This window comes from Lampetra fluviatilis, chromosome 10, assembly GCF_964198595.1.
Source record: "Lampetra fluviatilis chromosome 10, kcLamFluv1.1, whole genome shotgun sequence".
NCBI classification, from domain to species: domain Eukaryota; kingdom Metazoa; phylum Chordata; class Hyperoartia; order Petromyzontiformes; family Petromyzontidae; genus Lampetra; species Lampetra fluviatilis.
In genome coordinates this window covers 15,016,902-15,161,080 of record NC_136284.1, presented here as the reverse complement: position 1 = coordinate 15,161,080, position 144,179 = coordinate 15,016,902, and the positions used below count along the sequence as shown (strand labels likewise).

The window sequence follows — 144,179 nt, the reverse complement described above, 5'->3', positions numbered from 1 at the left end:
CAACACAGAAGTGATAAAAATCCACTTCTGATCAACAATACCTTTTTATGGAAATAAGCAACATGAAATAGCAGGGGTTTGTGAATGACTCTTTCCACCAAGTGTGTATTATATAAAGAATCCTTCAACACATTATTTAATGAAAAAAAAACCCTCTACAACCAGTTTAACTCATTCAGACATACTGAAAAGCACACCCTGTACAAACTTTAATAAGTTGATGTTAAATTATTCCTTAGCTAACCTCTCATTGTACAAAACAATGCTCAAACATTTAAAATATGTTTTTCCTTGGGACACTGGCTTGAGATTGACTCTCCACTGAGAAAATCAACATGAAGTTAATGGAAATGTACGTCCACTGAAATTTGTTTTTGTATATAAAATATTTGGACCAAATATTACAAAACAAGCTGCCAAGGCAATACATATTTACCATGAATAACCGCTTTCAAACGGATATTTAAAGTGTTACACTGTATATTTACAACGCAAGTTACACATTAACACTGGCCAAGAGGGCTAAGCTAAATACAGATTTTTTTTTTTAAACTTAAGACATGAATGTTGAGTATTAAATCAAAGAGCACAGATGGACACGGGTCATCCATCAGCCATGTTGATTGGTCGATGGTTGATGAATGGGAACGGCAGCCAAATGAGTGACGTACCGGTGAGGACAACTACCACGGGGAGTGCTGTGCAGCACAGCGACAGCGACTGTGGCGACGCAAGGCCACGAGCGACGTCTCGGATGTGGTGAGAGGCCTTCATTCGATGGCTAAAACATGGCTGATGATGATGAAATATGAAGGCTTTTAAGAATGTAAGGAATGCAAGGTTTAAGACATTTTAAGGAGAATTCATGGTGTGCATTTTCACACTGTTGTATTGCTACAACTGTGTATGAAATGCACATATTACAAATGTTACGTGCACTTGATTCAATTGTGCAATGTCAAATTTACACAATCTGTGCACATTTCTAGTGGATGGCGCAATTAGAATTTCCAGGTCACAACAAATTAGATGGGTTTAAAGAACTGTATTGCAAAATGAAAACAGCTCCCCAGAGCATTTTAAAACACTCAGAGGACTTTTGTAGAAATTAAAATGTAATTAAAATGTCATTAAAATGCAAATTTTTTCACAAACCATCCCTAAAACACAATGTACCCATAAAATATGAGATACTTGCAATTAACATGATATACATTAAAAGTGTATGCACTCGTCAGACTTTAGCAATGCATTTTCATTCAACTTCGTGGACACCCGTACAAGTAAAAGTGTATGTGAAATCAGTGTTTGTTTTAGAGGTAGCCAGGAGGCTCAGTGCTGGGCCAGCACTGTGGAGACGCTGGGTCTGAATCAGGGCAGTCACCCACAATTCAACTGGTCTCTAAAATGGCCACCCACAATTCAACTGGTCTCTAAAGTGCAGCGAGTTGATGACTGCACAACAAATAACCACCATTAAAATTGGTTTTGCATTTGATTTGGGTATATTCTGGCTTGAAAATGTGTTCAAATATCTAGTCCTATGTGACAATCTCACAGAGGAGATTATGAGAAAGTGCCCACCCTGATGAGTACAAATTTAAACCAATTGAAGGTTTTTTTCAGACTGAAAAAAAATCTCTTTCTGCAAGCAGCTCCGATGTTTTATAAAATATTTACCATGCGCTGCTGCTACGAAGCACCAACTCTTACCTGAAGCTAAATCCATTGTGAGAATGAAACGAAGGCATTTTATTTTAAGCTTGTGAGCAAATTACCCTCATAGTTGATGCATCCATTGTTATCTTCCTGCCCTACCAGGAGTAGCTCCACCTCATCCTCGGACATCTTCTCTCCTGCGAACACAAATCAACAGAGAGCAGCGATTAAATCTCTCACAAAGCCCTAACTCAATACATTGCCTTGTCAGCCACTTCACCAGTCCGTGTTGAGCATGTTTAGTAAAAAAAATATTTGTACGTATTATAATATAAAAGGATGCGACTTGTAAAAATATGAAACATATTCATGCCTGTCCTCACATGATACATTTAAAATTAGGTAACTGTGGATTATATTAATTCCTGTTATTGATTCATTGCCATTTAAAAAAAGTTAAGTCAAATCAATGACAATGCCTTTAATGAGCTGGGAGATGTGCTGCACGATTCACAAAAGTGGCAGTGTTTGACTTTATTGTGCCACCAAACTTCCACCCAGATGATTCACCGAAGACAAAGGTCATGTTTCTGATCAACATGACCGACTTCGTACCAAATGAAATCATAACAAGTAATCATCACACCACCAATACAAATGGCAATGAACCCTTCCGCTTAAGGACCACGCACTTTCAATGCGGTGCAGGGAACAGCACAACAGGGCGCACTGCACGAATGCACAATCTGTATGAGCAATAGGGTGCACGATTTGACTGGCTGAGCCGAGAGGCAAGTTTCATTGAGCGCACCAGACCTGCAACCCCTTTTGACGAAAGCCGCCTCAGGCAATTATGCCACAAGCCCAATTTATTGAAATGAAATGGTTCTGTCACTACCATCAAAAATTCTATGGCATGAGGATTAAAAGCACCATGCCAATGATGGTCTAGCAGAGTGCACAAGCAGAGCTTTATGCCTACATTCGTTTTTGTAGGCCATTAACCTGAAAAATAACGAATTTTTTTTATATTTGTAATGGTTCATAAAACTAGCATTTTCTCCTGAGAATCCTCATTAATAAAACCATTTATGCAGGCAACACAAAAATACATTCTAGGCAGAATAGGAAAATAAACAATTTACAAAACTATAAAAGGCTAAACACATGCAAACCACTTCTTTAGGAAGGTGAAAATGTATTGAGTGTTACTATTTAATGGCTTGTGACAGTTAAGCAGCAATGCATCTATGTCCAGATTCTACCCAAATTTCGACCAATTGTTCAACTGCTGACATACATTACACAAGATCATTACGAGTTTCAAAATTAAGTGTAAATGTGACACCTATAACTAACACATGAATACAATTGCATTGTATTCTGGTAGGCTGTTACATGTTGTTTTTCTTGTACAAATATCTACTACACAAGGAATTTCCCCCGTGCATACTGCAACAACATAGGCTAATCGTCGAGCTTTTAGAACCTTCTTACAAATGAGAAATGGAATCGAACCACCCTCCAAAACTGTGCACAGCCCTTACGGACACAGCACGTGTTCAACTCCATCACCATCACCACCATTCATCATCATGATACATACCGAGCGTGGTGAGAACGTGGCGGAGCTCAGCTCCCATCACTGTGCCGTTTCCCTCCTTGTCGAACACACGCAGGCCCTCCACAAAGTCCTCAAAGGTACCCTGGTCCTTGGACTTGGCGATGGTGCTGAGCATGGGTAGGAACTGCTCAAAGTCCAAGGTCTTTGTGCTCATTTCTACAGTGATAATAAACATATGAAACGTACCATGGTAACACGAACATTATTACATCAACTTTGATTGATCCTTGATATACAATGGAATACCTCTTTAATTGTATTGGACAAGTTTTGACTTTAAACTTTCGTGACTGCAGGTATTCATATTCTATGGTTCTTTGGGTAAAATAACGTAGATAGAAAGTAATAAAAAAAGTTATAAAAAATATCACGACGTTTCGATCGCAACACAAGCGGTCGTCATCAGGAACAGGGAGGTTAGCCTCTGAAGGCAAGCTGTTTATCAAGGTTTAGAGATGGCCGGCAGTAGGTCAACACCAGCAGCCCATCTCTAAACCTTGATAAACAGCTCGCCTTCAGAGGCCAACCTCCCTGTTCCTGATGACGACCGCTTGTGTTGCGATCGAAACGTCGTGATATTTGCAATCACTTTTTTTTTATCTACGTGACTTTACCAAAAGAACCATCGAATATGCATTGGACAAGATTTACAAATGAGATGTCACATAAAGGAATTTTCCAGGTTAAATGTTTTAATTAATGAGTATATAATTTAAATGTTTGGTGGTTCCTGTTTGCAGTTATAAAATGCGTGGATGAGAGGCGATTCACCCTAACATCCAGATGACTCCTTTAATCTTCAATAGTATTTATGATAAAACAGGCTACATTTGTCATGCATCTACTCTTAACCATTAAAATGTGCCAGAGGTGAGACCACTTTCAGGAAAATTATATTAATGAAAGACATTGGTGTTGTGCTGCAACGTGGCCAGGAGATGGTAGCAAATCAATTAGCCCAGGCCACAGAATGTATTGGGGGTCTGTAGACTGAACATGTGGGAATCGTTTGAGATTCTTTCTGGTAGAGCAGTTTCTTTCCCACAGGTCAAAAGCTTTATAAATGGAAGTGGCCAAACGTCCCAATACAGCACATTTATAAAAACGTGTCTTGAGACTCAATGACGATTTTTTTAAATAAATGATTGGATCATCACGAACACCAGTCGCAAAAGCATTATGATCATCGGCAATAGCATAAGGATTACACCACATCAACGATCGTCCTTAACAGCTGCACGATTGATAATCATGATGGGCACTTTCATCATCATCACCTTCTCATCCATGGAAAAGCATCAATAAAAGGATGCATGTAGTGCCTGCAAGTGACCAATTGACTAATTCTATGCGGCAACTCTTACAAAAAGGGCCCCACGAAAAATAGGAATAACCTAGTGCCAGCTGGTTAACCAACTGCAATGGATAATGGGAAACAAAAACTGATTCTACAGAAAACAGCAGTTTTTGTAAATCGATTCGGACTCGTGATTACAGGATTGTTGATGAAGAGTTCCACTGCATACTTGAAAAAAATACTTCATCAGCCACTTCTGGAGCTGTGCTAGTCAAGGAACACAGTGTTAGAGTAAAAGGTTACTGTACCAAGGATTTAGATGATGAAAAAGGTCTGCTAGGTGTTCTTGCTCCCCAGGAACTCTGCTAGCGTACCGTCTGGCTTGGGGTTTCCGAGCAGCTTCAGCACGTCCGCATTGGTGGGGTTCTGACCGAGGGCCCGGATGACTTCGCCACACTGGTTGTAGCCGATCCTCAGGTCGCCGGTCCGGTCAAACAAGGAGAACGCCTCCTTGAAGTCTAATCATATTGCAAAATACAAAATATTAATGTTTGGGTTAAAATAACAACACTATTTTATAGCATGGTTACAACAGCTCCTCATTATGACATACATTGTGTAATTAATATTATTTTAACTACTGCCTGAAAACAACATAGATGGTCTATTTAACCATAACATTTACCATCACATTGCTTTCCATCACCTTTTGGGCATATTGGGACCAATGTTTTCCACCAAGATTTGCCATCAGCAGGGTGTGTGGTCTGTTAAAATACTGATGGGTTGCTTAGAATTCAAGGCAAGTCATCCACAGAGAATATTAATCATCTTTTTGGATGGCAAGAGCACCAGTGTAGAATAGAGGTCATGCACTTTGGTTTCAAAGGAGCACTGCAAAAACACAGCACCCTTCCTCACCTCCCCGCTCCACTTACTCTCAGCTCTTGCTTCATCAGCTCTGGGATGCTGTTTTATCAATACTCGGCCAGCACTTAACCTTTTTTGTCATCGTCTTCCTTCATCCCAATTTTTGCTGACCTGCTCACACATTGCCTGCTGTGTCCTTCAAGAGTCCTGTCATGTCCTTTATACATCATTACTCCATTTTTGTGTACCTCATGTAAACATGGAAATGTAGATACAACCCAATGTTCTCTTACAGTTATTAAAATCAGGTATTATTATATCTGCATAATAAGCCAGATTTCATTCACACATTTTGACACAAAAGGACACCGTCTAACTACATACAAAATAGTATCTACATTCGCAAATTCTACTTTTGCGCAGATTTTCAAGAACCGAACCCTCGCAGATGTCGAGGCCTTACCGTATGTCTTGCACATTACATCTTTAATGATACCATAACTTATAAAAATGTTAGATTTTTTTACGGTGAACAAATCCAAAGTTTGTCGATAGTGATCAGGGTTTGGTTATATAAATTTGAAGCAATATTCTACATTTAGGGTACAATTGAGAACAATTTGTGGTGAAACATATGAAACGCATTAAATATCTTAGAAACACATTTTTGGATTACAAAATAGAGGTTTATACAATTTAAAATACCCAATTCGTGACCAAACTTATGTCAGCAACTAATCACGTGGCTGTTTAATGCGATTATAACCCCTTAAAAAGCACATGCTTAAGTTGTTAAGACTGCTGAGTTGTGATAGGCTTTGAGTGTCGTAGTTTTTAGTCCAACACTATATTCATAGCAATTAAGTTAGCCACTGTTTAACTGTGGGTATATTTATCTGCCAACCTGTTTGTATCAAAATGTAATCACTGAAACTTCAATAATCACTTAAACAAAGCTTAATAATAATCCATACATATCCTGCACATTAACTGATAGCTCTCCGATGCTCTTCCTTTTGGATGTGTTCCCCAAGTTGGCTACGATTCCATCTTAACCACTGGCATAATTCCTTCGATTGAAGTATCTATCCTGCCCAAACCCACTTTTCTAAAGCCATTGTCTGAAGTTGTATTTCTTCTCTGATCAATGTGTTTCTCTTTCCATCACTCGGCGTGATCCCAAGCTCCCCCCATGCTTCTTTGCGCACTTCTCATTCTATCTGTCGGTGTATCCTATCCATGTTAAAGCAGATATTTGGATGGATGTGTAACAATCAGATTCATAAAGAAAATAACAAAATTAAACAATTGCATGGTGACCAATACATTTCTGCAATATTTAAATACCTCAGTGTTAACTCGGCATGTCAAGTGAAATAAAGTAGGCCAAAATCGACTCAAAATTACTTGCGTATCTATGATGGCCAAGGTCTTCTCAGCAACGTTCATTTCACATGTCAACATAATCCCACCTCATTACACAAGGGTAGTATTTTATACTGAATATACTGTCTGGTATGAAATACTAGCAGAGATAATTAAAGCTCCACTTTATGTTCACAGTATGGCAAAAAACACCAATTTTGTGCAAATCCAAAAAGCAGCTTACAAGTGAACTCGGTATGACTTAGTGTTTATTCCATAAAAGGATTCAAGTGTGGCTTTTTGAATTTCCATGACTGTAAACACCACCTCATGTTTCCCTAATGTGGATGCATCTATGATCCGTGTAGATTAATGTTTGTATCAGCTTGCACATAATTTTCAAGGTCATGGGGATTCTCATTTAATGGGCGAATGTCAGCTTGTATGATTAATGCTACATATAATAGAGCGTACACTGCCCATGCAATATAATGGTTGTTTCTATACGACCACAAACACATGCCATGCAACCATTGGGCTGTAAGGAATTCCTATTGACAAACCTGATTAAGAGAAATTACCAGCCATAGTTTGCAGATATAAGCGCCTGTATATATGTATAAAAGTTTGGATGTAATTCATGTGTTGGTAGATGTTCCTCCTCAATTTGTGGCGAAAATGTGCCAATGTCTCCATTACTCACAATGGGATAAACTACCAACATGTGTTCTGGCTGTTTAATTGGTATATAAACCTGGCCATGTGTAGTTACTGGTGTTGTAGCTGTTTCCACACAATCCTGCTATCCAAGACAAGGCTAATGTCAGTGGAAAGCAGTATTTGCACCCATCATTGGCCTTTCCTAGGTTTATTCAGCCGTAAGCAGTGCAGCGTGTAAACCTGAGGGCTGGGGAGAAATGACAAAAGTGGTCTTGTACACACCCAAACCCTGATGCATAGCAGAGATGGATGTCCTTGGAATGTGTGCGGGCTGAATAAGAGGGGAATTATATTTTTTGCTCATCCTTTTCTTAGCCTTTTTAGGATTGTTGTATTTTCATCCTTAGTTGTGCAAGAAGGGCAGATGATCAAGAACAATGACAGTGGCAGTCAAGGGATTGAACACGTCCTTGAGGATGTCAACCGAGGATAAGGAGCGATGCGATGAAATCCATCGTGTGTGCATGTGCTAGGTGGTATTATTAAATTTAAGAAGGCTCGTGAAGGACACTACTGGGCAGTTGGAGGCAGTCGCCCCCAAACAAAAACGGATGGTAGAGGAGGAACGCTCCCAACAGCGAGCAGAGCGCCGAGTGGCTAAAACACTGCAAGCTAGCACAGTGGTGCATCTACCAGTCATCTCAGTCAACTCATGGCACCTGGGTCTGTCCTCTGACCTCCTGCCAGCGGGCGTTCGACGCTTCACGTGCCCTTAAAGTGCACATAGCCTGGCACAAGTGCCCTGGTGACGTCACCACCACTTCGTGGCGAAAAGCGTTTTTTATTGCTGTTATGACATCGCAGGATCGCGATCGATGAAGGTGGCTTGGGGAGGACTACATCCAGCAACGGACTGGGCATGGATGCCTTGTGTGTGCATGAAAGCTGAAGCGATGAAAATCCGAGGGGAAGCGACAAGCCCGTGGCTCAAACGGAGGCCACTCCCCCATGACGCAGGCCCCACGCCAAGCGCGCCCCGAAGCGCGCTGCCACTGTGTCCATATAAGGAAGAAAGCAGAGGCCAAGCCACGTTCATTATCCCCGGTGTCAGCCCACTTTGGGCTGCGGGGAGGGGAAAAAAGCACAACGCCAATTTTGGGCACTCCTTTCTCCCAGTGTCTTTTCGGACGATACGCAAGTTACCCAAATAAAGGGATGAGAAGAAACATTAAAGATGGATATATATGTATAAGCAAAGGCATTGTGTGGGAATGCGGAAGGGCTGACGTCATGGGGCTTATCTCGTTAAACATTCAACTGTATCGTAGTTCACAGCTCCCACACCCTGCACAGAAAGTTTGCTCAAGGCAGAATCTATATATTATAGAAAACCTGCAAGTAAACATTGGACATTAAAAACATGCTGCGGTAAACATGCGATGTAATTATATCTGTGATAACTCCAGCAGGGGATACTGTACTGCACTCAGATCCTAACGCGCGTTGTATTTCAGTTGTGATTCGATATATAATAGAACAGCTACGATGGATACACTTTATTAAAATGTCCATTAAGGGTAAGAGGACAACACAACACTACTTTGTTGTACGATTCAAATAATAAAACACCCTCATTTGGAGAAGTTGTGGTGGTATGTTTGTGCAACGTCGGCACGCCCTTAAGGCAGGATGCACATTATAAAAGCCTCCTCCTTACACTCAAGACACCTATAGTACATGTTTTTAGGCACTTAAACTGCATTAAACTGGTATTCCAAATAAGTGGTCTTGGTTTTAAACGCCTGCACATGTTAAAGTAAAAAAATGAACGTTGATGGTTTTCAGTTCTCAATGTATATTAATATTGTACAGTACATTCAAGGTAACAAGATTAGAAATAAACCTTGTTATAAAGCGGTTTAATTAGTTGGCTGGAAACAAATGTTCCAGTTTGGTGTTCAATGTGTGTGTGTGCACACAATAACCGTGCGTGGCACGGCTAATTGACGGCCAGAGATGAATGTGCAACTAATAAACACCCCACTTGCAATTACCATACAGTATTTCACTAAACCTACCACTACTCATGTATCGGGTGCAATACCGAACATATCCTAGCACCCCGTGCCAACACAAACGATGAAACAAAGATTACCAGCCGAACTCTGAAGCATATTTGCTGTAATTGTTAAAGTTCAATGTGTGGGACTGAGTTGGGGAGAGGGTAATCCTGCTGACAACGAGGCCCGAGTCAATGGTGACAAGATCTTTAAATTGAGTGTGAGAACGCCACCACTATAGATTTGAACTAATGGCGAGACGTTACAGTCCACTCAACATGATAACCCTTACACAATGAGAGTCCAACATAACGACCATGAGACGTCACCTCCGATGCACACGGACATGAGTAAGACAAACACGAATGAGGTAAGATTTAATTACCCGCAATTTGGTCCTCGTTGAAGTCAGACTGTGGACACAAAACACAGAACAACCGCATTCCATTGTTACTCGGTCAAAGCTAGATAAAAACCTGACTCGAGACGCGTTGCAGAAGCACAAACCCAACAAACAACAGTTTACAACAACAGCAGCAGCACAACACGAGGGGCTCTTCAGAGCACAACCCACTGGCGTCTGCCAGCCACTGCGATGGGGCCGACAGCCCTCGCGAGTTTAGTCACCGCCAGGCCATCGGGGAGCGGCCGGGCGGGGCGCGCCGAGTCGCACTCGGCTCAACACTCCCCGCGACACATCGCACCGTCATCAAAGACAAAGACGCCTACCCCTCACCCCCCTAGAGTCTGATCGTTGGGGCAAGTGCTGTCAGCGAGCACCTATGAAGGCCAACAAGGCACACGAAGGGGTGGGTGGCCAGCACCACGCCCGGCCCCGATGGCGGTGTTTATACACACCGCACCAGGTACTCATTTGAGGCTGAGCCGACCTAGGGGAGGCCCATAACCAGTGTGGATAATCGCTATCACTGGTGTTGGTGTCCGTGAGCAGGAAACGAACTCGGGTCGGCGGGTTCGTTAGCGCGGCGCGCTCACCGCTACGCTACCGCTCCCCTCTTATCATCACCACCAAAGATTCCCCTCAGAGCCTTAACAGACTGTTGGGGGCTGTTCGCGAGTAGCACCTCTGACAATTACCACCGTAGTCGCATTCATTATACATCCGCTATATTGTGGAATGCGGTGAGGGTTGTGGTGATGCGAGTGGGACTCGCGACCTCTCCACTCACCATGGTCCCTGCTGCTGCTGCCCTCGTTGCTGCTGCGGCTGCACTGAGCGGGACAGCGACCGCCTCGAGCCCACGCCCCGCGACGACACCCGATTGGCTGGGCCCACGCCACGTGATCGCGAGCTGGGCGGAAATGGAATTCCCTTAGTTCCGCCCACCGACCCTATCGCCCGCGCGATTGGTCAAGAGCGTCCCTCGTGATCAAGGGTGGGGGCGGGTCTCGTTTGATGGGAGGGCCGGGCCCCACCCTCAAATTCCCCACCCTCCACCCCCCACCCCCCACCCCCCACAACCTCCAACCGCCCCCGCCCCACCCTCCCACCCTCCACTCCCTACCCGCCAACCCCCCATACGCGGCCGCCGCCCATGCCGAGGCGCGATTGGCTAAGGCAACCACGTGGTTTGGGTGTGGCAATATGGGTGACGTCGGCGTTCCGCTTCGTCAAACACCCGTGCCGACAGACGATTGGCTGAGCGCGCGCCGCGTGGTCCCAGTGGCTGGGTGACCCGCATAACGATAAATAGCTGGGGGGGGGGGTTTCAAGCCAGGTTAGTGTCTGTGTTGTTGGCCGACTGGTTTGCATCACATTATGTTTCTAAGATCTGTTGCGTTTCTCGTCTCCCATCTTCTTGTTGCATTTGCTTACGTGCAGTTTGCCGTTCTCTATGTGCTATGTACGTGGTGTCTCCCTGTGTGTTCCCTCGCTATATGTTTCACCCCATTTCCACCTGATGATGAGCGCTTGTGTTGCGTTCAAAACGTCGTGATTTATTTTAATTTATTTAAAATGTATTTTATTTCTACATACGTGACTCATCGAAAAAAAACAATGAGTATAATTTCTGCAGCCAAGAAAGCTTCAATCCTAGATCATCAGCATGTCATCTGTAGATGTGCTTGCCATTCTTCCACAGTGACCTCGTCTCGACTCTCTGATATTGTGAGAATTTCATCATCGCTTGCAGCTAGGATTGGCATCTTTTCCCGTCCCCCTCCTGATGCCAGGGAAAATGGGCGAAGCTCAGAACTTTGGCTCATGCAACTGCAATGACTGCTTTGGGTAAACAGTCCAGACTCCAGACCTTCCCAGAGATGATGGAGGTGAATGTGACAGGCCCACTCCGACTGTCTACAACATCCCACTTTGAAGAATGAGGCTTACCGCAGCCTTCACTCGGAGGTTCAGAGAGCTGTACAGTGCTGGTAGGATGAATGGTGGTCCTGGGTTGCTGAGGAAATGTAAATGCCTTGGTCGCTTACGATCACAAATCACTAATTCCATCAAAAGAGTTACTTGCAGAGCAACACCAATTACCATCCTTAAGGGAAAGAATGGTGAGCCAATCTCTGACCTCCAGGAGGGGAGGGGAAATCCCTCAGCCCAGATAACATCGTGGAGCAAGGTGGAGATGGCCCTGCTGGGGCTGCCGTGCATCAAATATTTGAGTAAGTAGCCACCCCACGTGAGTGGCTGGCTGATGTGCCATTTTTATTGAGGAAGTACGGAAAGCGATCCAGAGACTGAGACCAGGAAAAGTGCGGTGCAGAGATGATCTCCCAAGAAAATGTATGAGGGAGGGTTGCGTTTGCAGAATGCCCTATATGACAATCACAACTACCTGGATCACAGGGTGGGTTCCGCAGGTTGGGAAGGATTCCCTGGTGGCCCTCTTTAAGAAGGTTGGCCGTACTGATTGTAACAACCGCCGGGACATCTCCCTTCTCAATGTGCAATGGAAATGACCTGGCTGAACGAACACATAAGGTCGCACTCATTACACACAAAGTGCTTGCCACAAATGAACCATAATACCTTGATGATCACGTCAAGAAGCATAAACCATCACGCGAACTCCGGTCATCCTCACAGTGGCTTTTGGCTCGCCACAGAACAAAGACGGCTACTGCATCGCGCACTTTCAGGTGCGCTTCTGCGGCCGTCTGGAACGCTCTTCCGATATTAGGAAGACACTGGAGCTATGCACTTTTAAGTAATCTAGATTGAAAACGAAGTTCTTTCTAACCGTGCTTTTTGTGTTTAGTTTGTCGTTCGTCCCTCCGCACCTCCGATTGGCACGGTTGGCTACGTACGGTGCGAAAGAACGTCAACACACAGTAAAATACACACACGGGACGTGGGGGTCAGAGACCGCGATGCCGCGGGGCCCCCTCCTGGAGCCGGTGCCGCGCTGGGCCACCGCCAGGGGCCGCTCGAGGCGATCCGCGTGGGGCCGTGGGGACCAACGGGGCGCGCGCCACGCAGGGGCGCACTTTGAGTGCCACGTTGTGGCGATTGGAGCATTGCTACGCTGCGCGAAATTCAAAGCGCTGCGGTCCGCGGCTCCATCAAAGGAGGAGGATTAGCAAAAGGACACGAGCGCTAAACTCACGAAGCCCTCTCGCCGTGGCCCCAGATCTCGACATTTAGCCCCTGGCCATATTGGCCATGCGTAACAATAGTACTGTATTCCTCAATACTTCATAAAAAAAATGCGTTTTTAGGCGTTTATATAAAAAAGATTGTGTGACTAGCGCGAGGTTAATGGTCGGTGGTTGTGGTGGAGGAGGCTCGTGAAGGACGCTCCTGGTCAGTCAGAGGCAGTCGCCCTCCAACAACAACGACTGGCAGAGGAGCGACGCTCACATCAACGAGCGGAGCACCGCGCGGCTAAACAGCACAGCTGGTGCATCTGCCGGTCATCTTAGTCAACCCATGGCACCTGGGTCAGTCCCATGACCTTCGGGCAGCAATCCTTGGACACTTCACGTGGCCTCAAAGTGCACCTGGCCGTGGTGACGTCACCGTCACTTCGTGGCGACTGGCGGGTGTGGTGGTGGTGGTTACTCATGGTAGTGGTGGTGTTCCCGGTTCCTGCGATATTGCTTGTGGTTGTGATCAATCGGTGGTTGCTGATAAATAAACGTTCCCAAAGACAAACGCGTGTTTAAAAAAAAAAATTAGAGTCCAAAAGTTTGGAATTTTTGGTCGAACTTGTATACATAGATGATATGTATTAGAATCGTGGAGTAACATGTAACCCTTTACAGCAAATACAAAAACGACAGGATCGAACAATCGCCGATTTTGGGACACTTCTACGGACTCAAAAGTTGTTGAAAAATAAACACTTAGATTACATTAAAAGACACGGAATATATATCAGAAACCCCAATTAATGGAGACTCGTGCAATGCCAGAAACATGCGTTTAGAGTATTTACCTGCTACAAAAAAAATAGCCACATGATAAGCCACTTCGTTGAGTTAAACTTTGTGGCCAGGTCGCTTCTGAAAAACAGCTACAAAGCTCTGTAGGCCTTACCTAGTAAAATAAAAACGATATAGTTTAAATAGCGTGAGTTAGCATCACCACTGCCTTTAGGTAGCGACCTCCGGTGGCAAGAGCCGGGATCCCATCGCTGTCGGTATCACGTTTATGACGGTGCTAGAGCGAGGCTGCCAAAATACTTGCCAATGGCTTCGTGAATAGCAACTCACAACATCTCTATCCGAGTTTGGAAGCCACGCAGCGGCTTGAGGTGAAGCCCAATGGGCCGCCGCTGCTTCCGTTGAATTTGTGAAGTTGGCAGTGGTTCGCATTGTGCCCCATGGCTCACAATGCCCTCTGATTAGCATTGTGCCCCATGGTTCACAATGCCCTCTATGGTTCGCCATGTGTGCTCTGCGGTTTGGGGCCTCTGCAGTGGCATTGATTTGTTCCACTTGTGAACGTGGGTGACCAGATTTGGCCATTCCTCACGGTCCGGTGCTGCTACCATCAACCTCACTCGTGCAGTGAGCTGAACTCATTACGCGCCATGGCCACGACCGTGGTAATTCCTCTCGGACGCGCTCTTCTCTCCATTGGCTGCCAATTGGCCACCAGTTTAGTCCACCTGCCGTCATCGCATATAACGAGTGTGCCCAGGCCAATCAATATCCATTATTCACAAAATAGCATTCACATCTTGGACACCGGTTGGTATCCATTATATGGTCGCAATGTCTCGCCATGGTGTTGTTTCCTCTTGCAAACACACTCATCGTTTGTTGAAATACAATGTATATTAAATATATTTTTCGTCGCATTCAGAGTACATCAAAAAGAAGGCTAAACATGTCTAAGTTTATGGATATTAATGAAATTAAAGAAAATCCTAATACTGAGGGGCGTAAAGGTCGTGTAAATTTTAATTATTTTCGCTTGTTAACCGGGGAAAAAAACCTAACCGAATCTTAACTCTTTATCAGGAGGGCCCTTCCAAGCTTTCCCAGTAGGGGGCGATGTTCCTCCAGTGTGCATTGCTAATTGAGTCGTTTTCTGGTAAATTTCTTCGTTTGAATCTTCGGCCAATCACCTTCAATCTTTACTGAGTTTCTATAAAGTGAGCTCTGGTAAAGCAGCTTGGAGAGATACATTATTGGAATTAGAGTGAGAGACAAAAAGCATAACATGAATGATGTAATTTATGAAGGTTATTTCTGGAATTTAAATTTAAGAAAAGTACATGGACTTGGGCAGGATACAATGCTAGAAGGGTTGATGACAAAAGGTGAAGAGGAATGATTGAATTAAATCAGCTCGTGAGTAGGTGCTAGGTGGATCACGAGAGATGGAGAAACTATTTAAACTACAACTATTATGAAACTATATATATTTTTTTCCAGGTAAGGCCCACTGAGCTATGAAGCTCCTTTTCAAAAGCGACCTCGCCACAAATGATCGCTCAACGAAGTGGTTTATCACGTGGAAATGTATAGAAGCCAAATAACCTAAATGCATGTTTCTAAATGTGGAGGGAAAACCGGAGGAACCGGAGAACAATCGACACGACCACGGGGGAGAACGTGAAAACTCCAAATATACAGGCGTCGCGGTCGGGATCAAACCAGGCGAGGTAGTTAACATCTCGCCACTGTAGATACGGGTTAGAAAAAACCTTCATCCAGTCGTGGATTGATCATGGCTATCCAAATGCACTGCAACACCGTACACGAATGTAAATGCCAGACCACAGTGTATTGAACAACAATTTCAGAGCTATCTATTTTATAGGTGTATTTGTCTTATTTTTCCTGTGAATGTAGTAAAACACTTTTATAGGAAACAGAAATAGGGGTCTCAAATTCCTTACTTCTCTACTTACCCCCTCACAATGTAGTTTGTAACACATTTAATCATATTAACTCGCGTGAAAATGCAAAGTGTATGTACGGCACATTAAGTGTTTATAAGTACAAGCTGAAACCTGCCCACGTCCGATATATTTTTCTGAGAAGTTACGTGGGAAGGGTGTGTTTCTGGAACAATCGGTGGTGATATAATGGGCGATGAAAGCAGCCAGATATGTGGTGTGTGAGACTGTGCCATGGTCATATGGCTGAGCAATGTATACATTACGCGTTTAGGCTCTTGAGCGTTCACGTGGGTGTTTGCATGGTGGGCGCGTACCATGGGAGGAGGTTTTTGCGAGTTTGCGCAATTTACCGATACATCAATTGGCATTTGTTTGCCTGCGGGTACATTTCACAATACAACCAGTGCATGTATGACGAGCCACATTTGCTTTTTTATTTAATTATATCACCCCTGTAGATATATCTCCAGTCTCATTGCTACGGAGCAGAAACCATGCTGACCACTGTTACCGGTGTAATATAAATGTGTATATTGTAAAGAGAATCCCACAATAAAAACGTCTCAAGTCTCTGTCAGCGGTCGTGACACAGAGGAAGTGACCACGGAGCGCCCACCAGAAATTCAAACAGGCCTGGAATTCAACACCTCCTCGAGCAACGTGGGGCTATCGAGTGAAGCTCCACGCCTTCTCCACGGATCGTATCCAAGACCTGTGGAATTATTGAACAGAGGGATGGTGTCGTGCCTCCTCCTGTCCTGCTGCGCAGTGTATTCATCGCTGCTGCCCCTGGACACAGGCACATGCAGAAGATCCGCTCTACGTTTTCAATCTCTGAAGTGCCCAGGTCCGCTAATTGCCCATTGTTGCAATTACCGCGCAGAGAGTTTGATTGAACCTGAGACCGCTGGATTGAAAGTCCAGTGAGCTGACATTAAACAATGGCAGCAACTCTCTATTTTGTACAATACTTCTATTGTCATTAATATGTTCGTCTGAACTAGCGAGTCTCACCCTGACAATGATGAATATTAAATGTTTTACTTTGCATCCTTCAGTTTAATAACAAAAACATTCGACATCACGTGAAATTAAGGGCAAATATGGGAACTGGTGCAATGATAATGTGTCCAGCCAGTCTAGATTTGTATGACTCCAATATAGAAGTTATCTACACAAGAACGCGTATTGATTTAATATTCAAATGCACATGGTGCAAACCTTATGGAGTTCACATTTTAGAACTATTTGTGTTATGAATATCACGGTGGAATAGACGTTGCAAAGAGTTGGTTGTGAGATTCATATACATTTCCTATAGGTGATCATGACAATAGTCATATCGCTCTGCATCAACCCTAGTCCTGTTAATGTATTGGTCAAGATATAAAACATTTAAAACCCAATATACCTGCTCATTGCCAAAGACATGGAATGTGACTGAACTTGTCAAATAGCAGATGTTATTGGATATTTGCTACATTAAGGGGAGCTCAGGGCATTGCAAAAACATCAATTGTTGTAATGTATTTTTGTTTTGTATTCCCCCACATCTACGCTCCCCACCTTCACCAAACTTCACGACCCGTGCGGTGAAGTATGGTCAAATGACACCCACTACCCTCCAGGCATAGACGCCCTCATCTAGCAGTGGATTGACAAAGGGCTGTATATGTATTACATTGGCGATAATTTTTGACATTACTGAATTTAAGTGAACCCAGGCTACACAAAGAATCAGCCCTGCCCTATTTCACAAGAACTTCGCTAATCTGCCATTGTCTCGGCCTCGCTGTGCGCTGCGTTGCACCACTGAGTAGTTAACCTCGCATTCAATAAACCTCCAGAGCCAGGGTGGATATCCGACTCCAACGTATTTAATGAATAGAACGAAGTAAAACTGATGGAAAAACACAGCACAAAATACAAAATCTGTTAATATTTGCAACATCAATACAATGAATGAACACTGCAGCATCGTAACATTGTCTTAGATAACATGAATCTCAACAATAGGTCCTGGATGATCCAGGCACCTACGTTAGCACTGAATAGCTATACAAGAGAATAAGCTACTGTGTTAAATAAGGTCACTTTGTGTAATCACCGTACTGCAGCCTAAATGTACAGTGCTGCATATAACACTGAACTGTGGATGAGATACTTCTTCATGCTTGCTCTAAAAAACGCATTAAAGTTACATGGGCACAAGTCTGGCTCGACTTATCCAACTACAAATAACATTCACAATAATGCAAGTGGCAGGCTTCGTTGTTAACTAGGCCTCATATTCATCGTAACAATTTAACAACATTATAAAGACATTTACAACCTTATAACGGCATTCCCAGTATTATAAAACACAAACGAACTGACAGACAATGCTTCTTAAAGTCCCGCAATGAACAGATGCACCCGTCTTCACTGAGACGCTAATTGTGCCTCCATTTTGTACTCTTTGTAATGGCTGACACCCCTGCCTGGCCTCGTGACTAAAAGACCTTTAACTCGTAACTTCCTGGCACGTGACCAAACTCAACACCGTCCTATCAGGAAGTTCCTGTGTAAACACACCCCCATATCTGCCGTGGGGCAGAACAGTCGTGGAATCTGGGTGTTACGCAAGTGCGGTGTTGCAGCAGGTTTTTGTTTTGTGCTGCTCATTATTGCATTTCCCAACAGAAAATCGCCCACTCTTTTCACACTGTGTGGTTTTCACGAGACGTTAAGATCACTAATGTAGACCATACATTTACTTTATAGGATAATGATCATGTTAATTCCAAAATATCGATGCTGTGTATGAGGACAGGCATTATGAATGTTTAAATGAGCATATTTTCTGCGATCAGAGGGGAACATTCTGCCCTTCCTCAAATACTTTAATGGTACCAACACCTGTGAGGAATTCCAGAAATAAATATACGGCAATCTGCTGGAAATAAATAGCAGAGTGCGAGAAAGTTATACATTCAAGTTTCTCACAGCTTCAATAATAGTGCTGATCCACTGATATGAATTCCATATTCCAATGGCAGGAGCCTGTTACTCAATAGGACAACAACGGAAGGATAAATACCTGAGTCAAATTCTGAATGAGATTTTAACTTGCAACTTTCTGATTTTGAGTCATTCACTCTCACCACACGCCACCTCCAATTAGCATGGTTGGCTATGTATGGTGCGGAAGAAGATCAACATACGTACATACGTATCACCTGGTTGGATGCACAGTGTTAAACCACTTTGTTGGAAAGTCAACAGTGGTTGTTCTCCACTGAGAATTCACAATAGGCATTTGGTATCATCGCTGTGATGTCTCCTTCGTATTTGTGGATCGGGGCATTGCGTCGCTATATGTTGTATGGTCTGTTCTGGGTGACCACAGTAGCACGCTGGAGAGATTTAAAATTTCCATTTGTGTATCAGGTATCCGCATCTGCTATGGTTTGTGAAGATGGCGTTTAGGGTGGACCATGAGCTTAGTGAAAGATCAAAGCCAGGGATCTTCAAATGCAAATAGTGAAGGGTGTGAACATTGTCGCGGCAGAGAGAATCGCAGAGCTGCAAACTGAAAATTATAGTTGATTTTTTTCTGCAGAAGATATATTTTATAATATAAACTTGGACATGAAGTCAAAAATATGCAAAACATATTTTACTTAGACTTATATGGCAGATTTTCACTATTTGGGTCTTAGAATCTCCATAATATGCGATTTTATCGCAGAATTCTTCAGCCACTAGTCACGTGCCCGCGCTTCCCCTGTATTTGGAACTTTCTTTGTGGATCAATGGGGGTTTGTGGCAAGGCTGATTGCTACCGTAATCCACGGCACCTGCGTTGGCTGTAGATCACAGATCATGGGTGCACCACGGGTTCTGGTTCCCCATCCCACCACGATATGGTTTCTCTTTCTCATCACAGATTATTGGAGTTCAGCTGCAATCAGGAGGGGTGAAGCTGTCGCCTTTCAATTACTTACAGCACTGCTGGTGGCAGGGCCTCCTCCACTCGAGATTATTTTAAGCCTCCTCTTCCTTTCTAGATTTGAAGCTTTCGTGACTACAAGGATTCATACTCTTAGTTCTTTCGGTAAAGTCACGTAGGTAAAAAATGAAATTACAATTAATTAAAATTGCTGGCCAAACGTGGTGGATGAAGAGGTGGTCATTACTCAAAATTATCCCCATCACCACACCCGACAAACTGTGGTGTTCACATTGATACTGCGGGTGGACAGAGGTGGAGTGATTTAATAAACTTGCCCATTGTTACAACTGCCGTGTCGCCGGGAAATTGTACCGGTGACCTCTGGATTGCAAGTCCGGTGCGCTAACCATTACGCCACAGACGTTTGTCTTTGCGTAAGTTACACAGATGAGAGCAAGCCTCTAATAGATATTTGTCAGCGGAAGCTGGAGTGGTGAAATGAGGAATTCCCTACGACCCTGAACATAGCTGAAAACGGTTAAAGGGAAGGTCTTTGGTATTGTGGGTAAGAAAGGAGTTGCACAATATACGATTTGTAAACGTCAAGTTGATTGACAGTGCATTTGTTTATAGCAGGCTATATCGAATACTCTGATTGTCTCAGTCTAGAAATGCTCATGCAGAAAGAGACTTTCATACAGAAGATACAAAAATGCAGATTCTGTGTATCCAGTTTGTTGGCCATCTATATCAGTGGCACCCTTTTCCCGTCCTCTCGCTATTGCCCACCACCAGAATTTCCCCGCGATCACCTCCTTCGGCAAAGTCGTTCCCTCTCACTATCATTCCCTGCTCAATCCACACTGTTCTACGCGTTAGAAAGCTGCACATCGCTGGGCGGCAACCGCGAGCTGGAGAGACGTCCAAGGGCCCTCCTTGTGGCCATTGTGCATCACAGAGAGACTTGTGACGCACGCAGGCACCGCTTATGGGTTTGCATAAAGAGGGGGAGCCCTGCAGGCAGGGTCTTCGGTAACGCTGCGTTCATGCGTGTTGGGCGGCCGTGCTTTGTTGTCTTTCTCTTTTGCATCGTGCGCTTTGTAATCACCCCTGGTGCTGGATGTCATTCTGAGACAATGGTTGATATTCTGTGGTCATTGAAAGACTTCAATTTACACGTGTATTGGGAGTCGGTGTGGTCTTATTTATGGATGTATTATGTTCTTCAATTCTAAATCCGCATCCCGTTGGCGAGATTTATAAACTTTGAGATGTGACGAGGTCTTACATAATTGATAGGAACAACACCTTAGATAACGAGACTGTGATAGTAATTGTATAAACATGATTTATTATTAAGAGATATCTACACGACAACCAATGGTTTGTCCTCAGTGAAAGATTATTGTCGTACTGTTTATCTACAGCAAGTTAAGACGTCGTCACATTTAGATGCGATACGTATAAACATTGATTGTTCTTGTTACATTATGCTACGTGAACAAATGCCGAGAGGGGACATTCACTTTTACTTGCATTACCCCAAGTAATGCACATTCAAAGATTCTCCGCTCAACCCATCGTAAGTGTCCTACCGCTTTGTCAGATTCCCAGCTCAAATCTGCGCCATTCAACAAAATTGCCACCTGGCTGACAAGTGATCGGAGCGTTCAGACACAGAGTCTTACACCTGCAAATTTCTGAATGTGATAGTTGCTGCCCATGGTAGCTGCGGATAAAATAAGCTGTCGTATATATTACACTGTACTTAGGCTGCACGCATTCTTGCTATGCATAATAGTTCTGTTGACAGGAATATAGTTTTTAAGAGTATTTCAGATCGTTGGCAACATTAAGGTTCATGAAACCCAAATGAAAGGCATTTACATATACAGTATACCGCAAAAAGCCAAGAAGATGCAGTTTATTTTTGTCATATTTTTTCATGAAAATACAGTCTCTGATTTAATAATAATGTTTAGATCATATTCTCTCCTATGGATTGTCAGAATCTGTCCTATCCAATAAAGTGCATCCAATATACTTTACAGCAATAACACTGGGTCTGATCTCAATCAAAACCAATCGTGCATCATCGATAGGTTAATTACGCTCAGCTCATTATGATATATAAAAAGTAGTACTCTGAAAGTGCACATATTTACAGTCAAGCATTCACTTCGGATCACGTGCTCATGTTTGAACTCAACACTGGGGTGCGGCTGCTGAGTTCAATTTCAGCAGCACCACTATACTGACGTCGGTGTGCAGAGCCAATGTTTGCTTTTATTAACAAGAAGCCGACGGGTTACAGCTCATGACGATAAAGTGACTTGCGAGAATCTTGTGTAACTCCGAATGTCGTTTTCTTCACGGTGGAGTCACGATTTTGGCGTGGGAGGATGTATGAGGAATTGATTCGTATCATTTAAACACTCATGGGCACGCCAGCTTGAAATATATTGTAAAGGAAAACATAAAGGTCAATCAGTGCTGAATTGTCGACTCTATTATTGCATCATTCCCCCCCTCCTCCAACTCTCTCGTTGACGGTTGCTTATTGAAAGGGTCCTTCGCTTAAAAAAAGACTTCATGCGGGCATGCACATTCGTGAGTCACACTGTCCAAGCCACACACACGGCAGGGTTGATACCTGCAAAGACGACACGCACCACGCAGGGACAACGTCGCCCTTCGCCGTGAGATGCAGTGAGTTCAGCGGAGGAGACAGAACTCCGTCTGGCCGGTGGAAGGGTTTCGCGATTATATCTCCCACATATGGAACGACCTCCCAGACACACTTTAAACGTGCCACCTACCAGTCTCAACTTATTTAAATCTGTAATGAAAACCTACTCGCACAAGACTCACCATTGTGAACGTTCGAGTATGTTCTTTGTGAATATTCTGTATCAACTGGTGGTATAAATGTGTGCTGTATATATTTTACATTTAAATATTATGGCGCACGTGTCATTACGTGTTTGCTATGTACAGACTGTGTCATGTAGCCCGCATGCCCAGCCACCGCATGCCTGAACGGCTTTTGTTCGGCCGGATAGAGGGGGCTAAACGGGTGCTGAACAAACTAGAGAAGAGATGGAGCGATGTGGTAGAAGTGGATGTGGAGCTGTGTGGACTTTTCGATGACTGGTAGCAGCGGTGTCAAGATCGGGCTCTGTGGGGGAGGCTCGTGAAGGACACTACTGGGCAGTTGGAGGCAGTCGCCCTCCAGCAACAACGGAGGGCAGAGGAGGCAAGTTGGTACAGTAGAGGGCACATGTGATGCATCGGCCAGTCATCTCAGTCAGTCGACTCATGGCACTTGGGTCTACCCCATGACCTCGTGCAAGCGGGCGTTCGACACTTCACGTGGCCTCAACGTGCACACAGCCTGGCACAAGCGCCGTGGTGACGTCACCGCCACCTAGTGGCGAATGGCGGTTGATGGTGTTGTTATCTACAGGGACATTCAGGCAAGATACGCCAAGAAATAAATATGTATTAAACATCTAAGGTGAATGGGCTTCTTTATGGTGATGTCATGGTTATTGTGCTCTGGCTTCCTGAGTTCGAGTCCCAGCTATGGTGAGTGATATCTGACCCCGGTCCCACCCCCACCTTCTCAATTTCACACCGATAAAATTGGTGAAGTATGGTCAAACTAACCCCATGACCGACACATGTAGGAGTGGCCTTCATCCGGCAGTGGAATGAAAAGAGGGCGGTAGATTGAAATTATAGTAACATGTGTTGCCTAATAAAATCCATAGTTATTGCAATGCAGAAACAATTTTAGGGTACGTGTAATAAATGAGTGGCATTGGCCATGCAATACAAACTATTAACCATATAATAAACCACTGTAGTCTGCGCTCCTTCAACGGAGGAGGTGGAACACCTCCTCTCGTGGCGAGCAGACATTGACATTGGCATCTAGCTTCTGAACAAATTGCCATTCGCAAGATCATGAATGAAACTGTCACTATTTGGACAACAACAGGACAATTAAACGTGTGTTGTTCGGGGAAACGGAAGGAACATGAAAGAGGGGAAGACCCAACAGAGAATGGTTTGGCGACATAAGAGACTGGTGACAAAAATATGTGCACTTGAGCATATTGGAACAAGACAGAGGAAAATGGAAACAAAATGACGAAATGCGCAGTGGATAGCTCCGGGCTCTCTGCCCATGGATCGTGACGACGACGACGATGATGTAATTAACGAACATCATTGTTTTGATTTAAAGCTTTCGTGACTGAAGGATTCATATCCTTGGTTCTTTCGGTAAAGTCACGTAGAAGGGAAATAATAAAATAATATGTTTTATATTAATATTATTTTATTATTTCCCTTCTACGTGACTTTACCGAAAGAACCAATAATATGAACATCATTGTATTTTTCCAGCATCGTATAATCGCCACACCCATTGTGTAGTGTTGTTGCACAATGCACAGATCACGAGACAGGTAATTCACATTAGTCACGTCACGTGGACAAACCAGGAATGTTGATGCAAGCCAGCAACAAAGTTCGCCGAAGGCCATGAGACACGCCTCGCAAGTGTCGAGAGCTCCATGTGAATGTGCCACCACGTTCACAAAAACATAGGCGCACATCCGTGCCGGATTAAGCTCGTGCGGGTCCTGTGGCATATAAAGGGGCCCTAAATAAAAAAAACAACACACATGAATATTAAAACATAGCAAACTAACAGTATTTTTTATTAGCTATGCAGCCAGATAAATACAATAAATCGCTAACCTCAAACACCCAGTCGCTCATAAAAGTTGAAGGCAGTATAGTACTATAGCAATAGAGCAAGTGCAGAATCACTGAACCGGAATTGATAGCTTGAAAGCATTTAGCGCGGGGCCCTTGACAGTGCGGGGCCCGTAGCTACTACATATGTAGCTACTTTTGCAACTGGGATAATCCGGCACTGGCGCACATACAAACAGGGTGGCCACGAAGGCCCTTTGGCAAGTTGGGGTTCCGGTGCATTATGCCCTCGCAATGCTGGACATATTTCATTCAGGAATTCAGTGGACGATGGGTTGGGAGAGGATCTGATACGACGTAGCCCAAGACCTGACGTGAAGAATACCTCACACTGATGATTGACAAACATCGTGGGAACTCAGAGCAGCTGAGTCAAGAATCCGCTCCGCGTGCTGAGAATGGAGAGCAACACACATATACTCCCCGCGTAGCCGTCAACAGCAGCACCTCTGAAGACTGGCATAGCAGAGGGCGTGGGTGGCAAGCACCACGCCCGGCCGCCTTTGCATCCCTGGTGGCGATGTTTACACACCGTACCAGGTATTATTTTAAGGCTGAGCCGACCTAGGGGAGGTCTAGGATCGGTTCAGATAATTGTCGCTGGTGTTGGCTGTGAGCGGGAATCGAACCCGGGTCGCCGGGTTCATAGCGCAGCGCGGCGCTAACCGCTACACCACCGCTCCCCACAGACACACACACACCCCCACGCACGCACGCACACTCACGCGTACAGGTGCGGCCACGGGGCTTCCGTGGTCTCCACGTCACGCGCACGGGACCTGTCCCCCCGCAAGGGTGGAGTGGGGTGGGAGGTGGGGTGGGGTGGGGGCATCGCGCACAACACCTGGGCCGAGACCCCCACGCGCTCACTCGGTGTGAGCAGCACGATGCGAGCACGGCGAGTGTGACTGCGAGAGCGTGGTGGACACAGAGTACACAGAGCACTCACTCACACACACACTCACTCAATCTCAGCGAGGGAGAGACGTCTACCGCGCCGCGTGAGGTGAGATGCTCGTACACACGGCGACGTTGCGCCGTCTCTGTGGCGTTGCAGATGAATTCATTGTGGTGGTAAAGGGCGAGTCGCGTCGGTGAGCGAATGTGAACTGCTCGGGCAGGTTTGTTGCAGAGTCGAGATGTCACGTGTGCGCCTGTGGGTTGTAGCTGCCCGTGCCGCAGAGGAGGCGATTGCAACTGATTTCAGCGCGCCTATGATGTCGATAGGCGCGCATTATCATATTTTTATTGTCATCTTCAAAGTCTCTCTCGGTAGTCAATGCCAGGTAGTCTGTTTTGATGAGAGGAAAATATAGTTGGATTGACAGTCCTTGTAGATAGATGCTGCATTTTAAATGAATGTTGTAAATATCTTCTCATGCACAACGGTAATTGTACTTTACGGCTTTATTTATATCTGAGTACGTGATGATTTATTTTAGGGTTACTCACGGGCAATGAAAGGTTACATTTCTTAGCTTTCTTACTCTGTTGTGTTTTTTTACATCGTATGTCATCATCGACACGGCGTGAGGGGGGCCTTTAGCCAACAATTAAAATCAACACACTCGTTAATAACACTGCCTTAAAATGATATATAATCGGTGACGTTTCAGGCAATGTGCATCTATACAGCACTTAGGGAGGCAAGAGTGGTACCCCACTCTCTGGCACCTATGCCTCTGTGTGCTGTGAAGAAGGACCAGTGCCTAAAACGTCACCGAGTGTATACTTTTTATATTTAGGATTTATTCACAAATATGTGTAGATTGTTTTTGTTATGTGCTTATGCACCACTGCCAATTCAGTATCACCAAATAGTATGTTTTACCCAACAATGAATTGACAAAGTATTTACTCAGGCAGACACCATTTCAACTAGAGTTAACATCAGTTGACATATACACAGGTAAACAAAAAACGGCCTTGGAATAGGATTTTGCAATGCGGGTTGACTTGAAAACACATTTTGAGATGGATCTTACCGCAAACATTACTCCAACCCACATTCAAAATCTAAGTTCACACCGCCACCACCAACTCAATATGATTAAGCGAATCCCACACTTAAGCGACCATTGCAGTACGGCACCAATTGGCGCGGAATATCCATAATACAGGTTGGTTTTGGGTTAGATCGTGTAAATATATTAATTTGTCCTTAACGGCATTGGTCGCGAAAGCCTCCGTGTTAAACTAACGTGGAATATGTATCGGCTTGAACTGGACTGCCCAACGAGTTAATAAGCGCGCCCGTGAATTATTTAACGCGTGAGATGTTAACTCCATCGCCTGGTATACAGGAGGTCGTGGGTTCTATCCCGACCCTGACGCCTGCTGTGTATTTGGAGTTTGCGTGTCTCTCTCTCATCACCATCACGAATGCTCGGAGATGTTAACTCCCACGCCTGGGATACAGGAGGTCGTGGGTTCTATCCAGACCCTGACGCCTGCTGTGTATTTGGAGTTTGCGTGTCTCTCCCTCATCATCATCACGGTGGCTCGGAGATGTTAACTCCATCGCCTGGTATACAGGAGGTCGTGGGTTCTATCCCGACCCTGACGCCTGCTGTGTATTTGGAGTTTGCGTGTCTCTCTCTCATCATCATCACGGTGACTAGGAGATGTTAACTCCCTCGCTTGGTATACAGGAGGTCGTGGGTTCTATCCCGACCCTGACGCCTGCTGTGTATTTGAAGTTTGCGTGTCTCTCTCGCATCATCATCACGGTGACTAGGAGATGTTAACTACCTCGCTTGGTATACAGGAGGTCGTGGGTTCTATCCCGACCCTGACGCCTGCTGTGTATTTGAAGTTTGCGTGTTCTCCGCGTGGTCACGCACATTTTTCTCCGGGTCCTCCGGGTTTCCCCTCCACATTTTTCAACACGCGTTTAGAGTATTTGGCTGATATACATTTCCACGTGATAAGCCACTTCGTTGAGCTATCATTTGTGGCCGGGTCGCTTCTGAAATACAGCTGTATAGCTTAGTGGGCCTTACCTGGTAAATTTTAAAATAGTTAAGTTTTTAGTTTAGTTTAGATTGAGTTTTGTTTGAGTAAACCGATTAACTTAAAAACTAGTCAAACGGTGCCGTTAGGAAACCTGCCATCATGCGCTGCCCATTCCTGACGTCCCAACTTCTAAACGTGCCCGTGTACAGCGGACCTTCCGTGTCGTACAAACCCACGTGGATGCAAGTGCGATGGGTGCGCACCACAGCAGCCTTCTCAATGTGACGTGCATTGGCAAAGCGACTCGCATTAGCACAGTTGGCTTTGTACATGTGCGAAACAAGTTCAACATACGTCCATACAATGCGTGGAGTAGCCAGCCGGTGGCGTGAGACTGACTGCATGCCCGCAGCTTTATAAAAGCTACAACGCGCGTGCCACACAGTGCAGGGTTGTTAAGACAAAAGACGGCCTCGGAGCCATGAGGTTCGTACTGGTTCATCACGGGGTTCACGTTCTACGGGTGACTTTCCGAAATGCGAACTAATGTCCCCGAATCGTCCAAATAGCCACGAGAGATTGACTAATGACAGGGTTGAGGCAGGGGTTAGCCAGCGTGAACAACGCGGTGAACTTGAGAAATATGGCTGTCACCTGATGAAGCTAGTTGTAATTACTGGCGAAACGTCGTACTCAGATTGTAAATGATGTGGTTTGGCTTTCCAACACTGTACTAGTGACGAATTGGCACGTTCGGTTTACGTGACAACCCTTACTAGTTGGCTGTGTCAGGTGGTGGCGGGTTTAAGGACACATTTATATATTTACAGGATCTAACCCAACACAAACTATACTATTAAGTATGATATTGGTCGCGAAAGCCTATACGACCACTACGTATTAACCTGAACTTGAGAGGTCGACAAGAGACCGATAAACATTTGAAGAATGCAGTATGCACAGAATTTGTAAAAGCAATCGAATGCTCGTGTGGTTTTTTCTTGCAATCCTAACGGAGTTTAGAGTTTAGTGAAGCATTTTCACAGTTTTAAACATCTCTTGGACACCCCTCTCGTGTAAAAAATATCAGTGCGAAAATGTACACTTTGTAATGATACTTTTGTTTGTGCTATATAAAACATATTCTCTTTCATGCCGGGGCGTGGGTGGGAAGCGCTTCACAAGCGGCTTAGATTACACACCTCAGTGGCTGTAGCAATCACAGCCATACACACAACAACCACTCAACCGCACAACAACCACTCAACCGCACAACAACCACAACCACGCCGCAACAACCGGCCCAGACAACCACACACACAGCACCACTCATCTAAAAAAAGCGCACCAACGCAACTGCACGCGTAAACACAAACCTCTCAACACACACACACAACTACAAACAACCACCACCACCACCACCACCCCTCACCCCTCACCAACTGATGTCGCTCCCATCCGACATCTCCCTCCGTCGTGCGCGTGAACTTCCAGCGTCGCGGTGCCACACGGCCTCCAATCTCATCACAACAAAGACAAAGATCCCCCGTGTAGCCTGCAGCAGACTGCTGGGGCAAGTGCTGTTAGCGAGTAGCATCTGTGAAGGCCGGCACTGTGGCACACGAGGGGGTGGGTGGCCAGCACCACGCCCGGCCGCCTTTATCTTCCCAGTGGCGATGTTCATTACACACTGCACCAGGTACTCATTTGAGGCTGAGTCGATCTAGGGGAGGCCCAGGACCGGTTCGTATAATCGTCACTGGTGTTGGCCGTTAGCGGGAATCGAACCCGGGTGGCCAGGTTCATAGCGCAGCGCGCTAACCGCTACCCACTCTCATCTCAACATACACACACCATACACACAACATACACACACCATACACACACACAACATATACACACAACATACACATACACACAACATACACACACCATACACACACACACAACATATACACACAACACACACAACATACACACACAACATACACACACAACATACACACACACCATACACACACACAACACACACACACCATACACACAACATACACACACCATACATACACACACACACAACATATACACACAACATACACACACACACAACATACACACACAACATACACACACACAACACACACACACCATACACACACACCACACACACACCACACACCATACCGGTGTGCGCACAGGCGCCGTCACAACCCGGCGACCTCAAGTCACCGGTGTCTCATGGGAAGAGCCGCGATCTCGGCAGTTTCCAGAGCGACTGTGTTGTTGCTAAACATTCGCCAGAAGCCGGTTTGTGTGCGAGCTTTGTCATTTGGTTGAGGTGCCTATGCAGCGGTGAGCTTCTATCATGCACATAACTTGTTTTTTTTAAAACCTGCATTTTATGAATTCTGTAGTTTAGCAAAAAAAAAAACCTCGTGGTTAAACAAGGCTGAAACGCAACAAAAACAACAACATAATTGCGTATGACTGAAGAAAAGCTGGCCAATACCATGCGTGTTTATTATAATTCATACACATGGCAAGTGAAACAATGGTGTAAGTTTGTTTGAATCCACTAGCCTCGCACTCCACAGCAGCATACTGTGGAGGGGTATACCGCAGTGGTGGGGTGAAGTGTGGGTACTTGCATTGGCATGAACAAGTTATTGCAGGGCTGCACCTTGACCTTTTTTGTATTTAGTTCGTTGTCCTTCCCCGCACCTCCGATTAGCACGGTTGGTTACGTACGGTGCGGAAGAAGTTCAACGTATAGACACACACTTAACCTTTTGTTGTTTGTGGTCTACTGTGCCAACGTGTGTGTTCATTGTGCTAGCGGAGCTATGGCGCTGCTGCAACAGATCCGCCTCCTGAGCTGGAAGAACGGGTGGACGCTCCTGCGGACCCCGGTATGCGCAGTGCAAAGACAGCGGTTACAAAGCACGCGGCGAGCTGGTGGTGCCTGCAAGGGGAATCCACACTCGTGAACAATATGCTTGTCTCCATGGATACTACTGCGACTGCAGTTGAGATCAGTTGTTTTCCAGCACATTCAATTGTTACATAATTACCGGACATCTGTAAAAGAAAATAGCTTTATATCTCATCGGATTACTCCAGCATAAATAAATATTGTAAAAGATCCCTACATCTGGATCTACTTTTCCTAAAAATGTGAAATTGCTAAAAATGTATTATAAAAATCTAAAACTCAATCCAAGTCCCTTACATATGTATAATAATGAAATGTGTTGATGTATGTACTTAAATGTATGAATAATTATGCAGTGTTTCTGTGTGCTCTGTGAAAAAAACCAATAGCCTAACGCTAACAAACAATCAGAACACAACTAATTCCATCGCTAGCGTACAGTTAAATGAAACGGCCATTGTAGTCCTTGCCGAGCTCCACAGACGAGTTGACTCGGGTTCCAGGGCTTGTCCTGTGGCATGACGCTCACTCATCCGAGCGCGTGCCGCGCGGCGCGCCACGTGGCACGGTGCCGGTGCCCGGACGAGGAGGTGCCAGCTCGCGTGGACGCTGTCCAGTCCGAACTCCCCTCGCCCCGCTGTGCGACCTTTATCCGTTCACAAGTGCGAGCAACGCGGCGTTTCAACGTGCCAGTTGTTCAATGACGGCGCACGTTTGAAGAGCGTTTAATTCACTTGGAGAGTAACCAGATGCATACGCATGGCAGTTACCAATTACAGGGAACCACAGTGCAATATTCACTTTGAAAGTGCCGTCGTGACTTATAATGGACTAAAATAATTCAAATCTAAGATAATAGTTCTCGTTTAAAGTTACTGTGAAAATTATTCTCTCTCTTTGTGTTGGTTTAATACTACTGCATTGCAGTTATATTGTTCAAATGGGTGTTGCAGTTGCTGTACAAGTAGCATGGGAAGGCTGAACGTTTAAATACTGTTATAGCTTTGTTCTGGCTTTGACAACAAAAGCAAACACGAAAAATGTCTCACCCTTGCCATAGGAACCTGACATTTACACCACAAGATCAGGGCTTGAAATAATAGATGAGACTGTCATCATTTGTGAAATATTTTTTGATAAAAATTTCTGAACCTTGAATGATGACTGCCGTCAGCCAGATGTTGTGACTACTGTGAACCGACATTGTTGCCAGCGGCACTTTGTACACTCCCTATCGCAGCAAGATTACGCCCTTCCTTTATTCGAGACCCACTCATTGGGATACTGAAATAGCTGGGCCCCATAACAACCTCGATTGTGCAATATCTTGTCTCTGTGGAAATAATTTAGCAAGCATTAGGTCGTATACTGAGGTCTTATTTTTCTTTTGGTCCAGCATGTGCCTTTAAATTGCATTGCTTTGATGGGTGTTTACGTGCGTATTTACTGAAATTCACACCGCACGTTTCTCTGATATTGATGGTTCTAACATGCGTAGTTCTTCACACCGGATTTTTGCAGTTGTTGCATTAACTATCTCATGAAGTCAGTGACAATTCGTAAATCGTCACGGAACTTGTCGTGGAGTAAAGTGTGAGTATTCACACCTCTTCCTAAATGTTTAGCCAGCGTGTAATAGTAAGCCATGAGCATCTAAAGTGGCTCTCTAAAGCTCCAAATGGAGTGGCGCGAGAAAGCAGTTGCAGGGCTGCCCCTCTACTTCATGAAGAGTTTCTCGAGGCTTAAATGGGCCTTGGGGAGTGGCTGTGAGCCAGCGGTGATATTTTCCACAGTTTCTCCAGAAGATGAACCTTGTTGTTGACTTCCCACAAGGTGATACTCATTGTTGTGACACCTTAATGATGGTTGAGCCCCGTATGTGGTAAAATAATGTGCGAAACGTCTCAAAATGTATCAATTAAATAACAAACCATTTTACAAACGTACACCTTTCAGATCTGATAGCTTCACTTCTCGAGTTGTTATTATTTGGTTATTTTAAGTGTGAGAAATCAATGTATACATTTGTACGAATAGTCGATACGGCGTTTGCGTGTTTTTTTGTGTGTGCAGTTTCTGCCAATATCAGTCGTGGTATGGCCATGTATCCTATTCATCATCATCGCCATCCTGCGAATTCAAAGCCCCCCTCAACAAAGATCTGCATGTAAGTGCCCTGCAAACTATACTGATGGACCACAGAACTGAGCGTACTTTAAAGTAAACAAAAAAGAATAAAACTAGCGATACACAAACACGTGCTTTTTTCCTATATAAGAAAAAAGCTAAAATTGATGTTATCTTGAGTACTATGAATGTAATTTTTTTTCATTCACTGCTTGAAATAAATTCTTATGCTCACAAGGCACACTTTAAATAGTTTGTACAGGACATTATCAGACAATAGTATTATGATGTATGCAAATCATGTGCACGAGAGATACCAACCTTGCATTGAGGCCAAATGAGTGAATACGATATTGCAAATAAGGCAGAACATTTGGGAGATTATACAAACGACACAAGTAAAATTACAGATAAAAAAAATATTTCTTGACTTGAATCGTAAACCCTGAGTTGTGACTTGTAACCCTGAGTTGTGAGAGGTCAATGATTGAGGTGCAAGTGAATCATGCCTATTGAGTAAGCCTGCGATTTTGTGGGAAATTACAATAATTTGGATACATGTAACAAATACCTATAATTAAATTAAAACATAATAGCAGGGTTACTTATCAAATTATTGTTTTTACATAAACAGGTGAACCTTACCTTATATAGGGTCAACTATTCAAGCACAGGGTATTTATGTGATACTGGATCAGAAACTGCTTTTGAGTTCCTCGATTCCTTGGCTCAAGTTGCGAAGAAAACATTTATTGTCTCTGCTCCGGAAAAACTTAATGAGGCTTCTCAAAACTTATTTTTGGTTTCCCCACAGTTAATTTGATCATTTGATAATGGACTGAAATGTATTAATTCTTCTTTATTAACTGGTGGAAGAAGTGGTGGTGCAGTGGTTATACCAGTATGAATCAGGCCACCTGACTTTGAATCCCAGCCATGGCTAACATCAATGTCAATGTGATATCTGAACGGTCCATCTCTGCGGTGAATGTCCTGTCGGCCGTGTGCACTCATTTGGCTGTCACTCCGTCGTTAGTCCCGAACATAATGATGCCTCTGAATAAGAGGCTTTTTCATCACGGTATGTTACCTGCCGCGTAAGATTTAACTGCTCGACTTTGCATGACTGCAGCTGAGGCGACCATATAACAAGTCAAGCAAGCATTTGAAACCTCATCACACGGAACAATATTTAATAACAACATGCCTCTATATTTGAAAGCTGCTTCCAGGAGAGAAAAAAAATGCTTGAAATCATGAAGAATACAAACTGTGCTGAGAATGCATTCGGAGGCTGTCTACACATGCGGCCACGTGTTCCGCAATGTCAACTTTCGGCTGTCCACCTCTCTCCCTCCGGCAGGTTACCTGCCAGCGCAGACACTGCCAAGCGGAGGCTTTTTCCCTTTCCTGCAGTCATTGGTTTGTGACTCCGCCCCAGAGTGCAAGAACACCAGCTATCTGCACTCAAGCACTTCAAGGTCAAGGTCAGTGCATGAGACCAGGGTGATGTGCAGCTTAGGAAAATGTAATTGGACAATTTTAATATCTGTGTGTAGCTCCACCATTAACACTAATGACGTGCTTGCGTCCGGGGATGGAATTCATTTCCAACTCAGACCCTGCTTGCTTGCCCTTCGCCACATATTTAACCTCTTGTTGTAACAGCTCTCTTGCTGGTTCAGCAGTTCCACTGCTGGATTATTTTTTTCCGCCTGAGGACGACCGCTTGTGTTGCGATCGAAACGTCGTAATATATTATTTTTTATTAGATTTTTCTACCTACATGACTTTACCGAAAGAACCAAAGAGTATGTATATTTATTTATTTATTATACACCCAGGTGATGCTTTGACGTGGAATGTCTTTACTCACGTTTGAGTTGAAATCCCTGCCAGGGTGTGGAGGATAGACTGTGGGTGTCCTTTAGAGAGACCAAGGTTTGCCATAGGAATGTCATATTTCCACCACTGGCTCCACCACTGGCTCAGGACTACGATGTGGTCACTACCCAACAATTATTTGAGTATAAGGACATATACTCTTAGGTTTTTTCGGTAAAGTCACGTAGGTAAAAAAATTTAAATTAATAAAAGTAAAATAAAACAAATAAAAAAATAATAAAATTCACGACGTTTCGGAAGCAACACAAGCCTCCGTCTTCAGGTGGAACCGTCACAGCCACGACAGCTGTATCGTGGCTGTGACGGTTCCACCTGAAGACGGAGGCTTGTGTTGCTTCTGAAACGTCGTGAATTTTTTAATTTTTTAATTAGTTTTATTTTACTTTTATTAATTAAATGTTTTTACCTACGTGACTTTACCGAAAAAACCTAAGAGTATGAATCCTTGCAGTCACGAAAGCTTCAAATCTAGAATATAAGGACATACTTTTAAGCTGTAATTATTCGATATATTCAAATAAATGCTGTAGAAATTCTATAGAAACAGGGTTAAATCCCAACAAGAAAAATAATCAACATTTATGTGTTACCACAGTGGGGCTTTAAGATAATATGCTGCCATATATTTCCATTCCATCTTCACACCAAACACTGACCTCATCCTACCTCGGAAGCTACACAGGTTTGAGTCTGGTGAGTACCTGAATGGTATACTGCCTGGGAATACGAGGTGATGTCGGTTTGGCTTGCAAGGTTGCCATGGCAATGCTGCATCACAATAGATTGTTAAATATATCTTTGAGGAGCTGTATTACCCGTCACATGCGTGGGTAATCCATGGGTACTCGAGTTTCACACACCAAACACCCACACAACTGTGATTGCTGGTCCGATGCCAAAGGGACACCACACCTTGACTATAAATGAGCACCACACATTAAGTATGTGTATACTTTTGCTTGATTTTTTTAGAGCATTTGTTTAACAAATCTGACTCTAAAGGTCCAAACCGGTCGAAACTTTGGTGAAATGCACATTTGGACAAACGACAGACAGGGTGCATTGTTCAATTTTTATTCCACAATAATTTCCTGTTTATAATTCAAAGATTAAAAATTCCCTAAATGCGAATTTAACATAACGCATATCGAATGAGTTCCCTAACTTACAAGTTACGTTATAGCGAAATTCCGTATATCGAGTTTCCGTATAATGAGGGATGGACAGCGGTTGAGGTAACGGCGCCTCTCATTCCACGGGGGCAGCTCTACCAATAACCCCCAGTCGCCACTAAGTGACGGTGACGTCACCAAGTGACGGTGACGTCACCACGGCGCCTGTGCCAGGCCAGGTGCACTTTGAGGCCACGTGAAGTGTCGGAGGTCCGCTGACAGGAGGCCTCGGGACAGACCCAGCAGGTGCCATGGGTTGGTTGACTGAGATGACTGGTAGATGCACAAGCTGTACCCCCTAATGCACGCACGCCGCCCGCCCTCCCACTCCGTGTGGCACTTACACAGCGGGGCATTTGCCCTCTTTGCCCGCGCGCAGGTCTTTACTGTACCAAGGCACGGGGCCGGACGAGGCCATGGTGTTTCAGACGATGAAGCTGGTGCGGCTGCACAGGCAAACGGTGGACGCAGAAATGCCGAGGCTGCAGCAGGACGTGGACCGCATCTTAAGCCAACTCGGTGCGTTGCACATACAAGGTTGTGCCTTGTATGCACTCTACTGTGCAATGTTGTTCAATTTGGATGTTATCTGTAGAAGGTTTAAAACAAACAAAGGAACAGAATTTGCCTTTTTGTTAAACTATGAATCACTGGAATGGGTTTGCGAAGAAAGTAATTTATGACAGTGAAACTCTTCTGATCCACAATCCTATTACCGATTTATTATATTATCTGCGTCCTTTAAGTAATCCATTGAACTGTCTCATTACACTATGTAACACGATTTTTGTTCTTGGGTTGTAAGTGTTATTTTCCAATTGCTTATGCCTCAAAAGTATAGAAATTTGTAATTATTCCCCACAAACTTAGCTTTTGTGACCAGGACTTTATGTGAAGGAATGACACAAATGCACACCACGTTTTCTCCTTGAAAATAGGTATATTTCAAAATATCACTGTCCTGGTCACAAAAGCTAAGTTTGTGGGGAATAATAGCCATTTTGTGCACTTTTTAGGCATAAGCAATTAAGAAATAACACTTACTACCCATGAACAAAAAAAAATTGTGACACAGTGACATCCGTGTGTATTTTTCCGCTTTTCCGTGCAAACGCGTAGGCAAGAGAAGTAACCCCGAAGTCTCGGCAAAGTCATCATATTATCTGCGTCTATTCATAGGATTTACCCAACCCATATTAACCTGGCAGTGGTCTCACACGAGTTTGCCAAATGTGTCAAGTTATTATAGACTAGCCTTTTGCCCATCCAAGGACGACGTGTGTATTGCAGTAAATCTGAAACTTGCAAGCGAAGAGCAGACCGCGACGTGATCTCCATTGCATCCATTCGTGTGCAGTTTGTAAGGGTGCGGTGACACAGACCTATTTAATTTTAAGGTTACAATCCCTTGTTCATCACGACGTCCTTTTTACTTCGATGTCTCAACAGCGTCACGGAGATCGCGTGACGTGAGGGTTCTGCCTTTGTAGTGAGGGTGGTGAGTTGACGCCGAGGAGGGGGGAGGAGGCGCCTTGGCCCCCCATGTGGAGTGACGTCACTTGCTAATTATTATTGAGGGGGGTGTCCATTTGGAGGACGTCACCTCTTCATGATTATTAATGAGGGGGGGTCCATGTGGAGGACATAACCTGTTCATGATTATTAATGAGGGGGGCTGGTCGACGTGGAGTGACGTCACGCGTGGGACACACAGACATTCTTGGCTCATATTATTATAGATTGTGGATGGATAAGAGGAAACAACACAGAATTTTTGTACAATTCTGTGGTTATCATCTGTGGTCATTATCTGTGGAATTTACCTAACCTCAGGTGACCAAGGAGCAGCTTCTTGAAGTAGATTATTCATCATATTATCCGCCTTCAAGCACAAGAGGACTAGGCCCTGATTTAGTGGTATATGCTTTGTTCGATTACCCTAAATGTAACATTCGTGTAGAATGTTAATACATTGTAAATACTCTATCCCAACATTCCTAATGCATTGGTACGAGTACAGCGAGGCGTGCGTGCCAAGATGTGACGCTGACTCCACCATTTTTCTGCAGGTGCCGTGTCGCCTGTATTTGTGACATTAATAGCGCTTATCAAAGCTAAAGGAGGGTTATTGTCGGCTCTCCGTGTGAACATTGCAGAGTTGCTTTTTGAAACCGTTGCCATTTGGCGCGTCGTCGTCACGTTAGATTGCAATGCTTTCGCGAGTGCATTGCGTGCACGCTCTGTAGACGTGCACACTGTGAATGTTGAACACCGACGATTGATGCCTTCTCTCTCTCACGTGGCCTTGCTCCCGTAGAGGTGAACTTCACCCAAGTGTGGGATGCCACCAATGGCACAGAGCTGGGTGAGTACCCAGCTCTGTGGAGAAACCTGTCTCACACTCTCCTTGGACGCGTGTTGTCATCCACCGGCTTCAACACGGTAAGCAAAACATCGATTCATTTTAATCATCATCATCATAATAATAACACTACCAAAACCAGAACACGTGACTGGAGTTTTATAGGTAGTATAGGAACTCAGTAGCATTGTTCTGCAAAATCATAATCAGCAGCTATTGGCTATCCACTGCTGGATGAATACCTCCCTAATTGCATCAGTGGCGATTGCTATTTGAACTGATTCTAACCAGTTTCCCCCTCCCCTCATTAACTTTCACTCACAAGCGTTGTTAAACGTGTAGAGAAATAACCCCACACTCACTGACAGGGCTGGGGGCGTGGAGCTTCAGCAATTGATTGGCAGGGCTGTCAAGTACGCTTGCAATGTTTATCTGTGACATAGCATCTATAATCCATTGCCAGTACTTTTGTCCATCCGTTACAAGCTGCATGAGTAGCACATTCACCTGATATAGGTCATGCCAGGCATCAAGTCGTTCCTTTTACGCCAGTTGGTTACTTGCATTGGGCTTGCGTTTTCTTAATTTGCTGTCTAGCCCATGATGTCAAGCGTTGGCCAATCTCCATGTACACAGCTAAACAATGTACCTTCGTTGATTTCTAAAAGGTGTTTTTTTGTACACGGGGCAGGATGGGATGATTTTTGCACAGAATATGAAGATTCTTTGGTGCTCTCAGCTGACTGGGATGGCTGAGAACATTACGACAGCCCTGTCATCCCAGCTCAGCATTTATGAGCTGAAGTACTTCATCGCCAATTTGCTGCCAACCTTCAACAGCACCATGCAAAGCTGGTGCAATAGCGATCAGTCCCTGCTGGTGGAAGGACTGAACACATTAAACCAGACAGTTACAGCCCTCAACGTCACCAAGGTAATTAATTGTATAATGGTGCTGCAATGCGCGCATGTGCAAAACAGCAGGAATGATGCGAGACATTGTTTTTCCCATTTTGTTATATTTGGCACTGAAGGTCTCTTTGCAATTACTTTAACAGTGGACTGTCTGCTTTCTAACGTAGCAAATAGGTTTTCTCTGTCTGACAACTGAAACCCATGGACGTGTGGAGCTGGTTTTCTTCGGCACAGAGACTCATCACTTTATCCATATCAATTCCAAATGTTTGTAACAGTTTCACGAATATTTGTATCACAGCATTACCCATCCGTTTTGAAATATACACGTTGCCTTTGGTAAAAACTTTGCCGAACCATGCAATTCTCCAGGTGATGTCATTGGCTCTTATGAATCTACGAAATAGACCTGATAAGTTATCGCCCACGGCAGGGCTACTGTTGCATTGTGGGCATTTTTGAGTCATCTCAGCGTCTCATGGCTCCATGCGTTACAGGGATTGGCTTGCTTCTCCAACCCACACTCTGCCCCACTCCATCAGGAATAAGACTTCTACCAAACTATAATTTGTATTACATTTACACAGCTACTGGCTATTGACTGAGTACTGAACCACCATCTGTGCGCTGCTGTACATACACGGGTTTCGTCATGAGCACAATTATCATGAATGTCATCCACGTGGTGGTTGTGCCCCTGCCTCTCTCTTGAAACGAATTTGAGTCACCGATTCTGTGTCCTTAGAACGTAATGCCTCACGCACAATTTAATCTGAGAGCGCTTTTCTTGTGTCTAGATAATGGATCTGCTGTTAAATGTGAACTCGTCAATGCTCACGAAGATAGAGGACGGCATATTGATGCTGGAGGGAGTTCAGAAGCAGAGTGAATACACCTGGCAAGGTGTTAAGGATGCATCGTCCATTATGATGGCATTGACTGACGCTAAAGCATGGAGCAGCCTGGACAGTGTGACTGCAAGCCTCAAGGGCATCAAAGCGTGAGTAAATCATGTTCACGTTAATTACTAAATCGACCGTGTTAATTCAGAATAAGTGTAAGCGTGTGACTTTGTGCAAAACGAACTTAGAACATGGGAACAATATACCATTGAAAAAAACTTAACAGCAGGGGAGGTGGTACAGGGGCTCAGAGGTCACTGTGCTGAGCCATTACCGCCGAGAGCATAGGTTCGATTCCTGGATTTAGCTTTTCTTTCGTGTAGTGATCAGAAATGATTGCACAAAAGATCCCGTTACAGGAAGTCGTCGACTTACAAACATCCGCACTTTCGAACGAGCTTCCATGAGATGTTTAGTTTTTTTTACCATCGACTTGCGAAAGGGAACTCGCACGTGCGAACCGAACCGCAGAACAATTTGTTTCAGTGGAACGCTCCTCTGCGAGATGGAATGAGTCCCAGCTTCCCACGTGTGTGAAGTGAGTGCGTGTGTGTGAAGTGAGTGCGTGTGTGTGCGTGTGTGTGTGCGTGTGTGAAGTGAGTGTGTGTGTGTGCATGTGTCAAGTGAGTGTGTGTGTGCGTGTGTGAAGTGAGTGTGCGTGTGCGTGTGTGTGTGCGTGTGTGAAGTGAGTGCGTGTGTTTGTGAAGTGAGTGTGTGTGTGCGTGTGTGAAGTGAGTGTGTGTGTGCATGTGTGAAGTGAGTGCGTGTGTGTGTGAAGTGCGTGTGTGTGTGCGTGTGTGAAGTGAGTGTGTGTGTGCATGTGTGAAGTGAGTGTGTGCGTGTGTGAAGTGAGTGCGTGTGTGTGTGAAGTGCGTGTGTGTGTGCGTGTGTGAAGTGAGTGTGTGTGTGCATGTGTGAAGTGAGTGTGTGTGTGCGTGTGTGAAGTGAGTGTGCGTGTGTGTGTGTGCGTGGTGAAGTGAGTGCGTGTGTGTGTGCGTGTGTGAAGTGAGTGCGTGTGTGTGTGAAGAGAGTGTGTGTGTGTGTGTGCATAGTGCAGCAGTTAGCGGCGCTGTGGTCAAATGGGTACCTGGGCCTCCCTTAGGTCGACTCGGCCTCAAATGAGTACGTACCTGGTGCGGTGTGTAATCATCGCCACTGGGGAGTCAAAGGCAGTCACAGGCGTGGTGATGGTCACCCACCCCCTTGTGTGCCGTGACGGTTTTCGCGAACAGGACTTGCCCCACCAGTTTGTTGTTATGTGTAATTGTGGTGACTCATTTTGCCCCTATTGACAAGCTAGGCAGCATTTATTTTAAACCATCGACTTGCTGACTATACAGTATTTATCACATTGTTACATGTGAGTGTACGATATTTCGCATTATTGATTAAATTAGCAATGCTTCCCTTTTTTGTTGAGCTGCGACACATTTTATGACACTGGCCGTATGGCCAAATAACTGCAGCACTGCGTTATCGTGGTCTGACGCACGAACCGTTCCCCACTTACGAGCAAGGTCTCAGGAACGGAACCCGTTCATAAGTCGGAGACTGCAAGTATATTACATTTGGGTTTTCACGACAATACTGCTCTTTCCTTACTTACCTAACACTCTGCTTACTGCTCACCTCGCAAGAGACTTCTGCTTTACGAGTCTCTCCGGCTCTGTTGAACTCTCTATTCTATCCTACCTAGACATTACCCCCCTCTCCCAAGCTAGACATCATTTGTACTGCGCGCCTATGACCAAATCACCCTGAAAGGAATCCGATATCGGAAGATATGCAGGCTTAAGCCTGGATAGTGCCTGTATAGCGCTTGGATGGGTGACCAAGGCTGGTCAGGTTGTTATAGGCTGTGGGGCGAAGTGATGTTTGACGTTTTTTTTGTCTTCTACGGAGGATCCCGTTTATCCAGTTTCTCGACTATTTTACAATGGAAGGTTCTGTAGTGAAGTGACCACAGCAGCAACGATTGCAGAGGACCAGTACAGGGTCGTGAAGGGATATATTGCACAACTGACAATGTGGTGGGCAGCGGAGGGTAACGTACTCTATTGTTGTACTTTAGTTCTACTCAACCGCATCCCAGCTGCCTGCGTCCACTAACCCGCTCTGACCACTTTGGGGAACTTTCGCAAAAACAAACCCCCACGACCCGCACAGCGTGGGGGGGGGGGCTCTCATCCGGCAGTGGGTTGACAAATGTGCCGAACATGCTCACGTAGACTGAGTGTATATACAAGGCGTGTAATGATGTCCCCTTAATTGTCTTCTCTACCTCATGTGGCTCAGAGGTCAGAGTGCTGAGCTACGATTGCTGAGATCTTGGGTTTGAATCTGGGCAAGGTTTTAAAATGCAGTATGACAGGAAAAACCCCCATTGTATTGAATTCAGTGGTAATTTGGCTGCTTTCCAGCCCTGAGAATATCAAATACTGTCTCAGTTTGGCAGAGCATGCGTGAAACAATGACCCCTACTATGGAAAGGATAGAAAAGGCCACTCAAATATATGTTTTGGAAGAGCCATTCTCAAACACTGCTCATTCCTCCTCAAGATTTGTAAATGTATTCTTTGGGATGTAGCACGGTGTGATAGCACAATTGCAATAGATTTGGAGGGGGAAAACATCTATATAAAAATTAAACAATTCTATAGATCATATGTTATGAAAACACGTATCAAGTGCCTTTACATGTGATGTGAACTCAGGTCACCTGACACTTGATTCTCAAGGCAAAGTCGTCGCTCCGTGTTTCTGGAGGGGTTAGTTGTGGGTTGTATTTTCTTTGAGCAAGAGTGATACTGTTGACCTAGCAAACGGACAGAGTGTATTTTCGCAGTTGTGATAGCTATCCAAGTGCCGTGTGTGTGTGTGAGGTGCAACACCATTTACCGAAGGTGTGTTAAAAAAGGGGCCGTAACCTTTTGGTCCCACTGGTTTGGTTAAGAAACACTTGCTTATAGGGCGACGCTTGATTATAGAAATGGCACCAATGATTGGAAAACTATCAGAATGTTTTCACGTGAATGTTGACACAAAAATAAAACTCTCGGTTACTCTTCTAATTAATATTGGCGTAGCGAGGAACTACATAGGGTTTGATTTTAATCAAATGCGTATGCATTGTTTACGAAGATCATTGGGAAGCGAATAACAAAATATTAGGGTTAGGGTAATGTTTCTCTATGTTTGGCTGCATGCAAACTATTGATCAGGTTCTGGAAAAGACCAAAGGATATTAATTACCATTATGTCTGGCCTTTGTAGACAATTACATTTGCATTCGATTTGGTGGACATTTGATGCAGTCATCCAAACTCTCACAAACCAAGGCCTACAAATTTTTTTACAAATGTTTTTAATAATAACAACTATTTACGAAAACAAAACTGCCACACGAAGAAAGCACCAACATATGTATGAAGATGGGAGTCAGTCCATTTGACACGTGAAATCGTCTTGATTCAGGCTAACTCCTGCTTCGTGGATTTTCCCATTTATTGGTGAAATTCTGAAAAAGTTTGAAATAAAATTGGCCTTCAATTCAATCAGGCACAAAGATTGAATATTTAGCAGTGTTTTACTGCAGTATACGAAATTGAATCGGCTAGAACGTAGATCATAAACGCTGGTACTTTTACAAGCGCAACGGATTGGTGCGTCGCACGACCGTGAGGCTTGGGGAGGAGGCCTCATCCAGCAGCAGATCGATCATGCCCGCCGAGGGTGAAATGCTGAACGGCGATTGTTTGGGACGGCACGAGTAACATCGCACTTGTCATTTTTATGAAGGCATTTATTCCCGTTAAAGTTTTATTTCAATTCCTCTGTCAGTCGTATATTATTTTAATACGTTAATAAAGGGAGATATTATTATTATTATGGCAGAGAGCATGGAGGACTGCCAGCTGGACTTGCTGAGAGACAGCGATGAGAAGCCGCTCTCCTTCACTGATCCTTAGACTCTCCATTAAATGACCAATTTTTTATCGCCAGTTGCTAGCTTACTGTAGTTGTGTAATATCTTCTCACATGCATTTCCTGACCATCCATTATCAAAAATTCCTTTCGGAAATCTTTCTATTGTAATTCCAAGTGCTCTTGTGAGTGGTTTTATTACTTATCGGTTCATAGCGCAGTCCCGGTCTCATATAAAGTTGAGTAAATTATAGGCAAAGTAGAACGAATAGTTTCAATAACACACAAAAACGTGCACGTAATATACAAAAGCTCTCAAGCTATGGATTGCGCAAGCCCACGACTTCCTGAAGAACTGCATTGTGGTCATCTTGTCATATTTTGCCATCAATATATTGAGCAAATGTGATCAACCAACAGGTAGCCGTGAACTGGCATCGTCATTATTAGGACTCATCAGTGCAGTACAGTCACAGATGCTCACTGCTGCCAAGTCTGCCTCTGCGAACTTAATATATGTTGGTTCATCACATCTGTCGGTACTTTTACAATACCATAAGCATGGACTACAGTATAATTTAAAATGAAAGTAAGAATACATGATTGAAAACCCTTTGTTAATTTGATGCTTGATGAAGGATTCCCCACGCCTTGTCGATCATGGGGTTATTTAACTGATGTGGCGTTATGTTAGCTACCTTACCTGGTATACAGGAGGTCGTGGGTTCAATCGCGACCCTGACGTCTCTATATTTGGAATTTGCGTGTCTCTCTCCTTGTCGACGTGTGGATTTTTTTCCGGGTCCTCCGGTTTTCCCCTCCACATTTAGAATCAACATCGCACGATTAGAGTATTTGGCTGCTATACATTTCTACATGATATGCCACAGTTCCTATGATCACTGTTACATTGTTTTTATAGCTTTATTTTGTTTATTTCGAAAACGTTTTGGTTTTGCCATATTTGTTTGTTGTAGTACAGAGTTAGACTGATAACTTTAATCTAAATTGTCTTATGGTTGTTATTGTTTGACTTCCATCCCACTGGGATTTTTGCACACAACATTGATATACGGTGATTTTTCTGGAAGACTTTGCTGTTTTTTCCTGGATTTTTCTGTTGCGTGTAGTCACTTTAAGATGTTTCTTGTTCATGTTTTTGTTTGTTGCGGTTGCACCCGAGTCAAGAGCCGAATGGCTCACAGGGCTATACCTAATAAATTAACTTCATCAGGATATAATTTTTGGCCAGGTCGCTTCTGAAAGAGAGTTATTTAGCTCAGTGGGCCTTACCTGGTAAAATAAACATGGTTTAGTTTCATGACCGAATGTTCTCAAGAGGGAATGATCTAAGTAAGCATGTGCCAGAAAGCCTGACGGGACAGGCCTAGCCAGCCCTGCCCTTTGTGTACATATACAAATAAAAATTTCCGGAATGATTTATTATACGTTTAGTAAACATATATACGATGAATGAACACTTTAGCCCTTAGTACTAATACCATGATATTAAGCTGGAAATGGAGCAGTGGCACAGTGGATAGCGCGCATCACTTTGAACCTGGTCACCCGCGTTTGATTCCCAGCCAGGGCTGACATCACCAAGCCACAATGCCTAGTGTGGTGAAGTATGGTCAAACAACCCCCACGACACAGCATGGGGAGACCTTCATCCAGCAGTGGATTGACAAAGCACTGTAAACAATAATTACAATAATGTTCCTGTGGAGTTTTCTTCAAATTATTTTACTTGTCGTTTTAAGTTAGATTGTGAGTTACAGTATGCAGTGTACTTTAAGTGGAAATGCAGTGAGGTTGCATAAAAAATAAATATTGGTCAAAGGCACTGACGGAAGCTGCAAGTTAACAATGGGATGTTGGGTAACAGAAAAGGGTTAAAGGTACGTGACAAAAGCCCAGGTGTGGCTATTTGTCACGTGGCAAATCTGAGACATTTGAAAGAAAGCCACGGAATTAAACAGTTACCATGGGCATATGCCGATGGTTCCCACAATGTTTGGCGGCATATACAAGCAAGGAAGCATTGCGTAAACACGAGTTATGTAAGAAGATTATCAAATCGATTTTAAAGCAGGCCCTATCTATTATCTTGACAGCACCGGATACATCGAAGGGTGATTTAGGCATAACCTAGGGACTCTGGCCAGCTTGGAAGAGTAGGCCAATATAAACCCTCGATGAGCTTTCTACGGCTGCCTCTGGTGAGGGTCCTTCCACCAGCAGCGTCTTAATCGAGAAATCGCAGGGGTCCACCTTCGTCATGTTTTTTAATTGCTCCAAAAACTGTATGGTCAAAAAACGTCATCAATCAATGTGTCGCCCTGCTTAAGAGAGCCAGTGCTCATGGCGATGGCTGATGTGGAGCCAGCTGTTGGAACTCCACCTCCCCATGCCTCTTCAAAGGATCTGATAATGTTCTACAAATTGGGTCTCATTTAAATCAATCAATCAATTCTGCCAGCTTTTCCAAACTGAATCGGGTCGTGGGGGGCAGCGACTCCGCCAAGGGTTTCCATCCTACTCTGTCCTCCGCCAGTGGCATAAACTGTGGCTCCCGGATCGCCGGTCTCTCCACAGACAGGCGCACCACCACCACCTGGTCTTTCTAACGCGATCATGGGCTGCCTCTGGGTATTTTGCCCGGAGGACGTCTCATTTACAGCGTTCAAAATGAACGTTACCATCCCTGGAGTGATTGAACTGAGTTAATCCTTGATTAGGACGAGCTCATGTGACTTCCGTGCCACATCCAAGTCCAATACTACTCTACTTTATCTAATGCTGTGTTACAATAGATAAGTTACAGATCGTTGTATGACTCTTTGCATGCACTCCACACGAAACCTACGCACCGCACCTCCGATTGGCACGCTTGGCTACGTACAGTGTGCCAGAAGTTCAACATCCATACATACACAGTGCATTGACGTGGCCTGGAAAATAAAATTACTGTGTGATATTTTGTTACAGCCTTTTTTCAAAATCCATTGCTCGATGAAGGTCGTCTGACACCTCGCCACGTTGGTCACGAGGGGTCGGGGAAGGGCAGGCCGGGAATCAATTTAGCGATCACTCGCCACTGGTATTAGCCGTGCCTGGGAATTGAACTCAGATGAATTAATTGGGTTCATCGCGCGCAGTACTCTATCCACTGCTTCACCGATACCCCGATGCATGCTGTAACGAACCGTATACATGTTGAGACTGTGCGATAGGATTTGTTCAATGATGAGTCCACTCATGTTACGGAGAAACTTGTCAACTCGTTCTCAGGGCCGAACCCTCAGGCCGTTTTTTGTGTGTTCCATCGTTGTTGTCTTACCGTCTGGAATGCGGCGCCACGTTCCCATGCTTTTAAAATGTCTTCAAGGCAATGACCAGTCGCTGGGTAAACAGCGACGGGGAATGGCATGTGGCGAGAAGATATTTTTTGTCAGGTAACTTCACATTTTTTTTTTTATCGACAATGTCGAACTCTGAATCTTGCAATACAACCAATACTTTCTTCATCAAACAAGCAATGCTTCGTTTTTATTCCATCGGCTCTTCAAAACTCAATTCGGCCTTCTCTCTCAAACGAGAATGGGGCGTTTGCTCCTCTTTGTTGGTTGCCAGAGCCAATGGTGGACATTCAACATTTCATTAGTGTGTCACTCTTTACACAAAACGACTCCCATTGACTTCCAACACACTTGTGCTAATAATATAAAAAGCCTTTTGCAAAACTATTGCTGTATGAAGACATATCCATGCCACGTGAGTCATGGGGATCGTTTGACCATACTTCATCATGCCGGTCAGTACAAGTTGGAAATGGGATGGAGGGCCAGAAATCATTTGAGGTATCACTCACCACGGATGTTACCCCTGCGGGAGGCATTGCGGCACCGCTCCACTCCAGGATAACGTCAAACACGAACCACGACGCAATGAGCAATGTCACGAGTCGGTGATACTTTTAGCTTTTTAGCTTTTTACGAGTATGAAATGTAACCTTTCAAGTTATTACATGAGACTAGTTGAGGCCAGTCCTATGGCATAATTACACTGCTATACATTCCCATCTTGCTATATTATACACCCACCATTAATCTTATTTTTGACATGATATGGCTGTCAAAATGTTTGCCAGAGGTGCCAAATCAGTAGCAACATGATCCCGTTCCAAGAGAGAACAGCTATAAAGGACATATAAGCTGAAATTATGACTAGCAATGGTGACTTTGTTCAACTCTTGAGCACACCCGAGGTGGTGATGATGATGACGATTTCAAAGGAAGGACATGAGAAGTGTTTTAAAACCGCTGTCCAGATGTAATGGGGGGATATGCCGTGTTAACATGCAAGGCTACTTGAGATGTTGGCTACATGAATTCAAAATGGTTGCATGGAAATTGTTCTTGTGAAACCATTGCCACTCGCATCTCATTTAGAGTCCCGAATCCTTTCCCGTGACTCCTTTAAAACACTAGATAATGCGTTGTATTTCTCACACAGACTAGCTTTCAGATGTAATTGTACAAGTATGTTTTATAGTTCAAATACATGCACAGCAATGTATACATGAAATGCCAATGCAGAAAATGCAATAATAATAATAAAATATTCTGAATGATGATTTTTTTCATAACTTATGGCTAACTTGAGGTTTACTTTTTTCTTCTTGGACTGGGATATTTTTGTATGGAGGTCCCAGTAGAATCACAAGCCTCTCACGCGCGCTAGCAACTCGCTTACACTCACAGAGAGGTGCGGTATTAAAGCGGTCACGAGGATGAAATATCACGACCCTTGTGTAATTCCTATAGCAGTACTCAAAAAGAAAAAATGTAACCTCACCCAGGCTGCTGTAAAGTTCATTGTACTCTAGAGTAGAAATGCCTCTCCCTGCCACCTGTGACTTGAATAACCGGAACATAGCAAATGAGCATTAATACGTAGTCTCCTTTACACCTGCAAGCACAGCTTTGAGGCCAACAATTTGCGCTTCTTGTTTTTTTGCAGTACCCCTCTATATCTGACCTACAGTTACCCTGACTTTTGGGTTGGGCTTGGTATTTACGTAGCGATTCATTATTTGTTTCCCCCACAAGCCACCGAGGAGTGTTTCTCAACTCACGTTGCATCAGCATCGTGCCGAGCTGTTCGGCTCGATTTGACGTTGACAATGGGGGGGGGCAGCGTGGAGACGTGGTTGCAGCTTACCGTATACAGTGCACACTGTAGATGTTTCGGCATGAGGCTAGTTCATTTTATAGTAAGTGACAGGAACAAACTTATCCTGGGTCAATCAGGTCAAGTGAAATGCGTTACATAATTGGTCTACTCCGTGTGTGATGACGCTGCGCACTCCCCTTTTCCCCCAATGCCACAAAGGTGTGCCACATATCGTGATATCTTTTTTATGTTTTTTTTTAACGACAGCTGCATTATGAAAATCATGAACTATATAAATAAAAAAAACAAGTATTATATATAGCTTCATAACTGGAATGTAAATATCAATCCATCAATCTTAATTTTAGAACTTTCGTGACTGCAGGAATTATTATTTGGTTCTTTTGGTTAAGTCACGTCTAAAGACGTCGTATAATATTATTTAATTTAATTTATTATTTTATCTTTAGACGTGACTTAACCGAAAGAACCAAATAATCAATCCATCACGCTGCAAGCATTCTCAAAATGAATAAATTAGACGTGTTTGTTCAATACTTTGGTTACCCACGTAAATTAAAAATAAAGTTGTGCTAAATGCCGTGCCATTTTTTGCGTCTCAGAACGTAACATTAACATTCCACCGCTGATCGTAACCTTTAAAGTGGCCGGCGTGAATTCTACATGCACTCATAGATGCTACCCAAAAATACGAATAGTTCTTATTTTGGAGCCGTGCAATTTCACCCCGGACCCATCACTGACGCACCCCCACAGCCACTCACTCCCAGAGGTCACCAGGTGTCCGTTCTCTTGGTAGGGCCCGAACCTCGCACAGCTCTTCATTAGCGCCGCTCGTTCTCCAGGAAGAGACAATCGAGGGCTTGCAGCCAACACAAGCTTAGGTCGGGGTCCCCTCTATGCCAGAGTGTCAATGGGGTCCCCCCATGCATAATACTACATTAACCCCCCCTCCTCTCCCCCCCGGTCATCGCACCTGATTGGCTCATAAGTGATGACATCACATTTATCCCCACCTCTACTTCAGACCGAAACAGGAGAATTTCTCCACAATTTTGACTGTCGCCTGATGATGCTGGTTGCAATTACCAGTGAAACGTCAGAGGAATCGATTTGTAAATGTTGTGGAGTTACTCTCCAACACACCGGTGTGCTGAACTAGTAACTAATTGGCATGTTTTATTTACGTGACTAACCTTAGTAATCGACTGCGTCGGATGGTGTTGGGTTTAACAACATATTTATATTTTCACGATCTAACCAAAGTATTTGAATGAAATGCATTCTTGCACCCACAAGAATGCTGGGGCAGATGCATATCGTCAATTGTTATGATTTCTGCAGTTCAGGATGAACACAATGCAACTTTGACAACCAGAAAGTTAATACTGTACACAACTGTTAATGCTATACCGACAATTACATTCATACAAATGTAAGCATTAACCTTTACACTAACCGTAACCTCAAATTCACTCTAGCTCTAAATTTAATTCCATCCCAGACAGTAAACGTCTTAAAATTCGGAACAAAATCCAGGTCCTCTAACAGATCTGTTTACAAGGACGTTATTCTGCAGACACTCATGCAACACCTACTGTGAATTCACCTAAGTGTGAACCAGCTTTTGTTGACTCGTCGTCAAATTTATTATGCACAGGTTGGTGAATGTGAGCAAGGGATTGACTTCAAGCTACGCTGAACTCCAGCCACCTATGGAGCTCATAGAACTCATCCTGCAAGCAGCCATCAGCATCCTTGAGCAACCAGCAAACCCGGATAATACAGGTACTGTACTCAGATGTGGACTGACAAGATCTCCCGTACAGTCTGAATAGACTCTTCGGGAGGTTGCTTTTAGAGAGCACCTATTAAGGTCAGCACAGCACACGAGGGGGAATAGGCGGCCAGCGCCACGTCCAATGCTGATGTTTACACACGGTACCAGGTACTCAATTATGAGGGAGTCGCCTTGAGAGAGGCCCTGGACCAGTTCAGATATTCATCACTGATTTTGGCCGCAAGCAGAAATTGAACTCTGGCCACAATGGTGGCTGGATATGACGACATACATTTGCACTGTGTCTGGCTCTTAATTCTTGATGTTTCTCATTCCTGGCATATAATTGCCATCTACATTATGCTTGATGACACTCATAATCACACGTTGATAATATATTTAGGCTTTGGGTGTTTCCATGGTTATGAGCCCTGCTTTGTCATGAGTTAGATTTTTTTAAACACCTTGGAATGAAATCCATAGTACCGTTTTTTTGGGTTAGATCACTTACATATAAATGTGTCGTTAAACCTTCCACCACCCAACACAGCCAATTAGTAAGGGTTGTCACGTAAACAGAACATGCCAATTCGTTGCGAGTACAGCACACCGGTGTGTTGGAGAGCAAAGCCACAACATTTCCAATCGGATTACGACGTTTCGCAGTAATTACAACCGGCATCATCAGGTGGCAGCCAGATGATATAATTGCATTTTTAATTTGAAGAAAACATTTTTAATTGTTTCTCCCGAATGACAACATTGAATTGCTCTTTTTATCTGCAGAATAAAGTTGGTATTAAGAAAATGTAATTTTATTAAACTCATATTTTTAAAGATGTATTGCGATTAAGTGAAGCCAAGTAATAACAATCAAATATTAGACAGAGCACTGTCCTCATGATTGCTGTGTTGATTGCAGCTTGGAGGGACTGGCTGGACCAAGGAATACAGAAAGGTTTTAACAAAAGCACAAATGGAGATTCTTTTAACATCAGCCTTTCACTCTTTGAGGTAAGTTGCCATTCACTAACAGATATACACACACACACGCTCGCGTGTGTGAGCGTTCAGAAATACCGAAGTTAAACTAAACAGACGCCACAGCTGCATCATGCGGATATAGAACACGGCAAATTGAAATACATCATCAGGATCAGCAGTTGTCAATCCATTGCGGGATGAAGGGTGCCTCAACTCACAGCCATCTCTCACAACTTGGCTAAATTGTGTGCAAACAAAACGAAGTAAAATGCAGTTCACAACTGGAGAATACTTGGTACTGTGTGTGTGTATGTCGAGGGCAATTATTGAAGGTAGATGCTGCAAACGAATTTCAATATCACAGTAAGTTTGGTGAACGGTCTAATAACTATGAATAATGTACTCACTCTTGACAGTATGGCATGAGTTTCCAATGGCATGGGTTTGTACACATTTCATGAGCCACTCCTTGTTTGGTGGAAATACGCCTTCATACGCGGGTACATGCTGTACTGGGGCAAACGTGATGTGTGTCACTGACAGAAATGATCGGTCGCCATAATTTTGCTGAGGCAGTTAACATTTTACAGGTCACGGGGCAGATATCGCCTGAGGGCACAGACAGTGGAAACCAACGATCACCGTAGTCACGTGACTTTTGTGGTAGCGTCGCACCCTTGAAGAAGAACTCATTAGCTCAATGGTCTTTGCTCAGGAAAAACAATTCTGAACTTATGACAAAAATAAAAATCCTAGGAGAAATGTAACCTCTCCCCCCATCCTTGTATTCGGTGCTTCACTTAAATAACGGATTTATGCCTTCAATTGGCGTTACTTTTTCCAAATCTGCACCTCTGCAACTGTGACTTTGCCATCATCACGCCCTATTGAGCAAGGTGACACGCACGGACAACGTAGGTGTGGGTCCGGAAAGCAAAAGATCTTGAGTCTCGTGCAATAATCGACCTGCCATTTAACGTGCCACTTCCGGTGGAAGGACTGCATCTGAACCCGCTTCAACAATGTGGGGGTCAAGTAAGGTCAAACAACCCCCATGGCGACCGTGGCGTGGGGCAGCAACCACGTAGCCATGAGTTTGGCAGAGGGCTTAACATTATGGTCATTATGATTATTTTGAAGGCGTATTTAATCTCATCAGCTACGATGATTTGGTTGTTAAGGTTAAGAACGTTGAACTTCTTTCGCACACCGTTCGTAGCCAACCGTGCTAATCGGAGGTGCAAAGAGGTAGTAGTCGTGGTAGTAGTATTGAGATATAAAAATTACTTCATTTTGAGATAAGTTCTTCGAGGTGTGGAGTTGCTTTTCTTTACAATTCACAATACCCACTTGCATCATGCAAGACTATTGGTTGAGACCTATGCAGGAGGCTGCGTTATACATGACGTTACTAACTCAGGGAGTTTTACAGAGTAGGCGTATGATGGCATTCATGTGCTTTGCTAAAATTAGTTGAACTATCATGAGTGGCTGTCGATATTCGCCAAATCGGCACTACAGAGACATTCTTTCGAGTAGACGTATTAGGTACCTTTTTGCTCCGAATGTATTCGACATTGTTCAAATGAAATAATAAAAAGACACGTCGCTAAAACGAAATTTATGTTCTAAAGAAAAATAACAATGAAGTATACGAACATTAATGGAATAGCTGTACGTATTTATGACTTTATGATGACAATGTTCTCAACGACTCTCCGATGTGTTTTCGAGTTCGGGACATGCCGTTCGACGTGGTGTCCAACGTTTTTGCTCCACGTGCTGGAAGCTCCTTCAGGAACAAATCCCATCCCTTCGGGGAACAGTTCAGATTTTTCCCGAAGAATCTCCCAGCACTTCGAGCGAAACGCCCCGACGTCGTTCTGAACGGCACGCGGCAACCCGAACACACCGCCGAGTGCCACGGAGCGACCGTGGGAAACCCACGCAGCAGCGTTATGTTCACTCTCGCACACGTGGCCGCTCGCCTTACACCCTGCAGACGGTGCTCACGTGGCTCGAGAAAGAGCTGCAGGACAACAGCAGCAGCAGCGGCACCTTTTTGGGTCTGGGCAGCACGGACGTCAGCAGCGTGCGAGTGGCGCTGCGTCAGGCCCGCCTCTGGCTGCCCCTGCTGCGTCAGTCGGCGCGGGTGTACGACTGGAGCAGGTCGGTCACCTCTCGCGTCGGTTGAGCGCACAAGTAAAGATCAGAATCGGTGTGTTTTTCTGTGTACTGCAGGAGGAATCCGATGAGCCACGGAGTCCCTTTTCACAGATGTCCAGTAGGAGGCCACGGGGTCAAACAGTCATAACTACAAATAATACGAAAACACAATAGGAGTGCAAAGTATAGGAAAGATGAGTAAATCGCGAAAATAAATGTTTATTTTTATTTTATAGACAGCGCTCTTTGATTTGTTTTGGTTATCATGTGTCGTGTCTATTTCCCAAGACTCTCTTTTGGAGTTATCCTGCGTGCAATGTTTTGTATTGCAGTCTTATTTTAAGTTATTTTGTTGTACCTTTATGGAGTTATTTACAAGATTATAGCTGATGCAAGCTTTTTTTCAGTCAAACGTTTCAAGACCGTCTATTTGAAAGCTTTGACCCTGAAAGTTATTTATGGCATCTCGTTATTCCACATTCCATTCACGTCTTTTTTTCTGTAATGGCAGTCATGGAGAATGTCATATTTTGGAATGAACAACTGGAACTCAGCAAAATTTGAATGGTGGATAATATCTACCAGAATTGCGTACGTTTGGTACAATAACCCTTTGGCCAAATTGTAAAATAAATTAAATATTGACTTAAAGCTTTCGTGACTGCAGGAATATATATTTTATGGGTCTTTCGGTAAAGCCACGTAGATAAAAAAAAAAATATCACGACGTTTTGATCGCAACACAAGCAATCGTCTTCTCACCAAAAGACGATTGCTTGTGTTGCAATCGAAACGTCGTGATATGATATTTTTTTTTCTCCCTACGTGGCTTTACCGAAAGACCCATAGAATAAAATAAATTAGTTTTCCTCTCATTCATACGAATTTTGTAAAAGTAGTCACGTGTAAACAATCCCCTTAAAAAAATCATCATCTCCACCCATGATAATTCCATTCCTGGATGAAGGCTGCAGCCAAACATCTCACGGTAAGTAAAGTCACGTAGAAGGGAAATAATAAAATAATAAAACATAATAAAATAATTCTCACGACGTTTCGGCCACAACGCAAGCAGCCGTCCTCAGGTGAAGAACAGGTCTGTCAGACGCTGTCTTCCCGACAGACCTGTTCTTCACCTGAGGACGGCTGCTTGCGTTGTGGCCGAAACGTCGTGAGAATTATTTGATTATGTTTTCTTTTTTATTATTTTATTATTTCCCTTCTACGTGACTTTACCGAAAGAACCAAGAAGATGAATCCTTGAAGTCACGAAAGCTTTAAATCGAAATCTCACGGTAGCTGCGGACCTCTGCCTGGCGGCCAGGAAGGCGCAGTGGCCCCCGTTGTGGCCGTGACCTCCAGCATGCCATCCCACTCGGTCCACTCCGACTGCTCCCCCGCCAACGTCGCAGACATCCACAGCATTACGTGGCTCTTCAACCTCGACATGCGTGGATAGCCGTTGCCTATCCGCCGCCTGAGCTGCCATTGTGTAAGAGGAGGAAGCTGGTTGGCACCGACGTGAAAATAACATAGGATGTTTTAACTTTATGTCCTAAGGTACTTTGTCTTGAGACTGCCGCAGAAGTAAGTTCTTGGGAGTACTGGTGACGTCTTTGACAATGCTATAGGTACATGCGTGCGGTGCATCTCAAGAGAGGCTCTCTTCTCCAGTTCTCCTCGTGACCCAGATTTGCAAGGCAGAGAGCATTCCAAATCAAGCATTGATTGACACACGCCAATCAAGTGATTTGCGTGAATTAACTTGTCGCTGCATATCCAGCTTTAGAGTTTGGAGTTGGGCTATACTATTGCATCCGGGCTGTGGTGTTTGCTACCCAGCCACTGCAATCGTGCCCGATGATGAGAAGACGTGGACCGGCTGGGTCACGCGAGAGTCACCAGAGTCGGCATTGCGTGCAACTGCATTTCGCCGCACCCTGCGCATGAGTCTTGACTGTGCTGCTGCTGTTGTTGTTTTCTTACAGCGAGGGCTATGCCTGGGCGCTGGGCGTGGCAGAGCAGGCGTTGGATGGCCTTCAGTTCGGCGCGGAGATTTCAAAGGTCCTGCAGGCTGTGCAAGCAGTCAGAGATGTGATTCTGCACGCAACCAAATTGAATACAGGTAAAATGTCACGTGACTGATCCGGTCTCGTTTCCACACTCTGTGGCTTCGTGCATTATTTCCCTACCCCCAGTAAGTAAACATTAGTTTTTTCGATAGTCTTTGCGGTAAGAACGTTCCTGTTCACTGATTCCGTTTGAAATTGCATGCGTGAAACTACATATTATGGGCTAAATTTGCATATTGTGTAAAGCTGTTTTCTACGGATATTTAGTAGAAAATCGCCAGCAATTTCAACCAAGCGTACAACATTCCAAGCGCACATTCCTCCGCATGTCGAAAAAAATAAAGACGCTCGCCATTTCCGTGCAGTGTCGTGATATGTGGGCACAATTAGACGCCGCGATATCAATCCAAATTGCGCTGTATGGTAATTTCACCGTGACAGTTGTGACGGTGCTTGCGTGTGTCCGTATTTAATGTAGCTCTCAGAGACACCGTCTTGTCTTCTGTATAAAGAAAGTCCACTGACAACTCAACGAGTAACCGCGAGTGACTCTGTACAACCCTATTCAGAGACAACGTAGATTCTAGTCTCAAGACAACTCTGAGACGATGGGGACGACCAGATCCACCAACGATTCCCCACACCAACAGCCCCCAGGTCCGGCTCGCGCCGGTTCTTATGCCTCGCCCGGTCCGGCCACGCCCCCATTCTCGAACTTTCCTCGCGGCACCTGCCTCTGTCAATCTCCGCCCTGATTACACTTTCCCACCATTGGATCCCGTGCGCCCCCTCACGTGACCCTGTCAACGCTCGTCCCACCAATCATCATCAGCACGTGCATTAGAAACCATGGTCCCGGGGAACCATACTGTCCCTCTATCGCTCCGCGCTGTCTTTACACGTGTGCACGCGTGTGTTTGTCTTTGTCCAGAGCTGCTTGTTCTGGTCAGGCAAGTGGTGACCGTCATCGCCGAAAACATCGACTTGATGGCCTCGGACGCCAACCGGCGGGTAGACCTCCTTGGGCAAATGATTGCCGACGCTGACGTCTTCGTCACTGAAGTGAAGCAGGTGAGACAAGGCGTGTCACTCGCCATGCTTTGGTCTTCTTTAAACACTTTACCTGTTTGTTCTGCAGGCCTACACGAGATCCCTCGATGAATTGTTTATTATTATCATGACCTCATTAGTGGATTTAATTCACACGCGTTTGCGCACAATCAGAATATAGTTCTAATGAGGTAATCACAAATCAATATCAAACATATCGCTTGTGCTGATAGCTCGTGCAATACAGGTGTGTTTTACTCACCTGTAATGCATTGACATTAACTTCAAAGCGTTTAATCTGTGTGCAAGCTATCCACTCACAGCCAAGCGATTGGTCACATTTGTAATCCAGACATTTCAGTCATTAAGTTAATTCTACATTTGAATAGAGTGGCTGGCCATGGACTCTCCATAGAGCCATTGCTTTATGATCAAGGATAGAGGAATATCTGTGGCCACGCATTACCATTCACATTGACTGCTAATACAACTCAAAGAAGCTCACCACGTTAACCATGACCACTGCCTTTATAACTAGAGTCCTGCATGTTATCTGCTTTACTCGAGCACAAAGACACACGCACACGTGCCACAATTATATATGCCATGTTACATATCATATATGTAAATGGATGTTGTTGTATTTTGGGTAGTGGACTTTGGGGCATAGAGAGTGAGGGTTTAAATAAAGTTAACAAATTAACATTTTTGAACCGACATAAAATCACGTTTATATTCGTGAACATTTTCAAACCCTCATTAAGACACTAGAAGGCGGTTTGGCAGTACCTGTCATATATAATGAGTTACTACAAATTGTAAATGTTGTGGATTTTATTCTCCACCACACCGGTGGGCTGAAGCAGTAAACTATTCGTCGCGTTGTTCACGTGACAAACCTCACTGGCTGTGTCGGGTGGTGGAGGGTTACGACACATTTATACTTACACGATCTAACCCAAGAACCGTTATGACGTACAATTATTATATATGTGTTTTTATTATTCCATGCTGTGTACTCTTAAGCAGATTTCAAAGTTAGTATGTATTCTTTTTGTAAGTTGCCATATTTTTAAGTGTTTACTCCAGGTATGAATGTAAGTTGGGCCAGGTTGTATTTCATCTATACACATGGCAAGCAAAGTGCATGGACACTAGCAGTAGCTATTGCACCACAAGCCAAGTGCACTTGGTGTCACAGGCTTGAGTATTCTCGTGCTTACTTGATACGTGCAAACTAATCATGAGCGTCGTTGTGGAGTAGCACATGAAATAAGTAGACGATACGCCTCCTGCACATCCGTATCTCTCCCGCGCCACATATACAACTCAAGATTGTCTTTCTGCACATCCCTTCAGCCTTGGAGCCTTCTGACATGCGTGCCTCGGGTACTCTGGTATACAGGACAGGTTTATTGGGTCTCATTTGTCAATCCACCACGTAGACGTCATATTGTTGACAGGTAGCATTTCCCCGTGGCAATTTGAGCCAGGTACCCTGAAGTTATATTCTGATGATGTACAGAAGGATCTTATGGCCACTTAAGTGTTCAGTGACATTAATTATCACCAAGACACATAACTCACAACGTGCTCCAATTTCAGCAGCAGCGGCAGGTACTTGTCTTTTACAATATCTACTTTTCTTATGAATGCAGTTGCAGTACTACTATAATTGTCATTAGAGCAGCCCTGTATTTTGAGGCTCACAAAAAGAACAACCCTGTTTTGGAAGTCTTAAGTTGTTGCTATGGAGACCGGGAGACCGCTGATCGATGTGAGTCGTGATTTCTCGCTGAACGTGGAGACTGCTGCCATGTCGCTCTCCATTGGACGCCTGCACCAGCCCTACACCAACCCGTCGCGATCTTGTGGTTTCGCCCGCATCTGCAGAAACTGCAGCAAAATCGGTCGCTGAGTTGCATGGACCTGATGGTGCTGTGGGACATGCTGCCCGCGGATATCCTGACCGACCGCCAGACCGTGCTCTCTGCCGTGTGTCAAGCGAACACGAGCGGGTCCCTCGGCAACTTGACAGCGGCGCTCGGTCACTACGAGGCTCTGCAGCGGGCTGTACGTGCAACGCCAGCGACGTGCCACCAACTCCGCAGTTGTCACACACGCGCGCATTTTTTTTACTTTGTAAAAAGCTGCACTAAGGCTCAAGCCTAATTGACAAGGGCACCCCTGCTTGAAATACGAGTGCGGTGGCATTCACAAGCGTGTAGCATTCTTAGACCATTGTTAAAGCACCTCCCTCCCCCCCATGATATGCTGCTGGCAGCCCATATCAACAACAGATTTGTCATGTAGAAGGAATTCTGACAATCTGTTTACGATCTGCAGCCCATGTCATGGGGCTTTAAGTGAAGAGAAGGAATTCGCGTTACATGTTAGGGTATTTATTTTACCAAACATACTAATTGAAATCGAAATTAATTACAAGTCATAGGTTATCGTACAAATAATATGCAAATGTACATAATATAATATCGGATATTATAAACAAGACACCATGTGCATATATCATGCATTTTTATTACAGTATATTGAGCTTAATTTGTACTTAGAAGCAATATACTATCAAATTGTATTGTTCTGTATATATATCGAAACTTTCATATATGCTCCTGCATTTTTCCCTGTACCTTTTAAACCAGACATATCTCTGTCGCAAAAGAAACACGACACCAGTAAATACATAACATTTTGATAAAAATGTTGAAGGTACACGCAACTTCGGACCTATTATCCGGCACTGATAAATATAATCCTTTGCACGTCCGCGCGCGTCTCCCAGAGCACCACGCTGGCGATCCTGGTGAACGGGAGCCAAGTGGCACCCAGCGGACAGCCGCCAAGGATCTCCGAGCTATACGCAAACTGGCAGAGCGTGGTGGATGCTGCCGGAGAGAATGTGGATGCCCAGGCGAAATTCTACAGCTTCCTGCAGCAAGTGTTTGGTGTGATGCCATCACCACCCAGCAGCACGGCACTCCTGGACTCCTTTTTGGAACACCTACTCATCAACCTGTGAGTTATTTGAATGTATATGCCCATAAGAGATGTTTTGCAAAGAAGCCAGTGGGGTTTTTTCGTTATTGTACCTTCCCATCTGTTTAAATAGTGGGAAAAACACGTTCCATATACAACAGGTAGCAAGTAAGTAATGCAAAAGCTTAAAAGTAAAACCACCCGTTATATTTTGATCTTGTATATGGTGATTGTTACAATTATGATATATGGTGTTTATTAAGGGTATAATGATCCGTAAAAGTGTAGTGACGTAAATGGTGTCACTCGGGTGTTCGCGCAGTGCAACTGTGCGTCTGGAGCCTCTCTCCAGCACCAGAGTAAGTGCGGCATGTCAGCCAGCCCCAGGGGGCATAGTCCTGGTGATGGCCTGAGAGAGGGGAGGTCGTGGTGACCTGAGTGGGGCACGTGATGCTCGGTCACGATCCTTCGGGAAAGGTCTCCAAGGGGGCGTGGCCGAAGGCGGAGCGAGGCCACGCCCAGGAGCATCACGGGGCAGTCGCGAGAGAGTTCTTGGCTCACACTATGAGAACCTCATTTGCCAGTAAAAATATGATAATTGGTTTATAACCCTTCTATCTGGCAACAAAACTGACACCTTTTTACAAGGAGTCATGTTTGAATGGACCGCAATACCTGCAGTCATAATACAATCATCAGAGTTATATATTTTGTTTGTATTATGACTGCAGGTATTGCGGTCTATGCAAACATGACTCCTTGTAAAAAGGTGTCAGTTTTGTTGCCAGATAGAAGGGTTATAAACCAATTATCAGTTCTTGGCTCGTCTGTGGAATCAAGCCTGGGTCCCGCAACTCGTCGTCTGGGTCCTCGTCTCGAGTTAACTCGCTACTCACATAAATAGCCACATCACCTGCTATAGAACCCGAGATACGTTCAGTGTTACCCGCTAGGGAAGTTGTTTAGTAAAAGTGTTGCCTCCCAGTCTAGAGTGTGTGCCTCCCTGTTGAACACTACAAATGCATTGATTAAAATGTATCCTTATGCTAACGATAATTGTATAGAATTGTGTGGTAATAATTGATGGCGGTATGTGTTGTTGTAGATCCTGTCCTTATTGTTTAATCGGTTCAGATAGCCAACTTTTTAATATGAACATAGTTATTTGGAAAATATTTTCCTCTTTAAAAGAAATGCATAAATGACAATAATACATCCTTATATCACATCATAAATGTTCAGTAACATCGGGTAGAGGTTAAAAATATAGAGAAATTAAAACGACAAGCACACAATGAGCAACATGCCAAAGGGATCATAATTTTAATGATAATTATACAATATTGGTGGTTTTATGTGTGATCCAAAACTTGCGTAAGAATATATCAGTCGAGAAAAAATGTTGAGCGAGTAAAGACTGAACTGGGTTCATGGCCTAAAGGTGCACTTTAGGCAGCAATAACTTCGCTGCGTCTGTCAAACAGTGATGACTCATGCATTAGACTGGCAACGGAATTTCACGTGACAGGTTCAACACAATCATTCATTCTTGACAACCCACGACTGCCCAACACATGCGTATTCTAGTGGAACAAGCCGACTCGACTACTACCCTCCAATGCCATGGAATGACTTATGAAATAAAAATACCGCACAATTGTAGCTATTTTCTTTCTTTTTTTACACGCCGTACGAACGAAGGGGGGAGATTCTTGACAACAATCATTCTGTTGCATTGGCACAAACGATTGACCTTGCATGTGGCAGCTTATTGCATTCGTTGAGCAATCGCCATTTCCACACGATTGATGAAATAAGTCGCCTTATTGCCAAGTACCGTGGGAACGTTTCTCCGAGGGCCCTTAAGGTTTTATTGATATGCTGTGATTGGTCATAAAGGCTCTTTGAAAAATGCACGTGTAATATATTTATTAAACCAATCACGTGCATTGCCACATGTCTACTGTCACATCAGTAGGTCCCTTTCGTATCAGATATACGATAAACACACCAAGAACTACAAGTGTGACTGAAATTGTAATTCATACATTATTTATTGTATCCTATACTTTATTCATCATCCAAGTCACAACCTCGCATGATCTTAGATCTAATAATAATTAATCCAGCACCTACACATGGGCTGATTTTATCGCTCCATCTCCTCGGTGGATGTCCTCTCGAATGTGCCCCGTAATGGCTCTTGACCATCAGGCACCACCTCTTCTGGGCCTGCCCAAGCCCACAGTTTGATGTCATTCACCTGCATCTGTTCTTTTTTCTGTCTCTCAGTGTAATTCCAAGAATGCATGTCTCCACGCTTCTATGCACACTTTTACGTTTTTGTCATCGTGACCATGTTTCTGAACCGTATGTTATGGCAGGTAGTACACACAAATTTAGCAAACAAAAACCTTGTTGAAGCATATTGGTATTTTACCTTCAAGTATAAAGTTCATATTTCCAAAAGAACTCCGACCTGTTCTCATCCTCGTCTTTGTTTCATTACTTTGATTCTGGTCTTCCTTTAATAGCTCTCACCCAGATATACAAATTGTGCTGTGTATACAATTGTGTTCCCCCACACATATATATGCAATCGTTTAGCAAACTTGTTGTCCATGATGTTTGTTTTGTTCATATTTATCCTGAACCCAACTTTCTACGCATCTTTATTTATTAAGTTCTTATAATTCACCAACTCCTAGAAAAGGCAACTGAATGGCTAAATCACTTATAACAGAATTCATTGTCCACGTGAAATCATCATAATAGTCAACCACATTAGAAACCCGGATTTAGGAAAGGTTATTCCACCATTTAGAACATACACACCGTCAAAAAATGTATAGGAAAGGTACATTTATGTGAAATACCATTATGCAAAGCTTTTATCGACCATGTTTAGGCATTTGAATAGAAGCAGTCTCCCATGCTGACATGGAAGGATGAAATAATATTTAAGTTGAATGCTTAAAGCCGAGGAGGAAAACTATCGTTGTTGGGAGGCAAGAAAGTGGGGTGAAGGACAGAGAGACAATGGGAGATGAAGAGAGGGACAATTGGAGATGACGAGAGGGACAATAGAGATCGTGTCAAGAGGTGCAGGGTGGGAATTGCCTATGGGGTTATCAGAGTGCAGCACTTGAGTCAATACGTGCAAATAAACCACGCAACCCAAGGTCATGGCACTTACGGCAACCGTAGTTATCAGTTTTATTGTAATGTAATTGTCATTTTCTACACCACAATTTGAACTGTGTGCCTGCGATAAAGTCGCTATGTTACTGCACACATCTCGAGAATGACTCCACAGCAATGGAATGTCTTGCTGCTAAGTGAGATTCCCTCAGCATCTTATAAAATTGCAATGAACTTTTCCAACAGTAAAGTATTTTAATTTTGGATAATAAATGAAATGCTCTTGAATAATATGATATGCGGCATTCTTTGGAGTGCATGAGAACGCTACAGAAAGCAATCTTCCACAAATTGCGTCTGCTAGCTTGCTGAATGCGCATTTCAAATACAATGGATGTGCGTGTAAAGTGTTTTTATGAAAGCTGCATGGATGGCACATGGGAATGTGACCCCATGGGCAGGTCAGTGAGGGGTGTTCCTCCTTTCAGTAACTTGGGTTTATTATAGTAAACAAGTCGCCGCATTTGTTCCAATGATTCTACAATGGGCCCCATGTCAAGGATTAATAGGCCACTTGAAGGATTTTTCAGGAAAAAGTCGCATGACAAATCTCTTCCAATCTCTGACACGGGGCAGACTCGAGTGTGAGATTACAAACATTATTCTGTGTCTCGTGACTTAATGCCAAAAGCACATTCAGTTGCGATATACCAGAAAGATTTTAAAGAAATGTGAACAGAATGCGCCCATAAAAATGTGCAACTGAATGCTGGTGGTGCCCATCGACATCAGACTGCATTTAACAGCCCCAAGATGGGGCGTTTCAACACGCTCATATATCGTGGAAGTATAAATCGCAATAAACCATAACCGTCAGGCTTTAAAAAACAGTATATTTCAACAATTTTACACTCGTTACTTGCACAGTTGGTAGGAGTGGTGGGAGTCGCTTTCTGTGGCTGGTATTGTAAATATTGGGGATGCTGACGTGGTGTGTAGGGACCGAACTTGCAAACCAGAGGACGCCGGTTTAATTTGGACTCCTGACATGGCAAGTGAAACAATGGTGTAAGTTCGTTTGAATCCACTAGCCTCGCGCTCCACAGCAGCATACTGCGGAGGGGTATACCGCAGTGGTGGGGTGAAGTGTGGGTACTTGCATTGGCATGCACAAGTTATTGCAGGGCTGCACCTTGACCATGTAGGCCGTGGAGACGTGGAGCACCTTTGAGTTACTGAGTGCATGAGTAAATGAAATAGATGGAAATCAATTTCCATATGATTGCCACAATTATCTGGTCATGGAGTCGTTTATTTATCAGGGGTGATGAACATTTGTTGTGAACGAGTTGGCATTTGCAGTTCAATGAATAATTTTGTCTTGAAAACTTTGTATAAAAGTTCATGTACTTTTGGATGTCTAACAATATATATACACATATAAAAACTGGTATTCAAAATGTTAAATTATAATGTTGTGACATGGAAATGACCACTAGGCAATCTTTAACACAAGATGGTATGGGCTGCTGTATACAATTAGACCTGTTTTAAACGTGCCATCTTATTTGGTTATCGTGGCCTTGCTGTTTGGTTTTACATTAACCATTCACTTCATTGTACCTGCAAACAAACTAACACATGGTTGTGGTGAATAGATATATGTTAGTTTATTTCGTGTTCTATGTAGAGTGGGTATTTTACCTCAATCACACTGTGATCCTGTATTCAAAATGATATCCTGGAAAAGGCACATGAGATGAAAGTTACCATTTATAGAAAGTTGATATATTAGCCTGGTTACCAATCACTGCACAACGACCTAAATATATACACAGTACAGCATTTGTTGTTTCATTTTTTAAACCCTTGCCAAAGTTAAGGGCCTATCTATGAGACAGGCATAAAGCAATTGTCAAGTTTAAAGTTGATTTTGTTTCACCAGCTGAGAACTCAAGAGGTGAGGATATAGTTTCATTAGCGCAGCAACTCGCTTCCTGACTGACGAATTGAATTACATCACGTACTGAAAAACTATCATGGATTTCACTCTGTATGCCCAAGTTTTAAATTAAATCTGCATCATCGCGTCCCGTCCTTCCTCTCGATTGTCCGCAGGATGTTGGACGTCACCGATGTTGTGGGCATGACGGTGCAGCAGACACTGGGATGGCCCAGCATGGACCAGCTTGTCAATGGCTTGCATTGGATCATCTCCACAATAAACCAGCAAAATACCACCAGCTTTACGAGCAAATGCGAAGGCAAGCGTTAGAATGTGTTTTTAATGTTTCGAAAAATATATCTGTCTATGTATGGGCTACTGTCGTGGTGCAATGGTTGGCAGTTCGATTTCCCAGCGTGGCAGTTTAAACAATGGAGCACGTTTTGTAATGCCCTGCCCTCTGTCCACCCTGCAGTGGGAATTGTTTCACCACAGTTAGTCGATCTTCAGGTCGATTGTGGTGGAGTAAGCATGGGTACTTTCAACTCTGTCAAGGCATCTGGCCAGCATGGAAGAGGAGGCCAACATTCCCTTCATCGAGAAATCGCTTTTTCTGCTGATTTCCCCATGTTGATCTGGCTTTTAATTTCCCCACGAATGCTGAGTCATCATTCTGAATAACCCCAGGTTATCATTATCTTTTACAGCCGCCAATACTACAAACAGTGATAATATAATATCGCAGAAGATGCACATTATAAGCGACAAAACATTGTTTCATAACACATTTTCGCAGGGCACGCCCAGAGATTTGTCGACATGCTACATGTTAGTTATGGCTTTAACCTCTGCAGAGCTGTGTCTTAGCTGTGTTACATTTGACGTATTCCCAATTTTACAAAGTTAATGAATGCCTGTGCTTATAATGGAGAGCTGTATTTGTTGCGTAACATGCAATGTGCTAAAATGTTCGTGAAATGAAGTTGGATCCTGGCCTGTCTGCTTGCACTTGGGTATAAGCAGGAGAGCTGGGAGATTTCTGCAGGAATCCTGATCGTTAATAGCATTGCATATGTAATGGCATGGGGAAACTATCGTGCCCACACAGTTTAATAAGGCTATGTGTTACATATAATAAAACAATTAACAGGCTCTAGCACTGTATACATTGTATCACATTAAATAAATATCAGACAAATGACTAAAGTCACTTATGGAAAAGCAACAAAAAATGCGATGCGCCGCAATTCATAAGAAGCGTGAACGCATTCTGATGCGATGCGGGTGATGTGGAGGTCGCCGCGTACGTGTTGTATAAATGTGCCGGAATCAAAATGCGGCCGTCTGTTTATTGCCCAACAGATATTTTCTCCGTCCCAAATGTAACGCTGTGGGTGAACGCTCCCGTGCCGTGGAGGGGCCTCATCAGCGAGATGATCGTGTTCAAAAACAACGCCATGGCCAACGACGAGCTCATACCAAGGTACACGCTCAACGTCACTCACGCGTCTTGCCAATATTATAATCGCGCAATTGTTGTGACAACAGCCAGAAAAAAAATGTGACAAAAAATGTACCCGTGCCTTTTAGGCTGGAATAAATGTCACTTGTGTCGGCGGGGTGCTGATTATATTTTACTTGTCGGTACCACCTGAAGTGGCACAACTTTCACGGTTCCAATTTCTGTACGCGGCAAATAACCGCGGTATCACGTGATAATAATTTGAAGTGAGTGGGTTATCATAGCATGCAATCTTAAAATGACAGTTTTGCCACTTCAGGTGGTACCAATTTCTGCTTTGGCCCATGGACGAGGCTTGAACTGGTCACCAGTATGCCTGGTCCTTCTGCTTTGTCCTGGCTTCCTATGTTATAATACTGTGACTATGGAATATCAAATCACACTACATTCACTTGCTGTGAATTAAAGCAAAAATGATAGAATGTGTGTACACTGTGCAACAATTGCATCACATACTGTAATGCAACATTGTATTGAAACATCTTAAACTATACGTTCTCTTTCAGAGCACTCCACGCATCTATGGACCTCTTAAATCAAATGAACATCGTCAATGTTGACCGCGACGCTCTGAACACCATGTTCTGCTCAGATAAGAACCTAAGTAGCCTCATTGCTAGTTTTCAACAATCCAATTCAACCACCTCGGCTACAGCGAACCTTATTCAGGGCATTTTACACGACAAAAGTGTGACGCACGTAATTGCCTTGTTGTACAATAACATTCGGCTGTGGTCGCAGAATTCTCCCCCAGTAGATCGCCAACTTTACGATGATGTCTCTGCTATTCTTAACAGGATCAATGTCACTAAAGAGTTAGATATTTTAAATCACGTAATTGAGGTTGCGAACACAACCGGCATTGACAATGCTATTTTACCACTCGTGTACGGTGTCCTCACAGAGATCCAGGCCTCAGGATTGCTTGACAATCAAACTGCAGATATCCTTAACACTGTTCAGACTTTTCTCAAAGTTAACAATTCTGAGCAGCTTCTTGCTGAGATCAAACAGCTTCTCTCATGGGTGCCACAAGACAGTGCTCAAAATAGCAGCCGAAGAGTAATGGAGTTCCTGATGAATGTGTTTGAAAACATAATTGTGCCTGTATTACCTGCACATGATTGGGCCACTATTCTTCAACCAGAAATATCCCAACAGTTGATGATGAACTTCATGAACCCCAAAGTTGTAGCAAGGATTTTATCAGAAATTCAATCATCACGTCTTGTAGACAGGCAAGTTACAGAAAACCTGAATATTGCTCAAACATTCCTCATGATGAACAGCACCCAGCAAATCCTATCACATGTGATGGTCCTGTTACAGCAAGCTCAACCAGATGTAGTGCGTGATTTGTCTATCAAAATCGTGCGTGTCCTGTTTAAATTATACCAGGAACAAATTATACCAGCATTTCCTGAAAATGATTGGATAGGTATTTTCCAACCGGACACATTTCAAAAGCTGATTTTGCAACTCATGTCCCCAAAAGTCCTTGCTGACACACTTGCCGAGATTGAATCCTCAGATTTTCTTGATGCACAGACTGCAGAAATAATCCGTATCGCACAAACGTTCCTGAATTTGAACAACAGCCAGCAACTTTTTTCACAGCTAAATTACGTGCTTTCTCATGGTCAGCCAGATACATATGGAAACTTGACCGTAAGTGTCTTACATGTCCTGTACAACATTTATCAGAAACACATCATTCCACAATTTCCAGTAGACGATTGGACAGCTCTTTTTCTCCCAGGACATTTTGAGAAGCTGATTTCGACTCTCCTATCTCCAGGTGTTTTTGCTGAAATAATGTCTGAGATTAAAAATGCAGGGCTCCTCAATCCAGACGTGACAGGAATGTTCCACACGATGCAAGGCCTGATAACAGCAAATACCACCCAAGATCTTTTTACACATCTGAGGCTTCTGTTGGATCAGTGGCAACCTACGTACCCTAATGAAAGCGATCCTGTCAGTTTTTCTATTGGCATGCTAAAAGTCTTGCTGAGCATCGCTGAGATGACTGATCAACCAGATACTGTTGATGTCAAGTGGATGTCTGTTATAGAGTATTCACTAAAACAGATCACACGATCAAATTTTATACCTCCAGGTGCAACAGACACGATTGTCACATTCATAAAGGTGCTTACATTTGTTTTTGAACCAAATTACTTTAATTTGAATAACACAAACAACACAATGCATAGTCTTGTAAATGGGTTGAGCAGTGAAATCAGTGCCTACTTACAAAGTTTCCCTGACCTAAGAGAATTCATGCCATTCATAATGAAGGCTTCGAATACAGCAGCAAAATTGTTGGATAATGCTACATCTGAAGAAGCCATTAGCACATCACTCGAGGCCATTATTTCATTGGTGCACAACTTAAGACACATCGTGACAAAATCCAATCCGTTAATGCCAACATCCGCAAGTGTCTGTGAAAACAACTTAACCGAGCTTGGAATGTTTGTGGCTGAACAATTGAGTAATCTGATGCCAGACAAGATATCTGAAGAATTCAAAAACATGACGTCCCTAATTCTCCACTACACAGATGCTCTGCAAGCTTTCATACAGAACAGAGATATGCCTATGGATTTTTTCATATCGTTTTACAAGGAAAATTACCAGCTCATAAAACAACTATCAGACTTTCTAAAAAAAACAGACAATGACACACTGCAGGCACTCAAATCCGATGCAAGCAAAGTAAAACTCATGGTGTCCGAGGCAAGGATGTCTAATGAGAGTCTGAACACTTTCTTAGAACTATCAGCACAATTACTGATGGAAATTGGTTACATTTTAAATACATCTGAACATTTCCAATCAATCCCTTCATTTTCAAGCTTGCTTTTTCTGGTAGATATGGTGACTGCTGAAAACAGCACACCAGATGCTCTGTTCACCAACAACTCAGACATTACAATAAGAGACATTGGCATATTTCTGGAAATCGCAAACAGTAGCACACTTCTTGACGTTCTGCAGAATATTGAAAGCCTTCTCCATCATTTGCAGGATCTTCAGGCTTCATTGCACAATGATTCGTTACTCTTGACTCTGAGGTCTATATCAGGGATAATGGACCAGTGTGGAGTGTTTCTAGAGCATCTGCACATTGACCCAGCAGCAAAGGAGGTTTTTCACATACTCAACTCCCTATCAGACATTTGGATTCAAGATCTCTCTGTGGTTGATTATGGCAGTGCGCATACCCAGCTTAACGTATTTAAAGCATTCATCGTGTATGTGGTGGCTAACATGGACACATTGATTCCAATTGAGAATGAAGTCAGAGCAGTTCAGTCTCTGCTTCGGTCAATAGAGCCTTTAATGGAGTCGGTTTCAGAGGCCAATGCAGATGGTACACCCCTTTATGACAAGCTGAACATAGTTTTCCATCTTATTACCAACATGACAGACATATCGACTTACACTTTGGAAGACTTTTGGAGAACTTTTGGCTCACGTGGAATTACTGCAGTTGACATATTGGAAATTCAAGCTATCATGATGACAATTGGGATGTATGTTGAAAACATCTACAACGTCATCGTTGAGCCAGCAATGCATCAATTTGAAATACTAGTTACTGCCGCTCGACTGACAGAATTGCTGCTGCAAATGAACCATGGATCCAACGCATCACTTCCCATCAACAGACAAACTCATGAAATAATGGCAATCATAATGTACCCAAAGAGTCTTCAAAATATCTCCGTGATTTTTCAGTTTTTGAAGATCATTGTCGGAGATATATTACCTGAAAACGGACTGTTGTCTCTGCAGCAAACGGAAACAATCCTTAACTTGCTGCACAGTGCTGAAACCATGATAGCCATTCAGGATGTAGACAAGCTGGTTTATTGGCTCCAGAATTCAACGTTCTATTTTGCAGACTTCCTCTCACAGGTGGTAACATTGAACGACACACAGACTCTGTCCAGTTTGACCTCTGCACTCAGCATCATGGGTCACTTCCTGCAGTTGCAAAGTCAGCTTGATACTTTCGTTTCCTATAACATCTCCACATCATTCACTGAAGAACTTGGCTCCATTTTTGAATTTTATGGACTCAATAACCTGACAGATATTCTAATGAAAGCCATAGAAGGAATTCAGCTCATTCATCAACTTTCTTCCCGTGATGTGTTTGGCATGGCTGAGATACAGAGCATTTTCAGCTATTCACAATCCACTCTAACATTTTTCACTGATCCACTTGTTGAGGAAAAGTCCATTCATCTTGGAAGTAAAGTTGTCCGACTGGTCGGTATGTTTATGATCCAACAAAACTACTCGGTACCAAATATGGTGGACACTCATTGTACAGTTCTGGCTATTATTGACCAAATCTTATCAACAAATCTGAAAATGGTGCCAACAGCAATGGGTTTATTAAATGCAGCTAAATGCAATGTTTCAGAAGAAGAACTCAATGCCGACTGTTCACTTCCATCGCGCAACATTGTGTACTGTGCTGCTACACTTGCAGCAGAAATTGTGACGGACTTTTCAGAGTTCATTTCTTTTCCTAATCAAATAGTTTTCCCAGAAGATAAGTTCCAAGAATTGGCATACATCTTCTCGTGTAATTTGAGACAAATGCAAGAATGGACTGTGGTGCTTCTAAAAATGGCTCAAGTTTTCGATTTTTCAAACTCACTTTTGGTTGATCTCAATGCAAAGACCATGAGGCTTCTAGACCACATTGCCGAGACTCAACTTGACATCTGCGATGATCATAGTAACCCACTGGCTGTAAGTCTTATCCTGACACTGAACTCCATCAGTGATCTACAGTGCCCACACACCTTTAAATCTGAAACACTGGTGGACATAATGACGGATATTGTTTACTTTATTAAAACAGCAAATGTGCCTGTAAATGACAAATTCTTAGAAAATGTAATGTCAGACTTTCAAAAGGTCTTCGATTTCTTGATGCAACTTGGATCCATTGATATTCATGAAACCGATCTGCTGTTGATAGCTAACAGTACCCTTGAGGCACTAAATACTTTAATGGAAAATCTCAGCATTCATCCAAAGCCAAACCTCTCAATTTTCACCTATTTCATTAACATGCTGACAATGCAAGAAAACGGGAGTAACACCACAGCCTATCCTTTTCCAACAGATTTGAACTGGTATTCAAATAACTTGAACATCAATAATTTTACAACAGAAATTCAAGAATTCATTGTTTTCATTTACAACAGTGTCAGAGATGATGGTAACTTTTCAGCAAAACAGTTATTCGCAGACTTGGGACAACTACTAGTAAGTTCGAATGCATCTCAACCATTGAAAAAACTAAACTTTATAAGGAATATAAACTCTTTTGTCCATGCTTTAGAAATTGCCCATCCTCATATTGCGAGTGCCATGAAGAACTTTACTGTCGAGAATCATTACATGCTTTTAGAAGAGGTGGCGAAAACGATTGGATCATTAAAAGAAATGAACATATCATTTGGAAATCCATTGTTGTTCATGGTCTCCACATCCAGATCTCTGGAAGCGATAATCAGACAACTTCAACATTTAACACCAGAACACTCAAGTGTGGAAGTTGAACGTCTACTACAGTCAATTACTGTGTTTGAGGAAGCAATTGGCCAAATCTTTAATTCTGGTAATATGACTTTTGAAAACGGGCTAATGTTAGACAGTTTAAAACATCTATCCAACTTGCTAGACACAATGCAAATTTTGAACAATAGCATTGAAGCAGAAATGTTGCACAACGTTTTTAGTCTATGCCTGGACATAAAAGAATTTGCTATGAATATGGGAAGTTCAAATTCCTCAGATGTCATTGTAAAGGAGGTGATGGACATGTTCCTCACAACGTTTCCACTTGACATCGGAACCGTTGTGCTTCACTTCTTCAAAGTTATTGAAAAGCATAATTTTGATGAAACTTATTTCAATGCTACGGAAATTGTTGATGGGATGATACCATTAATTGAGGGTCTCAGAAATAACAGTAAAGCAATGGCTGACAATATAAGGCATCTAAATACAATGAAAATACTTGTGCAGGTAATTGCTAACATGACAACAAAAGATGATTGGAAAAACCTCATGAGAATAGAAAATAACCAGACATGGCTGCAAAAACATGAAATCATGTCAAAGGCTTTTTCTAGTTTCATGACCGAGCTCCAGCACTCAGGCCTATTGGATTCAGACACCGCTGTTATCTTCCAAACAGTGCAGTCTCTCCTTAAAGTGGATACCCTTGATGATTTTCTCACAAAGATGAAGATTTCAGGAATTTTGGATGAACAGAGTTCGTATATTCTCAATATCATACGGAACCTGTTAAAGAAAAATACCACCGAATATCTTTATTGGCAGCTGAATCATTTGCATCGAGGGGAATTTGTTGAGTCATACAACTTGACTACGAATATTGCACGACTGATGCTTAACGTATTTGATCATGTTGTTACGCCAAGAATTTATGTAGGCGAATTAGGGAATATTTCAAGTAAAGATATTTTTAGGAATATAGTTTTAAACCTAGTGAAAGTAGACAATTTGGCTGATATTCTTAACGAGATAGAGATATCTGGGTTCCTTGATGAGCGAAACGCAAAGATAGTCAATATGATATTAACTTCCCTCAAATTTAACACCTCCCAAGATATTTACCTGCAGCTCAAACATCTGTTACAGCAAGGTTCTACAGATCCATCTCAAAACCTCACGTTCAACATTCTTCTGACCCTCTTTAATATCCACGAGCATGTCATTCTACCCAAACTTTCGCCAGATGAATGGGCAAATCTTTCGAATCCAGAAGTTTTCCAAAAGCTGATAGTCAATATCATGAATTCAAAAGTATTTCCTGATATCCTTGGTGAAATTAGATCTTCAGGACTTCTTGATCAACAAAGTGCCAACATCCTTGACACAGTGCAGCATTTCCACAGTTTAAACACCTCAGAAGACATTTACCAGCAGCTCAAACACCTGTTACAACTAGGCTCTACAGATCCATCTCAAAACCTCACATTCAACATTCTTATGACGCTTTTTAATATCCACGAGCATGTCATTCTACCCAAGCTTTCTCCAGAAGAATGGGAAAACCTCTCGAATCCAGATGTTTTCCAAAAACTCATAGTCAATCTCATAAATGCAAATGTAGTTCCTCATATCCTTGGTGAAATTCTATCTTCAGGACTTCTTGATCAACAGAGTACAAACATCCTTGACACAGTGCAGACTTTCCTTCAGTTAAACACCTCAGAAGATATTTACCAGCAGCTCAAATATCTGTTACAACAAGGCTCTACAGATCCATCTCAAAACCTCACGTTCAACATTTTTCTGACCTTTTTTAAAATCCACGAGCATGTCATTCTACCCAAACTTTCGCCAGAAGAATGGGCAAACATCTCGAATCCAGATGTTTTCCAAAAACTCATACTCAATCTCATGAGTGCAAATGTCGTTACTGATATCCTTGGTGAAATTCGATCTTCAGGACTTCTTGATCAACAAAGTGCAAACATCCTTGACACAGTGCAGACTTTTCTTCAGTTAAACACCTCAGAAGAGATTTATCAACAGCTCAAACACATGTTACAGCAAGGGCCTACAGATCCATCTCAAAGCCTCACTTTCAACATTTTTCTGACACTCTTTAATATCTATGATCATGTTATTCTACCCAAACTTTCGCCAGAAGAATGGGCAAACCTCTCGAATCCAGATATTTTCCAAAAACTCATAGTCAATCTCATGAGTGCAAATATTGCTGCTGATATCCTTGGTGAAATTCGATCTTCAGGACTTATCGATCAACAAAGTGCAAACATCCTTGGCACAGTGCAGATTTTCCTTCAGTTAAACACCTCAGAAGATATTTACCAGCAGCTCAAACATCTGTTACAACAAGGCTCTACAGATCCATCTCAAATCATCACTTTTAACATTGTTCTAGCACTCGTTAATATGCATTATCATGTCATTCAACCCAAGCTTTCGCCAGAAGAATGGGCAAACCTCTCGAATCCAGATGTTTTCCAAAAACTCATAGTCAATCTCATGAATGGAAATGTAGTTGCTGATATCCTTGGTGAAATTCGATCTTCCGGATTTATTGATCAACAAAGTGCCAACATCCTTGACACAGTGCAGACTTTCCTTCGGTTAAACACCTCAGAAGATATTTACCAGCAGCTCAAACACCTGTTAAAGCAAGGCTCTACAGATCCATCTCAAAGCCTCACTTTCAACATTTTTCTGACACTCTTTAATATTTATGATCATGTCATTCTACCCAAACTTTCGCCAGAAGAATGGGCAAACCTCTCGAATCCAGATATTTTCCAAAAACTCATAGTCAATCTCATGAGTACAAATGTTGCTGCTGATATCCTTGGTGAAATTCGATCTTCAGGACTTCTTGATCAACAAAGTGCAAACATCCTTGGCACAGTGCAGATTTTCCTTCAGTTAAACTCCACAGAAGACATTTACCAGCAGCTCAAACACCTGTTAGAGCAAGGCCCTACAGATCCATCTCAAAGCCTCACTTTCAACATTTTTCTGACACTCTTTAATATTTATGATCATGTAATTATAACCAAACTTTCGCCAGAAGAATGGGCAAACATCTCGAATCCAGATGTTTTCCAAAAACTCATACTCAATCTCATGAGTGCAAATGTCGCTACTGATATCCTTGGTGAAATTCGATCTTCAGGACTTCTTGATCAACAAAGTGCAAACATCCTTGACACAGTGCAGACTTTTCTTCAGTTAAACACCTCAGAAGAGATTTATCAACAGCTCAAACACATGTTACAGCAAGGGCCTACAGATCCATCTCAAAGCCTCACTTTCAACATTTTTCTGACACTCTTTAATATCTATGATCATGTTATTCTACCCAAACTTTCGCCAGAAGAATGGGCAAACCTCTCGAATCCAGATATTTTCCAAAAACTCATAGTCAATCTCATGAGTGCAAATATTGCTGCTGATATCCTTGGTGAAATTCGATCTTCAGGACTTATCGATCAACAAAGTGCAAACATCCTTGGCACAGTGCAGATTTTCCTTCAGTTAAACACCTCAGAAGATATTTACCAGCAGCTCAAACATCTGTTACAACAAGGCTCTACAGATCCATCTCAAATCATCACTTTTAACATTGTTCTAGCACTCGTTAATATGCATTATCATGTCATTCAACCCAAGCTTTCGCCAGAAGAATGGGCAAACCTCTCGAATCCAGATGTTTTCCAAAAACTCATAGTCAATCTCATGAATGGAAATGTAGTTGGTGATATCCTTGGTGAAATTCGATCTTCCGGATTTATTGATCAACAAAGTGCCAACATCCTTGACACAGTGCAGACTTTCCTTCGGTTAAACACCTCAGAAGATATTTACCAGCAGCTCAAACACCTGTTAAAGCAAGGCTCTACAGATCCATCTCAAAGCCTCACTTTCAACATTTTTCTGACACTCTTTAATATTTATGATCATGTCATTCTACCCAAACTTTCGCCAGAAGAATGGGCAAACCTCTCGAATCCAGATATTTTCCAAAAACTCATAGTCAATCTCATGAGTGCAAATGTTGCTGCTGATATCCTTGGTGAAATTCGATCTTCAGGACTTCTTGATCAACAAAGTGCAAACATCCTTGGCACAGTGCAGATTATACTTCAGTTAAACTCCACAGAAGACATTTACCAGCAGCTCAAACACCTGTTAGAGCAAGGCCCTACAGATCCATCTCAAAGCCTCACTTTCAACATTTTTCTGACACTCTTTAATATTTATGATCATGTAATTATAACCAAACTTTCGCCAGAAGAATGGGCAAACATCTCGAATCCAGATGTTTTCCAAAAACTCATACTCAATCTCATGAGTGCAAATGTCGTTACTGATATCCTTGGTGAAATTCGATCTTCAGGACTTCTTGATCAACAAAGTGCAAACATCCTTGGCACAGTGCAGATTTTCCTTCAGTTAAACACCTCAGAAGATATTTACCTGCAGCTCAAACACCTGTTAGAGCAAGGCCCTGCAGATCCATCTCAAAACCTCACTTTCAACATTCTTTTGACACTCTTTAATATCTATGATCATGTAATTCTACCCAAACTTTTGCCAGAAGAATGGGCAAACCTCTCGGATCCAAATATTTTCCAAAAACTCATAGTCAATCTCATGAGTGGAAATGTCGTTGCTGATATCTTTCGTGAAATTCGATCTTCAGGACTTCTTGATCAACAAAGTGCAAACATCCTTGACACAGTGCAGATTTTTCTCAGATTGAACACCTCAGAAGATATTTACCTGCAGCTCAAACACTTGTTAGAGCAAGGCCCTGCAGATCCATCTCAAAACCTCACTTTCAACATTCTTTTGACACTCTTTAGTATCCATGATCATGTCATTCTACCCAAACTTTCTCCAGATGAATGGGAAAACATCACGAATTCAGATGTGTTTCAAAAACTGTTAGTCAATCTCATGAATGCAAATGTAGTAGCTGACATTCTGTCTCAAATGAAAGTTTTAGGACTTCTTGATGAGAGAAGTATGGCCATTTTAGATGCTGCATTGAAATCTATTGACATTAACTCCAGTGAAAATGTGTTCATAGCATTTACAAATTTGTTACATATGTCACTGACAAATGAAACTCAAAACCTGACCCTTGCAATATTTGACACTTTCCGCAATGCATTTCAGCATTTGATTGAACAATCACTTTCAATGAACAGTTCAAATAAGTTTGATGCACAAACATTTTATGGAAGTGTTTTTACACCATTTACATCCAACGTCATTACCAATGTACTTGCTGAAATACAGGCTTCAGGCCTACTGAATGAGAATATTACAGACCTTCTAAAACTTGTACAAACATTCCTGACAGTGACTTCTATGCAAGAGCTTCAAGATGACATCACAGCATTATCTAAGTATGTTTTTGGCCACGACACCAAAATAGCATTTAGTTTACTACAGCTCATAAGAAATCATTCATCAGTTTCATCAACCTTGAGTGAGGAGGCATTTAATGAATGGGTACAGATAGCGAATGCAACATTCTATAATTTGATACAGATTATGCAAACATTTCCTGCAACAGATGACCTTAATGTTGCTAAAGATTTCTTTAATCTCATGAACCATCTGATAAAGAACTTATCAAATGTCAATATAACCTCCCTCGTTAATTTCACAGACAAACTCTACAACGAACTGGTAAACAATGACTTGCAAGATATTCAATCAACCATCTTTAAACTAATTGAAGGAATAAACCTTGTTCAGGAAATTTCAAAAGCAAACATATATAATGCATCGAATATGGAAACTATATTTAGCTTCTTGGAAGCCATCTTACCCCCTCATGTTTATGACGTACAAGGCATGAACGTGAGCACACTAACTGAACAGTTTCTCCAATTGGTTAGACTTCACATGCTGGAGATAAGCAACTCATCTTTGCATGAATTTGGCGGACACAATTGCTCTACAAAGGCCGTTATCCAACATTTGCTGCAACAGAATGTTTCCAATCAGGTAACTCCCATGGATTTTATGTTCGACATTGGCTGTAAAATAGCGGACATAACAGGGAATATAGAGAAAGCCTGTTCAATGCATTCGAATGAAACCACATCCTGTGCAGCGTTTATAGCCGTAGATATTTTGAATATATTTCAGCCACTTTTATATGAAAGCCAGAAAAATGTCACGGACAGTTTACCACAGCTCTCAGAGATGTTTTATTGTCACCTGCAGTGGATTAATGAGTGGACTAAGATTCTGTTGAAAATTTCTGAGACTTTGAATCTCCCTTGCCCAATTTTGCTTGAGCTAGACAGTGGTATGACTAATCTTTCCGAAAGCATCATTGGCACCGTAAACACGAGCGTTTGTCTAATTGAAGATGACCCAATATTAGTTTCAATTTCAAATTTTCTTACACTATTTTCCAACACCACATCCATGCACAACTTCAATGATGCTATCAAAGCAATAGACACAATTATGGTTGCTTTCAGTGCTATGAAAGACTTGGGCTTTCCTGATAATAATACACAGACTGCAAACATCATAGCCTTCATCAAAAATGTGTTTGCTTTGCTGAGCGACTTTAACAGTACGGCAAATCAGGATTCCTTTACCGGAGCCAAAGAAATAATCAGGATTGTAGAATTGCTGCAGAGAAGTTTCTCTTTCAATGTGGAGTCTCAGATGGCATCGTACTTAAACTTCATACAACTGTTGTCGATAACGAGCGAGCGAGACTGGCTCAATGTGACTGAGCACTTGCTTATTGGCACCCTTCGAGCTGTAGGAAATATCACCAATAATCAGCTGATAACAAACGTGGCCGATTTGTTAATCCAAACGTCAACGATAATAACAAACCTGAATGGATCACCTGATGAGGACTATGCCAAACTGATAACTGCACTAAAAAAGCTAAACACCTCCTCAGTCCAAGATCGCGTAGAATTGTTAAACATTGTGAACATTCTCAGAACCGTGCATCAAAACCTAATTGATGTGAGCAGTAACACTAATGTATCTTTGCCAGAATTACTGCAAATAATTACAAACTTGTTGAATAGCACAGACATCAACTTTCCAGAAGTAAATGCATACACATTGATGGTGAGAAAAATAATATCAACAATGTACAACTTGTCATTTAGCACTGGGGCTGAATCAATAATGACCAAAGTCGGTGAGATTGAACAACTCGTATTTGAAATCATACCCTTTGCAAGTGCGGAGAGCAGAATGAGCCTGAATAATACACTGAACATTCTAAAGAGTATCAGTGGTGTCTTGAACATCGCCCTTTCAACAAGTAACTCAACCACCGACGGTGAAGTAGCGCTCATCAAGGCCGTCCTTTCACTGCTGAGGGTGTTTGGAGAAGAGCGGATCTACAATGGGACTCTTACAGCGGACACGGCTGAAGGCATTCTAAGTGTGTACTTTCAAGTTCTCCACCTAGTCGCGAATGACGGCTTCAGCGCAGGTGACGTCGTGAACTCCTCGGTTGCGGTGATGGAGCTGCTGCAAGTGCTCGCTGGAGAGGTTCCTGCTCTCAATGTTTTAGCTCCATTGTTTGAAAGTGCAAGGGTGGCCTTCCTCATGGCTGGTGGCACGACGCAGCAAGCCGCTATCTCCAGGTAAGGATTTTCTTCCGATGATGAACCTGGCTCAAGACTTGACCAGATACTGATTTCATATGGGAGTGAAAATCTACACACCAATGTGTATTATTCCATGCGTTTATTAACCATCGGGTCACTGAATTTGAATTCAACATTTTTACCAAAAAACACGCCAATTAGCCCTCAAAAAAGTTAATAAGGCTGAATTAGGTGACTATACATTCTCAATAAAATGGACAGCACACTATTTGTTGCAATCCAGAGGTCGTGGGTGCGTTCAGTTAATTCCCCCAGTGTAACAGTTGAAATGGCCCGATTTTAAGTAATCTTCCCACCTCTGTCCACCCAGGAGTATAAATGATTACATGACAGTTAATTGATCAGCAGGCTATAATATGGGTGGGTGGAATGTGTGGATACTTCTCCCTGTTGCCAGAGGCCTGGCCAGTTTGTAAAAGCAGGACAAAACATGATCCTCTCTCGAGGGACATCTCCCTCCCGTGAAGGCCCTTTCCCTGTCGGCGATGTGAGCAAGACATTTCAAGGATGCACCTTTGTTTGAATAAAACAAAGGTGATTGTGACTCCGTGATCCAATGACGATGAAAAAACACTGAACCCTCATCCCTATTATGCTGTGTTCATTATCTAAGCAGCCACAGGCGTATAGCAGGTGCTTGAGCATGCATCGGTATGTGGCCAATTTGGTTAACAGAGGCTGCACACAAAACGAACACAAAAATGTGTTTTCGGTTTGCACTCTTCATGTTTTCCCAGCATTCATAAAACCTCTCCCTAATATTCACGAAGGCATGAGCTAGTTCTGCTTGGTGATGGTGTGGTAAAGCCTGTTGTTTTGTAAGAATTATGGAGTATGGTCATGGCTGCATTGTGTATTGTTACTTGAAATGATTTTCTTTTCATCCTTAATGTCATTGTATATCCACAGCATAACTAAAGTCTGCCTTCATCTCAGTGAGACTTTCCCGTCACAATTCCAACCACAATTGCTCTGGCAGATTGAGAAAGTACTCCATGGACTACTCCTGAACTTTAACGGTGAGTGTGTTGTTACATTGATGAACGCAATGAATGTTGAACTCTTGTACTGTGAGTCAAACAAAATTCACCGCTCAATCGTACATGAGAAATGTGCCTAGTCCTAGGCATGACAATTCCAGGCTGAACATGACACCAAATACCTTTCTAAACAAACATCGTCACAAAGCAGACACGTTGGGCGATTGCACTGTTCCACCGAGCAGCATTCGGGCACCGAAGCTACAAGTTAAGCAAACAACTTCATAATTCTAACAAATATGGAAACGAATCTTATCAAACCTCACAAAACCGTCCAATCCGACTTAAGACGCCATCCCATACTGAGAATAGAACACAGATGCACCGTGTGACTCCATACACAGACCCTCACCCACCCATCCCCATGCACCTCGACACCCCTCAGCGCTTCGGTCGATTCTCGCGTATACGATAAACAATGCTGCTACGCGTAATTATTGTTACCATTTCACAAGAAGGCAAGAAATCCAGAGGATAGTTTTGACCTCATGACCTACATGAGCTTCTCCGTGTGGCCTCACCTCCCCTGGTTTCTGTGTTGCACTGTAAAGTCCCACATCTTGACACTGTCACATTCGTATGCTTTGTAAATGTCAATAGTGTTTGGTGTTTTTTCCCCAGACAAACAAGTATTAAGACGTCACAATATCGTTTGAAATGTGTTTCCACGTGTGTCATTTATATAACAGCTGACAGTATTTGATGATTCAGCAAACTGCCTTGTTCGTAAATATGAAAGTAATCTTGTTGAGATTAGATAGCTCTTTTGTTCTCTAACATCTCTCCCCTCCTCCACATTCCAGATGTGCAAAGCAGCGTTTGTAACTTCCTTGCATGTGGGAACACACAAGGAATGTTCCACGACCTCCTCCAAATGGCAGTTTCCACGTCGATTTTGGTGGCAGATTCTCAGCAGGTAATTATGAAACACTGCAGGATTGTGGGAGATGGTGGTGGCTTTGGGAGACCCCCATCCAGAAATAGATTTATCATGGGTAACGATGTTGATGAGTACGTGAAAGATTCTCTCAAAAGATGTAATTAACAAAATAAACAAAGCTCCCTGAATTGACAACTATTCAGCTCCATAGAGGACACTTTGAGAGGGCTTCACATTGGTTTATGCATGATGCAGTGTATTTACGACTGCAAATACAATACAACTATTTTGTTCTACAAAATCTACTCTCTTGACAAAACTGGGTGATAAAACAATAACTAAAGAGCTAAGAGCTTCGTTATTTCGAAGAAAAAAAAACACATCATTCGGTTCATCAGCTTTGTGAGGCTCATCAGCAGTGCTGGGTTTCCCGGTGTGAGCACAACTTATCGTCCACGCACTCCTTGCTCGCAATTGCTGTTTGCCGAGTGTTCTGAGTGCACGGTAATCACACTGCTTCAGAAGTCAACGCGCTGTGTTCAGAGACACCCTCGCCCTGCGTCGTCTCTGTCGAGCTGCAGGTGGTGCGAGGCAATGCGAGCTGCGCCGACGTCGAGTTGGCCTCCAGAGAGCTGGAGGACATTGCGGCGCAAACATCCGACGGCCTGCAGGCGTTTGCACTCAACTCCTGCCGCTGCCAGTCCCATAACAGCAGCTCCACCGCGCACCTCATCATGAGGTCATTGATGCACGCAGTCGATTCTCCGGACAGAAGCACCGTGTTAAAAAAAAATTTCTACCGGTTATTTCAATATTTCTGACGCGATTAGTTATCCCTATCACGTGTTAAGTTTATTCTCCGTTTTGAGCCATGGTAGGCCTGATTTTCATTTTTGTACTTTGGTATAAATGTGATTTAAACTTGTGAAGACTGGCGACGAAATATTCACGTCGAAATAAAAAAAAATGGTGCCCCACAGTAATTGAGTAAATTTCTCGTAATTTTGAGGCTTTTAAAATATATTTACTTCGTGTTAAAATATTTTTTATTTCACGTGGTGCGAAATCACAACTTGTATTGTGGGAATGTCGCTGTTAAAGCTGCCGTATCTTATTTCACGGTTTAAACTTGTATGGACAACAACTGCTGTGTAGATGTGTATGGTGGTAACTGACTTGTTGCTGTACTATCCAGACTCTTGAGTATCGTGACGAAGAATCTTTCCGCTGCTGTGGTGGAGCAGATTTCAAGTTTCATCACTCCTCTCTCTCTATCAGATCAAGCCACAGGTAAATAGTAATTTTAAGTGTTGTACATTGCTGGATAATTTTTATCCACAATCACCATAGGTTATTTTCACGTATAAATATCCGTTAATTGGCTGGAAATATTAAAAAAAACTAAATCCCAATGCAGTACCCTCCTGAAAAATAGTCATTAGACTCAGTTGCTCTCCTGGCTGAATAAGTATTTAATACTATTATTGTTGTTAAGTGAAATGTCCATGACGTGCCGAGATGTTCATGCATCAGGGCCCTGAGCCAGCAGAGATCCTGTGTCCGAATCTGGGGAGTCTGTGATTGAAGTGGCTTATCACGACCAGTGAGTTGGTCGTCCCATTTGGTTATGCCCTTAATTTATTTAAATTCCATTGCTGAGAATAAAAAAAGGTATTGGAATGACACGTGACAATCGAATTGGGGTTAGATCGCAAAAATATATAAATGTGTCGTTAAAACCCGCCACCACCCGACACAGCCAACTAGTAAGGGTTGTCACGTAAACAGAACGTGCCAATTCGTCACTTGTACAGCACACCGGTGTGTTGGAGAGCCAAGCCACAACATTTACAATCTGAGTAGGATGTTTCGCCAGTAATTGCAACCAGCTTCATCAGGCGACAGCCAGATTTGTGGAGGAGTCCACCTGTTTCGTCCTTAAATAGAGGCGTAGATGCGATGACGTCACTTGTGTGCTCTTCTTGCGCGAAGTGGGGGGAGGGGGGGATTCATGAATGGTATTAATGACTTTGGGCATCCATTGCCGTTCGAGTTATTTATATGGTAATGAATGTACATTATGAATGTGCATTATGCAAGCCCATTGTTCTTGTACTTCCTGTCCATTGTATGTGCTGTAGTAGAAACGAATTGGCATGCTCTGTCTACGTGACAAATCTTACTATTTGGCTGTGTCGAGTGGTGGCAGGTTTAATGACACATTTACATATTTACACGATCTAACCCAAATAAACCTGTATTGTGGATGACATTGGTCGCGAAAGCCTACTACGTGTTAAACTAATTGCAGATTGTATGGGAAAGTTCGCCCTCTGCTGTGTTCTCAGACACGGGGCACACTGCTCTGCCAGATTTTCGAATGGATTTTCCAACTCATGAGATAATGGCAGTTACCATGGCTGGGATTACATGGGGGGGGGGGGGGGGGGGATAACACAACATTCTACGTAAAATACTCTCACTGAGCTCTTTATAAACTCACTGTCAAAAGTCGTTCATCATCACAAAGCCACACATTGCCTAAGGTTCAATGAGTTCATCTTACTGCATGCCATTTTTCTTTATTTATTGCAGACACAAAGTCACCGTACTTTGTGTTAAATTATTTCAAGTATTTTCAAATAATCATGTCATAAAAAAGCAACTGTATTTGTCTGCATTTGGCATTGTAGTCAAGTCAGTACACCAGAGTACGTCTTCACTGCCTGCGCAAAACACTGGGTTTTAAATATCCCTGGTCAATGCCTCCAGTAGGGCTGCAAGGTTCGGGGCAGTATCGGTCGACAGCGTGCAATGTGTGTGGATTCTTGGTCATGAGATTTTCATTTTCTGTTGACATTTTCTGCATTCTTTGTATTTTTCAGAAGAATGGATTAAAACTCTCATTGATGTTTTAACAGAAGAAGGAAATGCGACCACTGATGAGAAGGTGTGTGTAACAAATATATCGAAACGTAATAATGATTTACCATATTCCAGCTTTTCAATAGCAGTTCAATGAAATCGCAAACGCTTCCAATTCACGATGGACAGCCATGGGGGAAAAGCATGTCTCTCTTTAAATGTTTTGCTGGACAAAAGAATGTCTTTAAATGTAATTTATTCCACCATATGTCTAACATCACTTCCAGGAGTGCAAACCCACCTTTGCGCAAAATGACAGCAGTTGCATGATATGAATAACTGAATAGTTAACCAAGTCTTAATTGAAGGCAGTTCAATAATGCAGTGCTTTTTCTATTGACACATTTTTACACAGTTGACAGTTCAAACCAGAAAGAGGAACGTGTGGATTAAAGAAAGATATGCATGTCAAATACCTCCCCATTAGCTGTCAATAAAAGTTAGTGGTACTCGAAGGGATGGTGGCCAGTGGTTGAGACAAACAGGGGACCAGCAGCCGAAGGAACGAGCATGTTCAAGGGTGAAAACCGCAGAGATGGAGCGATGAGATGGGTTACTGTACAGCTTTGAGATTGATATTTGTCAATTGTTACTGTGTTTAGCAAGAAACTGTAAAACTCAACAGAATATCACCTGGTCAAATAAAGTACATTTAATTCACATTCCTTTTTATAAAATAACCTTTTTTGGGAGAAGGGGACAAACATTATCCTTTGGTAACAGGACATCAAAAGTGTGGACGCCATCAACTTCACTGGACTACTAATTAAAATCTGAATTAGTCTTCAAAATAATCCTAAATCACAACAGGAGAACATTTGCAAGTGCTAAGCATTATTAAAAAAATTGTCATCGCTCATTGCATCAAAAACGTCACGTGTTTCTTGCTAACGTGAGCAGGCGACTTCCAGTGATGGAAACCAACCCATCGTTATCCAGCGTTACCAAACGACAGTTACCGATCCAAAGTCGCGCGTTGTCATCTCGATGAAGCGACGAAGCAGCTGACTGACCGTTGTGTCGCTGTCTTAGCTCGCGCTGGTGGTGGCTCGCACGGGAGAGCTGTTTCCCCGCTCGGCGCTCGAGACGCAGCTGCTGGCGCTTCAGATGGTGCTGAGGGCGGCGAAGGATCCCGTTGGGGAGCTGACGGTTTTCGGGGAGGCGGTGCTCTTCCTTCTGGTCGGTGACGCCACCGAGCGGATTCAACTTCTCAACAGGTGCTGGCACTCGTTCAGGATAACGTTCAGTAACAGGAGCATATCGCGCGTGTGCTGCGGCCGTCTGGAACGCTCTTCTTTTCAATGTTGGGAAGCCGCTGGAGAGCTACGCACTTTCAAACCATCTAAATTGAGCGGCTTTTTGTGTTGTGTGTTGTCTTTCACCCCACATCTCCAATTAGCACGGTTGGCTACGTACAGTGCAAAAGAAGTTCAACATACATAGATAATGGGCACGTGATGATGCAAGATTTAAATCCATTCTCATATGTGCTTAAATATTTGTAATTGGCTCATGTTATTTCATTTTATGATGAGGAAATCAAATATTATTGACCATTGTAGATGGGATGGTGGTATTGTTATTAACTGTAGATGTGTTGGTGGTATTGTTTTTAACTGTAGATGTGTTGATGGTATTGTTGTTAACTGTAGATGTGTTGGTGGTATTGTTATTAACTGTAGATGTGTTGGTGGTATTGTTCTTAACTGTAGATGTGTTGATGGTATTGTTCTTAACTGTAGATGTGTTGGTGGTATTGTTATTAACTGTAGATGTGTTGATGGTATTGTTCTTAACTGTAGATGTGTTGATGGTATTGTTGTTAACTGTAGATGTGTTGGTGGTATTGTTGTTAACTGTAGATGTGTTGATGGTATTGTTGTTAACTGTAGATGTGTTGGTGGTATTGTTTTTAACTGTAGATGTGTTGGTGGTATTGTTCTTAACTGTAGATGTGTTGGTGGTATTGTTCTTAACTGTAGATGTGTTGGTGGTATTGTTATTAACTGTAGATGTGTTGGTGGTATTGTTTTTAACTGTAGATGTGTTGGTGGTATTGTTCTTAACTGTAGATGTGTTGGTGGTATTGTTCTTAACTGTAGATGTGTTGATGGTATTGTTATTAACTGTAGATGTGTTGGTGGTATTGTTTTTAACTGTAGATGTGTTGATGGTATTGTTATTAACTGTAGATGTGTTGGTGGTATTGTTATTAACTGTAGATGTGTTGATGGTATTGTTATTAAGTGTAGATGTGTTGGTGGTATTGTTGTTAACTGTAGATGTGTTGGTGGTATTGTTTTTAACTGTAGATGTGTTGGTGGTATTGTTGTTAACTGTAGATGTGTTGGTGGTATTGTTGTTAACTGTAGATGTGTTGGTGGTATTGTTATTAACTGTAGATGTGTTGGTGGTATTGTTGTTAACTGTAGATGTGTTGGTGGTATTGTTGTTAACTGTAGATGTGTTGGTGGTATTGTTGTTAACTGTAGATGTGTTGGTGGTATTGTTGTTAACTGTAGATGTGTTGATGGTATTGTTATTAACTGTAGATGTGTTGGTGGTATTGTTGTTAACTGTAGATGTGTTGGTGGTATTGTTGTTAACTGTAGATGTGTTGATGGTATTGTTATTAACTGTAGATGTGTTGGTGGTATTGTTGTTAACTGTAGATGTGTTGATGGTATTGTTATTAAGTGTAGATGTGTTGGTGGTATTGTTGTTAACTGTAGATGTGTTGGTGGTATTGTTGTTAACTGTAGATGTGTTGATGGTATTGTTGTTAACTGTAGATGTGTTGATGGTATTGTTGTTAACTGTAGATGTGTTGATGGTATTGTTGTTAACTGTAGATGTGTTGATGGTATTGTTATTAAATGTAGATGTGTTGATGGTATTGTTGTTAACTGTAGATGTGTTGATGGTATTGTTATTAACTGTAGATGTGTTGGTGGTATTGTTGTTAACTGTAGATGTGTTGATGGTATTGTTATTAACTGTAGATGTGTTGATGGTATTGTTGTTAACTGTAGATGTGTTGATGGTATTGTTGTTAACTGTAGATGTGTTGATGGTATTGTTATTAACTGTAGATGTGTTGATGGTATTGTTGTTAACTGTAGATGTGTTGATGGTATTGTTGTTAACTGTAGATGTGTTGATGGTATTGTTATTAACTGTAGATGTGTTGATGGTATTGTTGTTAACTGTAGATGTGTTGATGGTATTGTTATTAACTGTAGATGTGTTGATGGTATTGTTATTAAGTGTAGATGTGTTGATGGTATTGTTATTAACTGTAGATGTGTTGATGGTATTGTTATTAACTGTAGATGTGTTGATGGTATTGTTGTTAACTGTAGATGTGTTGATGGTATTGTTATTAACTGTAGATGTGTTGATGGTATTGTTGTTAACTGTAGATGTGTTGATGGTATTGTTTTTAACTGTAGATGTGTTGGTGGTATTGTTGTTAACTGTAGATGTGTTGGTGGTATTGTTATTAACTGTAGATGTGTTGGTGGTATTGTTATTAACTGTAGATGTGTTGGTGGTATTGTTATTAACTGTAGATGTGTTGGTGGTATTGTTATTAACTGTAGATGTGTTGGTGGTATTGTTATTAACTGTAGATGTGTTGGTGGTATTGTTGTTAACTGTAGATGTGTTGGTGGTATTGTTATTAACTGTAGATGTGTTGGTGGTATTGTTATTAACTGTAGATGTGTTGGTGGTATTGTTGTTAACTGTAGATGTGTTGGTGGTATTGTTCTTAACTGTAGATGTGTTGGTGGTATTGTTGTTAACTGTAGATGTGTTGGTGGTATTGTTGTTAACTGTAGATGTGTTGATGGTATTGTTGTTAACTGTAGATGTGTTGGTGGTATTGTTTTTAACTGTAGATGTGTTGGTGGTATTGTTCTTAACTGTAGATGTGTTGGTGGTATTGTTATTAACTGTAGATGTGTTGGTGGTATTGTTCTTAACTGTAGATGTGTTGGTGGTATTGTTATTAACTGTAGATGTGTTGGTGGTATTGTTGTTAACTGTAGATGTGTTGATGGTATTGTTTTTAACTGTAGATGTGTTGGTGGTATTGTTGTTAACTGTAGATGTGTTGGTGGTATTGTTTTTAACTGTAGATGTGTTGGTGGTATTGTTGTTAACTGTAGATGTGTTGGTGGTATTGTTTTTAACTGTAGATGTGTTGGTGGTATTGTTATTAACTGTAGATGTGTTGGTGGTATTGTTATTAACTGTAGATGTGTTGGTGGTATTGTTCTTAACTGTAGATGTGTTGGTGGTATTGTTGTTAACTGTAGATGTGTTGGTGGTATTGTTATTAACTGTAGATGTGTTGGTGGTATTGTTGTTAACTGTAGATGTGTTGGTGGTATTGTTCTTAACTGTAGATGTGTTGGTGGTATTGTTGTTAACTGTAGATGTGTTGGTGGTATTGTTATTAACTGTAGATGTGTTGGTGGTATTGTTATTAACTGTAGATGTGTTGGTGGTATTGTTATTAACTGTAGATGTGTTGGTAGTATTGTTATTAACTCATTGATTGCTCTTTTTATTTTCAGGACTGTGGCGCTGATGAATCAAGCATCTAATAATACTTTAGGAGTCTTTAGTTCCCTCGACATACCTACAAACGAAATGAATGCATTTAACCGTAAGTTCACGATCAGAAATATGTACAATTAAGTTTTTGCTGAAGCACCGATTGTCAAGGCAACCATTATATTTAAATATATAAGCATAAATATTGCTAAAGGATTATCTTCACCTCAACAGCAATATACAAACTATGAAAAATGTGGCCTTATAAAATTACATAACATTAAAGCAGCAGAAATGTTTGGCACAGCTGTGTCGTGTGTTTGCAGTTGTCGTAAATTAATTAAATCACGGTTAGATCATATTCAATGGCAAATCCCTGTACATAATTTGTTGCGATGGCATTGTAGTCGAGTGCATTGCTATGAACATGTAATAGCAATGCACAGCCATGAATCAACTGGCTATGCGACACGGGATTGCCTGTGCCATGTTGGCCATGAGGGTTATTCCACCACAACTCCACGGAGCTGCGAAGTGTGGCTTGGTGAGGATAACGCGCTGTATATATACTGTACGTATGTTGAATTTCATTCGCACCGTACGTAGTCAACTGTGCTCACCGGAGGTGCTACAAAAAGTCCAAGCATAAATAGCCCCGAGCTTAGCGAAAGAGCTGTCATCAATTTAAGTTTTTCGAGTATTTCGAACAGAAATGTTCAAGGACAAAAATTAGTGCTGCATATGCCATTGTATTAAATGAGCCACGTCCTTTCCGTCATCACACACACCTGGCTATTAGACATTGGTTATCCCCATAGAAATCTATGGCACTATTCCTGCAGAAACAAATGAGCTTATACATACCCCTAATAATGGGGAGACTAACAAACAGTTCTGCTACTTTACTGTTACGTCTTTAAAAACAAGAAGCCCACCTCTGTTCTTTAAAGGCTAGATGATGCTCGTCTGTATGTACACACTTTTGTGGGATTTTTTTGTCCACGGAAGCATGCTACATCATTCTGCTTCACGTTTGTGAGGGCATGCTGTGTGACAAGGTGCGCGTGCTGTGGTTGAGCTGCTGTGTGACGAGACGTTTGGTGTGACCTGCAGAGGTGCTGGTGCTGGATCTGCTCAAAGATACCGGCAGCCTGGTGGAGCAGCTCCGGCAGCTGACTGGCCTCTCAGAGGGAACCATCGCGGCATTTCTCGGGGCTAAATTCACAACCTCCCAGGTACCCGCCCAAAAGAAACAACAGCACTGCAGGCAACGCGACCCTCACAAACCCCCCATTACGTGCAAACTACACGGTATTATAAGTTTAACACGTAGGCTTTCGCCACCAATATCCATAATAGAGTTTTTTTGGGTTAGATCGCGTAATTATATAAATGTGTCGTTAAAGCCGCCACCACCCGACACAGCAAATTAGTAAGGGTTGGAGAGCAATTAACAACATTTACAATGTGAGTACGACGTTTCGCCAGTAATTACAACCAGCTTCATCAGGTGACAGCCAGATTTGTGGGGAAGTCCTCCTGTTTCGCTCCTTAAATAGAGGCGTAGATGCGATGACATCACTTGTGTCTCTTCTTGGGCGAAGTGGGAGGGGGGATTAATGAATGCGTATAAAAGACAATGGGTATACACAGTATTGATTCATAATTCGTTTATTTGGGGTTACATTGTGTAGGTACACTATCTTATCTTAACGGAATTTATATAGCGCCTTAACCAAGGCACTTTACAAAGAATTAAGAACGGTACAACGTGGCATGTGATGGTGGAGATGAAGTGAATGAAATAGATGAGAAGAAGTGCTGGGGGCAAATCTGTGATGTATGAATTAGGTGAAAGTGAAAATTGATGACAGTGAATGATGACCAATCAATTGATTGAATGAATGAGGTCCATGAGTGATAACCGTATAATGAGACGATGAAGAGGTTAGAGTAATGGTGATGGTGATTACGAGGGGGTGATTGAGGGGACGTCGTGGGGTGATCTAGGGAACAAGAACTGAGTTTTGAGTGTGCAGCGGAAAATGGTGAGCGAAGGTGACTGCTTAATGTGGAGGGGAAGTTTGTTCCAGTGAAGGGGAGCACGAAGAGATATATGGAATCGTGAGTTATTCTGTGTATTGCCTTACAACGTCGGTTCGGTAAATGTGAATCTGGGGAAATGTACCTTTTGACATTAATTTCTGCCACGTGCGTGTTCTTCTTGGCAAGGTGTATGACCTGACGCCACTGATGATGCAAAGTGCGAGCCAAATGTGCAACGAAGAGACCCTCACTCTGCTTCTCAAGTTCCCGGAGGGCACAAGCGGCAACGTCAGCCGTGATCTCTGCTCCATGAGCCCACTTGCCTCCATCAAGATGGTCATTACTCTGTTGGAGCACATCAATATCCGCAACGTCATTTACAAGGTAGGCCGCAGGCTTTTGTCTGCAAGGTACAGCACGCACTCACAAACTCCTCTTGTCTGTGATCATGTCGAGGGTGGTATTGGACGGATCCTATTTTCCGCATTTACCTGAGGAAATTGCTCCTCTCATTACTCGTTTTATCCACGCAGTTGTCTGGACACAAACGTGGCTAAGAGGGTTAATGCAGTGTTATTTATATGGCTGACTCGGCTCCTCTGTAAAAAATACAAACGTGTGTGGGAAGCCACTGCTAGTCGACTCATCTCAGGATAAACTTGGATATTAGAACAAAATCACCTCTGCTTCTGGATAGCCCCTCTTATCCGTGAAAACAGGTGGATGATGGGAAGAGTGGACGCATTTAATAGCGGAAGTTATTAAGGATACTGTAATATGTAAAGGATGGGTGAGGCATTATTTCGTGGGATATTCTCATGAGTTCGAGAAGGTAATATCTGGTCAGCATTTGTATCCAGAATAAACTTGAACACCTGCCGTCTAAACGGTAGTGGCATTCATGGAAAAAAAGGTAAATGATCATTCTCTTTGGGTCTTTCAGTAAAGTCACGTAGATAGAAAAATAATTTAAAAAATCACGACGTTTCAATCGCAACACAAGCAATCGTCTTCAGGTGAAAAAATACAGCAGGTGGACTGCTGAGGCAGGAAGAAACATGGCGAGAGAGCTACTGCAGCCAAAGGTTAGAAATGTTTGAGATGGATACAACCCAAGGGTAAGTGGGCAGGGCTAGAGATTACATTATCATTCTTGGACAAATTGTAAAACAATGTCAGCCCAGAGAGGAAAGATGCATGAAAGATTATTGAAAATTGCTGTTGATGAAATTCATGGCCTGTGCTCGAGTGAGTGAATGTCAGCAAAACAAGACTGTGCAATGCTGTCGACATGAAGAGGCATTCATCGACAACTTTAGTATCTTATACACGCATGTTTTGTGTTTTGCATGCATGCACAATAGATGTGTTTGTTGTATGTAATTGCGTGTGTTCATGCATCATGTACATTTTACAGATGCTGACTCCCCAGATACTGAAGGACTTTGAGAACCTCCTGTTAATAGTGGTTGACAGGCTGCTAATGATAATGCAAAAGGTAGAGCCATTCATGACGACCTTGCCACAACTGCTGGATGCGGTGAGGCAATTGAACATCAGCGACATAATGCAGTCATCCCAGGTAACGCCCCACTCACACTGCAACAGCCTCTGTGGCCCGCTCTCAACAAATACACATGCTTCCTCGAAGAGAATTGTTCCTCACTACCCATGGCATCTTTCCCTTCAATATCTATGTATTGTAAAGATGTGTGGCTTATTTAATTCGAGTTTAGTTCATTGATTATATCTATAACAGACCCTTCTCCAACGGCAAATGAGAATGTATATGATAGAAATGTATTGCATGATCAAACAAAAAAATATCACAGGTCAAGCTTATTGTGAATAGCATATTTTACAAGTCGGAATTCTACACAATTCAGGCAGTGCAGAGTCCCAACGCTGACAATGGTTCTATACTTTCATGGCCATGAGCTGGCTGGAAATTCCTCATTTCTATGGCAGAGACGAGTGTTTCAATAGAACAATCACCTCATTCAGGTGTAATATTAATTAAATATGGATGGCCACGAGTGATGTAACTTATAATGATGTTCTAGAATGGCAAACATCGCACAGTGGCACTGCGGGGGGCAGATGCCTCCACACGACGCCGTTTTTTTATATTCCGTCAACCCTGGATGGACAGAGGGTTTTAATTTTTCCCCTCACCTGGAATTGAATTCACAATCTTGGATTTGTGAGTCGAGCCACTCTGCAACGGTGGCACCAGACTGAAAAGAATAATAAAGCGAGAGAATCAATTAAATACGCATTTGAAAAGGGTGCTTAATTTGGAGGGAATAATAAGGATCCATGATTTGTGAGTGTAACCGTAACGTACTTCTACCCACGGGGCAAACAGGGCTCCCGCTTCACCGAGCGCTGCGCGGCTGTCTGTCCAGTCCCCAGGTGCGCGGCAGGCGAGAAGCACAAACACTCCGTCCCTGAGTAAACTCTCAAAGACCTTCTGCGCTGGGACCACCCAGAGGATGTTGGCAGACGTGAGGATGGCCAATCTTCCCACCCCATTACCATCATCATCGCTCTCCCCTGAAGACTTCAAGGCTAAATATAACATCCCCTACGGCACAAGTGAGTTGGGGGAAGTTTGGCGGAGGTTTCGTAACAAATGGGATAGAAAGGGCTATATGATTCTTAATTACGTGAATCGTGGAGGTGGAGTGTATTGTTACGATAACCCCGCACCACGCAACAGAACCAATCAATTCACGTTGTCACGTGGGCAAATACGCCAATTGATTTGGTTTTTCAGCAAAAAGGAGGAGTGTTGAAAAGAAAAATGTTGACAATTTTATGCAGCGTTGCGCTGGAGATTACACCCAACATCATTGGGTGTTAACAGAAGCTCAGCGCTCATGTGGCTATGAGTAGTTGAATTATTATTTACATATATGTATTTTATTGAGCATACATCTCCCTTATCTCTATGGAATATTGGCACTTTTGTTTTTTGTGAGCGCATGTGGAGGTGTCAATCGCATTGACCACGATACATTATTTACATGCAACTAGAAGTGCATTAAATGGTATCAGAGTTTAGTTTCGTTTGCCCTGCTACTTGAAGGACCTAGCCCTAACCCGAACATTCCCACACCTTACCTCATGTTGTCACAAGAGCAATAATGATCGGACTAAGATGAATCAAGAACGAGAAGGTTCACTTTTAAATCGGCCTGACAGCCTTCCTCGTCTAGCCCGTTGCCTTTTGGGGCATCGGGGCCTGACTCCTCTCTGTCCATTGCTGCATCTTTCAACCGAGACAGCTTTCATCTCGTCTCTTGTTCAATGTTCGGCCCTCAGTGATTACCCCGTGACGTGTTCTCCCCCCCCCCCTTCCCAAGGCCCCTACTGTCTCGATGTGTACACGGACATCATTCACGGCAAAAACGGCGAAGTGATTTGGCGTTTCTTGAAGCCGCTGATGCTGGGGAAAATTCTGTACACGCCCAGGAGTGCAGCGACCGAACTGCTCATCCGCACGGTGAGGCTGCACCCCCCCGGGCGCTGCAGCACATCACGCCTGTCGCCTTCGCCAAAGAAGTGTTCAAAATTATGTGAATGAAATCAATATTAAATTAACTTGCTTGCAGTGATGTAACGGTTATCATGCTGGACTTGCAATCCAGAGGTTCACCCGTTCGATCTGCTGGCAGTTGGAAGAATGGGCAAGTGTCTCAAATCTCCCCACCTCTGTCCTCCCGGCAGTTTAAATGGGCACCCCACAGTTGATTTTGTAGGTCACGTGGTGGTGGTGGGGTAAAGTGTGGGTACTCCAACCTGTTCGATGATGTCCGGCCAGCTTGGAAGAGTAGGACTCGAAATACCCTGCAGAGACGCTCTAGAGAGAAGCTCTTTCTAGCGAGAGAGAGAGAGAGAGAGCCAGCGATCTCGCGCGAGAGAGAGCTAGCGGGAGAAGCTCTCTTTCGCGAGAGACAAACGCTCTCTCTAGTGGACGGCCTTCTGCCAGCAGTGGCATGAGCGAGTAATTGCAGGGCTGCACCTTTAAATAAATCTCGAATTTATTATGTAGTGACAGAAGTAAACATTTAATCATATCCTGTTTTATGCAGCTGCAGTAATAGTTAATAAACTAATGGATCAAACCATTTGTTTTGTTATTCTTTGTCCCTAAACATGTGTACCTAAACATGTGTACTGATGTATAGTTGCAATGTTTTGTCATGTGCAGGCCAATTCAACATTCCAGAAAATGGGGGAATTAAGCAGCTATGCCCAAGAATGGTTGGATGCCATGGGTAACCAAAATGCCAACTTGCAGATCCAACAATTGGCAATACTGAAGGTAAGTTTCATTTGATCTCGGTGCATGAGCAAAGTAAAACGCTGAACTAAATTATTATTCTGAAGAAAATGTGCTGAAATATATGCATTTATGAAGTATACGAAAGGTAATCGTAGAGTATTGTTCAGTTGTGATACATTTTATGACAATTATGTTGAGGTGAATGTGGTTTTGATGATCAAATGTGTCCAGCTATTGTGGATGTGGTTTCCTGAGTGTGGTTTTCTTCTCTTCCGTGTCAGAATGCCCTGGCAAATCCCTTCGTACAAGGCTTCATCAGAAGTCAAATGAACATAAACATGACAAGCTTCATGCAAAACTTGAAATCTTTTGGTAAGATTTTCTCAAACGGTCTGAAAAGCTTTACATTTATTTTAATCCGTACTTTACTGTATTATTTTGTTTTAGTATACTATAAAGAAGTAAAGTGTTAGGTACAGGTTTTAAAATATCGATACAACATTTTGAAATGTCTCATTGCGATGAACCATTTATATGCATGTCATGAATCGCTAATTCCGTTTTCATTACGATTTACTTGGTTTACAATTATTATAAAATGCAAACATTTTACCAAATAAGTACTGTTTTTTATAGTGAAAAGGAGAGGAAAATGTAAATCATAATTAAAAAATAATTATGCTTTCTTTCAAACAATGCTTACCACTTAAGAGCAGGAAGATATTGCAATGTACTGAATAAATAAATTTAGGATACAGTGGATGTAACGAGAGGTTGTTTGTTGCTTTGTACAAGTGGAATACTTTTCCCTCCTTTCAGTTGGAACTCCAGTATATCTAATTTTAAACACTAAAGCAAAGACCACACACCTTGCATGGTAATATCAGACTCTTTGTCCTTTCTAACACCCATAGTAGCACTTTCCTTTTGAACATTCCATTAAGATGATGGTGAATGTGTTAGCAATCAGTTTGCCTGTGTGCGCTACGAATCCAGTGACCCGAGTTCGATTCCCACTCACAGCCAACACCAGTGACGATTATCTGAACCACTCCTGGGCTGCCCCTCGGTTGACTCAGCCTCAAATGAGAATCTGGTGTGGTGTGTGGGCATGGTGTTGGTCACCCACCCCCTCGTGAGTGCTGTGCCAGCCTTCATAGGTGCTTTGCTGAACAGCACTCACCCCAATAGTATTAAGGCTAAACAGGTAATCGTTGTCCTTGTATCGCAGAGGAGCTCGGAGTTCAACTCACTGACACTACAATGGATAACTTGAAAACGCTTTCCACGCTCATGGTGAACATCTCATCGTGCGTGGAGCTCAACCGCTTTGTGCCGAGCGATTCTGTGGAGGAGCTCAACAAGAGGGCCGTTGGACTCAACAAGGAGAACAATCTCATGGCCAGTAAGTCTGCACACTCTTCGGGGAGATGCTCCCCTGAGTCAACGCCACCTCTTTAACCCGGATCTACATGACGAAGCACTATTCTCGTTGCTAAAACGGCACATTGTGTGGGATTTTCTTGTCATATGCTTCAGCTAAAAGTTCGCCGTTATGCTGTTTGCCTTTCGAATTCACACAAGTGATACTTTTAGGGTGACACAATTCACACTTTCATTTACTGAATTACTATGGTAATGCAACAACATTGTCAGAAAACGTGAATGTGTCGCTCTACTCAATAAACAAAGCAACTACGCACGGTACAACTCACTTGGTCGCTGTTTTTTTCACTGCAATAATGCTACTTAATGAATTATTGCGGTCACAAATAGAGTACCGAAGAAAACAATCTCAGTGCTCAATTGTACGTGGAGTTTTATGAACACTAACTCACTTGTGACACTCATACCAGTTACATGGTCAACGGGTACGATGATAAATGATACTCCACTGCGGTTACAGTAATAGCATGTCACGTGATGATTTATTGTGGTGCAATTTTGCATACTGACTGGTCTCCATGTGGACATTGTAATCAATCTCAAACATCAGGCACTTTCTTTAAGTACTGTAATGATCACATGTGCCAAAAACTGATAAAGCTTATCTCCCGTAAAAAGTTGTCAGACTCATTGAAGCTTCCAAGGTAAATAATTGTTCTTTATCATTATTACTACTACTGCGAAATGAGTGTCAGAAATTTCAGTCACCAATACATAGCACAAATAATTACAGACTAACGGGAAAGCCATCGTGTGTCTTTTGAATCCACAAAAGTCGTGTGGATTTTTTTTCGGGTGCTTTTGTTTTTCCCTCCACATTTCTTAATGTAATGGCTGCGATAAGTTTGCACGTGATCATAAGCCACTTCGTAGAGCTATCATGGTGGCCCAGGTCACTTCTGAAAAAATATCTATACAGCTCAGTGGGCCTTACATGGTAAAATAAAAAAATACATTATTTAGTTTAATAGTCTTTGTCAGTTCCACGGTGGCGACCGCACAGCGGTTCGACTGCGATCCGCCCACCGAAAGGAGCTGGAACTGCCGTGCGGCCCTGCACTTCAAACATTCATCTCTTACGTTGTTGCTCCGCAGGTGTTATCTTCCACCTCCCCGAGGCACAGAACCGCTCCCGTCGTGCCGTCTCAAACCTCCCGCTGGCCACCCACCTCAACTACACGCTGCGGCTGAGCATTCAGAACGTGATGCGCACAGACTACCTCCGAGACCTGGTCTGGGTGCCGGGTCCGCACACCAACCAGAATTACATGTACTACACGCACGCCTTCCTGCCCATCCAGGACATGCTGGAGCGTGCCGCCATCTCCCTGTACATCGGGCGGGATGTCAGTGAGCCGGCGCTGCAGGTGCAGCCCATGCCGTACCCCTGCTACACGGACGACTTGTGAGTGGAACGCATGGCGTGTGCCTCTTGTAGGCCGATGCAAAACCATCATGAGCATTGCCGTGGGGAACGAAATAAACAATCAAAGGATAAGTATCCTTCGTAAAAAAATCTGTTAGCCCGCGTACACATTTTAAAGTCTTTACTACACTTCCAGTCGATCACAGGATACTTCTGGGAGTAAACAATTTCAATGCATGCAAACTCTGGACCGGTTTCAACATACAGTGTCTCATCAGCAGCAGTAAGGCTAGCTTGAACCGAGATCAGTTATAGGTCAAAGCCTAATACTTTCATTTTCAGTAGCACATACTGCATGTGAGGCTGCACAGTTGCATCGGGTAGAGCCCTGGGTTAAGACTCTACAGCAAGTACTCCAATGTGTCTCTGCTACCTTACGTCATCATTTTAGTTGGCACATTTGGTGAGGCCATCAAATTTCCCGTGTATTGGTGTATTTTATTTTATTTTAAGTCATACTGGGTCTTCAACTTCCAATCTCAAACATGCTCGATTGACAAATTGCCAAGAACGCCACCAGTTGCCTGAGTCACTTAAATCAAATCCACGTCTGTGGGTGTGATTAGCAGAATAACGGGGTGTATATATGGATAGTCTATAACTGCAGAGTTGCCAATCCACGTCAAGATCGGCTAATCGTTTTTTTTGTTTAAGTTCCTTTGCCGTAATGGCTCATGCGTCCACACTTTGTGACTGCACGTTGAGTGATCATCGCCGTGTGCTTGTGGTTGACGTGCAGGTTCCTGCACAGCGTTGGTTTGATGTTTCCCATCCTGTTCATGATCGCGTGGATCCTCACAATCGCAAGCACTGTCAAGTTTCTGGTTCAAGAAAAGGAACTCTGCCAGCAGGAGGTAGGCACTTATAATTATTATAATTAAAAAAAGAACTGTGCTTCATCACCTAACTATGCAATACTGTTATATTGATGGCTACGGGTGAAACAAAGTGTCGATTGATTAAATGATGAATGCATTAATTTGTGCATGGCGAATTAATTACAGTTTCTAACACGAAAATGTTACCTTTAGGCTTATGGCAGAAACCAAAAAACAGAATACCAGATAAGTAACACAAATGACAGAGTACAAACAAGACAAAACAACAACCTATGAAATTGTCAGTCGATTAATCGTCGGCATGCCGATTGGTCCGGTTCACGAATCGGCTGGTTTAGTTTACGCCGCGGTGACCGTGTCCCTCACCAATGGCTGCCCCCTCTTCTCTTCAGAGCAATCGTATCGCGAGCAGGGTACGCTGTAAACATAGTTTGTCTAGAGTAGACACTTAAATGCTGGGCATCAGCATGTAAAACAAAATAATATCACAACCCGTATAATTATCTTAGCACGTTTATTGTCATTGTATCATCACCAATGCTTGTAACAATCTTGGGATGTAGCAATAGAATGTTTGGGTCAGCGGCGTTGACCCCGCGTCACGTGACGCCTCGCTTGACGACTACCAGCGAGTGAACAAGCGGTGACGCGGCCAATCGTCCACGCCGTCTGTGCTAACCCCACACCTCGCCCCGCGTCCGCCACAGTACATGAACATCATGGGCGTGTGGCCGGCGAGCCACTTCCTGTCGTGGCTGCTCCAGAGCTGCGCCCTGCTGCTGCTCATGGTGATCCTGCTCACGGTCATCCTGAAAGCCAGCGGGACGCTGCCCAGCACCAACTGGGCACTTCTCCTCGCCCTCTTCCTGTGCTTCGGCATTTCCGTGCTGGCGATGGGGTACATGCTGAGCGCGTGCTTCACGCACACCAACGTCGCCTCCCTCACCGCCTGCTTCATCTACTTGCTCAGCTTCTTCCCGTTCCTGGCCCTCTCGAGCCTCACGCTGACGCTCACGCGGTGGCAGAAGTCGCTCATCGTGAGTACACGCCCGCGGTGGCGAGAGCGCGCGCGTTGCACTGCCACTCACGGGGCAAAGAGGGGCGGCGGTCGTGCTCGTGTGTTGAGGCGGCGCTGCTGAAGGTCCCGGCTTCAAGACTTTCAAGCTCTAGGAGTGTGGCTAGTTTTGCACTCCCTGCCAAGTCACAAAAAGCTGCACGTTGAATCGATCGACTGCACATAATTCTATCAAGATAGTTAATCGGAAAACATGTGCCAATTTAGCCACAATCACCTGCTCAGCTAGAGAGCGGATTAGTGGTTGTGGTCTAAATCGACCCGTGAACGATATTCGACTGAAGCCGAAAATATCCCCTGCAAATTGTTCCCCAGCATCACGTGCGGCCTTTCCAGGGTCCCCTGTGCGTTGTTATGGGGTTCCGACAGGACTTCGGAGTCTACGCGCGGTCCACAGAGTGCCACGAGATTCACGCTCCATGAAGGGATTGAACATTGCGTCCCGTCTGCATACAATACCAGCCAACATCCATCACTGCTTGTTCTAGACCAGCTACAATTGGAGGCTAAGTGAAATGTCAAATACTCTCTGTCAGTATGACACGGGACAGACCTGAAAACTGGCACCTACCCTCACCCGCTGGTCTGGCTTCATCCAGTGCCAGTATTAATATTGCCCTTCAGCGTTTACAAGCACAGAACCCTGCCCACTGTAGTGATCGTATGTATGGGTTCCTCAGACCAGCAATAACAGGGAGAATCTCTACACTAGGATATGCACATAGTGAGCTATCACTTATCAAAACACTAATTTTTCTAGTAATGAATTACACCTGTGTTGTGCATTATTAGCAGTAGCATGCTGTGCTGTAAATGGCTTTGCTTGCGCATTCACGAGAACACATGAAAACAACTACCAGTAGGCACAGAGACATTTTCCATATTTTGTGATTCACATAAAATCAACATTTGCTACCCTTTCTCAAACCACTGCTGGATGAAGGCTTACCCATGCCACATAATTCTTGATAGTTTGTTTGATCATAGTAGCTTACTTTGCTGGTCATAGTGGCTTGGGTCTGGGACTGGTTCAAATATCACTCACCGCTGACATTAGCCAAGGTGAAGATTCAAACTTAAGTCCGCTCACTGCGCAGCTTGATAAACATTGCACCACCACTCTCCCCGCACCCGAATCAGAATGACACTACCGTGCTCCATGAGTTACAGTACTGGGGAACCAGCCCAGCACACTGGACCATGAAGATGGAGCGGTACTCATCTCATAAGATAAACACAGCCTCAATGTCAGGCTCATTAACCAGCCACAGTTGGGCAATGACTTGACCACGGCCAGTAATTATACAAAACAATAGCATTTGGATTCATAGAGCATCTTATACGCAACTATATCTCAATAAATGACTGCCGGCGCATCTCAAGACGCTAATCACGTTTTCCTTGCTCTGCAGTGCCTGCTATCACCCACGGCGTTCAGCTATGCAAGTCAGCTGATGGGTCACTTTGAAGACCAGGGTATCGGTGAGTGACCCTTGACCCCCCGAGGGATTGGTTGACAGTTCCCCAGGCGGTGCCTGTTTTAATTCGTCGCACCTTCAAGAGATGGTCAAAAGAGTTTCGTTTAAAAAAAGGGGAAAACTAAAATTAAACTCACAAGGTACTTTGCAGAGGTTCTAGTGTATTATGTCCAAATATCAAACAAAATGCTGGGACACATATGATTATGTGAGAGAAGAGTATATGTCGCTAAAAAAATATCCAGGAAACAAAGAGATCATGCTGCATAACCTTTGCCTGTATAAGTATGCCGATGCTCTGACTGCACTTTAGTTTGTCAGCAAACCTGATTACCCAGCGCTGCGCCTGTATTGCCATGAGAGCTCTACCCACATGTGTGTGTGTGGTGTGTTTGCGTGTGTGTGGTGTGTGTGTGTGGTGTGTGTGTGTGGTGTGTTTGTGTGTGTGTGTGGGGTGTTTGCGTGTGTGTGATGTGTTTGCGTGTGTGTGGTGTGTGTGGTGTGTTTGTGTGTGTGTGGTGTGTGGTGTGTTTGCGTGTGTGTGATGTGTTTGCGTGTGTGTGGTGTGTGTGGTGTGTTTGTGTGTGTGTGTGGGGTGTTTGCGTGTGTGTGTGTGCTGTGTTTGCGTGTGTGTGCACGCAGGCGCCCAGTGGAGCAACATGTACCAGTCACCCTTGTATGGGGATGACATTTCCTTCGCCTACCTGTGCTGGATGCTGATTATTGACACGGCCATATACTTCATCGTGGGCTGGTACATCCGCAACGTCTACCCAGGTCAGTGTGACACTGTGAGCGGCAGAGCGTACAGGCCTCCACCCTCTGACGGTGTCGTTGGCTTTTTAGATTGGTCCACTTGTCCAAATTATATTACCACGTTCTGTTGCTGTATAATTTATAGACCGCGTGATCGACTAAAACTGAGCCTTTTAAAATGGTCCGTTCGGTAATTTCACGCACCTATGCTGAAACTTTGCAACAAAACTGTGTGCAACGTAGTGTGCATACCACGAGATTGTAACATGCTAGGAACTCTAAAAAAAGTAAACACGGCAATGCAGCACCCCACATGTATATTCAGCATAGTTTATTGCATACGCATTGCAAAACAATCTATTGCAAGAAATACAATGAGCATAGCAATATCGAGCATTTGGAAAATACAGCATGGACAACACTGTGTATGAAAAAATGAAGTTTCAATTATTGCGGAATAAAGCAAAGCTTTACAGCAAACACATATAACAGATTTTAGCACAGTGAAATTAATAAATTGATGTAAAACAGGCTGAAATGTAACACGTAAAATACAATTCCAATTTGAAAAGCACCTGAGTCTGATCGTTTGTTACCGCACACTGTTATGAATCCAGTCCATCACAAATGTGCACTGCACGTAGCAAACTCTAAATTCAACATTAATGTTTCATAACGAAACAAATAAAACACAGTAATATTATAGTGCACGCAATACCAGGTAAGGTCCACTGAGCTATAGAGCTCTTTTTCAGAAGCGATCTGGCCACAAATGATAGCTCAACGAAGTGGCTTATCACGTGGAAATTTATGGCAGCCAAATACTCTAAAAGCAAGTTTCCAAATATGGAGGGCATAACTGGAGGACCCGGAGAAAAATCCACACGTGACCACGGGGAGAGAGAGAGACACGCAAACTCCAAATACACAGCAGCAGGCGTCATGGTCGGGATGGAACCCATGACCTCCTGTATACCAAGCGAGGGAGTTAACATCTCCTAGTCACCGTGATGATGATGCGAGAGAGACACGCAAACTCCAAATACACAGCAGGCGTCATGGTCGGGATGGAACCCACGACCTCCTGCGTACCAGGCGAGGTAGTTAACATCCCGTCACCGTGGCACCTTTTGTGTTTCCAGGGACGTACGGGCTGGCCCGGCCGTTCTACTTCCTCTTCACGGTGAGCTATTGGCAGCAGGTTTGTTGCTGCGGATCTCGTCGGAGGCCCATGGGGTACCTGGCCAGAAACATGGCTCACGAGTCACCCGCTGACTCCACGAAAGATGCCAAGGGTAAAAGAATACTTACGGTGCTTGAAGACTGTCGTGTAGATCATACATGTTAGACTGGGTCTGCCGTGATTCTCCAGCTGACATGTGTTTGTTCTGCCATTGACTCCTGATGTGTCAAATTATAACCTGCCTTATGCATTTGTGGATTTCCATTTCCAGGTCTCACTCTCAAAAAGAGACTTGCAGTCTTAATGTGCTCTCACATGTTTTAAACGGCGGTCATTGATTTAGTTAATTGACTGAATGTATCAATTCATAGCCTCTTGTCCATCTCCTGATGGGTGAAGGCCTCCCCATACTGTGTCAGTCGTGGGAGTCGTTTGACCATACTTCACCACATTTGTTGTATATCACTCACCACTGATCTCAACCATGGCCAGGAATCACACTCAGATCACGTGGTTTATGGCACAGAGCACTGAGCGCTGTGCCAGCGCTCTGCTGCAGAATGTTTAAACTTGCTTTTAATGTTTTTTTTTTGCAAATAGTTAAGCATTTGTGCTTATGTCATGTCTGCATGGTGTTGGTATCGCTGAACGTGACTCCTGCTGCATCTGAAGGGCAATTCACAGCGTCAATCACGCTGATTGTTCAGTTGGCAAGGCGAGAGCGATTCATAAGTGGTGAGACCATTGATCAGATGTGCCATGCGTCACAGTGACGCGTTTTCTCTAGAGTCAGGCCCTAAAGTGTGGGCAGTGTTGACTGAATCTGTGTTTGGCAAGGTCATTTTTGACGTCAAGTTACAATCGATGAGCAGGCCACTCTCAACCGTACATCGCCAAAACAGACCGCCTGTTCATTAACTGCTCTTGTATATCCATCATTGTGACTTTAAACTGCTACAAAGCATTGAACCATCTTGCCCCAGCCTAGATCATTGACATGCTGCACCCATTGGTGTGGTGTGGTGTGGGGATGTGGGATGCAGATCTTCTCTTCATTCCCAGGTCGAGGTTTTGCTTCATGGCTGACCCAGATTTTCCCCGTGTAGCTCCCAGGCTATGGAACGCTCTTCCACGAGACATCAGGATCTCTGAGTCTGTGGACATTTTTTTAAAATGCGCCTTAAAACCTATTTATATGCTTCCACTTATTAAACTCTTAGTTAATTTCGTAAATTATTCTTAAAACATATTTATATTATTTTTTATGCCGAGTGTCTGCTGCTGCTTTTCTGTACAGCGCTTTGAGATCCGTGATGAAAGGCGCTATGTGAATGTAATGATTATTATCATAACTTCACGTTCGCACAACGTGAGAAGTAGTTGTGACCGGTCAGAGTAGACCGTGCTTCGTGGGTGACGGAATGCCCGCGTACGTCTCCGCTTGGCACACCAGATGGCAGCATGAGGCCGCAACTGGAGGCGGTTCCAGCGGGCTTGACAGCCGGCGTGTCGCTGCGCTCCCTCACAAAGCAGTACAGCAAGGGCAAGAAGGCTGCTCTCCAGGACCTGAGCTTGGACTTTTATGAGGATCAGATCACCACCCTACTGGGCCATAACGGAGCAGGCAAGACCACAACCATGTGAGTTAAGAGGAGTGTTGCTTCTCACGAGGCATCATCCAGAGCATGCTTAGGGCTTACAACACTTCTGAAGAGGGGTGGCAAGATGCGGGCAGAGTAGTACGCAAGAAGGGGTCACTCTTTAGTTGATACGCTGGTTGATAACCACTCGATTAGTCAAAGTCAAATTGGTTTCCCGCTCAATTGAGTATGGCGTGACGTTCATTGCCCTTTACAGCCCCGAGCCAGTGTGTCAATTCCACATTCCTTTGGCGAACGTGAGTCTTCCCACAGGACACCCGCTGTTGAATTTGCCCCAAAGTTGACACTCATGTAGTTCATCCCATGAAGGCTCGAGTGGACCCTCAGCTGGGGTTCGAACTCTCGTTATGTTCCGATTGCAAACCGCAAGCTCTCTCACTGGTGCGAGCTGGCCAGTAGTAGACCTTCAAGGCCTGGATTTGTTGTATTTTGTTGCGTTTTCTCTCGACGTGATACGTTTGCCGCCTATGTTAAGCATTTCACCTCCACTAAGAATGCCATTTTAACATGCGTGCCACCAATGTCAGGCCTGCAATGAGTGCTGAGTTCATACTTGCACACAATAAATACATCCCATGTGAGTGTGAATTGTTTAACAACAACACAAACGTGTGAATCTTCGTTAGAATTATATGAAAAGTTCTGTATTTAAAGTGGGAATAATTATTGGTTTGATTGCCAATCAAATACATTGTTTTATTCAACAGGGGAAATCTGAACAAGTCAAGGTTGTTTTGAGTATTTTCAGATGGACATTTTAGTTATGAAAATCACGTAACTTATATATGTATACTGATATTTGATTAGTAAAACTATATTTTTAACATGTAAGCTCACGTTTTATAATGTGACGTTTTTAGGGAAACTATGTTTAGGCATGTTTATTGTTATTGTAAGTGCAATGTAATGTTATTGGTGAAATGGCATTTCTAGAAAGATGCATTGCCTGTAAACGAATGTTTTCAGCGTGTAATTCCTCAGCTCAGGGCTTTCTAAGCTCCATTCTTCAACTCCACACTCTCCATTCTTCCCGTTCAATTGTCATTTCCATTTGTCTGTCGCCCCTGGAGAGCTTCCCAGTTCCCATTCTCGGAGGGGCCTCTGAAAATCCTTTGGCAAATGATTATTGCAAAGAGGTTGTTATTCTGGTGACTTTGCAATAAGGGCATTGGGGTCTCTGCTTAGCGATTAAAACATACATGCAATTGTTCATTAGGAAATGCAAGCATTCGATTATTGATATAAGTGGAGATCTGGGTTTGAATCCAGGCAGTTGGCTGTGATTAAACTGGGTTCTCAAAGGTAGTGAGTCAATCACAGCCCGGTCACCAATGATCTCAATAATAATAATAGAACATTCTAGAGTGCTGGAATATTTCAAAGCATTATAAGGGTGCTGGAATAAATCACATTACATTTGGTTCAGCACTTAATTTGCTGAGAATGAAATATAGTTTTTACTGTCATGTGACACACATTACTCCCTACTGTGCGCACCAAAGATTACTTACAGAGATCTCGGGGGAAGTTCTATAATATCTCTAACACGAATGGTTGCACCTCTATGCGAAAGATGCGATTGGTAAATTTGTATCGTGACTTGATGGTGATAGCACGGACAGGATAAAACTGGAGGAACATTTGAAAAAAAATGAAAAATATCAAGTGTAAATCTGCACCATGGTAGTGTGCAAGCTATGGGAGTTGGAACTCCAGCACGATGACTAAAAAAAAACTTCTTTTTTAGTTTACCTGAAAAGACCAACTGAGATATATAGCTCATTTTCTGAAGCCACCGGGCCACAAATGACAGCGCGAAGAAAGTGGCTTTTCACGTGAACATTTATAGCAACCAAATACTCTAAACGCACGTTTCCAAATGTGGAGGGAAAAACTGGAGGACCCGGAGAAAAATGCAAGTGATCAAGGGGAAGGAGAGACACGCACACTCCTAATAAACAGCAGGCGTCAGGTTCAGAATCGAACCCACGACCTCGTGTATACCAGGCAAGGGAGAAAACATCTCGCCACCGTGGAGGGTGAACCTGGATGGGCCTAAGGGACTTTAGTAGAGCAGTGCCCACCCCAGAATTGCCTAGTGCCAAGTCTGTCACGGGGGGTACATTTTATGCCAGATTCTGCACACCAGGTGAGATAGTTAACACAATCGCCACCACGCGGCTCGCCGCAGGTCGCTGCTGATGGGCCTGTACGAGCCGAGCAGCGGCTCCGTGCACGTGGGCGGGCGCGACGCGCGCACGGACATGGCGGAGGTGCGGCGCCAGCTGGGGGTGTGCCTGCAGCGTGACGTCCTCTTCCCGGCCCTCAACGTGCACGAGCACCTGCTCCTCTACGGACGCCTCAAGGCGCTCGGCTGGTCACGGCAGCGGCTGCAGCAGGAGGTGGACACGTGAGTCGTCGCGCCGTCGCCCGACGTGTGAACGAGCGGGAATGTGGAGGCGGTGCCGGCCAGCTGGGCCGCGCGCACATTGGCACCGTCGTGATCCCGCAGTGAAGCCGATTTCACTTTGCGCAACCCCTGCGGCAATCGCCTAAGTTATAATTTGCTTCGTTTTGATGGGATTTTTCTTTATAAAGCAATAGTGCAATCTTGTCAATCATCTAATATCAGTATTGAAACAATGTTTAAAAACAATAAACAGCCTTAGGTCATGTGTTAGTCGTTTATTCGCAGTGATTTTTGCCATCGCTGCTATTTTCTACAGCTTTGGCTGTTTTTCTGTCATAATTCTGCTGAAAAGTATATTTTGCCAAAGCATGAATTTGGTCCCAAATCTATTTTACACGGCAGCCTTGCAGAAGAGCCGTGCTGTTCACTTGACAAGTGCGCGTGGCTTAATACTTACATCCAAAACTATATTTTTTATGTGCAGAGATTAACTTGTGTCAGTTTATTTATTTATTATCCACAGTGCTACAGCCTATGATGAGTTCCTCAGCATTAATCTGTTTAGATAACTCTTGCAGTTGATGCGAATTCTCATCGGATGGATAGCATATGACCTCGTTGTTCAGCACAACCAAAATCATATTTTTGTTCGGTACATCTTTCTTTGGTATTTATAGAATGTACACACCCCTCATATATTAATGCTTGCCATACTACAACGCTGTTCAATTCATAACACACTTCAGAAATTGGAAACAATACCAATCCATATTATTGTTACCAGGACCCATGCAGATCTTGTTAAGTTGAGAACATTTAAAAATGCAAACGGATATCATTTTTTCTCAACAGCATTCATCCAGCAGTGGATCCATACAACAAAGCTGGTGGATTATGGGCAATAAATTAACAATGAACCGTCGCCAACAGCATTTATAATAACATTAATATCCATCTATCAATGTACGTTCTGGCATTATTTAAGCAATACAAAACCTGCTTAAACACATAGTGCTGGAATACATTGCTTGAAAATACCAATTGGTCGACTGACTTAATTCTTGCTTTATACCATGTATGGGAGCCAGTGTTGCCATGGCTGGCAAGTAGGGCGTGTGGGCCTGGCAGCCTGGGTTCAATTTATAGCCACGGCCAGTAGACCACATTGACCAGCATGTTAAATTATTGCAAAACAACCCGCACAAACTTACACAGCATGGGGGTATCTTCAGCCAGCAGTGGATTGACAAAGGGCTGTGAATTATTTGTAATTGTTATCACTTAATCTCAACACTCTCTTGAAGGTGGAACAGTCAGAGCATATCAATGACTTTATTCCGTGCAGAAATTCTAAGGGCACCCTTAAATTGTCACTACAGAAAAAGCAAGACTTCATCAACATTAAAACCCACACGACACGGTGCGCAGTTAATTCTCATGCGGGTGAAATAATATTTGTTCTTGTGTACAGCTTCTTGAATGACCTCGGTCTCTACAACCACAAAGACAAGCTCGTGGGGACACTGTCGGGAGGCATGAAGCGCAAGCTTTCCATCGCCATCGCCTTCATCGGGGGCTCCACCACGGTCATTCTGGACGAGCCCACGAGCGGCGTGGACCCCTGCTCTCGGCGCAGCATCTGGAACCTCATCCTCAAGCACAGGGCTGGTGAGGGACGACGCGCCACGTGCACCTTAGCGCCGCCACACCGTGAGAAGAGCGGGCATGAGCCAGGGGAGAATGCAGGGTTTGCCGCTCAGATACGATTGCGGATCTGAGATGAGCATGGAGAGGGGGGGGGGTTGCTGCTGGCAAGCCCAACGCAGAGCGTGGGGGTCACGCGCCGATATAACAACTTAACGGCTTCTGAGCCGTATGTACGTATGTTGAACTTCTTTCGCGACATATGTCGCCAACTGTGGAAGGGATTGGCAGGGCTTGAGGTTACTTTTAATTCCATGATGGCATGAAATTGTAAATATACTCGATTCAAACATCTCGACCACATTAACAATCACAAAATGTGGAGGCTAAGTGTGGATGATTTTCTCTGTAGCCTACTCTCTATGATAATTAATTTTCATGTATGTTTGTTGAAATTATTTCGCACCGTGAATAGCCAACCGTGTTAATTGTACGTCGGATGAAAAACTGATGACGTACGCGTACGTCATCGGAACGGGAACGGGTTAATATGTCCTCGCCGACAGCATCACCGTCACGGTCCACGAGGCTAACGCGCGGATCCTCGTGTCGGTGTTTGCGTGCGCGTGTGTGTGAACGTGCAGGCCGCACCATCATCCTGTCCACGCATCACCTGGACGAGGCGGAGGTGCTGAGCGACCGCATCGCCGTGCTGGAGCACGGCAAGCTGCGCTGCTGCGGGAGTCCCCAGTACCTGAAGGAGATTTATGGGCAGGGCCTGACGCTGACCCTCACCAAGAAGGTTCGAGTTCAATCCCAATGCTGAAAGATCACCTGCAGATGACTCAATAGGGATCACACGCAGCAGCAGAATTGTCCCACTACTGTGACATAATTTGGCAGGACCCTCCCGAAAAAGAGAATTGAGACTCAACGAGGCGTTCCTTGGTAAACAAGCATAACGATAATAACAATAAGACTAATAACTTGAGGCTTGGTACGAGGTTTGCCCCAATATTATTTTTCACAATAAGATACAATGTTAATTTAAGTTTTCTGAAATTATGGTCTTCACAATGTTTCCCTTAACATTTTCATTATACTTCCTATGGTTAGCATTTCGTTGTGCTTTGATGTACTTCAAATACGAATAAATATTGCTCAAAAGTTCTTCAACAGCAGCTCACTGCTGATTTTCTAGAATTAGAGTTAAAAAAATGGCAACATTTTTTACGTGCACCACAATATAAATTGAACTTGGATTACAAATATTAAAATAATTGTATTCGTACCGTCATTGTATTCGCAAGCTAAAACTGGTCTAAATGAGAATTTGAGGGGCATGAAAGTCTGTTATAGCGTGCAAGAGACAAATGAGGAGAAACCACAGTTGACAGAAGAAGTTTGAAAAATCTAAACTTGTCCTGTTTTGTCGGCTTGTGCAGTGACAATGTGCTGGTAATTAGAGATATCAAGGTCGATGTCTCTACTTGCATAAAAGCATTACTCCGATTATGCACAGTATAAAATAAAAATCCTATTTTACTCACAGAGTATACACTGTATGCCTCAACTATTTGAGAAATGAGAAAACCCACACACGCATGTATGAGCATCTTTCTTCCTGTACATGAAGATCAATGTTTTGTCATCATCAGCTGTGGCCAATCCACTGCTGGATGAAGGCCTCCTCATACCACCACCATCGCTTACATTCGTGTGATGTCATACATCCACATGAAGCTGATTAATTCATACCCTGGCAATGCAAGTGGATGATTATGATGATGATGTCTGCGTGACCCTGTCGCCAAATCCCTTGGTCACAGATTAAAGCCACCATATATAGAGAGTACATGTCCATCATTAACCCACCGCCACCCAACACAGCCAATTAGTAAGGCTTTGTCAAGTAAATACAACGTGCCAGCAGTTAGTTACTACTTCAGCACACCGCTGTGTTGGAGAGTTAAACCTACAACATTTACAATTTGAGCACGATGTTTCGCTGGTGATTACAACCAGCTTCATCAGGCGATAGCCAGAATTGTGAAGAAGTCTTCCTGTTTCTGTCTTAAATGAAGTAAAGGTGATGCCATCACTGTGAGTCTATCAGGTGCAAAGACCAGAGGGGGGGGGGGGGGTAACAATGTAGTCGTATGAATTACAATGGATTAGTTTAACAGTGTTTGGTATTACCTTTTTGTTTGTTGCGGTTGCACCCAATTCAAGAGCCGAATGGCTCACAGGGCTATACCAAATAAATGAAACTGAAAACTGAAACCTTTGAATCTCTGCATCTTTGCAGGATAATATTGGTCGCGAAAGCCTACGTATTAAACTCACCATAGATAGAGGCTGAGTGTGTAGCACTCATGAATTGGGTGACGCGACCCCACTTTGTACGGATCAAGCGATAGTGGTGGTGGTGGTGGTGATCACGATGATGGCTGGGTTGACCCCACCGTCACGCGTCTTCCAGCTCGCGTCTCACACCTCTTGCCGTCTTCCTTTCGCAGAGCGGCGCGCTCGGCTCGAGGTCCCCCTTCGACCCGGAGCGCGTGGTGTCGCTGGTGCGCTCGGGCGTGGAGGGAGCCGTGCTCAAGAGCGGCGAGGACAGCTCGGGCAACCGCAACGCGGACATGGTGTTCCTGCTTCCCGCACACTCGCAGAACGTGCTCGGCCAGAGCTTCCTCGCCATACTGGAGGAGAACATGGAGGAGTTGGGACTCTCTGGCTACGCCATCTCTGACACCACGCTTGAGGAGGTGTGTGAGTGCGTGCACGTGCGTGCGTCAGCAGCGAGTGATGCCTGAACCTGCCCTGGGTTGCTCAGCCTCGGCTCAATACTGCACTCCGACCACGGCAGTGTTTCTGCTGACAAAGGCAACCCAGTGTAGTCCTAGTCTTACCAGTTGCTCGCAAACAGCATGCCATCCTGGTTATCGCTGTGGGTGTGTTAACCATAAAAAATAAACACGCCATTTGGCTGCACAGTCAACGTTAAGTCTCCCCTGACGTCATTTGAAATGTGTCGGCCATTTTGTGTTAGCATCATGGACAAAAGTTGGCAAATTCCAAAAATGACCGACAAATGACTCAATTTGGTTTACACATCACAACATCGACCCGAGTATGAAGCTACCGGAGACTATGAAATACGGTGCATTTGTGATAGCCCTGCGCTTATAAGTATGACGTGAATACCAAATGTACTCTATTTGTCATTATTATTGTTATTCACTCTTAAGCTACACATTTAAATATTATCTATAACTGCTGCTGCTTGCTTCTTGTGGGTTCTTGCAGGTCTTCCTCAAGCTGGTGCAGGAGGCTGAAGACCAAAGTCTGAAGGACATCACCAACAAATTTCCCGAGGCCGAATCCAGCTCCATAAACTCCGAGACAGCTGCTCCGCCTGATCACACGAGCCCGGCCGCCTCTGACACCAGTGACACTGTCAGCCTGGAGAGCGAAGGAAGCAGTCAAGACAGCTTCGGTAAGGACATATGTGTGTATGTTGAACTTCTTTCGCACCGTACATAGCCAACCGTGCTCATCGGAGGTGCGGGGGAAGAAGCAACTAATTAAACACTAAAAAGAACTTATAACGAAAATAGTATTTTCAATCGAGATTTCAAAGTTCACAGCTCCAGTGGCTTCCTAAATATTGGAAGGTAAGAGAGTGTTCCGGACGGCCGCAGAAGCGCACCGGAAAGTGCTTCGATCCTCTGCCTCTCTTCTCTTTGGCGCACAGAAAAGCACCTGGTGAAGAAGGAGCGGGTGACTGGCATCCACCTCTTGGTGCACAAGACCCAGGCCCTGATCTATAAGCGGTTTCACCACTGGAGGCGCGACGTCAAAGGGGCAGCTGCTCAAATCGTGCTGCCCGTGATCCTCGTGGCACTCGCCATGGCATTTGCCAGCATGGAACCCGGTGTCCCGGAATATCCGAGCCTTCATCTCCAGCCGAGCCTCTACAGCAGTGCTTCCTTCTTCAGGTGCGCGACTGTCGCTTGCGCCAAACGACGACGACATCGTCGTCGTCGTTGTCGTCAGCAGCGGCAGGATCGGCATCATCAACAGCAGCGGCGATACCATATTATTCTCATTATATTCATTATCAGCAGTGACAGCAGTAACAGTATCAGAATCTAATAATTATTATTATACCTCTTTTCCATTGCCCATTCTCTTCCTATTCCCTCCCCCCGCAGGAACATACCCTGTAAATATTGAATTAAACTCTGCGTGATGTGTATGTGTCTAATGAGTGTTTCTTTTCTTTTTTATCTCGTGCATCACAGCTTGCACAACAGCTCAAGTGCGTCGGCCAGCTCTCTCACCTCGACGCTCATGAAGCATGCCGCGTGCCTGGACCAGCCTCCGTCCAGGTGAGATAGCAGTCCGAGCCGAAATGTCGTCTTTTGTGCTTCTCTTGCTCGGTAGTTTAACTTCTTGGTCGCACTTATGTGAGGTTCTTGGGATCCAGAGGAAATTATGAGGAATTCAAGTGCCAACAGTTTGTACCCATCCAGATAGCTTAGAAGTTTAATTGTTTGTGAACGAACCACTTCATACACGAATATGTGAAATATATCTCAAATCTTCAGGACGTCGTATCTCCATATCTGCCACATCTCCTGCATCCACAATTTCCCTCAGCTGCTGCTGAGACCTTCATGCATTCATCACACTCCAACACAGCAATCACATCTGTCTCATCTACAGCCTCTGTAAAGGATTGGGGAGATCACATCTCCCCAATTCTTTACATCCTCCATTGGCTCCAATTATAATCCCAGTTCAATTTCAAGATGACACCATCTACGTACAGTGCGAAAGAAGTTCAACATCTTCAAGTTGCTTCATGAGATCTGCCCCCCCCCCCCCCGCCTCTCATCTCATTCTATGATTGGGCAGCCAAGGCTTTGTCAGTGGGAGGTCGCTCATTCTCCTCTGCTGCCCCCACTGTCTGGAACTCCCCCCCTCTACCCCCAGTTCAAGTCCAGGTTCAAGACCTTCCTTTTGCATCTGCCTATGGCCAACTGCCTCTTCTCTGTAAAATCAATATCCCTGGTGTTTCTTTGCAGCATCAGCAGATGCTCCTGCATCTAGACGGGGTTATATAGCTATGACTGTCACGGAGTATGTGATGTATGCACATTTATATTTTTAGGAACAACTCCTGCTGGGCGAATAGGCCTCCCACATCTTGGTTTCCTTCTGCCAAAGGCGATGAATCTTCCTGCAGCTGCACGTCCTGCAAAGAGGTACGTGCTCTGATGTGCTTTGACACGAGTGTATGATGTATTCTGACCACTGTGTGGAGTGTAGCGTTTAAATAAAGCACCCACATCAACAAAATAATTAGTTTTTGATAGAACATCGTTCATGCCGGGGCATCTCAGAGTACTGTAGACCCAGTGAGAAACTTACATCACATCTCAGACATTTGAAAGGGCACCCCCAGTGGCAGCTTTCCCTGCGTGGCACAAGGTGAGTCGGTGCCTGGCCTGTGAGCAGGCATTAGTACACCAGGAGCTGGAGATAATTGTTGTGTGTAATCTCAATTGAGTATTTTGCGGGACATTAAAAAAAAAAAACTTATCAAGGTTGAACCATGACGCCGGCACACAATGACCGACTCATTCTAGATGTCCGGGGATATTTAATAGCCCCCGTGAAGCGAACGGCGAGTACCTTTATGGTGAACGCGTCCGCAGTAATGATCAGGGAGGCCTGCCCATTTCGAGCTGTGAACCTCTGCCACAAGCGGGGAATGCACCTACTGCTGGGCCATGTCACTGCCTCAAAAGAATTAAACATGAAGCCTCACTATCTTTAGAGATGTGGTATGCCAGGTGAGGTGAGGTGTATTGCAGGCATCGTGAGTTCTCAGTGGAGGTGAGTCTTGGATAAGGTTAGAGGTGAGAGATATTAATAAGATGAACTTGAGCAATCGATTAAGTGGGCTGATCCCACAGAGACAATGGCACGAGTAAAGGGTATTGAGAGATTGAAGAGAGGAATATTCAATTAAAAAAAATAACATGTTTGTGAAAGAAAAATGCTTATAAAGTAGCATGAATGTATATGTGGCAATGTACAAAGTACGATGGAAAAAATTAAGCAGCTCTCCCAGGAGGTTTTGATTAAGATGCTTTGTAGATACTGTAAATGAATAATGCTTAATTATTTGAAGTTAAACAACGAGTTCCTTTAAGAAAAGGATGCCATTTTTTTCAATCTAACATTTTTCATGTTTGTACCCAACAGTTGTGCTCAGCTGTGCAGGATATGCCATCCTACACCAACGTCAATCCACAATTGCAGATGTTCAACCTTAGTGGCTACGACGTGGAGGAATACCTGATCGGTACCACCTGCCAATACTTGCTCAAGAGGTGAAGCGGTGTTTATTGCCATTGTGTAACAGATTATACGTCCCTCTTGTCATTATTTAGGAGCTTATTTTCCAAGTAAAGCCCATTGAGCCATACAGTTCTCCCTCAAGGACGATCTAGGATATCGTTGGGTGTAAATCGAGGCAGAGAGTGAGTTATAGTCTTGGTAATAGCTGTGGTCCCAACGCCGCTGCATAGGTGGAGTGCCACAAGTAAAGTATGTATTGGTTCGTGCGCACGTGCCGTGTGCTTATGTGTGTGCAAGTCGAGTACAAGTCTCGTGCTGCTGCTGCTGCTCAAAAGAGCCGGCGAGCAATAGTGGTGGCACTCACGTCTGTTGGCAGCCCTGGCAGGGCAGAGTGTATCCATTTGATGAACACTTTTGACATCCTACAAAGTGGATCTTGTTTGCGCTACCCCGGCAAGATGAGCCGACCTCTGATCACAATGTGAACTCGGCGCAATTTTCCGTCTCTTCGTTGAGCACTTTAACCAGTGCAATGTGGCCACATATACACACTCCAATACAGTGCAAAGCATCACCACACGCGCATTTACTCGCATACCACCCAGTGATCACACCGGGAATCATACCTGTGCACCCATGCTTATGCAAGCGTACATACTCAGGCACTGAAGTGTGCACTTTCATCTACACACAGGGATGTGCAGGCACATGTATTCGCTGTATATTCTTGTGCACATGTAGAGGGAAACGCAGATGGATATCTTCGTTGCCCGTGTACCTTGAATAGCTTTTAGGTGCGCCTGTGAGCAACGATGTACCATTTTAATATTATTGCAAACACATCTTAAATTTACATACTTTACCGCCATCATAATTTATCTTATAGCTAAAACAAACGTGCAATAACATAACATTTTTAACAATGGCCCTTATTTAGAACAGTGTGTAAAAAGATCGTGGTTAATGTTTTGGTCGATTGGGAAACAGTTTTTTGATTATGGTAAAAAACGTGTCGTTTTGAGTAGAAATGTGTGTGACGTGCTGTTGCGATTTCTTGAGGGCATCTAAAACATACAATTTGGTCTAAAAGCATTGCTTGCCAAGCTTATCTGTGACGTCGTGAGATAGATTGTGGCACCATCTGCTTCTTGTCAGTGTCATACCAATGAGGTCTACATCTGCAGCTTAGTCATGCACGGCTGGATCTGTGTGCGTGTCTGTGTCCACTGAAGTTGTACATTGCAGCAAAATAACAATCACCTGTCGCAAGCAGCCTCAGTTTGTGCTTACAGGAAAATGAAGCTGCCATTATTAATACGGGAGTGTTTTTATTGAACGAAATATTATACACGTGTCGTGTATTGTAAGCCAAGAGGCTTTTTTGCTAAACTCCAGAAAAAACGGTGAGAAACGAGTCAAATGTGCCCCTTCAAATTGAGTGCTCCCGTCGTGTTAACACGAGCACTGGACCCGAGTTCAGCTCGATTTACAACCGTGCAGCCTCTCCAATCTGCACACCCTTGACTCAAAGACCCACACATTGACCGTAGTCTTAATATAGATTGGTGTCCAGCAGCTAAATAAAAAAATAATCACAAGTATTTCTGTCTTGGCATCAACCTCTGGGACGGTTCTCTGCTGCAGATGACCTGTCCGATTTCACTGGGAATTTTTTTTTAAATTGAAACGTTATTATCTATCTCATAATTCATTATAATTAATGATTTTGAAGCATTTACATTTTGCGATAGCTCAAGAACATTGTGCTATTTATTACCCCCTGCCAAATTGATGTCCCTCTCAGGTAAAAATGCTTTGTTGAAAAATTAATCATTCAACCAAACAAATAAGATAAATTGCTGGACAAGTCATCCACATTATTTGTGATAACATATCACCATTTAATTAAGCAAAACAAATTATTGCCTTTTCACAGATATGGTGGCTGGAGCTTTGGATTGCCTCACACTGCATCATCTGATCTTGAAGTTGTGCCAGATAACAGGACACTCACCAAGGTGAGTGCAGGGACTCACAGCTGCCAATTCAAATTGAATAAAATCATAGATTATTCCTTCAAGTACGGCGAAACCGTATGAAGGTTAATTTCAAGCAAACTATTTTGTCAGTGTTATTAACACATCATTTATATTTGACAAAAGATCGTTTGTAGGAAAACTAAATGTAAAAAATATATACATGTGTATAAGGATGCTGCCTTGGTATCATGATAAGCACTCGGGATCTTTTGGCGCAGCAATTGAAATAATGGGCACGTTTTTTAAATCCCTCTGCCACAGTCCACCCCGTGCTATAAATTGATACTCAGTCGATCAGCAGGTCACGTGCGGTGGCGTAAAGTGTGGGTACTCCCATCTCTTGCGAGACATCTGGCCAGCGTGAAAGCAGAGACCTAATACCCTCTAAAGGGGCAGTGTGAGAAATAAATTGCAGATCTGCACCTTTTTCTTTAAGTTCTGCTTGCTTATAAATGAAAAACATTGTTGCGTATTCTTTTGCAGTTGCACATAATTTAAAGAGTCCAATGTTTGTGCGCTGTCGTACAGGTGTGGTACAACCCCGAGGGCTACCATGCCCTCCCGGCCTACGTGAACAGCCTCAACAACCTCCTTCTGTGGGACAACCTTCCCGAAGGAGAGCACCCCGGCGATTACAGTGCGGTTCACTTCCCACTCACACTCTTTTTATTTGTAAGGTCAAAAAGGCCTGGCGACCAGCAACGAACAGTGGCATCGTAAAGGTTTAATGGATAACATTAAATATCTTTCTTGCCTTGAGCACGGTTGTAGAAAGTATCGACGATCGAAGGGGATTTCAAAGTCAAACAAAGCAGAAAGACAACTGTTTTGACTTGCAGCGTGATGGTTTGGGTGGGTCCATGGGTGGGTTAATGGGTCAGTGGGTGGGTTAGTGGGTTGGTGGGTGTGTTAGTGGGTGGGTGGGTTAGTGGCTGGGTAAGTGGGTCAGTGGGTGGGTTCGTAGGTTAGTGGGTGGGTTAGTGGGTCGGTGGGTGGGTTAGTGGGTGGGTTGATGGGTTGGTGGGCGGGTTGTTTTGCTGCACTCTGAACACAGGATGAATTACATGAGACGCTCAGTCCTCAACATGAGTGAAGGAATTAAGGGGTGAAGTTCATAAGAACGGTAACCAATGTCTTAGCGATAGAAGAGTGAGTGACGAGGAGGTTACTGACTGCTGTCTGAGGTAGGGGATAATCATTGTACAATTTGGTAAAATTATCTGTGCATTTAGCCTACAATTCAACATTATGCTTATTACATATTAATTCATCATCATCATCATCAAACAGTCACAGATGTTGCTATAATCACCTCCTTTGCATTTTAGTAGTTTGGTCTAGAGGCATCATACCAACTCTTAGTGAGGGCCTCTGCCCCAGCTTTAATTCACAAAGAAACACCGTAGTAATTTGTATGTGTTGGCACTGTTAAAAGTGTTGATTGGATTTGAATGCAAAGCAATAAACACATTGTCACTTACACGAAGCAGCAGGAACTACACTTAATTAAATGTTTGTAAAACAAAACAAAAAACGCACTTTGGTTTCAACAGCCATTCTTCAAGTCGACATTCACAAATTGTACCACAAGCTATGAATAAAAAGTTGCGTGATTTTTATGAATACAATTGTCAACTGAGAGTGGCTAGAAAGCTAACATGGCATGTTTCTTGTTGAAGGGATATCTGTGAACAGCAAACCATATGCGGGCCAACAACTCAGTCAGGATATGATGTAAGTTGCCCATTTGCAAAAAAAAAAAGTCACATGCGAGAAACACACACCACACATTCGACTTTCCATAACGCCTGTTTGGGCCAAGTCTAATTTTAAGCAGGCACCTACGTTCTAAGAATGAAAAATGGCAAATCCTGTACGAGATGATTGTGTCACCAATGTCAAGTCCACCTATTTTTGTCTTGACAGGCATATCTATAAAATGGCATAGTTGTGAAAATAATACTTAAAAAAAACAAGCGATAAGATTTGTGGGAAATCCAAAGGAGTGATTCCTTTGGTTATAATGGTCCCGGCCATAAAACTGTGGAGTTTCCACAATTTACACAAGGCGACCAGATGAGATGAGTTTAAGGAATCCCGAACAGTAGTGCGTTCCATTGTCAAGTCGAGTGAACACAAAAGCATGGATCAGTCTCTCTTAAGTCATTAGGTGGCAGCAATCAACACAGCTGGGCAATATTTCTAAGGTGGAATAATGAAGTTCTAACCACCCCTAGACACACGTGCCTCGAAGGACAGGGTCTGGTCAAACTGAACACCAAAAATGGGATGAAAGTGAACGTTCGTGAATCGGTGACTGAGGTCGTTTGACTTTGGGCAATGGAAGGTCACGAGCCACACTCTAACGGTTGCGATCGCGTCCCTTCAGTCTGCAGAACCTGGGCGACACGGGTGTGGCCATCTGCATCCTGCTGGGCTTCTCCATCATCACGGGCAGCTTCGCCACGGCCGTCGTGCGCGAGCGCATCACGGGCTCCAAGCGCCTGCAGCAGATTTCCGGTGTATCCCCGACCTTCTACTGGGCCGTCAACTTCGCTTACGACATGGTGCGTGCGTAAACCAAGTCGCCTCCTCAACTCGCTTAAACGGGTCTCGAGTACTCGTCACTCGGGGCCTGCGATCCCAGACCCGGCGTGTGTCGCTTTGCTCGCAATATGCGCGTCTCTGTGGAGGTGGTCTGGTGCCTGCGGAGGCCGTAGTGCGGAGCTGGCTCAACGAAGTGGCCCATCACGTAGCCATTTATAGCAGCCAAATGATCTAAATTACGATCAACACTTGCGTAATTAAATTAAGATTAACACTTACATAATTAATAACAGATCGAGATGTGAGATTTACCCCGGGTTTGTCTCTGTGCTGACAGCTGAGCTACTCAGTGACCACGGGCCTGTGCATCGCAGTGATAGCAGCCTTCCATCTTCCTGCCTACACGGACAACAGCAACCTGGGAGCCGTCTCTCTCCTACTCATTCTCTTCGGGTAAGGGCATAAAAGTTGAAATGTTTCAAGAATGTTGACTGGAAAGTGAACACTTCTTCATTCTCCCGTGCCTTGCAAATTCCATGGAATGCCTCCCAAACTGATTGCATAAAACAGCAATACTCTCATACCATCAATCTTGAAAGACATTTTTTTTTACAAATATCACCCCCATTTGTTGATATGAGATGGATTAATTCCGGCCTTTATTTTAGTGTCTGCCAATTAAATGAAATTTAGTTCTGAACACATGGAAATTCTGTGCAATGCTCGTAGCTTGCGTCCCTCACAATCGATGTGAAGACGGTGACGTGGCAGCGCCACGTTGTCCTGGCCCCACTGAAGTCGGAGCTTCGTGTCCAAACGGCCAGCTATGGCTGTGGCTCCTCAGTTCCTTGGGACAGGGTTTCAGCTGGTGGAAAACCAATGTGGCTACCGGTAGCTGATCCATGTTAGAGCTCACCACCATTCACCATGAACACTGCCTTATGTCATAGAAACACAGGCATGCAATCGACCAGCAGTGTATGGACAATGGCCCTTCTTGAGTCTTCAGTTATTTTTTGTTTTCATTATGTTTGTTCATCACTGCGAATGCTGTCCCTTTCCTGTATGATTCAAAACTGTCTGGGAACCTCATCGGATGCACGTCTAATCTCCTTCCACAAAGTTCAATTCATACACAGTTTACACCTTGGCTGCGGTGGATTCGTAGTTGTTTGTACAAGCCGCGTGATGTGTAAAGCGTGAACCCTCCGGCGTCGGCTCCGTTGTGTCGGCGTGAGCAGCTTCGCGTCCCTCCCGTGGATGTACCTACTCTCCGGCATCTTCTCTGAGGAGGAGATGGCCTTCGTCACCTACATCTCCATCAACATCATTTTGGGCGTCACCACAATCATCTCCACCTTCCTCGTGAACTTCCTCTACTTGAATTCTGACTCAGAGGTGAGTTTTTCCTGCCGTTTGTTTCATTTCGCGATTTCGTGTTCGAGTGCTCGCAGCATCTTGCAACATGGCCCCAGGTCATTATCACCAAAGTAAACGCCGTGTTAAAGCACAATCCCAAGTGGCTTCAATCTCAAATAAACAATTAGGAAATGTGTATCTCCACTGGTGCTGAGCCACAGGTGGAAATTCCACGTTGTTATAGTGGGAGCCAGTTTAACTTTAGAACCACGGTTGAATGTGTTAGTAATTGTTTTCGTTCACTTCAGAGGGATAAAGGGCTGAATCTACCCCCATAACAGGAACCAAGTGCTCTGCCACAGCGCCACTTGGATTCATTTGACTATTATCGGCATAACAACAATTCATTTTGTCGTCATATTTATCTTGATTACTTCTCGACATGTTTGCTATTTTAGTCTAGCAATGTGAAAACATAACTTTACCTTTTTATAATCCCAGGAATGTCTTGCAAGTGTACATTGTGTATCGTTGCTGAACTTAATTTTATTTTTGTTTCTTGCATCATTTTGCTGACAGCCCACGTCGCTGTTGAATATGAGACTGGTCTAGTTTTTTGGGTTCTTACCTGGTTAAACAAAATAAACTCGAAGCTTGAACGTGGGTTCTCGTTAATAAAAGAAGGCATTTGATGTATTAGTACTAGCCACCCATAATTTCCATCATTATATTCCACAGTTATTGTTGTGACCAATTTCAGCACTATCACATTTATGGTATTTCCAACGTTATCAACTGTCATTGTAATCATTTTCACAGGGAATATCGGGATAACCTTCAAGAATAGTAATGTGTGACCAGCTCTGAGACTATTGTACTGTAGTGAGCAGGCTATGCAATGTGCTCTTTGGCAAAACATATTGACACCATCACTACGTTATTATAATAGGCTATAAATGTGTGTTGTAAAGGCTAAGTTAAATTACAAATGTTACGTCAAGTTAAAAACCAATGAACTATTCTGCACAGCAAGTACAACAGTGGTTGTGTTTGCTGGAGACATATAGAGTTCTGTGTTCTATTGGAAGAGAGCATCTGTTATAAATGATTACGAACGTTTAATTTGAATATTACCATAAGGACAACAAATATTGCACTAAACCCCCTTTTGCCAAAATCTCGTGTGTCATGCAGTCATGAAGTGCCGCTTAGAATACACAAAACCTCATTTCTTATCTTCAGTGACTCAATGGGGTTTGTGACAGGCTCATTATCTATGTTATGGAATAGAATATTTGTACACAAAATATCGAATAATAATTTGCCGTAGGAATGTGGAATCTCCAACACTGGCTCTGGGCCACGCATAGAAACAAACGTTGGAGCGACTTAACTTTAATAACGCATTTAAGTTTACATTTTTATTTCCTACTATTTATACCTCCGTCGGCTTAATGCTATATTTCACCCTGGCATAACCGCAGTATATCAAAACACACCACACTCATTATTAAAGGGACACCAATATGGTTGCCGATACGACTTAACACTAACTCTTAGATCTTGACTTAAAGCTTTCGTGACTGCAGGAATTCATATTCTTAGCTTAATCTCCGAGTTGTTTTTTTCTTTCAAATATACATGCTTTATATATCTGGCAAGAGCTAACAATCTGCATGTACATAGCATACCGTTGTTTGTTTATGCGATTGTGCTCTATATAATGTGGGGAGCGGTAATGTAGCGGTTCACGCACTGCACTACAAACCTGGCGACCCGAGTTCGAGTCTCGCTCACGCCAACGCCAGTGATGATTATTTGAACCGGACCTTGGCCTCCCTTAGATCGACTCAACCTCAAATGAGTACCTGGTGTGTTGTGTAAATATCGCCACTTGGGAGACGAAGGCACTGGGCATGCGGTGCTGGCCACCGGCCCCCTCGCGTGCAGTGCCGGCCTTCATGAGGCGCCATGGTGGTGAGATGTTAACTACCTCGTCTAGAACACAGGAGGTCAGTGGTGGTTCAATCCCGACCCTGATGCCTGTATATTTGGAGTTGATACGTTATCCCCATGGTCGCGTAGATTTTTTTTTCTGGGTCCTCAGGTTTTTCCCCTCCACATTTAGAAAAATTAGTTTAGAGTATTTGGCTGCTGTAAATTGTCACATGATAAGCCACTTCTTTGAGCTCTCATTTGTGGTGAGGTCGCTTTTTGAAGAAGAGCTAAATAGGTGAGTGGGCTTTCAGCAATCTGTTAAGGCTATACGGGGGGGGATCCTTGTATTTTCTCGATACAATACTAAGTTTGTGTGTGTGTGTGTTGCTCTCTTATCCCACCCAACAGAGCCTCTACAACGCCTACAATGTCATGCGATGGCTTTTCCTCGTCTTCCCCCAGTTCTGCCTGGGCTGGGGGCTAGTGTCCCTCTCAAAGCAGAGGCTCATGGAAGACATCATGACATTGCTGGGGTCAGACCCGCAGGAAAGTTCATCGTTTGCCATGGACATTACCGGCTGGCCCTTCGTGGCCCTGGCAGTTAATGGCCTTGTTTGCTTCACTCTCCGGCTGGTGCTCACAGATGAACTCATCTGGAAACTCAGGTTTGTGTTCCTCGTCACACTTGTGCATCCACTGACTATAATCTACCAATTTTATTGTATTCCACATGCATATAACCTGGGTGGCACACCAACTAAAAATATTAATGAGGGGATTGTTACTATATGTAATGTGTGTAGTTTAGCACAATGAAGTAATTCTATTGCTTTGGGCTCATTGATCACAAGTATTTATGATTACACCATGGGAACCTCATTTGCCAGTAAAAATATGATAATTGGTTCTTTACCCTTCTATCTGGCAACAAAACTGACACCCTTTTACAAGGAGTCATGTCTGCATAGACCACAATACCTGCAGTCATAATGCTTACCCCGAGCTCTCATACTCTGAAGGTGCATTGTCTTTGAGTTGTGCGCCTTTTGGCGTCGTCTGGTCCAACCCATGTGAGACTGGGCTCTGGGGAGGGCTGTCTCGGGTGTGGACCAATCAACTTCAAGGACAGTGCACATTATCAGAGTTATGTCTTTTGTTTGTATTATGACTGCAGGTATTGTGGTCTATGCAAACATGACTCCTTGTAAAAGGGTGTCAGTTTTGTTGCCAGATAGAAGGGTAAAGAACCAATTATCATATTTATGATTAATTAAGTATTACACTGAGCTTTGCATACACCTCTTGTATAAAGTAAAAGCTAAGACCGTAAGGTAACAGTGGGACTCAAGCTATGAATGTTATCCTCTCTGCAGTCAGCCACTTCGATGCTTACCGGTTTTCTCCTCCCTTATCACTCAAATCACGGCCGTTCTTCGTCCACCCCTCGTGTCAATACCACAACCACGGCACAAATGCATTTGGGCGTCATGCGGTGGAACTGAGTTTCAGTGACCCCGTGACGAATGTGGGGTGCACGAAGCAGCAGTAGCAAAATGCCCTCGATGAGCCGTGGCCACTCATCTGTCGTCACCCTCGATCTCATTCGCGTCATGAGCAATGTTGGGTGGCGCGCCGTGGTCTCATGAATAAGCCTTGCATAAAATGAGACCAGATTGCGGCCAACAGTTGGATAACGTTTTGAACAAAGCGGTGTTGAGAGTTCCCTCTGCAGTGTGTGGATTGGTGGCACAACGCGCAACTCCCGGGAAGCGGAGTGCGCAAAACACGTGAGAGGAAGCGCAGTTGTTAGCGCACCGCGTCATGAAGCCGGTGACCTGAGTTTGACCTCCAGCCATGGCTAACATCAATGGCGAGCGATATCTCAACTGGTTCTTGGCCTCGCTCCCCCCTTTCACCATCCTACACTGACCAACGTGGTGAAGTATGGTCAAAAACCCCCATACGCAATGGGGTGTGGGGAGGCCTTTTGCCAGTAGTGGGCTGAAACACATTTGTGAATCGTAGTCTATGTTTGCTCAATCCTGAATGTCTATCTGCACATGCATTTCTTTGCAAAATTATAAGTGGATAAATATGGTCAATTATATGCTGTCATTGCTTATTTTTGCATGTGTGAGTTTGTCTATCTATCCATCTACCCACACACGTGTGTGTGTGTGGGTATGCATGCATATTACTTTATATGCACAGGTCATTTGTACACCACGCAATTTTCTGCATTGTTGTGCTCTAAAGCACCTCGTGTGATGTGTGTAGACCTATACCCCGTATACAGATACGCATGAGTATGCAGAAACACGTGCACTGCAGGGCCATTACCTCTACCACAGCTGCAAATAAACAGCTAAATTGTCACTAATACACTCTGTGAAAACACCCCACCCACTGTTCACAGGCGTTGGATTTCCGATGTGTGTTCACCTTTACGTTCCAGTCTCATAAATCACCAAAACCATCACCCCCCCACCCACCACGTCTGCCTCCCGACAGTGAACATTCAGTATCGCCTTTTCATATGCCACATTTATTTGTCCGGTAAATGTGGTATATCTGCAATGAATGTTATTTTTTGTTTGGAAATGATGGCACGTTTCGCTTTGCTGTCACATTTAAGCTTGTGTCTGATCATGTGACCATGCACAGTTGATGTTAGGCATCTAACACTTTTAATTACACGTTTACTCTTTTAAGAATAGACTCTGTATTGTTGGTCATATATAAAAACAATTTTTTTGAAACTTCTGGAATAACACCATACCACTTGAGATAATGGAGTTTAAATATGGAAAACTATAATGAGTGTGGATGTAATCTCAACTAAACTAACATTGACCAAACACTGCCGAGCAACTCGTGATCACAATTAAATGTCATACCACTTCTCTTTCTGTTCTTGCACTGCATTATCAGATGTAAAAACAGGTAAGTTAAGGTCCGTTTACTGTGCTATATTTAACCAAGAGTAAAATATATAATTATTCCACACGCATGGATAGATAACAAATGTCTGGCTTCTACGTTTGATGGCATCTGGAACCGTACTCCTACCTGCATTTGTGACCAGTCGTCTCACCTTCCTGGCTTGGCATTCTGTATGAAGTGAGACTCATGTTTGTGATCGACTCTAATATAATGTATCACTCCCTGAAACTTGAATCACTCCCTGAAACTTGTATCACTCCCTTAAACTTGAATCATTCGGAGGTGGCATGTCTCCCACGTGGAATTGTGCAGATAAAACACCGTTGTGGGCCCATTGTAGAAAATTGTTGACCCATTACACTGGCCAATGCCCAGCAGAGTCCGTTGAGACCAGCGCCCAGTTGCATCAACCACTTTAATTGACACGAATTTAAATATGAGCTAAGTTAAACGTTTCACTTAAGTTCTTTTATGCAGATGACCCCCAAAAATAAGCCTCTTTTTGAAGGGCGGCCCAGGGAGGGGATGTGACATGGCTAGTGAATGATGGAACAGCAGTGGATTCTTTAACCCACGCGTAGCGTGAAGTGTTGCTCCATCATGGTCGCGGTTGTTCACTCTGCAGTCCAATTTCCTCATGAAATTGGCCAAACATTGGAATTCAGGATTTACGGGCCTTAACCAAATAGCGAAGCTTTCCAAGGCAAATCTGTTTTGTATACAATATAAAAAATGTACCATCGTAGGATGCGGTGTATGACGTTCATGTAATGTTTGTTGTTGGTGATGGTTGCTACCTCGGAGGTACAAAAACCGGGACTTTTAACATCCTTGGAAGACTTACAGATGTGAAGGATGGCTCCCTCAAATCGAGGACGATCCTGGGAAAACTACGCCAGGTGGCAACCCTCGTATTGATCCTGTCAAATGGAATAACAATACAAAATTTGACTTCTTAAGGCGGCGGTGGCAGCGCCAGGCGGTGGAGCCCGGGCAGCCCGAGCTGGACACGGACGTGCAGGCGGAGCGCAGCCGCGTGGAGGACGCGGCCACCCCCGACGACGCGCTGCAGCTCGTGGGGCTGCGCAAGCGCTACCGCCTGCTGAGCCGCAGCTTCACGGCCGTCGACGGCCTGCACCTGGGCGTCTCTCCCAACCAGGTGGGGGCAGCGGGGGAGGGGGTGCGGCTCCGGTGATGGCGGTGATGGCGGTGCCAGCCGGGCGGCTAAAATGCAGCAAGTTGGCACAGAGCACCTGGATCTGTGCCTTTAGCCTCCTGCCAGCAGCGAGCCTTCCACACTTCACGTTGACTCAAAGTGCACCTGGCCTGGCACAGGCGCCGTGATGACCTCACCGCCACTTAGTGGCGAATGGCGGCTGCTGTTGTTGTTGGTCCCGGCCCAATAGGGGGCACGCATGGTAGTGGTGCTGGTGGCCAATTGAGGGGCTCTAAAGAGAAATGCATTCTGCTGCCCATATGCCAATTTCTCCTCTCTCCGTAACCTGGTGCCTGGACCTCATCCATCCTGTGGGCCTGGTGCAGTTGCAGTGCCTGAACCCTCTATAGCTACACCACTTATTCTTACAATTGGCGTCATCACCGGTCTGATACTGGCACAGTGTTTCTACGGAGTGGTGGCACAGGCGGGTATTTCAGCAGCCTTGCTGTGTAGGCTTGAGACAGCCAAAAGCCACGAGCAGGATAATAACTCCAGGAGGACGTACAGCAAGTATGTTTCTGATCTGTTTGTGTAGCGTTTTCAGTTTTCTGCTGTCACATGTAAACGTGTTTTTACTGGCACTCCGGTGTACTCCCATACACGGTGAGTCACCAGCCAAACATGCACAGAGCAATATCCTTCTGTAGAGATGCAGTGAGGCCCTGGTGGGTAAACAAAATTTTTTTTTATAATGCTGCCCGCCCTTTCACCAACACGCAATGACCCACATGGTGAAGTATATTAGAAAAAATCCCAATGATTACTACAGTGTGTGGAGGCCTTCATACAGCAGTCGATTTACAAATCACTTAAAATTATTATAATTTGTAATTTAGAAAGATTGTTATTTTGTTTATCTGATACTTATATTGTAAAGGGCAGTAGTCTCTCCTTAGGACAGGTGAGATAATAAAATGCTATTATTTATTTACTACTTTGATATATTTTTTACACGTGCTGTGTGTTTGTGATGGGTTTCTTGACCAGAGCCAACACATTACAGGTACTCATTGCAGAAGCCCATTACTGAATAGGTTTTCTTGGCTCATTTTCCGAGGCTGAAAGGACATTGTGCTTTTTTGCAGTGCTTTGGGCTGCTCGGAGTTAATGGAGCTGGAAAGACGACGACGTTCAAGATGTTGACAGGGGACATCCAACCGTCGGGTGGAGATGCCATCATACGGACACAGAATGGGTAAGCGCCTCACGGCCACCGTGTAATGGTTAGCACGCTGGAATTGCAATCCAGAGCCTGTTGGCTCAATTCCATTTCCCGGCACGGCAGTTGAAACAATGGTGCGAGATTATTTCCTTAATTAACTCCCCTTCCCCAGCACCCCCAGTGTGACCTCTATCTTCCCAACAGAATCAGTGGGTACAGTTGGCAGGTCACCTGTGGTGGGGGAAAGTGTGAGTACTCTGACCTCTACCATCTGGAAGAGGGAGCTCTCTTGACAGCGCTCTCGAGATATCCCTCTAGCAGAGGCCGTCCTGCCAGCAGTGGCGTGAGAAAGCAATTGCAGGGCTGCACCTTTATCTTCTAGAACAGTGAGAACAAATGGGCATCCCCCGCTGTGGTATTTAGGCTTCATTTTGTGTTTGCACGTGAGTGCTGTGCTTGGCTTAAGTTTTTAGTTCTATTTATCTTTGTTTATAATTTAGCCTTTGCTTGTAATTCTCATAAGTAAAATACATTTTTAGTCTCAGTGGTATATGTTCAATTGGATTATAACAGACTGAAGTGATATTTTTTCTTTTACGAACGTTGACTTTATGAAGCTTCAAAGCCCAAGAAAAAAGCATTTCCAAATGTTTTTACTGAACTGTCATGAATCAGAATCACCCTCGATACAATCACGTTAAAAAAATCCATGCTTAATCAAAGGGTTTTGTCACCAGAGTTGCCCAAACTCATTCGGGGTTACGTACAGCAACATCGCCCCCTTACTGTCAAGCTAACGCAGTCTGTGTGCGTGAAACATAATGCCTTCGTGACAGACTTTCTCGAGACCAGCGGTGGCCAAGCGGCATCTCCCGAGCCGCATTTGGCTCTTCAGTCCGCCACGCGGGGTTCTATCGAAGGGGTAGAACGTAGAACGTACTGTCACAGTAGCAGCAATGAATAATGAATGTCTCCCATGCTGTGCTGAAAACTGTCGATATATATACACATATATACACACATATATATGCACATATATATAATCACTTGGCTCTTTGCAGAACTCATGGGGTACTTTTTGGCTCTCGGTCTGTGACAGGTTGGCCACCCCTGCTCTATACGAATGGTGCGAATCTGTGACTTGCTGAATGACGCTTGATTAAAGTCGGGACGAATTACCGCGCTCACTGACAATTTGTCCACCTCACAGCGCCTTTCTGAAAATGGATAAGGCGCGGAGGACGGGCACGCTGATCGGATACTGCCCACAGTTCGACGCTCTGGATGACCTTCTCACGGGCTGGGAGCACCTGTACTGCTACGCGCGGATCCGCGGAATCCCCTCGCATCACATCGAGCAGGTGAGCGTGCACACTTTTTTCCCGCACCTCCGATTAGCACAGTTGGTAAGTGCAGTACAGTAAATACAGTATCTGTTTACACTAGGATATTTATTCGTGTCTATTGGTATGTTTTTCTATGCCAATTTCACATAGTAAACTAATTGAAAACACCTAAAAATATCATCTTATGCAAGAATGGGCAAATATGAGCTATGGAAATTATTTTTTCGTGATTATTCGGCGTTTTTGAAAATCCAGCATCCCCTTCCCCTCGAAGCCGCCGGAAAATCGATGATCTACTGTACATAAATACAACATACATACATTTTACAGATACACATGCAGAGTGACGAGAGACACCATTCAATTCCCTAGACATGAAATATTAGACCGAACTATTTACAGTAATTATCTATTACAAAACACGCGTGCATATATACATGTGTACATGCACTCAAAGACAAATATATATTGCATGGGCTACACAGGTTTTTGGGGAAAGTGCTGTTTGCGAGCATCCATGAAGGCCAACAGTGGTGCACAAGAAGTTGGTGTTGCTTGCGGCACATGACCGTCTGCCTTGCTTCTATCTTTCTGATGTTAACAAACTGCATCGGCTACTTCATTAACATTGAGTCAACCAAGAAGAGACCTGGGCCGGGTGCAGACACCATTTCCTGTTGTCTTGGCCATGGCCAAGTATCAAACACATTTTTTTTCTCATTCATTCGTACCTAATGATGGTTGCTTGTGTTGCAATCAGAACGTCGTATTCTATCATAATTTAATTTACTTTCTTTCTACGTGACTTTACCGAAAGAACCAAAGAGCCGGGAGTTTTACTGCATTTAAGGTAACAATTGCGGTGAAGCCAGATCAGTGATGGGGCTTGTGGTGTACAGGTGTCACAGGAGCTGGTGACGCGGCTGCACCTGAGTCTGCATGTCGATAAGCTGGTGAAAACCTACAGCGGTGGCACCAAGAGGAAGCTCTCCACTGCGCTGGCGCTCATCGGGAAGCCCCAGCTGCTGCTGCTGGTAACCGCCATGCACCACATCGTGTGGAATGAGTATCCCCATCATCATCATCATCAGCAGCTTCATCATATAAAATCATAATGAGATGGCTGGACAGTTCAGGGGCAAATCGAGGCAGCCACCCATGACACAACCTGGCTTTCAAGTGTAAAGCGTTAATAGTTTCAGCATTGTCACCACCGACCGTGCAGAAAAAAAACATCTAATTTGGTTGTTCACTTAATTTGGCTAAAAACCACGTCATGGGAAATGCTGTAGAATGAACGTTCCTTTGTAGTAGCAGGGGATGTGAGAAAGTACGCCCCCTAAATTGTGGATACAAAGGGCATATGAATGGATCTCAGACGTGGTTGTATGATATCATGTGCACACACGTACTTTGTTTCAAGACATATATACACATTGGAAAGTCAAAGTAGTTCCCCATGAAAACACCGGCCACATACCGCCGTGAGCCAATTGTGAAAATTCCACATGTGGCAGGAAACCCACGGTTGACCAAGATCGTATTGTGAGTGGCATTTCACTTTTCAGCTGTGTGATCTTGTAACATACGTGCACAAATATCCGAACTGAAGAAATAGATTGCTACCATCATCACATCATAAGCTTTCGGTTATTTATATTTGTGGCTAAATGTGCTATCACTATTATCTTCAATATCATTGCTCATGCCCGATTCGATGAATGTCTGTCCTTGGCAATGATAGTGCCTCCCATGTTATGATGCTTCCTATCTATCTCACTACGACGCGTAATGCGTTATCCTCCTCCTTCAGTCACTTGGTGTCTATATGTATTCCCTCTCTATCACTACTATTATTTTGTCCATAAATTGTTATTATTGTGATTGATATTTTTCCCGTGTTCTTTTATATTTGTGATCGTGAGTGGAAATGTCTGTGATGTATCCTGGTTTAATCTGTGTGTTCACGTTATATTTTAGAGTTACACATATTATGCTTCTCACTGTGCTGCTTTCTGTTATTTCGTGATACTGTGTTGGCAGTGATGCTCAAGCAAAAATAACAACAAACACTCATATTTGTCTGTTGCTTAAAAGCGACTATGAGTGTAACTATGCATAGGCAAATGTAAAACCTGTTCATCCGGAAACATTCAAAATAATGTAATTTTCATCAGGCCCCCAATGGGGCAGTCTCCAACTCGCATTATCCAGTCCATCTGTCTGGCCTCTCTAATAATGTACTAGAAGGCCTATTCACAAAAACGTCACCTATTCTATACTTTACCAACCATACTTCCGATGAGCACGGTTGGCTACGTACGGTGTGACAGAAGTTCGACATACAACATACATTTGATATTTCCTTTGCCATTTGTCCCATGCGCTTGCTTATTATGCAGCCATTTCTGACACAGAACAAACAAGAAATTTAGTGTAAATTAGCATGCACGGCTGAATTACTTGTCATACTAGATAAACAGTGTTAACGCTGTGCGTGCTGTGAAGAGTTCGCGTGATTGTTGAGTTTCCTTTTCATGCAATACCTGAAGGATTCACTTTAATTTCCATTGCTGGAGTTTTGATATTTCACAGAAATGTTCTTTTGATGTAGGCAGTGTCTGAACAGCTCTCAGTCCTTTGTATTTTTTTTGCAAAGGTGATAGATGCTTTTTCTACAATCTGTTATGGATATTTTACTGAACCTATGTTTCAGTCTTTTCCATAATAGTGCCTGCGGCTTATTATAAACAATATTGCTTATTCGGGGCTGAATACAAGCATTTACCTTCAAACCAAGTAAAAATGTTACATTAGATATTACAGCAACATTATCCAACCACCTCCAACATTCCCCATGTTCACATAAAACATGTTTATGTCCAGAACAGCATCGAAAACGACTTGAATTGAATTAGTTTATCATTGTGTGTGGTATTGCTTGGATTGCATTCTTGATTTTATAGCCCATTGCCTTTGGTGGGATTTATGATTCCAGTTATCAAACATTTTTAATATCCAGAAGTATCTTCAAGCACGATCAAGCTATTTTGCAGTATCCTTGTAAGTCTCCCTTATTACCTATTTTATATTTGTAAAGTATAAAAACAAAGCGACTTGAAAGGTGTTTAGCACACCATTCCACGGTGTCCCATCAAATCCTGCAAGGGTCCATTAGTTTGTTGCTAACATATTTCATCTTAGTCATATAAATGCAGGAGGTAGAACATTAGTGATGGAGCATTTTCATTGGCCTTAATGGGACGTTTTGTTTTCCACCGTCAAACGATAACCGGTGACTTGCACGGTGCTGCAGTGTGAGCCGCTATGATGCTGAGCACAAGGACGGCTGCCTTTGAATATAAAACGGTGACTCGGTGACATTGGACACACTCGCACGCTCGCTTCAAGTACCCACATGGTGGCAGAATGTTTCAAGTCCTTTATGAAAGCAAATAATGGGGGCTTGAAAATTCCCAATTGGGAAACAACATTCAACCCTTTGGTCAACAAATATTCCAAGATTGATGTTCCTCGGAGAGAGAGAGAGAGATGAGCAATTTGTGTCAGTAAAAATGAAAAATAGAGAGTTTTAGGGAGGAAAGGGCTGGCCATAAGTGGAAAGGTTTTATTTTAAATTGTTCTGAGCTCATCCAGCAGCATAACTTACATAATACACACAAATCGCAAGAACAACAAGAGGTCAAGGGATTTTCCGCACAGATGTTATTTTTGGTCTCATTTAAAAACAGGGTTTACACACAGACCTGTGTGTATATGTACTACTACAATGAGACAAGAATGTCTGTGTGTCCCGCGCGTGACGTCACTCCAAGTCGGCCAGCCCCCCTCATTTTTACTCATAAACAGGTGACGTCACTCCACATCGAATAGCCTCCCACATTAATAATCGTGAAGAGGTGACATCTTCCAAATGGACATCCCCTCCATTAATAATTAGCGGGGACGTCACTCCACATGGGGGGGGGGGGGAGGCGCCTCCTCCCCCCTACTCAGCGTCAACTTACAACCTTCACTACAAAGGCAGAACCCTCACGTCACGTGGTCTCCGTAACGCTGTTGAGACATAGAAGTAAAAAGGACGTCATGATGAACAAGGGATTATAACTGTTAAATGAAATAAGTCTGTGCCACCACACCCTTACAAATTGCACACGAGTTGATGAATGAATATCACGTCGCGGTCTGCTTTTCGCTTGCAAGTTTCAGAATTACTGAAATACACACGTCCTTGGATGGGCAAAAGGCTAGTAAGATATATTGTGTGTGTGTCTACCATGGCCCTGTACATATTAAAGTATTGAGGAAAAACTCAAGGAGCAAGGAAAATAGTAATGTTGCTTGGATTTAATATTCATATCATTGCAACTGTATAGTTTTGATATGTTTTATTGAGAAACATTCACGTGCATTGGCATATCCCTCTGTCTCAAACATTAATAATGTATCATCTGCAAATGTCCTTTAGCAATGTAAATGTTTGTTCAAAATTGGTATGCAGCTTGAAGAATGACAGAGTGAAGATACTTAGGATTTTCAATCAAAATTCATAAATAAACCACTCTACCATAAACATGCTACATTCCAGCTAAAGTATAGTAGTATATTACTGTAAAGTAGTATGGTGTATAGCACAGATATTTTGTACAAACCCAGTGCGATGGGAGTGCTGCTTTGATGCATTGCGCTTGGATCCTATCTCATGGGTTCAATTCAGGCTAACCCCTAAGGGTACAACATTTATTTTTTACAGTTTCAATCGGACCAAGTACCTGGGGAGGTTTATCCCAAGTCAACGTGGCTTAAAATATGCCATGCTGAAATAAAATAGCTGGACGTCATTGCTTCTGACGTGAGTGCGGGACTCGCTATCCATGCCAAGGTGCGGAGGCTCATTTGGGTGACCAAATTATTCCGAATGCATGTTACAATAATGTTAAATTCAGATGACTGGATTAATTGGTAGAGCGCTCCACCTTGGGCAGAGATATCTGGCTGCATAGTGCTGTGGATAAAACGTTTGTCTCGCAGTTTTAAAGGTTGCAATTTCAAAATACAGTTTGGACATCTGAGCTCAATAAATTGAGTACTACTCTGTGTGAGGTTAACAGGAGTCATCCAATGGAGAGACTGGCCTCCGCCATATAAATGTGGAATTTATATCAGTTGACAGGTCAAACGTACTCTTTTGTCCTTTTTGGTCACTTTATAATTATAGGCTTGTGGTGTTTGTGTTGTTTAATCACAGAGATGGGGGGGGGGGCATTGCACCTCGCTATACCCATCCACACTGCTGACGGTAGAGGTTGACAAGTAAACACAAATCAAGTCATGACCAAAAGTGATTGCTGAGTTTAAAACCGTCGTCTCGGTGGAAATTGTGTCTGTGTCTGTATATATGGATGGCTTCATGAACGAATCTTTGTTGATAGCCAGTCGGCTTGCAAAGTACCATCGTCTTAGAAAAATCAATTTCGTGTGAGCCAGCCGCATTAAAGTAATGATCAGCCACGGCAGAAGTATTGGTCCTGCCGTGTTTCAGATTTGCCTCATGTTCACGAACACGGTCCGAGACATGTCGTTTGGTTTCCCCAATTTAACTGCTGCTGCAGATACAGCTTAGTTTGTAGACGCCGGGATATTGCATGTCAGGAATCTTGTCCTTCACAGATGGGATCAGGTCACGAATTTTGTGCACTGTGTTAAATCGGACCTGGATCTTGTGTTTGTTCAAGATTTTGGAAATATTTTTGGTTATCCCTGCTATGTAAGGTGAGGTGATGGTTTTGATTGGACCTTCAGATGGCTCCTTCCTCACGGTGTGGGTGATGGCTTTGCGGATTGTGTATTCAGAATATCCATTTGCCATGAGAGCCTGGTGGTGCAGTATTTAACCTTTTGACAATGTCCAAAGCTTACGTTTACAATTACCAGGACAAAATTTTCTTTGCATGAAGGGACATTTTTTCCAGGACCTTACCGTCGTCATTGCTGTGGTCCAACAAATGGGGCTTTACTATGTTCACAGGATGAGCCCAGCTCTGGAATGGACCCCAAATCCAAGCGCTACCTCTGGAAGACTATCACAAGGGAGGTCCGCCAGGGCTGCTCTGTTGTTCTCACCTCACACAGGTACGGACGGTGGCAACATCCCGCACATTGCCTGCCGATGGTTCTGTCCACAGGAATTCCTCCCAGATCGGCAAAGTGGCCGTTTAGCCGCGGAGAGCAATTCGAGCGCCATCGTAATGAAATTGCAAGATGGGATCATAATTCGGCCATTACAGTGGCACCAATGTAGCCCACAATTAGGATATGGTGCACTGATTTGATAATATTCCTTGACTGTACCATCAAAGGGAATGGTGTTGATCGTGTTGAACGTGTAATATTATCATTACCATAAGCACATTACATTGTTATTATCAATCGTATCAGTGAGGTGGTGCTTCGGCCTGACATTTGAGTCAGAATAGAGTAGTTATGAGATAGAATCGTGATTTGTTCTCAATTGAGCCAGCTAACAATCCAGGAATAACAAAATATATACCACTTCAACAGTGCTTGTCCATTGAGATAGTGGCACTGACCATAGGAATGTGAAATATCCACCTCTGGTTAAAACCTGTATCGAGAGGGATGTAGTGCCCAACGCTCATTTTGGCAAATAAACATTTTTCATTTCCCCATGATAATTAATATTCATATGGGCAGCGATGCATGCTAATGATTAGTGGATTGTCTTTCAGATCATTGTTTACTGGTGCAAATCCAGATTCGTAATATGACGATCCAACCTGATGTAGTGTGATGGAGGGAGACGTGTTCTTTCATATGTGGCAGATTCTTGAATCCAATGTTGAATTAAGGTTTCCACATAACATGTCAATCATGGAGGCTGTCTGACCATACTTCACCACAATGGTCAGCGCAGGTTGTTGAAGGGCCCTAATTAAAATATTACACATCGCTCGTGTTAGCCGTGCCAAGGAATTCAACTTTGGTTGGCCGGTTCATAGCACGGTCTGCTAACCACCATACTACAACCACCTCCCTGAAACACTGGCAATACGAGTTAATCACGGTCAAACGAGTACACAAATGGTTGGCTAATACTTAAAATTATACACCTAAAGTGTATTTTATCCGAATTAAACCAACGTAGACCAGGAGTGAGTGTATACATTGGTACCGGTGATTGACAAAAAAAGCATGTTAGGCACTGGCTACCCTTATAACACAAGTGGTGCTCATTTCTTCTAAGACAAGCTGCCACGACAGAAAACCATGGCCAGCCATGGCAGAGCTCTAGAATAATGCTTTGGGCCATGAAATAATAATAATGTTACATTCTTGGTTCTTTCGGTAAAGTCACGTAGAAGGGAAATAATAAAATAATAAAAATATAAAACAATAATAATGTTTTCAGGTATTGCTTGGGGGTCCAATAAGTGGCTCCCTCTGGGACCAAATAGCCCATGGGCTGCCCGTGTGACACTGCCGTTGTGTGTGTGCGGCGTGTGTTTGTGTACGCAGCATGGAAGAGTGTGAGGCCCTTTGTGACAAGCTGGCCATCATGGTGAATGGACAGTTCAAGTGCTTGGGCACTTTGCAGCATCTCAAGAACCGGTACAGTCCCCCACATGAAACCACTGCTTCATGGAATACAAATATTAATACGCGAATTTACATTCATTTGATTTGTTACACGAGTCATCCCGTGTAGCCAGTTTCCTTTGCATGAGCACAGAAACAACAAATAAAGGCAAAACATGTAGATGTCGAAATAATAATGAGGACAATTGTAGTAAATCATAAGTTCTCACCATTGAAAAATTGCTTATTGGCTCAACGGGCCTTCCCTGACATGAACTGACTATGAATGATTGTTCAGATATTCAATTCCTCTAATGTAGCATTGTCACGTGTGTCAATTGAATCACGTGGCATTAATACATTGATTGTTGCTAAAAATTATTTGTATTTTTAATGGGTATTCCTAGCGACGTAGTCATAAAGAAGGACGTCACTATACACTTTCACAGCAAACTGTTACAGCTTCCCAAAATTAAGTTTATAAATCAGCACGAACATCTAACATAATGTGAATAATTGCGATGTCAATTGGCGAATTAGCTGTGGTTTTTATTTATGTGGTCATCTTCTTGCTATCAAGTTGTAAGCCTGATGTGCTCATACGCATGAAACCTCACACTGTGACTGCAAAACTAACCGATATGCCAATATACTTTGTCTGTGCTGTGTAGCGTAGCAAGTGCTGTTAGCGAGCTCCTTGTTAGGAGCAGCATGGCTGGATTAATCTCTAGTAGGGTGGGCAGGAAAGTGTTTCCTTACACTGCGCTTGTGATCAGAGATATATCACTGTCAGGGATCTCAGAAGCAGTTTTGAAAAATCTGCTCTGCGAGAGATCTAAATGGAGTCTTAATCTCATGAAATGACACTGCCAACGCTATCAGGATAGGATTAGGAAGGAATGATGAAATATTAATGGTGAGAAATAATACAACACCGTTGCACACAAAGAGGTGCTTTGCTAATGCAAAGTGTTACACGCACCACACGATGTACTAATTTCCAGTGACACGATCCATCCATGTCTGGAAACCGAACCCAGGTGACTGGGTTCCTACTGCTCGGAGTGTGCCTACCAGCTGGCGGCCACTCCCCATGGTGTACACACTTATCTGGCACAGTGACCTGCATCATCTGTTTCTGTCTGTTTACATGCAACAGGTTTGGCAATGGGCATATGATCAAGCTGCGGTTGAGCAGCGGTAATTCCAAAGTCACAGAAGTTACAGAGTTCATCACATCTCACTTCCCTGGCGCCTACTTAAAGGTATGAGGCATTGCACCAAGCCATTACCAGCTTTGCTAAAAGCTCCAGCCATTAAATCAAGCAGAGGGCTGGATATCGCCAGAATGATGCCGAGTGTTACAATACAACTTGGATAAAAAATGTGTATATACAAAACTAGTTCAATATGCCTTGTGGCGTCCTCTGATCTAACACCGTTTTAATAACAGGCTCAAAAGAAAGCTGTCTGGTGTGGACCAATCAGTTTCAAAGACAATGCATATGTAATAATCCTTCTTGAGACGGCTTCGGAATCAGTCCTTTTTATTTCCACTCCACAATACACTTTACTCACTCACTCTCCGTTGCTGGCAGACAACGGAGAGAGGACAGACTTCGCACTAAGTCCCCACCGCGCACGTGGCACCCAGAGCCCCCGTCCACGCGTGACCCTGCTCTTGTCGGTTTCCAGTCTGCTCTCGATCGTTCCCTCTCACTCTCTCTTAATCCCTTCGTCACGTGGTCCCCCCAGCCAATCGTTCATGGACAGCTTCGACCATTCTCGATGGTTCCCTGTCAATCCCGGGACCACGCCTCTCATCCGGCTCCCCATTAGCTGGGGCCCCGAATGGCTAGGCCAATCACTCCTGATGACATGCCGTGATCACGCCTGGGCCATGCTCCCTATCTCAACCCTTATTGGCTACAAGCAGGACCGGCAAGCCAATCCTCACGTGAACCCTCTATGGCTGTTATTACACATATATTATCAGAGTATGTTTTTTGTTTGCATTCTGACCACAAGTATTGTAAAAGGTTTCAGTTTGATGTTATAAAATCTTAACACCTGTTTTGTTGCCAGAAAAAATGGGCAAACCTATTCTCATAGTTCAATATGCTTAAAGGGAATCTATGCACTTTAGAGAAGATTTAAGAATAATTCTACCTTGATAAAAATATATAAAGGTGCAGCCATGGACTAACCTTCCCAGACTACTGTTGGAAAAAGGCCCTATATTATAGGAAGTTCTGGAGAGCCCCTTATCGAGATAATTTCTAGCCTTCTCATCCACACTGGCCAAGACGTCTTGATAGAGGTGGGGGAGTTCCCACACTTTAGCCCATGACATGCTACCTGATGGTCTAATAACTGTGGTGTTACCCATTTATACTGTGGCGTGGACAAGACGTGGGTAGATTTAAGAAACCTGCTGAAAGAAATCTAAATAAATTCATAACAACAAAAACTTACCCGTTATTTCAACTGCAGTGCCAGGAGACCGAATTAGTGGCCAGTGTACTAATCATTGCATCACGGCAACATCCCTTACATTGATGCACGAGATACAAGTACAAATATTGTTCGGATACTTGGGCAGACGAAAGCTGCTGATATGGTTGATTCTCACTTCATGATCAGTTTATCTCCAGAACTTAACTGTATAAAAATACACATACATACAGCATATACTGCTGATATATATGAATCTCCAACACTGGTTTCATGTGATTGGGCATAATGTGTAATAATAATACTCACCATATTGTGTATTACACTTGTCACGGTTATACGATGACACTTCGGAGGTGGTCCTTGAATAATGTATTACCAACTTATGAAATCTAAATTGTGTAATATAAATAAACCGGCATCAATGAAAAATGCTGCCATTAATAGATACAGTTTTTAATTATCTACTTTAAGCTGCTTTGTAGCGAAGGAAGCTTAAGTTTATGAAACCATCAAAGCGATATCACCATGATGTGGATATCTACCATTCTACAGTGTGCCTTCAGGCACCGAAAGGCCAGGTGGAAACTAAGGTTACAATTGCTAAATGTATATCCTGGTCCAGAAGCAACTTGTCAATAAGTGGTCTTCATTCCATCAAGATAGATGGGCCACATTTGATGCCCAACCCGAATTTGAACTTCCAACCTTAAAATTAAATACAATTGTAATGTTTGTATTTATTTTTCCCATTTACTTGTAAGGTTATTTACAACCTCAAAATCAAATTAACAAATCGATATATTTTCTGTTGATTGAGTGCGATTTTAAGTGATGTGTTGCTTTCATTTCTCACGGGTGCAATGCAATGACAGTATTATTCTCGATGCGCGAAGTGAATAAAACCCACTGCTTTACTCCCTATGTGTACACACACAGCATTGTGGGTTTATGCATCCAAATTGCAAATGTTTACACCACTTTCATAGTTAGTGTGCAGAAAGTGGGATGTAGTGTACACAAATAATCGACAAGATCTCATTATACTTGACGGCATTAATTTTGTAAAAAAAAAATGATACTCGCATTAAGCGGCAGGAATAGAATACTTGAATAGAATACTGGAACAGAATGTAATCCTACTTAGCGAGTGTGTGAATTCTAAAGGTCCACAGATGAACCATTATCACACTTTAAATTTCACTTCTGATTTCATACAGCAGCAACACAAGCTAAGCTATAAAGTTGCTGTTTTGTAGTGCTATCTAGCAGATTATGCTATGTTATTTTAAGCTGGTATGTGGTTTATCGCTGTGCATTGTGACATTTGACTTTTTAGGAACAGCACATCAGCCAACTGGAGTTCCAAGTTCCTAGCAATGCAGCAAAACTCTCTGAAATTTTCATTGCCTTGGAGAAAGAGAAGGAATCTCTGAGTATCCAGCATTACTCCATCAGCCAGACAACACTGGACCAGGTAATATGACACAACAGATTCAGAGGTCAAGGTGCATCCTTGAAATCACTTGTTCATGCCACTGCGTGTGGTCACCTCTGAAGGGAGTTCTAGAGAGCTCCTCTAGGGGGTATTTGTATGTACGTATGTTGAAGTTCTTTTGCACCGTACGTAGCCAACTGGTAATCAAAGGTGCAGAAGTACAGCAAAATAAACACAAAAAGCAGTGTATTTGGCCTACTCTTTCACAGTGACCAGACGTCTTGGGAGAGGTGGGAGTACCCACACTTTGCCCCACCACCACCACACACGTGACCTGCTGATTGACTCGCTGCAGTGAACCCACTTTTAGTGCCGGGTGGACAAGGCGGCCGCGAGTTGAAGAAACTCTCCCCATTGCGTGAGAAACTGCAGCGCCGAGAGGTCGAACCCAACCGGTGACCTCTGAACCGGACCGGCGAACCGTTGCACCACGGCAGCAATCGCTGGAATTATAAGCCGTGTCTCAGTCTGCCTTTGTCATAAAATCTGATTTTGATGACTTTCTCTTTAAACAGTTACTCATTGAAAGTCGCTTATTTGCTTGCAAAGCATTGCCTGCATGAATGTTGAACCTTGCCAGACAATGCTAAGAACATGATTAATGCAACTGGCGTGAAGCCACACAAAGCGTGCGCAGACCGTGACATCTACAGAGCATTTGCTTACCCTATAGAAAGTGTACACAATTTTGCACATCGCCTGTACACCCGCCAGCTTGTGCATCTCAAATCAAATCACGTACGGATCTTTAATGGTCTCCACCTCATTAGCGTTCATCAGTAGAGCGTAGACAATTCTTTACTGCTGCTGCTGCTGCTGCATTGTGCCTGAGGGCCCAAGTATAGAAAATAGCCTTTTACTCTTTCACCCATAGAATGAATGGGAGAGACACACACAGGCTCGAGGCTGCTACGTAAATACCCACGCCTAACAAGATTGAACCCATCGACTCAAAATGAATGAGAAAGGCCTGGACAACAACATCGTATAGCCGCAGCGTAGCAGGTTGCAAACAGATGTACCAACAATGGAGCAGTTGTGTTCTAATGAAAACCCTTAATGAGGCATTTAACTGTGACACAAATGCCTAAATGCCTTTGTGACAAACAAATAATGGCCATTCTTTTAGCTCTATCGGTATGCGGTCTGCTAAAGGCTGTTCATAAAACATGCACATATGTTATAGGGCATTATGAATTATGCATGGGGGTTCGCATTTCCTGCATTTCGTGCTCACAATTTACTGCATTTGTCAATCTGGCTTTGCCCCGTTCTCTACAATCATTGGCCAGCACAGGGCTTCTTAGGTACTTAATCTGCCACCTGCTGTTACCCTTCGCCGAGTGCTCATGCTGGCTCCCTCTCCTCGCTCTCTCTCTCTGGCATGTGGCAGGTGTTCATCAACTTTGCCCGGCAGCAGATTGATATGGAGGAGGAATCCAGCAACGCAGACGCTCGTCCGCCTGTGCCGACCGTGTAGGAAGCGTCGCCGTGCCGCCACCACCACCACCACCACCGCCACCACCACCACCACCACGCACACACAACAGCCGTCCCACGCCTGGGCCAAGTGCTTCAGAGCCTAATGATTTCCTTGCATTTGGCATCACTTCGAGACCCCCACTTCTAAAACAGTGACGTTTTAAATGTTATCAACTGGGATATTGTTTCTAAAATCGAAAGGAAGTTATTAACTATGCACACTATTTGTAATTTAACATTTTTGTGGATTGTATTTACCTCAAAGATCGTTTTTAAATTTGTTTTTATTGTTTATTGTTTTTTTTAGAAATTGCAAATGTGTATTAATCAATTAAGGTATTAGCTAGTCAGTGATTGTACTGTACATAAGGCTATACAGATAATGCATAAACGCTATAAAATAGCACTTCATGCTGCAGATATATTAAATTGCTTTGCCAAATAATGAAGTACACTTTAGCCTCGAACAATAATTATATATGTTGTAGAAGTGGCTTTCAGTCATTGAATTGTATCACTCTGGAAATGTTTCTTAATGAAGTAAAATTATACTGCGAGCCTAATGACAAGATGTGTGACATAGTCTCAGCTACAGTTTGTAGCTCTGGGATGCAGATTCAGAAATTTGAATGTTTCTCTTGACAATTGAAATATCTGATGTAA

The 144,179-nt window shown here is 43.5% G+C and overlaps 2 protein-coding genes across 4 annotated transcripts in view; one reads left to right on the top strand and one right to left on the bottom strand.

Moving 5' to 3' along the window:
* LOC144934613 (myosin light polypeptide 6-like) overlaps positions 1 to 10,853 on the bottom strand; it is a 13,331-nt gene extending 2,478 nt beyond the window's left edge. For 2 of the 3 annotated variants that reach the window (XM_078860620.1, XM_078860619.1), the window contains exons 1-5: positions 10,726 to 10,853; positions 9,921 to 9,948; positions 4,955 to 5,098; positions 3,266 to 3,439; positions 1,779 to 1,856 (exon numbers count right to left, since the gene is read on the bottom strand). In XM_078860620.1, coding sequence (XP_078716746.1) covers positions 1,779 to 1,856; positions 3,266 to 3,439; positions 4,955 to 5,098; positions 9,921 to 9,948; positions 10,726 to 10,728 — 427 coding nt within the window. In that variant the 5' untranslated portion in view covers positions 10,729 to 10,853. Of the gene's footprint in view, positions 1 to 520; positions 793 to 1,778; positions 1,857 to 3,265; positions 3,440 to 4,954; positions 5,099 to 9,920; positions 9,949 to 10,725 lie in introns of those variants that run through there. The other variant, XM_078860621.1, reaches the window with a different exon arrangement.
* Positions 10,854 to 65,285: 54,432 nt separating this feature from the next.
* On the top strand, positions 65,286 to 143,514 carry LOC144934603 (glucosylceramide transporter ABCA12-like). Its single transcript, XM_078860592.1, has 45 exons — positions 65,286 to 65,430; positions 66,474 to 66,594; positions 79,452 to 79,850; positions 81,536 to 81,543; positions 82,317 to 82,573; positions 85,752 to 85,965; positions 90,396 to 90,517; positions 91,515 to 91,712; positions 93,737 to 93,926; positions 94,697 to 94,836; positions 95,545 to 95,658; positions 95,901 to 95,991; positions 96,851 to 97,024; positions 98,161 to 98,470; positions 99,231 to 99,345; positions 100,014 to 100,367; positions 101,818 to 101,887; positions 102,526 to 102,660; positions 103,782 to 103,934; positions 105,276 to 105,462; positions 107,675 to 107,893; positions 109,365 to 109,561; positions 110,182 to 110,339; positions 112,057 to 112,305; positions 112,847 to 113,036; positions 113,295 to 113,538; positions 113,845 to 113,931; positions 114,717 to 114,810; positions 115,817 to 115,944; positions 117,849 to 117,930; positions 118,480 to 118,588; positions 119,631 to 119,685; positions 120,341 to 120,518; positions 120,836 to 120,951; positions 121,740 to 121,896; positions 124,204 to 124,460; positions 127,699 to 127,897; positions 129,043 to 129,152; positions 130,330 to 130,480; positions 131,365 to 131,499; positions 136,515 to 136,618; positions 138,023 to 138,115; positions 139,242 to 139,347; positions 141,876 to 142,013; positions 143,428 to 143,514. Exons 1-45 carry the CDS (start codon positions 65,286 to 65,288, stop codon positions 143,512 to 143,514), a joined length of 7,140 nt encoding a protein of 2,379 aa, XP_078716718.1.
* The last annotated feature ends 665 nt before the right edge of the window (positions 143,515 to 144,179 follow it).

Coding starts and splice junctions, on each gene's coding strand:
- LOC144934603 (XM_078860592.1), top strand. CDS start 65,286: ATGTTGGACGTCACCGATGTTGTGGGCATGACGGTGCAGCAGACACTG. Junction 117,931..118,479: donor ATAACAGGACACTCACCAAG/GTGAGTGCAGGG, acceptor GCTGTCGTACAG/GTGTGGTACAACCCCGAGGG. Junction 124,461..127,698: donor GAACTCATCTGGAAACTCAG/GTTTGTGTTCCT, acceptor TGACTTCTTAAG/GCGGCGGTGGCAGCGCCAGG.